Source organism: Talaromyces proteolyticus (assembly GCF_021365285.1).
Source record: "Talaromyces proteolyticus strain PMI_201 chromosome Unknown BGW36scaffold_3, whole genome shotgun sequence".
Taxonomy (NCBI): Eukaryota; Fungi; Ascomycota; class Eurotiomycetes; order Eurotiales; family Trichocomaceae; genus Talaromyces; species Talaromyces proteolyticus.
The window spans coordinates 577,897-679,303 of NW_025764279.1; the positions used below are offsets into that span (position 1 = coordinate 577,897).

At 48.2% G+C, this 101,407-nt stretch overlaps 34 protein-coding genes across 34 annotated transcripts; 19 read left to right on the forward strand and 15 right to left on the reverse strand.

Moving 5' to 3' along the window:
* Positions 1 to 1,422: 1,422 nt before the first annotated feature.
* On the forward strand, positions 1,423 to 2,887 carry BGW36DRAFT_103094 (putative metallo-beta-lactamase domain protein). The gene is made up of 4 exons (XM_046209178.1): positions 1,423 to 1,886; positions 1,947 to 1,959; positions 2,019 to 2,378; positions 2,443 to 2,887. The coding sequence occupies exons 1-4, from the start codon at positions 1,803 to 1,805 to the stop codon at positions 2,862 to 2,864; spliced, it is 879 nt and encodes a 292-aa protein (XP_046075080.1). The 5' UTR covers positions 1,423 to 1,802; the 3' UTR covers positions 2,865 to 2,887.
* Positions 2,888 to 3,931: 1,044 nt separating this feature from the next.
* BGW36DRAFT_290110 (putative trehalose-phosphate synthase/phosphatase complex subunit Tps1) lies at positions 3,932 to 5,678 on the forward strand (the record flags this gene model as incomplete). The annotated part of the gene is made up of 4 exons (XM_046210738.1): positions 3,932 to 4,235; positions 4,306 to 4,678; positions 4,726 to 5,096; positions 5,155 to 5,678. 4 exons carry the CDS (start codon positions 3,932 to 3,934, stop codon positions 5,676 to 5,678), a joined length of 1,572 nt encoding a protein of 523 aa, XP_046075081.1.
* Positions 5,679 to 6,610: 932 nt separating this feature from the next.
* BGW36DRAFT_257585 (uncharacterized protein) lies at positions 6,611 to 7,162 on the forward strand (the record flags this gene model as incomplete). The annotated part of the gene is made up of 1 exon (XM_046210035.1): positions 6,611 to 7,162. A coding segment is annotated over one exon (552 nt), but the record flags the coding sequence as incomplete, so codon positions are not given.
* Positions 7,163 to 7,501: 339 nt separating this feature from the next.
* BGW36DRAFT_289113 (P-loop containing nucleoside triphosphate hydrolase protein) lies at positions 7,502 to 10,177 on the reverse strand (the record flags this gene model as incomplete). Its single annotated transcript, XM_046210633.1, has 3 exons — positions 7,502 to 7,722; positions 7,778 to 9,989; positions 10,088 to 10,177. 3 exons carry the CDS (start codon positions 10,175 to 10,177, stop codon positions 7,502 to 7,504), a joined length of 2,523 nt encoding a protein of 840 aa, XP_046075083.1.
* A 1,032-nt stretch (positions 10,178 to 11,209) lies between these two features.
* On the reverse strand, positions 11,210 to 12,599 carry BGW36DRAFT_289896 (putative mitochondrial carrier protein; the record flags this gene model as incomplete). The annotated part of the gene is made up of 8 exons (XM_046210710.1): positions 11,210 to 11,264; positions 11,317 to 11,761; positions 11,815 to 11,871; positions 11,932 to 12,024; positions 12,081 to 12,213; positions 12,280 to 12,315; positions 12,397 to 12,466; positions 12,568 to 12,599. The coding sequence occupies 8 exons, from the start codon at positions 12,597 to 12,599 to the stop codon at positions 11,210 to 11,212; spliced, it is 921 nt and encodes a 306-aa protein (XP_046075084.1).
* On the forward strand, positions 12,524 to 13,512 carry BGW36DRAFT_103204 (uncharacterized protein). Its single transcript, XM_046209179.1, has one exon. It carries the CDS (start codon positions 12,820 to 12,822, stop codon positions 13,219 to 13,221), a length of 402 nt encoding a protein of 133 aa, XP_046075085.1. The 5' UTR covers positions 12,524 to 12,819; the 3' UTR covers positions 13,222 to 13,512.
* Positions 13,513 to 13,751: 239 nt separating this feature from the next.
* On the reverse strand, positions 13,752 to 15,456 carry BGW36DRAFT_394534 (RING finger protein; the record flags this gene model as incomplete). Its single annotated transcript, XM_046217924.1, has 5 exons — positions 13,752 to 13,780; positions 13,830 to 14,716; positions 14,769 to 15,130; positions 15,160 to 15,296; positions 15,363 to 15,456. 5 exons carry the CDS (start codon positions 15,454 to 15,456, stop codon positions 13,752 to 13,754), a joined length of 1,509 nt encoding a protein of 502 aa, XP_046075086.1.
* Positions 15,457 to 16,330: 874 nt separating this feature from the next.
* BGW36DRAFT_445289 (putative translation initiation factor eif-2b epsilon subunit) lies at positions 16,331 to 19,122 on the reverse strand (the record flags this gene model as incomplete). The annotated part of the gene is made up of 5 exons (XM_046221668.1): positions 16,331 to 17,452; positions 17,519 to 18,690; positions 18,741 to 18,865; positions 18,911 to 18,967; positions 19,027 to 19,122. The coding sequence occupies 5 exons, from the start codon at positions 19,120 to 19,122 to the stop codon at positions 16,761 to 16,763; spliced, it is 2,142 nt and encodes a 713-aa protein (XP_046075087.1). The 3' UTR covers positions 16,331 to 16,760.
* A 1,184-nt stretch (positions 19,123 to 20,306) lies between these two features.
* Positions 20,307 to 22,517, reverse strand: BGW36DRAFT_290024 (putative stress response transcription factor SrrA/Skn7; the record flags this gene model as incomplete). The annotated part of the gene is made up of 6 exons (XM_046210724.1): positions 20,307 to 20,794; positions 20,843 to 21,032; positions 21,083 to 21,967; positions 22,024 to 22,167; positions 22,230 to 22,302; positions 22,453 to 22,517. The coding sequence occupies 6 exons, from the start codon at positions 22,515 to 22,517 to the stop codon at positions 20,307 to 20,309; spliced, it is 1,845 nt and encodes a 614-aa protein (XP_046075088.1).
* Positions 22,518 to 24,334: 1,817 nt separating this feature from the next.
* On the forward strand, positions 24,335 to 25,067 carry BGW36DRAFT_424014 (AhpC/TSA family protein; the record flags this gene model as incomplete). Its single annotated transcript, XM_046219910.1, has 4 exons — positions 24,335 to 24,542; positions 24,624 to 24,769; positions 24,820 to 24,985; positions 25,039 to 25,067. The coding sequence occupies 4 exons, from the start codon at positions 24,335 to 24,337 to the stop codon at positions 25,065 to 25,067; spliced, it is 549 nt and encodes a 182-aa protein (XP_046075089.1).
* An 88-nt stretch (positions 25,068 to 25,155) lies between these two features.
* BGW36DRAFT_371374 (bola domain protein) lies at positions 25,156 to 25,853 on the reverse strand. The gene is made up of 2 exons (XM_046215369.1): positions 25,492 to 25,853; positions 25,156 to 25,433 (listed from the first exon to the last, which is right to left on the reverse strand). The coding sequence occupies exons 1-2, from the start codon at positions 25,745 to 25,747 to the stop codon at positions 25,258 to 25,260; spliced, it is 432 nt and encodes a 143-aa protein (XP_046075090.1). The 5' UTR covers positions 25,748 to 25,853; the 3' UTR covers positions 25,156 to 25,257.
* A 69-nt stretch (positions 25,854 to 25,922) lies between these two features.
* Positions 25,923 to 27,373, forward strand: BGW36DRAFT_404651 (putative NGG1 interacting factor Nif3). Its single transcript, XM_046218940.1, has 4 exons — positions 25,923 to 26,128; positions 26,216 to 26,259; positions 26,314 to 26,439; positions 26,511 to 27,373. Exons 1-4 carry the CDS (start codon positions 26,007 to 26,009, stop codon positions 27,305 to 27,307), a joined length of 1,089 nt encoding a protein of 362 aa, XP_046075091.1. The 5' UTR covers positions 25,923 to 26,006; the 3' UTR covers positions 27,308 to 27,373.
* Positions 27,374 to 29,747, reverse strand: BGW36DRAFT_335911 (oligomeric Golgi complex subunit 6). The gene is made up of 2 exons (XM_046212952.1): positions 29,406 to 29,747; positions 27,374 to 29,353 (listed from the first exon to the last, which is right to left on the reverse strand). The coding sequence occupies exons 1-2, from the start codon at positions 29,694 to 29,696 to the stop codon at positions 27,419 to 27,421; spliced, it is 2,226 nt and encodes a 741-aa protein (XP_046075092.1). The 5' UTR covers positions 29,697 to 29,747; the 3' UTR covers positions 27,374 to 27,418.
* Position 29,748: 1 nt separating this feature from the next.
* On the forward strand, positions 29,749 to 30,948 carry BGW36DRAFT_103588 (uncharacterized protein). The gene is made up of 2 exons (XM_046209180.1): positions 29,749 to 30,794; positions 30,850 to 30,948. The coding sequence occupies exon 1, from the start codon at positions 29,896 to 29,898 to the stop codon at positions 30,760 to 30,762; it is 867 nt and encodes a 288-aa protein (XP_046075093.1). The 5' UTR covers positions 29,749 to 29,895; the 3' UTR covers positions 30,763 to 30,794; positions 30,850 to 30,948.
* A 27-nt stretch (positions 30,949 to 30,975) lies between these two features.
* On the reverse strand, positions 30,976 to 31,381 carry BGW36DRAFT_290699 (putative chaperone/heat shock protein Hsp12; the record flags this gene model as incomplete). The annotated part of the gene is made up of 3 exons (XM_046210777.1): positions 30,976 to 31,018; positions 31,080 to 31,272; positions 31,348 to 31,381. 3 exons carry the CDS (start codon positions 31,379 to 31,381, stop codon positions 30,976 to 30,978), a joined length of 270 nt encoding a protein of 89 aa, XP_046075094.1.
* A 441-nt stretch (positions 31,382 to 31,822) lies between these two features.
* Positions 31,823 to 33,525, forward strand: BGW36DRAFT_371381 (uncharacterized protein). The gene has a single exon (XM_046215370.1). It carries the CDS (start codon positions 32,004 to 32,006, stop codon positions 33,369 to 33,371), a length of 1,368 nt encoding a protein of 455 aa, XP_046075095.1. The 5' UTR covers positions 31,823 to 32,003; the 3' UTR covers positions 33,372 to 33,525.
* A 15-nt stretch (positions 33,526 to 33,540) lies between these two features.
* On the forward strand, positions 33,541 to 34,931 carry BGW36DRAFT_335915 (tetrapyrrole biosynthesis, uroporphyrinogen III synthase). Its single transcript, XM_046212953.1, has 2 exons — positions 33,541 to 34,061; positions 34,130 to 34,931. The coding sequence occupies exons 1-2, from the start codon at positions 33,683 to 33,685 to the stop codon at positions 34,813 to 34,815; spliced, it is 1,065 nt and encodes a 354-aa protein (XP_046075096.1). The 5' UTR covers positions 33,541 to 33,682; the 3' UTR covers positions 34,816 to 34,931.
* A 162-nt stretch (positions 34,932 to 35,093) lies between these two features.
* On the reverse strand, positions 35,094 to 36,366 carry BGW36DRAFT_394564 (mitogen-activated protein kinase; the record flags this gene model as incomplete). The annotated part of the gene is made up of 5 exons (XM_046217926.1): positions 35,094 to 35,122; positions 35,190 to 35,537; positions 35,586 to 35,967; positions 36,016 to 36,211; positions 36,257 to 36,366. The coding sequence occupies 5 exons, from the start codon at positions 36,364 to 36,366 to the stop codon at positions 35,094 to 35,096; spliced, it is 1,065 nt and encodes a 354-aa protein (XP_046075097.1).
* Positions 36,367 to 37,680: 1,314 nt separating this feature from the next.
* Positions 37,681 to 41,252, reverse strand: BGW36DRAFT_371385 (uncharacterized protein). The gene is made up of 4 exons (XM_046215371.1): positions 40,351 to 41,252; positions 38,651 to 40,297; positions 38,028 to 38,597; positions 37,681 to 37,963 (listed from the first exon to the last, which is right to left on the reverse strand). The coding sequence occupies exons 1-4, from the start codon at positions 40,870 to 40,872 to the stop codon at positions 37,952 to 37,954; spliced, it is 2,751 nt and encodes a 916-aa protein (XP_046075098.1). The 5' UTR covers positions 40,873 to 41,252; the 3' UTR covers positions 37,681 to 37,951.
* A 1,731-nt stretch (positions 41,253 to 42,983) lies between these two features.
* Positions 42,984 to 44,300, forward strand: BGW36DRAFT_424024 (uncharacterized protein; the record flags this gene model as incomplete). The annotated part of the gene is made up of 3 exons (XM_046219911.1): positions 42,984 to 43,191; positions 43,287 to 43,697; positions 43,747 to 44,300. The coding sequence occupies 3 exons, from the start codon at positions 42,984 to 42,986 to the stop codon at positions 44,298 to 44,300; spliced, it is 1,173 nt and encodes a 390-aa protein (XP_046075099.1).
* Positions 44,301 to 46,494: 2,194 nt separating this feature from the next.
* On the reverse strand, positions 46,495 to 46,810 carry BGW36DRAFT_424025 (uncharacterized protein; the record flags this gene model as incomplete). Its single annotated transcript, XM_046219912.1, has 2 exons — positions 46,495 to 46,592; positions 46,660 to 46,810. The coding sequence occupies 2 exons, from the start codon at positions 46,808 to 46,810 to the stop codon at positions 46,495 to 46,497; spliced, it is 249 nt and encodes an 82-aa protein (XP_046075100.1).
* Positions 46,811 to 48,205: 1,395 nt separating this feature from the next.
* Positions 48,206 to 50,935, reverse strand: BGW36DRAFT_289630 (aconitate hydratase; the record flags this gene model as incomplete). The annotated part of the gene is made up of 6 exons (XM_046210686.1): positions 48,206 to 48,469; positions 48,517 to 50,461; positions 50,514 to 50,533; positions 50,601 to 50,678; positions 50,795 to 50,812; positions 50,900 to 50,935. 6 exons carry the CDS (start codon positions 50,933 to 50,935, stop codon positions 48,206 to 48,208), a joined length of 2,361 nt encoding a protein of 786 aa, XP_046075101.1.
* A 1,183-nt stretch (positions 50,936 to 52,118) lies between these two features.
* Positions 52,119 to 52,587, forward strand: BGW36DRAFT_289202 (uncharacterized protein; the record flags this gene model as incomplete). Its single annotated transcript, XM_046210640.1, has 3 exons — positions 52,119 to 52,159; positions 52,223 to 52,402; positions 52,467 to 52,587. 3 exons carry the CDS (start codon positions 52,119 to 52,121, stop codon positions 52,585 to 52,587), a joined length of 342 nt encoding a protein of 113 aa, XP_046075102.1.
* A 501-nt stretch (positions 52,588 to 53,088) lies between these two features.
* Positions 53,089 to 54,203, reverse strand: BGW36DRAFT_290693 (solute carrier family 25 protein; the record flags this gene model as incomplete). Its single annotated transcript, XM_046210775.1, has 4 exons — positions 53,089 to 53,133; positions 53,187 to 53,544; positions 53,613 to 53,952; positions 54,020 to 54,203. The coding sequence occupies 4 exons, from the start codon at positions 54,201 to 54,203 to the stop codon at positions 53,089 to 53,091; spliced, it is 927 nt and encodes a 308-aa protein (XP_046075103.1).
* Positions 54,204 to 54,483: 280 nt separating this feature from the next.
* Positions 54,484 to 61,209, forward strand: BGW36DRAFT_414657 (vacuolar protein 14 C-terminal Fig4p binding-domain-containing protein). The gene is made up of 14 exons (XM_046219298.1): positions 54,484 to 54,683; positions 54,737 to 55,412; positions 55,464 to 55,547; positions 55,598 to 55,721; positions 55,776 to 57,306; positions 57,816 to 57,978; positions 58,049 to 58,219; positions 58,269 to 58,962; positions 59,018 to 59,757; positions 59,807 to 59,911; positions 59,984 to 60,102; positions 60,152 to 60,231; positions 60,288 to 60,444; positions 60,502 to 61,209. Coding segments are annotated over exons 1-14 (5,073 nt in total). The 5' UTR covers positions 54,484 to 54,681; the 3' UTR covers positions 60,929 to 61,209.
* Positions 61,210 to 61,623: 414 nt separating this feature from the next.
* On the forward strand, positions 61,624 to 63,421 carry BGW36DRAFT_355883 (DHHC zinc finger membrane protein; the record flags this gene model as incomplete). The annotated part of the gene is made up of 5 exons (XM_046213696.1): positions 61,624 to 61,768; positions 61,837 to 62,395; positions 62,455 to 62,578; positions 62,637 to 62,677; positions 62,731 to 63,421. The coding sequence occupies 5 exons, from the start codon at positions 61,624 to 61,626 to the stop codon at positions 63,419 to 63,421; spliced, it is 1,560 nt and encodes a 519-aa protein (XP_046075105.1).
* A 3,570-nt stretch (positions 63,422 to 66,991) lies between these two features.
* BGW36DRAFT_290029 (uncharacterized protein) lies at positions 66,992 to 69,076 on the forward strand (the record flags this gene model as incomplete). The annotated part of the gene is made up of 2 exons (XM_046210726.1): positions 66,992 to 68,801; positions 68,853 to 69,076. 2 exons carry the CDS (start codon positions 66,992 to 66,994, stop codon positions 69,074 to 69,076), a joined length of 2,034 nt encoding a protein of 677 aa, XP_046075106.1.
* A 9,035-nt stretch (positions 69,077 to 78,111) lies between these two features.
* Positions 78,112 to 81,890, forward strand: BGW36DRAFT_104164 (uncharacterized protein). The gene is made up of 5 exons (XM_046209181.1): positions 78,112 to 78,602; positions 78,741 to 79,005; positions 79,237 to 80,316; positions 80,663 to 81,397; positions 81,449 to 81,890. Exons 1-5 carry the CDS (start codon positions 78,483 to 78,485, stop codon positions 81,643 to 81,645), a joined length of 2,397 nt encoding a protein of 798 aa, XP_046075107.1. The 5' UTR covers positions 78,112 to 78,482; the 3' UTR covers positions 81,646 to 81,890.
* Positions 81,891 to 83,411: 1,521 nt separating this feature from the next.
* Positions 83,412 to 86,114, forward strand: BGW36DRAFT_371432 (putative cell wall glucanase). The gene is made up of 2 exons (XM_046215372.1): positions 83,412 to 85,700; positions 85,753 to 86,114. Exons 1-2 carry the CDS (start codon positions 83,677 to 83,679, stop codon positions 85,892 to 85,894), a joined length of 2,166 nt encoding a protein of 721 aa, XP_046075108.1. The 5' UTR covers positions 83,412 to 83,676; the 3' UTR covers positions 85,895 to 86,114.
* BGW36DRAFT_371434 (uncharacterized protein) lies at positions 86,097 to 87,513 on the reverse strand. Its single transcript, XM_046215373.1, has 2 exons — positions 87,455 to 87,513; positions 86,097 to 87,326 (listed from the first exon to the last, which is right to left on the reverse strand). Exon 2 carries the CDS (start codon positions 87,144 to 87,146, stop codon positions 86,202 to 86,204), a length of 945 nt encoding a protein of 314 aa, XP_046075109.1. The 5' UTR covers positions 87,147 to 87,326; positions 87,455 to 87,513; the 3' UTR covers positions 86,097 to 86,201.
* A 531-nt stretch (positions 87,514 to 88,044) lies between these two features.
* On the forward strand, positions 88,045 to 89,433 carry BGW36DRAFT_104179 (uncharacterized protein). Its single transcript, XM_046209182.1, has 3 exons — positions 88,045 to 88,637; positions 88,685 to 88,998; positions 89,048 to 89,433. The coding sequence occupies exons 1-3, from the start codon at positions 88,418 to 88,420 to the stop codon at positions 89,237 to 89,239; spliced, it is 726 nt and encodes a 241-aa protein (XP_046075110.1). The 5' UTR covers positions 88,045 to 88,417; the 3' UTR covers positions 89,240 to 89,433.
* A 193-nt stretch (positions 89,434 to 89,626) lies between these two features.
* BGW36DRAFT_458577 (putative epoxide hydrolase) lies at positions 89,627 to 91,258 on the reverse strand (the record flags this gene model as incomplete). The annotated part of the gene is made up of 1 exon (XM_046222017.1): positions 89,627 to 91,258. Exon 1 carries the CDS (start codon positions 90,854 to 90,856, stop codon positions 89,627 to 89,629), a length of 1,230 nt encoding a protein of 409 aa, XP_046075111.1. The 5' UTR covers positions 90,857 to 91,258.
* Positions 91,259 to 91,976: 718 nt separating this feature from the next.
* Positions 91,977 to 96,177, forward strand: BGW36DRAFT_290071 (uncharacterized protein; the record flags this gene model as incomplete). The annotated part of the gene is made up of 2 exons (XM_046210732.1): positions 91,977 to 92,009; positions 92,182 to 96,177. The coding sequence occupies 2 exons, from the start codon at positions 91,977 to 91,979 to the stop codon at positions 96,175 to 96,177; spliced, it is 4,029 nt and encodes a 1,342-aa protein (XP_046075112.1).
* A 952-nt stretch (positions 96,178 to 97,129) lies between these two features.
* BGW36DRAFT_424040 (putative Woronin body protein hexa) lies at positions 97,130 to 99,385 on the forward strand (the record flags this gene model as incomplete). The annotated part of the gene is made up of 3 exons (XM_046219913.1): positions 97,130 to 97,143; positions 97,896 to 98,240; positions 98,485 to 99,385. The coding sequence occupies 3 exons, from the start codon at positions 97,130 to 97,132 to the stop codon at positions 99,383 to 99,385; spliced, it is 1,260 nt and encodes a 419-aa protein (XP_046075113.1).
* Positions 99,386 to 101,407: the final 2,022 nt, after the last annotated feature.

Below are 101,407 nucleotides of genomic sequence, written 5' to 3' on the forward strand. Positions count from 1 at the left end.
ACGACAGTTCCTAACTCCGTCGCTCTTATCTTGTGAGTGCCAGGCCCCAATGACTTGGAAAATATAGAACAGAGCATGGCGATAGTGTAGCGGCAGATTAATCACAGCAATCGGAGCAGGGAGCATCCTTTCAGGTGCCTTGATGATTGTGTCCAAACCTGTATCCGCAAGAAGGCTGCACTGTTCAACAGCATCTTGGGAGCGGTCAATGGAATTGCTTTTATCTGTGGATTACTGCTTAGTGGTGGAGAATAAATGGTATTGCTTGGAGAAGGTATAAATTTGCCTTTCATAATGTATATGGCCTTTCGCTGATTCAATGTTGCACAGATTAATCCTATCATATCGGCTCCTATCTTTGTCATCGTGTTTTTATGGTACACTTAAAAACATCTCGTACGATCTCAGCATCTCCTTTATTCGTCGTGACTCTCCGAAAAAGAATTGCCAAGATCAGCACTGAAGGATGAATGGTCGTATTATTCCTCTCTTTATCGTGTTTGAATCACTCTGGGTCTATTTATCGCTGTCCAAGTGCGAAGATATAATGAGGCAATTGCGCCGATGAGGATCTCGACGCAAAGAAGCATTGCATTTGGAATTTTCGTCTCGTTCTGCACCTCTGGGACAGGATGCATTTCGGAATACCATGTTGGTCACCTTCGGATTATTTTAATCATCTAGGGCAGAGCTGATTAAATATCTTACTTGCTCATCTTGCTTCGGCAATCTAAGAGTTGTCGGCTATATCTTCTGGAGTCAAATTACTGCCCATCGTTACCGCTGCCGTTGTTTTTCCAGTCTTGCTAGTATTTTTACACCCGTGGTTGACTACTACGTCCCTTTCATGATTCTTGCATCTGTCCTCCTCGCAGTTGGCATGGGTCTTCTTTCGGTGTGCAAATAGCCGTCTCCGATGCGCTAGGTTCTGCCCTGTCAAGTTCCTATCGGTGTTGACTAGGATGTGCCTTGCAGGAGACTGTTGCATCAAAAAACATTCTGCCGATTAAAGACGTGCCTACGGGTGAATATCTGTTCGTTTTGTCGCAGACATTAGGCAGCACAAATCACCAGCGGTTGACACCATTTTCTTGACCTCGCTTCCATCAGCCATCGCTAACGTCCCCAGAATTGGTGTCTCCTTCGTGCTTGATGTAGGAGCTACGAGCTACGAGCTTGCAGAAGCACGTGTCCGTTAAATGTTTGGGCCTTGTTTTGAATGCCTATAATCGCGCCATTGTACATACTTGCTACCTGCCCATCGGGCTGGCAGCAGATTTCATCATAGGTGGCATTGGCATGGAATGAAAACATGTAGCCTCAGAACCGGCAAAGTGAGAAAATGCATCATAAAAGTCTACGTCTTCGCGTCAAACAGATCACTCCAATAGTGATAGAAGGGGGGTGGAATAATCGGGTTTGACGGTGTTGTTTTCGGCAAAACTACCCTGACAATTATGCGAGTCAATTGGCTCCAATCCTGCTTTTCTTTCGATACTCTATATCACAGAATTCTCTGGAAAATCCAAAATTCATTGTTGGCCTGGAGAACTAAATGGATGACATAATCGGCTGATCAGATCACGTTATTGCCGAGGCTCGGTGGACCACGATGCTTCTCATCTACCCCATCTTGATTACTACAAGTGTATAAACTCAACCGATGAGATTATCCTGTGTTTGAACGTTTTTCTAAATTACAAACTTAATTGGCGGGGTATTGTGTTGCGAATTCCCCGCATCTAGATCACATTCAGCCTCCGAGATACTAGAGTATCCCAATTTATTCATTAAAGCTCGCCATGGCTACACAGCTGGTGCCGCTGCCGGAAGTAGAACGACTGAGTGCGTCAGTCTTGAGGATATTGGGAGGAAACCCAGGAAAAGTCGGTAGCAAGTTCATTTCTATGCATATGATAAACTGACCATAATCTTGCGGACTTCAGTTTACTTTACAAGGTAGATCAACTTATCTAGCATTCTGATGAGCGAACCCGTACTGAAGTTATGTATGATAGGAACAAATACATATCTCATTGGTCGCGGGCCACGGCGTCTGCTGATCGACACTGGAGAAGGCCTTCCTCGATGGTCTACCCTCCTCCAATCCGTCTTGACCGACGAGAAAGCAACTGTCCATGAGGCACTGATTACGCACTGGCATCACGACCATGTCAACGGGATCCCCGACTTGCTTCGAATCTGCCCTCAGGCTACTGTCTACAAGCACCAACCGAGTGACGGGCAAGTAGATATCTACGACGGACAGGTTTTTAAGGTAGACGGAGCTACGTTGAAAGCCTTTCACACTCCAGGTCACGCCGTGGACCATATGAGTTTTATCTTCGAGGAAGAAGATGCGATATTTACGGGTGACAGTATGTTTTTCACTTCTATGGACTGGTGTTACAAGCGTGGGATCTAACCGAGTTCAAATAAAAGACGTTCTCGGCCATGGAACTGCAGTCTTTGAGGACTTGAATACGTATATTAGCAGCTTAAACAAAATGAAAGTGGCAGTCTCAGGCCGCGCCTATCCTGGTCATGGGGCAGTTATTGGAAGCGCGACGGCGAAAATAACCGACTACATCAAGCATCGCCAGCAGCGAGAAGACGAGGTATCGCGAGTGCTTAAGTACGGCACAGTGGACATCGATAGGTCGTCACCCAACCCGGAGCAAGTCTCCAGCTGGACGCCGATTGAGCTAGTCAAAGTCATCTACCGAGGCGTGCCCGAGAGTCTTCACCTGCCGGCTTCGCATGGGGTAACGCTTATATTGAATAAACTGGAGAACGAGGGCAAGGTCAAACATGAGGGCGCGTCGGGGAAATGGAGCTGGAATACACAACGACCAGCTTTGTAAGACAGCGTTGTTTAATTTATTTCTGGCACTCACCACCATGATCTTTTTATACGACGACCACGCCCAGCATCGAAAATACAGGCCATGACACACCAGCTATAACAGTTCTGTAGTCAGCAATAATATTGTTGTATTGTCTATAATTAATAGTCCTATTATGCACAATATGGCAATTAGCCGACGGTGTATGGAGACGGTTAGGCGGGGCGGGGGCTGCGGCCAATAACGACAAAACCTGCAGGAACACCACTGCGTGTGATCACTAGTCCTCCTGCGCATACTAACTGCATAGTACGTGCTACAACGACTGGTTATTATATATTATACTAATATTTGCAGGCGCTGGAGCTGCTACTGACAAAGCATCAGCACCGCCTGTTTGGCTGGCTAGGAACAGCGCTGCCGCATCCACCACCGCCCAGCCCATGCCCCTCCAAACCGCTGTTCCGCCTGCGGAGTCTCTCGTCTCCTACTGTGTACATACATATCATTGATGCTTTTCATGCCACCCCTCGATGAAGCTGCCATTGAGGAGCTTGCTGCTTGACATCTGGCACTATCCATCCACCTCCACCTCCACCATCTCCCTCGCCCTCGCCATCGCCATCGCCGTCACCGCTGCCACCTAGACCTGACCAGCGTCACCACTAGTCTGGTGAGCACAGGAAGACGTCACTCGCTGCTGAGTCTTCTGCTTTCTGGGTAAATACATGTATTTGTTAATGCGATCCCTTTTTTTGCTTTCTCCACGCGCCCTCCGCAGTCGTGACGATTACACATTGGAAATTTTGCTGCTGCCCCAGTTTTACCCGCTGCATTCCTTGTTTTAATTGCATTGCATACACATGATGAATCTCATCGATGCGGTCATCCCCGATGGATCGATAGTTTGACTGACTGTTGCAGACAGCTATAGCTACTGCTTTTCCCCTTGCACCTTTTGCCCGTCAGCTCAAATAGACGCCGCCCTTGCTGGTATTGATTCGTGCGCGCGCCACCACAGTCGCTCTTTAACCAGCGGTCGGCAGCTTGAAGCGGACTGAGATCAATCAGTGTGTCTCGCCACGATGCCTACAGCTGAAAGCCCGCAAAACGACGATTCGAGATTACTGCTCGTTTCCAACCGATTGCCCATCACAATCAAGCGCTCGGATGATGGCAAATATGACTTCTCCATGTCGTCCGGCGGCCTGGTCAGCGGGCTGAGTGGCCTGACCAAGTCGACGACTTTCCGCTGGTATGGCTGGCCGGGCCTGGAGGTTCCTGAGGAAGAGATCCCAGTGGTGGAGAAAAGACTCAATGATGAGTACGGGGCGATCCCGGTCTTCATTGATGATGAATTGGCTGATCGCCATTACAATGGTTTCTCAAGTGCGTTCCTTCCATCTACGATAGTAAGATCATAGCATTGACAAGCGACTAATTGGATGGTTGCTTGCAGATTCTATCCTATGGCCGCTGTTTCACTATCACCCCGGTGAAATCACCTTCGACGAATCTGCCTGGGAAGCATACAAAGAAGCTAACCGCCTGTTTGCACAGGCCGTTGCTAGAGATGTGCAGGATGGGGACCTCATTTGGGTTCACGACTATCACTTAATGCTGTTTCCGGAGATGCTGCGGGAGGAGATAGGCTCTTCTAAGCAGAATGTTAAGATTGGATTTTTCCTGCACACGCCATTTCCTAGTAGTGAAATATATCGGATTTTGCCTGTCCGAAACGAGCTACTTTTGGGTGTTTTGCATTGCGATTTGATTGGCTTCCATACCTACGACTACACTCGCCATTTCTTGAGCAGCTGCTCACGCCTACTGTACGTATTGCTAGGTATATAAAGGTTGTGGTGGCTAATGAATCTAGTGGATTAATGACTACGCCAAACGGTATTGAGTTCCAAGGCAAAATTGTCGCTGCAGGGGCGTTCCCCATCGGCATCGATCCCGACAAATTCAAAGAGGGCCTTCAAAAGGAAAAGGTTCAAAAACGAATTGCAACGTTAGAGCAGAAATTCCACGGAGTAAAACTCATGGTTGGAGTCGACCGATTAGACTATATCAAAGGTGTTCCGCAAAAGCTGCATGCGCTGGAAGTTTTCCTTAGCGACCATCCGGAATGGGTTGGGAAAGTGGTGTTGGTGCAGGTTGCAGTTCCCAGTCGACAGGATGTGGAGGAATATCAAAATTTGCGAGCTGTTGTCAATGAACTTGTTGGTCGTATCAATGGCAAATTCGGTGCGTCATCTTCACTTACCATACTTATAATAGACTGTTAAAGCTAACTATTCTATAGGCACTGTCGAGTTCATGCCTATTCATTTCCTGCACAAGTCGGTCAATTTTGACGAGCTCATTGCGCTGTATGCTGTCTCAGATGCTTGCATCGTCTCTTCCACCCGAGATGGCATGAATCTCGTTGCATACGAGTACATTGCCACGCAACATAACCGACACGGCGTGCTAGTTCTCTCCGAATTTGCCGGGGCCGCCCAATCTCTCAATGGAAGCATCATCGTCAACCCATGGAATACCGAAGAACTCGCCGGTGCGTACCAAGAGGCGGTTACGATGAGCGAAGAGCAGAAAGCACTCAATTTCTCAAAACTTGACAAATACGTTTCTAAATACACAAGTGCGTTCTGGGGCCAGTCATTTGTTAACGAATTAAAACGTATCTCGGCGCATTCAAAACAAAAGGTTTCACTGAGAAAGGCCTCAGTGCTGATTCCAGGAACATCTGCACCGTTGGCCAATGGTAATGATCAAGCCGATGATGTCGTTACCATCTCTTCGGAGGAGGACGTTCCCAAGGCTTAATGTTCTACTCCTGGCTCTATTTAGATGGTACAAGCTAAAGAGCTAAGAAGATCGATACAATTGGTAAACGGGTGGCGTCTGGTACGGCATGTGCGGTTGTATTTTGGTTTGTTTTCAGTTCGTATTGAACACTTATTGCATGATATAATACAAGATTTATCACTACATTCATACCTGGCACTGTTCATACTGATTAATTACCGTATGGGTGTGTGGTAGATATGGGTGTATATGGTAGCTACATGGTGAAACATGATCTATGCTCTACATAAAAAAAAAAACACGCTATTCTCACCTCTTTATTATCATAAATCCATAGAATACGTAAATTATCAATCAAATATCTCAAATATATCGGGATGGTATTGGGTGGACGACATAGCTTGCGGATGCAAACAGTGTAAACAGCCTGGCGGAACTAAAAAGACTTCAAATTTGCGGAGTCCAAGCATCTCCGTCTTAAAGAGCTCAGGTCAACAGCAATCGCATTCACCGTTTCCTGAATCTAGAATTCGAAACACCAAAGGCGATCCATTATTCAGAAGTAATATCTCTGCTCGATTTTTCTTCTCCCACTCTGCCGAATACGAAAGTACTCTCGCCGATACGAAGTGTGAACCTCCTGGTCGGCCATTCAGGCGGATAGCACGACTTGATTGCTCCTCGATCGATCCATTTGGAATTGACGGTCGAGAAACTATCCCAGAATGCCACCAAGTAGCATGGCTCTACGCAGCCTCTGGCTTTCGTCGCGCTCTTCCATCCTGTCATCCACACCAGCCACCCGCTACGCAACCAGAGTTTCCCTTCCACAGCGCCCTCTCACCACCTCACGACCGATTCTAGCTGTCAACAACAGCAACAATGACCACCCACCCTCATCCACATTACCCCAGGATACCGCCCCCGAAACCGCAACCGAGGAAGAACCCACACCCTCACCATCCACCCCAACCGATGTCTTCCCTTCAAACATCACTCTCCCGCCTCTACGCCAATATCCATACGCCGTCAAAGTCGGCACGGTGACCTCGGTCGGCCTGATGGAGAAAACTGTGCGCGTCGCATACCATCACCGCAAATGGGATCGGCATATCCGCAAATGGTACCCCAAGGTCACCACGTACCTTGTTTCTGACCCGCAGAACTCACTGAGGGAAGGTGACGTGATTGAGTTTTCGTCGGGCGCGCGCAAGTCGCCGAGAGTCAGGCATGTGGTTGATAAAATCATTGCACCGTTTGGCGAGGGTATTGACCAGCGACCACCGGTGTTGACGCGTGAGCAGAGGGAGGAGTTGGATGTGGAGAGGAGGAAGACGAAGATATCGAGACGGATGGAGAGGGCTGCGAGTGAGGCTGTGGAGCAGGATGGGGAGGCGTTGCAGGGGGAGGAGATTGAGGGGCAGAAGAGACGAGTTTTGGAGAGGCAGTTTCATGTTGGGAGGATCAAGAGGTTGGTTGAGGAGAGGGTGAATACGTCGGCTGTTGCTTCGTAGCGTCGGTCTGACCTTTAAATTCTTTTGTTTGTTCAATCTTGCTAGCTTGTATACTACAGAACCCAATGCATTGTACAGTAGTGCTCGGAACAGTGGGTTAGATTCGTATCAAGATAACAATATATCAAATTGATGTATTGACATCGACAAGTTGACATTTTGACTACGTAAACTGTCTAATATCCATCTGCAGCAAGATGTTGAGATTCCTAGATTGTAATGAGCGATTACTCAGTAGACAGCTAATTCGCCGGCCCAGTATCAATTGATATTGATAGCCACATCATAAACTTCCTTCATAACAGCTGATACATATACATAATATGATCAACCGCCCCTCTCTCCATACTCCTTCGCCCAATCCTCATACCTTTTCAACCCCTCCTTGCCCACACTTGGCCGTATAGTGAACAAACTTGCTTCAAAATCTTCGAATCGAATTGGCCGGATCTGGTCCATAGGTGTGTGCAGGAGTGCTTCGCCTAGATTACGTAGAGGGCCCATGGCGGCGTCTTTGGCAAGAGCGGTGATGTCGGAGCCGGAGAAGCCTAGAATCATTAGTATGGGGCATATTTTCATGAGTTTTAGAGATACGATGCGAACCTTCAGTTACTCTGACTAGTACTTCGATATCTTCGTCCGTCATTTCATGCTTCTGGTGACTCAGAAGTCTTCGGATTTGTTGCCCCCGTACGTGGTTCTCAGGTAAAGGGATGTATTGACGCCGCACAAATCGGCGGCGTGCGGCTTCGTCGATGTCCCAGGGAAGATTGGTAGCTGCTAGTACTAGCACACGACTAGGATCGCCGCCGTCCTTTCTGGTGTCTTGCTCTCGTCCTGCTGCTGCACGCTGAAGATCAGACCATTGGATTAGAAACTCTGTTTTTGAGCGTCGCGAGGCCTCGTGTTCGGAACCAGATGATCGAGTGGATAGTAAAGAATCGATTTCGTCAACAAAGATAATAGAAGGTGCTAATGCTTTCGCAAGTCCGAATAAGGCGCGCACGAGCTTCTCGCTTTCGCCATGCCATTTTGATGTCAGACTAGACGCTGACACAGAGAAGAAGGTCGATTTGGACTCTGTTGCTACTGCGCGAGCAAGCATCGTCTTTCCAGTACCCGGTGGGCCAAACAACAACATACCTCTCGCAGGCTCTCGGAGACCCATGAAGAGATCTGGTCGGAGGAAAGGGTACACGACAGCCTCTTTAAGCGCCTTTTTAGCAGGTTCTAACCCAGCAATGTCATCCCAATGCACCACGTCACCTCTAACAACTATATCATTCAGAATCTGTCGAGCTGCATTAACATCGATGCCTTTTGGTAGCTTTTTGATGATATCCCGGAAACTCTTGTCTCCTTCTGTTTCAGAGGCGCTATCTCCCGCCGAGTCTTGGTCACTTGAAGGCGGCGTGACTCTTGGTTTTGGAGGAACAGCAGCTTTGGGCTTTCGTCCCGCAGCAGTTCCACGGGCAAGATTCGCACCCGACCTTTGAGTACGAGTCGGTTCGTCTCCACTTGCAGACGAGGTCGATTCTGTATTTTCAACAGCAGAATTCAATTTGCGGGGTGTTGATTGTGATTTAGGCATTGATTTCTTCGGAGACTGGGATTCATTCTCAGCTGCACTTAGTGTTGGGGTCTGGGTCGCGGAGGCCGATCGATTCATCGGCATGATACCGACAGGTTTGCCAGAAGGATGCGGGTTGGAAAGGTATTCTTTACGATATACAGGGTATTTGGAGGGAATGAGCGGCTTCGTCTGTCTTGACACTGGGGGTTTAAAGGTCGGATCAATTGTTGGAGCTGGAGCTAGAGCTGCAGCCGCAGCTGCAGCATCTAGATTTCCAGCAGTTGGTTGCGGGCTGTATGCAGGTGGAGCTGACGACTGAATCTGGTCTGGATATTGTGGCTCCCGCCAGTTCGAGCTGAGAATATAGTCAGAAGCAGGCACAGGCTTCCGTTCCCGTTGTCTAGATGTTTCTTCGTTTGGCCGTGATTTTGGTTTCTCCTTGTCTTTACGCAGCTCGGAATCGCTAGATGTACTATTGCGAGGGTTTGCCGATGAACCATCCCCAGAAAATCCCTGCCCAGTCGTTCCCCAAGCCAGACCTGCCGCCTTTGAAGCTGCGGGACGTGTGGTTCGGCTGGAAGGGCTCTTGGGCTTTGGTTTCTTCGAGTCTTTCTTCTGGCGAAGCGTAGTAAGCATTATCTTCCGCCTCTCAGGGCTCGACCCACGAGAGGGCTCCTTGACAATTGGTGACGAGCCCGGAACCGGGGACGGGGATGCCTTCTGGCGAGCCGCCTCACTACTAATCTTCCGCTCTAGAGACAGAGGACGAGGAGGCGGCATACTAGTACCGGCGGAAACAGCAGGAGCGGACAATTTTGAAGCCACTGCCGGTCTCACAGGCAAAGGAGGCGGCTTGGACAAATCCATGTAATCAACAGCCGGTATAGTACCGTCCCCAATCCACCCGGGAGTACTGCTATTCGTCCCACCAACACCATTTGACGGTCTTTTCCCCTTCTCCAGTTTTGGCTGTCGTGACGAGAACGACGACAGCGAGGGGGTTTGTTGTTTCGAGTCCTTATTCTCCTCGGGGTTCTCTTCGGACTCCTTCCTACTCTCCTGCAATGCCTCTAGCAGATCGACTCGTTCCTTGCATTGTAGCTCCAGCTGGCGAAGGGATTCCTGCAGTGCCTTTTCGGTCTCAGATTTAGGGTTGTAGTTGGCAGGCACGCGATAGGCATTGTGATAGTATATAGTTTCGAGAGCGGAGCGCCACGATCGAAGAGCCTCTGCCTCGTTGTTCTGTAGTCCAAAAACGCACGTGAGCTGGGTGATTCATTGTGAAAGAGCAAAGCATGGATAGGAACACTTTGTCATTGCTTGCATCAGATAACACGTACCTGGCCCTCAAAGTAAACGGCAGTGGAGCACATCAAGTAGCACTCGTCATACGTCTTCTGCATGGAAGACGAGGGCTTTGAGCGCATCATTCAGGGTAACGGGCGGGGAGGTCAATCCGCCATGCGACCACCGACTCATGAAACAGAGAAAAGGCGCACACAGGAGTGCAGACGGGGGAGGGCAGACGAGGGGACGAGATGAGACTGTCTCAGGCTCAAGTCATTGATATCGCAGTGCTTACTGCTCAATGTGACTGGAGAAATGTGGCTGAGCTGCGTGGATCATGGACGTTGACATGCAGTTGACTAAATGGTCGGTCCAAGCGGCAATGTGGAGGTTTACACTGGAGTGGTGCTCTCTCGCGTGACGTCGTTGGCTGCCATGGTGAGTCGCTGCCCGATGCTTCTTTATTATATATGTGTATATTTTATATATTTTATTTCATAGAAGGATTCCGATATTTTTACTGGATTTATTGCGAATATTCTATTTTATGGTTGTCTCGCTGTGAACACACGGGGCGTTGGGCGTTAGTGACGTAGTTTCTATACTACTCACACTAAGCACTAAGTACTTTAGAACTACTACCGCATGATCTTCAGCTAAGTCCAAAGTCGACGTATCTCCTTTCGCTCAACTATTCCAGTCGACTTGCAATTACTAATTACCTGTGATGATCGGTGTCTGGAAGTGCTGTACCACATCGCATATGCGCTCCTCTCTTCTTCGTATATCTATGATTACAAGGCCCAAAGACTAGAGAAAACCCGCAGATAAAATAGATAGGGAAAAAACACAAGCCGCCTTTTCCCAGGTTCAACGCCGGTTTAACAAAATCCCGGGAAAACAAGCGATACGTGAGAAAGACGTTCATGCTGAAGTGTGATGAAGACGCCCTGAACAATGTTGTTAAACCGTAGAGACTCCCAGAAAAATAAGGTGAAACCTCTCCAGACTCGAGGGATAAAACAATGTACAATGCGGAACCCAGGTCGAAAAGTATGCCAAATTGAAGCGTAGCCGTGGCTACTACATAAGTTGTATAGATGGTTGAAGAGGATTCGATTCAAAAAGTCGTCGCCGCTTTATGGTGAGAAAATGAGGAGGATGTTGTTATGTATTTATTTGTCGGTCATTTGGTTTTTGAAATAGGCCTTGGCCATCTCGTAAGACGTCCTGGATGATTGTCAATACTAACTAGACCAAAACACGCCAACAGTCAACTCACCAGCAAATCGCTGTGCTGGGCATGGTAGAAACAATGCGAGGTCGCATGCCACGAAGGAATCCCTTCCATCCGAATTGGCGCTTGATGATAGCCGCAGCATTAAACAGGCCTCGGGCACTGCGGATCTCCTGGTCCACTGCGAGACCGCGAGTCTGGAGTAACGTCTTGATCACGTCGAGAGGAGTGGTGATTGCAGCCGCAACGGCACCAGCGAGACCTCCGGCAATGCAATGAGTGAATGGATCGTAGTCTTTCTTGGGGTTTATGAATTTCGATATCGACTCGTATGCCACAAACTGGGTCGCAGTGAATGGCACAGTCATACAGAGGGTGGTGGGATAAGAGACGTAAAATGCTTGGAGTCCTTCCGTTCGGTAAACCGACCTCGCGCATTGAGCGATAGTCTTATGAACGGAGCCATGAACCTGCATGCGCTGCTTGATAACTGGTAAAGTCAGAAATCACTACTCGTGTTATCATCGAATAGAAGAGACAAACCATCAAATGGATTCATGAGGGCATCGCTGGCAATCGTCGCACACGCTCCACTAAGGGCTGAAAGAGATTAGCACCCACCACCGATGAATCTGTCACAAAAATGATGATTTTGCTTACCAGCAGCGACCGGGTGGTGGCCGTCGTCCGCATTACCACCCGCCAGCTCCTTGACAACTTCATATGTGCCAAAGTACACCGCATGTGCAGGACCTGCATTAACACATCAGTATTCCAAGTCAACCACACTCAGACCGAGAATCGCATACCAGCACCAACTATCACACTCGACACGCCCTTCCATAATGTCCGCCATCCCTCAATGCGATAAATCGTCGACACTGCATTCGTGATACCGGTATATAGGCCTCCAGTAGACGGATGTAAAATCTGCATTCGAGTCTGCACAGGCGAACTCGTCAATATCGATTGAATACAGCATACTTTCACGAGGGACACCCAACATACCTTTAATAAATCGACAGGGTACATAACAGAGTGCTCCTTCATTGCCAAGTCAGTTCCGAGGTTCAAGCCGCCACTTTATCAAGTACATCCGAGGTGAGAAAAAAAAACATAACGTACCGCTATTCCTGCGAAAGCACCGGCGAGCATGTTGTGGCCGAGACCATAGTTGGAAGGAAGAGCTTCATACCTGGTGGAAAAATAAAAATCAGCGTCAGTAGTCAATTCGCTAAAGCTTTGGATTGATGTGATGGGAATAATGCAGGGCCGCACGAAGGACGCAACACATACTCGTACTCCTGCCCTGGGATTTGTTCCGCCATTCGAGCCGAAAAAGCTCAGAAGGCGCAGCCGGAGCCGCAGACTGACTCTAGAGCACGAGCGATTAAAAGATGGGACAGGCTGAAGCTGTGGTGGTTTGTCGAGATGCCCGCAGTCGACACGACACTGTTCAATCGGGAGTCGGGAAGGCCAGGGATATAAAAATTGGATCTCGTCAGCAGTAGAAGAGAGGAAGAAAAGAGGGGGTAGAGCTAAGAGCGAATGAAATTGAATGGTATGGCGAGGAGGACTGAAGATGCAGAAGAGACGGCAGCAATCAATGATGATAATAAATTTACGGACTGCTTGTGGCGGGATCGCTCGCTGGTTGGCGCTGGCATTGGCGTCGGCGCCTGGGCTGTCCCGGACTCGGCTCAACATTATTATTCATCTGATATAGTCTGGACTCTGAACCCTCCTCATACGCCTTTTTCCATTCTTTTAATTTTTGGAATGGTTGAAATTGCTGGAATTATTGCTATTGTTTATACTATTCTCGAGAATAGCATTTACTCAAATGTCGCCAGAGAGTCGCATTCGATGAATATTGATATTAATAATATCTCCTGTGGTTACGCCCGAGCCTCTTTAACACCGAACGGTGATATATCCCTCGAAAAGTGAAAGGCCGACCCCGAGCTCCTTCAACGCCAGTGTTGCAGGTGCAATAATAACAATTTGCTCGGATTTCTGTTAGTCAAGCCAGTTGGGTTAGTCTACTACTGGGACGGCTCTGCCTAGCAGAACGACAAGATCCGCGCAAGACCCGCGGAGCGGCCTGCGGTCCGATTACGGAGCTGAAAAATGCGACCATCCGTGTTCTCAACACTTATATAATTGATATGCATAGTACAGTTTACCAAGTAGTGAAGTCTTCGTCTTCGTTTGAGGAGGGAAATAGTCATGGTCACGAATCGTAAAGAAATTGAGAAATGAGAAATGAGAAATGAGAATCCATGCTCGCTGACATACAAAATGAAACAACAAAAGGACGCAAATATCAACGTGATGATCAAGGCTCCAGTCTTAACTCTTAGTAATAGATCAACTGACCCCATGGCTTAGGAAGGTCATGCAAATATCTTGGTCTTCGGTGGTTATGGTACGAGTGGAAATAGGTAAAGAAGGTGCGGTGATAGGGCGCAAGGGCGCCACTAGAGCTTCACGTTGAATTCCCATTCACCTATTCGGATCAGCATGACGTCTTTAAGTAAAGGAATGGAATGGATTACCTTGCTTGAGATTCTCTGCAGTATCGCTCAGCAGAATAACCCGACGCTTGTTGCAATACGCTGTCTTGTCGAGGATGTCCACCTTGAGACCCGGAAGTTCCGAGACCGGTTTCTCGAACATCTCGCTCAGACTCTCGACTGCCATTTCCAGATCCTTCTGGTTATCTTCAAAGATCTCGGTAAGATTATTGCGGGCGAGGTAATAAGCAAAGGCATAGGTCCATTTCAGTGTTTGGCGGCACTGTTGTAGCGCCTGTGACGCTGTGTCCAGGAACTGCACCTCAATCCACGACATGCCGGACTGCGACTGTAGGCTGGTCATTTTCTTTTCTGTCTTGAGATACAGGTCCTTGTCGAGTTTCGCCGACTGTTCGTGGTTAGCGTATCGGTTGTAGTAATGCAGATAGCGTTCAAGAGACGCGCGAGACCGGGCTTGCGCATCGCGGGCTTCCGAGCCGGATTTTTCTGTATAGCGGTTGCAATTGTACCAGCTGGTGCCGTGCTCAGACCACAGGCCCATGCACATCCAGCAGAACTCGTACTTGCACTTGCGGCATGTCATGTGGTTGCAGCCGCCGTTCTTCTCAATCGTCGACAGGCACTTGGGGCATTCTTTGGTATTTGCGGAAATCCAGTTGGCCGTTTCGGAATCGTCTTCGCATTTCTTCACCCACATCTTAACTAGCGAGCATGGCGGTGGCTGGTGATCGTTCAATCCGCATCCGAAGCAGAAACTATGCTTGCACGCACAGTGTACAGTGGGAACAATCTTGTTCAGATCCCGCGCTTTGACAGGACAGTCAATGGCGAATTCGCAGTTAGGCGCGGGACACCATTTCAGATTGTCTTTATCGTCGACATAGGTTCGGGTTAATAGCGCATAATATCTGCTGCGGCGTCAGCTAGTAGCCCTCAGGATGTAAATTTAATCGTACTCACCTTTCTTTAAGATCCTCCGTTACCAGTAGTCCAAGCGACTTGGAGTCAACGATCCGATGGCAGTTGTCCTGAGGGCACTGAATCCGAGCAGCCTCGCCTTCTTCCTTGATCTTCTGCACGAGATAATGTCTAAAGCAATCGACACAGAAACGATGCCCACACCGCATAGCATATGTCTGCAGGTCGTCACCATCCTCACAACAAATCATACACATAAACCCTGGAACCACCTCCGTTGCGGGATTTCCTTCAAAGTTCTGTCCCAGCCCGGCTTCCTCCAACGTTTCTTCTGGTTTATCCATATACGACTCGATCAATTTCTCTCTATTCCATCGTGCGAACCGCAGCAGAATGCCAGCCGACTCTGGGGGAGGCCGATAATCGACGAGACCTCGTTGATCTGCAGATTCTGTTCGCGATCAATATCGCCGGGACTGAGCACCTTGAAATCCACCTCATATGGCTTTTTGCTATTCTGAACAAGATCTTTATCGTAGGAAAACCCAGTGTCAAAGTCGTCTCCGAAATCTAGAGTAAACAAGCGCTTGTCAGTGTTTGTAATATAACCATCAGCATGTTAAAGAATCGAAATACCTTCACCGAGACTCTCATCATCACTTCCCTGGGTACCCAGAAAATCATCCTCCCGACTCGACACATCGGTCATGAAATCATCGTCAGAATCCATACTGCCGTTAGTCGTCGCGGGTGTGGCGATATCCGATACCCTCTTTCTCAGCGAAACCGGATAGCTTTTGAGGCCGTCGATATCTTCAGTCGTAGACTTGGACTGCAGCAAATCCTTCTTCTCTTCTTCTTCTTCTTCTTCTTCTTTTTCCTCCTCCGCCTTCGTCACCGCACGTGTCGTCTTCCCAGGATTTGTCCGTTTCGAGGCCGTCGATTTTGTCTTGCCTAGCTTGACTGCTGGTAGGGGAGCCTCTCGCTCGTCGTCCTCGGTGGCCGCCTCGACGGCCTTTCTCTTTCTCGTTTGAGGAGGCGTGGTGAAGGATTTCCTGGGGATGGGCTGGAGCAAATAACGAGAGGCTAGACACAACAGTCCAGACTGGCTGTGATGACGGCAGTCACGCACAGGGAGGCGGTGGAGGGGGGTGGTGGTGGAGGTAATAATACGAGCCAAGAAAAGACGAGAGCGTCAGTGGCGGACAGGACAGCTGATGGCTGATCAGAGGCAAATGCAATAGCAATAAATCATAAGCAAGCAGGAACGGCGATAAAGCAGGGAGACGCAGCGCCGAAGCCGATCGATCACTAATGGGAATGCCTGGCGGCCCCTCGGCCCCTCTTTGGATCAGGCGTTGATTGATCGTGCTACTAGTGGGCTGTGCTAGCCAGAAACGGCACTGGGGCGGTGGGGTGGCTTGGGGCTGGGACAGTCAGTATATTTTATGTATATTTTATTTTGAATGAGTTTTGAGTATTGAATTGCATATACGCATATATCTATAATACGTATGTGTATATATATTAAGTTAATAATATTTAAAAGTGCAAGGCTGAGTCCATTTGGTCATGTCGATCTCAGTCATTTCTGGAAATTCAACATTGATTAGGAAACCCCCGAACTAATCATTACAATGAACGCTTAACTCTATATTAGTCCACAAGAATAGTATTGTATTGTATCGTCCTGTCCTCGCAAGATAAAAATAATATACGAATCGAATGAGCTTTTGACGATCGTCCGGCTCGGAGCGGGCCTTAGTCAAGCTGTTTTTTTTAGAGATGATGTCAGCCAAATATCCTCATTATCGTCATCTGTATTGTGTATTTTTTTTTTGGTTGAAAAACAGAAATCAGGACAGACATTGTCTGTTAAGGTGACAATAGTCCCAAATTATACAATATGTCTCGTGATGCGCCCCGTTGGCACGTCAACCATTCATCTCATCTCGGATTTTGTCCATGTACATTACTATTTTTACCGTGACAACCGACACTTGCTAGACATGCACTTTTAAGAAATAGAATTATCTACTCCTCGTCACTCTCTTCCTCTTCTTCCTCCTCATCGCTCTCCTCCTCTTCCGATGCGTTGGCCAACCAGTCCACGAACTGCTGCGTCTGGCTACGCACCTTGCGCATTTCCTCTGTACTGCTCGACCGCTCATCCGCCCACCACGCCTCGTATGCCTCCTCCTCGACAACGTCCAGGTCGTAGAGCTCCTTGGCGGTGAACAGCAGGATCGTGTCGCCCTTGGGACGGTGTGCCAGGTCCTGCTGAATCTGCAATAACAGGTCGACTTGATCAGGCTTCTCGTCCTTGTCCTTGTCAAATAGACTACGCTCCACAACCTCTTTGTACTGCGTAAAGACCCCCTTGACGGCGTCGCCCGCGCCCTTCCCGGATTCAATCAACTGGGCCACGTGTTTCATGAATGAACTGGCGACGGCGCGCCGGACTTGCTGGTCAGAGGCGTTCGCGCTCATGCGCAGACTGACCAACTCTAGCTGTACTACATCTGCAGAGACGCCATCACGCAGGCTGTCGAAGATATTCGACGATGCATCGTGCTGGAAGTGGTCGTGGTCGTCCTCGTCTTCCGAGACAGACGTACCAAAGCTGTCTGTTTGTTGCCCCTGGTAGTAATCATCGTCTCCAGAAATTTCGCTTGACAGAGTCGAAATAGACTCGGTGGATAGGGATAGGTTCGCCATGTTGTAGACTGACACAAGTTAGTATGCTGAAGATAAGGCAATAGTATCGAGCGGAGTAGAGTAAAGTAGCATACCTAAGCCAGAAGACACACTGTGGTTGTCGTCTTCGTCCTCGTCCTCGTCTTCCTCTGGTGAGTATTCATAGCCATGTCCATTTTCTCCAACAACCTTCGCGTCATTGGCTGGAACACTGCCATCCTCGCGAGGAGCAGTCGTAATGCGCGTACCACGGCTCACAGTCACACCACTAGAGATCACCACACCGAACGAGAGAAGAGAGTCCGGTTCAATTGTGCATTTACTGCTCACGGTGACTCCTTCACCTATAATCGCCTGTCGAATCTCCGTATTGTCTCCAATAACAGCGCCGTCCCAGATATAGGCTCCATCAAGAACAACATTCTTCCCAATCTTACAATTCCTCCCCAGCACCGAGTTAGTCACCGTCGTCTTGTCGCCAATACTAGTTCCCTGGCCGATCACCGTCCGTCGTCCGATGACACAAGACCGAGCCAGAATAACTCCCCGCTCTTGGTACAAATTCCCTCTTCGAAGCTCATACGTATGACCTGGAAGGAGGTTCGTATCCGGACACAACGGATAAGACCAGCGCGAGATGACATCCCTGGAGACTGCATCGTAAGCCTTCAAATTCCTGACTCTAGCAGCGTAGTGATCTTTGATAATATGCGTGTGAATCGTTTTCCCATTCAGTTCGTAATCTTTCAGCACGCCATGTAGGTAGTGTTTTCGGGGCGCTTGGTAGTCGAAACTATCAGACCACAAGCTCAATACATCAGGCGTGCATATATCAATACTGCAATCAATCAAGTCCTGTCGAATATCGATCTCAGCATGCGAAGTAATCAACTCAGCATCGATATTCAGCCGAGACGAAGATTTATGATGGTGATCAATTTCCTCATAGTGTAAACACCGATCCTTAGTCGGATCAATCACAAAAACCGGCGAAGCAGATGATGCCTTGGTGCGATGTTGCGTACCGGCTTCCCGCAAGACCATAGTCATGATTGCCGATTTGTCGATTTCTCGGCGAGCCTTGTGTTTGGCGAGCACTTCCTCGATGGGGAGGTTGCTGATGACATCTCCGCTCACTGTGATGAAGTCACCGGTTATCAAGTGCTTGCCGTCGAGATCACGCATAACGTCGCCGACAGAAGTAGCGGTTGATTTCAGGAAGGTGAATTTTCGGAATGGCGATGACGATGCTTTCCATCTCGAGGCACTACCAATGTGTCAGACAGAAAAATTAACCCAAGTTGTAAGGCAGCATACGTAATGTATTTTTCCAGCAAACTAGAATGTGCTCCACCGTAGAGGAAGACTTCTTGAACACCGGCATTGGCAAGGAACTCGAGGGTGTACTCGATTAAGGGAGTATTCGCGAGCGGTAGTAAACACTAAACCGTCAGCCATATACATGTATATCAAAAATATTGACATACCCTCGGTCTTTCCAACGAAAACGGCTCGAAACGAGTTTCAAAAGTATCAGCAAGAACCTAGCCAACAGCCAGTCAGTAATCAATAACATAGCTCTCCAACCACGCAGAATACATACAACAGCTTGCAGAACCTCTTCAACCTCCTCTGCAGTGTTTCCCTTTTGCTTCCCTGAGGCTCCTCCAGCGCCGCCACCTTTTTGCTTCGGACCCATCTCGTCCTGCGCAGAGAGCAAGGTTCAATATGTGGAAGCTCTCGAGGCTCGCCGATTGTTTCGTCTCGATTTTCTTTTTTATCGAATAATGCGGGGTAGTTGGAATTTGACCGTGGACCAAAGATATTCAGTGAAGAAAGAAGAAATCCTGGTCGCGTCTCTGCAAGCAGTATCCGACCCAGTAGATATGAAGCTAGCCTAGCACAGCCAGATAGGCAAACATGAACCGACGAGTCACCAAAATGTGACTGCTGAACGAGAGGGATCACACACAAAAGCGCGGGACGGTCTGCCGGCAGAATCCCAAATGCAGGCTAGCGCGGATCTCAGGGCGGTCAGTGAAGGCGGTGAGGAGCGAGTGAGCAACACGGCGCAGGAAAGGCGCAGGAGGGCCCAGAACGCAACAGACTCTGAGGGCTGCGAAAGGCCCGGACAACGACAGGCGTTCTAGACCGCCCCCCCTGGTTCCTGTCGAACAGGGGCTTGTACAAAATAAACATTATTAGCATTCTTATTTTAGCAAGTGACGCGAAAAAAGAAACGAGCTCGGTGGAGAGCTGGCCCGGAGTTACACACTGCTATCTACCTACTACCTTGTAGTGCTATTACTACATAGAATAATATACTACGCACAAGGTGAAGGAAGATGCAATGACTTATTGGCGCAGGCTGTAAGGCGCAATGCGCATTATTTTATCAAGCCACAAGTATTTGTGGTAGAATGCGGCTCTCTGGGAGCTCGAAAGAAGCCCTAGCTAGAAATATGCCAGGAGTACAATAATTGACCAACACATTATAGTCAATGGGTCGATCCTTGACAGGTACAACCAGTAAGAACAGACAGAACAGAAAGAAATGAACAAGAGAATGACAGAACCGCCGTAATGGTCGATAAGAGTCATAAGCCAACTGTCAAGAGGTATACACGTGCCGCCCCTACCTTTTAGGACTGGAAAAAACAAAACAGGTCATTACCGCCAGTATGTCCCCTTTCAACAGAGTAGTAATTCCAAATGGTATATAAATTATATATGCAAAGATAAGAGAAAAGAGATTCCACAAATCGTGTCAACGCCGAGAACGCCCGCCCGGCAGATGTACCAAATCGGATGCGATGAGTTCTCCCCACCAGAATGTTTGGTTTGTAGTATGCATAGAATTGGAATGAAAGAATGTAGCGCAAATCAGCCGTTCTGTTGACCCATGATTTGCGGGTTCTGGTATAACCGTTGTCGTTTGGTATAGGCGGCAGGATCTTGCACGCCAGATATCTCAGAAATCTGTCGCCGGTGTGGCGGCCGAACAGCAGCGGCTTGGTTGATGGTCGCTTGGGGTGGTGCATATTGCACTCCATTTTGGTCGATCGCAAATGTTGTGGGAGCTTGAGGAATTTGCTGCATGTACGGTTGCGGTACCTGTTGTACATTAAGATGGACAGGTGACATGCCTTGCAGTTGGCCCGGCGATTGCCAGTTGTTCATCGGCGTCGCCGGTGACTGTCCAGGAGAGCTGTCTTCTTTGATCGACTGCGCCGTCGAGGTCTGCGTGGTCATCGGCGTGGCCGACACCGCATCAATCGTTGGGGGAATGGTTTTGAGGTGAACCAAGTGTTTCTCGAGCATATCAAGCAGACTCTTGCGAGTAAAGGGCTTCGGCAAAACGTCATCCATACCTAGAGAGTTTAGTACTATTTGAAATTATCCGGGCTAACAATACTCACCGTGCTGGAAGTACAGCTGAATATCATCGCTACGGATATTCGATGTCATCGCAATAATCGGTGTACGATCTGTTTGACGGATGAGATGGCAGGCAGATACGCCGTCCAGATTAGGCATAATGATATCCATCAGAATCAAGTCGTAGCTTTTGCCTGATTGAACTTTGTTGACAGCCTCTAAACCGTCATACTAGAATATGTTAAAAGAGAGTTGAGCTGAGCGATTGCAGTCAAACTCACGGCATATTCAATTTGACATTGGAAGGAGCCCAAAAACTTTCCGCCAATCTGTCGACATGTATCATCGTCCTCAACAAGTAAGATGTTTGGCTGTCTGATCCATCCTGGATTAACGAGTGCGCTCTTCTTTCGGTTATCCGAGAATTGTTGTCTTCGCGCCTCACCAGTGTCGACGGCTAATTCCTTTGGTGGCGGAATAGAATATGGAATGTTGTTCACGTGTTCACTGTACATCGGGTCAATACCATTGGTTGTTCCTACAGGATAGACGACAGTCTCCAATTCTCCGTTCATCTTTGGATAGGCGATCGACGCACTGGATCCGGCCGAGTTTGGTGCGCGGATGACTCCGTTGCGTGCTGTGGCAGCTAATGGAGGTGTAGAAATCACTGGCTTAGCAGGATCATTCAAAGGTTCCATATGTCCAAGATTCGTATGCATCTGTGAATTCATGTCGTTCAGAATCTTCGATGCTGTCTGTAATGGCGATGCAGGAATATCGTCGACTGGAACGGGGTTGACACCATCTTGGCTGGTAAAGGTGCCGTTCGCACGACTCTCGCGACGGTGCCGAGCATCAACTGTGATCAAGTAATTCATAAACTGGTGGATGACGCATTCGTGTTGTACAACTGTTTTTTGCGTACGCATCACTTCTTGTAGAAGCACCTGCGAATCGACGGTTAATTGTGCATTGCGATCAGTCAGTTGCTGGATTTGCTGTTGTTGGGCGATGATCTGAGAGTTCATCAAATCGAATTGTTGGGATGGAATAGCTTCCTCGGTCATCTGGGCGGCTTTACGCGGCGCTGGCGCTTTCCTTCGAATATTATCCAACGAGTCCTTATTGTTAGCCTTGAATTCAGGGTGCTTAAACTCCCAAGCCTATGAGCAGCTGGTCAGCATTGGCGGGCGGCACTCCAGTGGGCAGTGTAACTGACATTCGGCCCATAGGGCGACTGGCCGGTTTCCTCGTTGTTCTGGCGGACCTTGTGAAAATCATATTTATTCAACTGGCGAACAAAACTGGCAAAGTTGCTGTGCTTGAAGTGTTTAGGAAGAATGGATTTTGTGAACTTCTCGCACTGTTGCGAAGCCGAGGCAATCAGTCTTGCGAGCCGAGAATTTCGACAGGATGACCACGCACCTCTAACACGACAAAGCTGTCATTTTCATCGCCCCATCGAACAATCTCCGAGTATGACGGGTCTTCCAACATTCTGCATTCACATCTCAGCACCGGTCGATCCACACGCGATGGGATCCAAATGGCGACGGCTGGTAGAGAGGCAACGGGAGAAAACCTACTTGTATAATTTCCGCACCTAGATATAACCATTAGCAAAGGCTCAACGACATTGGCAAGCAACAGATGATCACGCACAAAGTCACTGGAGTTACCAGCGCCGCTGGCATTGGAAGACTGGACGTCCATATTGTATATCGTCGACCCCGTCGCAATGCGAGCGGCGTGAAAAGCGCGTCCAAGGCGCCGGCGGCGGTCGACGAATCTGCGATGCAGGATCTTCCCTGAATGGAATTTTGTCTCGGCGCGGGCGTATGACTAATAATAGAAGCGCGCGATGATGCGATTATTATTGTTATTCAGTAATAATAATAATTATAATAATCGTCTATCGATAGGTCGCAGCGGGCTGAGAGTCCAGAGGGGAGTCTGGTCATGGAACAGGTTCTACCGTTCTGGTCCGGCCGCGGGCTGGCTTAGGCTTGCTTGCACAGGATCGAGCCGAGCCACACGATGATGGGACGCAAGGAGGGGAATTTCCCGACCAGGGGAGGTAAAGAACGGGCCTGGAGAGGAAAGAAAACGGCGAATGGCACGAGCAGCTGCAGTCAGAAATCGGCGTGCATGCAGGTTCTGGCAGCAATGATGATTCTCGGTTTTGGCCAAGAGGGTGTCGAGAGAAAGTGGTGACTGGTGCTGGTGCTGGTGACTACTGGCGGGTGGACTGACTCTGGCCGGGGGGGTGGTTCAGCCTAACTGCTAAGGCTCGCCATCGGTTTAGTCTGTTCTTCTTCTGCTGTTATTAGTTGAGACATTCAGTCAAGACAGAGGGCCATGTGGGGCGTCTTTACACTTTACAGAGAGCCAGTGCTGGAGGAGCATGTATATGTGCAGAGTGGTGGATGTGCTCTCTTTGTTTATATCATATATGCGGTCCCTGCCAATATCAGTCAATATCAATGGCAATATTGCCTGTCTACGCACTCCTACAGGCAATGCCAGCTGACGGGACTGGGTGATAGACAGCCTAACGCCTTGGCAGTGGAGTGCTGCAGCCACCGTGCAGGAGCTATTCCTCCGCTTTTAGCTTTTCCTGAGTTGCTAACAGCAGTAGAGGAGGGGTTGCGGTCGGGGCCACTGGCGTTGCATCCGGTCCATCATGGGTACTCGGCTGCTCATACTACTGGCCATACTACGGGGAGTAGCATCGATGTGGGCGTTATTACATGTATTGTTGGGTGCATACTTATTATGTCATAGCAATAGCATCCTGGTTCGCGTATTACAGCAAAATACTATTAAATACGTTTTCTGCGTTATTGTCAATGAACGCCAGGGCCAAATAAGCTCCTATTATTAGCATAGCCAATCAATATCCATTCAGTAATCACAACCACAATCACAATCACAGCAACAACGACAATAACAAAGGTCAAGCATGGGATCACAGCGACAATCCCCGCTGTTGCCCGCAGACCAACCACGCGAAGTCGGCGGACGACGGTAAGATGGAAAGATCTGTAGGCTGTCACACCTACCCACATGGCCTGTATGCATAGCTGCCTATTCTTCTGCTGTTAGTTGCTGCATCAAGCATATTGCGATTTTGTCAATATTAATTAGCAATAATTCTCATGATCGCCACGCCGTTGTGGTGCTCTAACTACCTGCATGTAACGACCGAATGAGGTGTAGGCAATGTAATGTGCAGTCCGAGCTATTCATAATACAGATACACGGATTCTGCTGCACGAGGTGTAAAGGAAAGAATCCAGTCTTTAATGTTGGATGCTAATATTAATTAATGTATACGAATGACGCCATAGGCGAGTGCCGGAGGAAGCTAGAGCTTCCTCCACCATACCAGCTGTCCGACGCTTGTCCTACGCAGCTTTCGGTAAGCCTCAATCAATCGCCATCAATTGACCGTTCACGCTCACCTTCCGCCCAGAATCTCAACACAGAGAGGAATAAAAGGAGAAGAAAGAAGAAAAACCAAGAAAAGCATGTTCGCCACTCGCCGTTTCACATCCGCGGTTCCTCGCGCTTTCGCAGCCCAATCGGCCCTTTTCCATGCCACTCGCCCTGCATTCGTCAAGGTCGGTGATGCGGTCCCCAATGTCGATTTAGTCGAGAATTCACCGGGCAATAAAGTGAATCTGGCCAAGGAATTAACTGGAAAAGCTGTCATTGTTGGCGTTCCTGCGGCGTTTAGTATGTGTTTAACTTGCCCTGGTTTCCGTTTGATACTGTTATCAACCTCTACTTAATAATATACTTATTCCATCTGTATAGGCCCTGCGTGCTCCAGCACCCATGTTCCTGGCTACATCAGCCACCCCAAGCTCAAAGACGCCGGCAGTGTGTTCGTCGTCTCCGTCAACGACCCATTCGTCATGAAGGCCTGGGGCACAACCCTCGACCCTACCGGCAAGAGCGGCGTACGTCAACTATCTCCATAAAAAAAATGAACAAAACTGAATAATTCTAGGTCCGCTTCCTAGCTGATCCCGCTGGTGCATTCACAGATGCCCTCGACCTGGGATTCGACAGCGCTGCAATTTTCGGAAACCAGCGAAGCAAGCGCTACGCATTGGTCATTGAGAATGGAAAGGTCACAGAAGCCCATGTCGAGCCGGATAACACTGGTGTCAATGGTATATATTCCCTATTCTATATTGGTTGGTTATCTTTGCTGACAAGACGACAGTTTCTGCCGCCGAAAAGGTTCTTTCCTAAATGTGTCAATAATCCAACACTACGCACGTATAAAGATTTGAATATTGTACTCTGCAATAAATATTCATTCACAAAACAAAATATAACACGATGAAAACATAGCCTGGTTTACGTATCATAAAATGCCTCGGTGTATTAAGTACAATGATCAGACAGCCCGGCTGTCGCTCCCATCTCCACGTAGAACCAGTTATTCTTCCTGCAGCTTCTGCCATTGCTCGGGCGTATAACACTTGGGCGTCCAAGCGTGGATGGCGGCAATCTCTTCTTTCAAAACCGAGTTGACGAGCCTGTGCCGAGCAAGCATGGTCTTTTTATCAAACTGCGGGGAAACAATAATCGCCTGGAAGGCCTGGCCACAGCCGCCTAATCAATCTCCAATCAGCATCCTCATTGCATATGTGGAATGCTTGTATATACATACCAGACATATCCTCAATCTCAACGTGTTGCGCCTCCAACTGCGCCGCGAGTTTCTGCTTCAGCCCGTCCGCCGTCACGCCCGAGGAGCTAGCTGTGTCTGCCATCGCTGCGTTTACAGCAGCAAAAGCCCGCGAGGATAGCGACGAGAACGGTGCCGCCGAGGCTGGTGCGCGGTGGATGGAAGGCTTGTAGTTCGGGCTCGGGTGGACGAGGTAGCGACAGCCTCTTTTCAGCAGGTCGGCGCGGCGGGCAAACATGAAAGCGTTTGCGAGGAGGTCAATGGAGACGATCTTATTTCATCGGATGTGGTTGTAATTACTGTTGTTGACGTTGACTGATTGAAGAAGATGCAAATTAGCTAGCACTAGCATTAATAATAGCGATTTTCGCCGATGACGAAGGCGGAAATTCTAATCAGCTGCACCCCACATACGTAGCTAATCCAATTTCAAGCTGCATCAACATCATCATATCAATTGATGTACCAGCTTATGAAAATCGACCGAATTAATATTTATGCCGCGTTTTCTCTGCTATAGTCTCTTCCTCCAGTTTCGACCACGCTACCTCACGACAATGGCTGCCACTCCAGCACTGTCGCCTTTCTCGCAAGCTGTTGTCAATGCGATGCGGACGATGTATGTTTCGATTTCTATCAATTGAATTCCTTTCCTTTCATATGCTATCATTATGTTATTAGGCATGGTATTCTAATTCATTCTAAGCTACCCAGAATCTCTAGCAGACAAAAGCTTCGATAACACTGGATGTAAGCACTGACCATACAATATATATATAGTTATCAAGCTGACCTACCCAATAGTACTCCTCGAATCCCCCTTCGATGCCAAACAACAACTCAAAAAATCCGTGCTTCTGACAACGGACCTCACCAAAGCCGTTGCCGATGAGGCCATTGCTCGGAGAGATTCAATCATTGTAGCCTACCGTCAGTACAGCAATCACATAAAACAAGCCACGAAAAGTACTATGAAGCTATGTGTACTGATAATGTTCTAGATCCTATCATATTCCGCGGTCTGAAGTCCCTCACACTACAAGACCCCCAGCAAAAAACCCTCCTACGCCTAGCACAAGAAGGAATCAGTGTCTATTCACCGCATACCGCCGTCGACGCAGTCCCAGGCGGCATGGCAGACTGGCTCTGCGATATCGTCAGCGGCGCGGTATCCAACTTATCATCCGGGCCGCAAGGCCAGGATCAAGAGCACGGATCCTCGTCGTTACGATATTCCGGTATCATCTACCCTAAGCTTGGAAACAACGAAATCTCAGCTACAAGCGTAATTCCGCATACACGAACCACCATTCATCCCTCCCCCGCGCCCATCCCTGACGGCTTTGAAGGCGCTGGTGCCGGCCGCATCGTCACATTTGAGATTGCGCAACCGCTATTAGTGCTCATCGACCTAATTGGCACGGCCACTGGCAATCCCGGCGCGTTATCGATTGCCATTCCACATGGTGCGAGTGTGCCAGCTTTGAGAATTAAGACTGTTGGTGTCTGTCCAGGGTCAGGAAGCGGCGTGCTCATGAAAGGAGCAGAGTTGCCAGATTTGTTGTTCACGGGAGAGTTGAGCCATCACGAAGCCCTAGCTGCGATTGAGCGGGGCTCGGTCGTGATTACGTTATTTCATTCGAATACGGAACGCGGTTATCTGTTTGATGTTATGCAGCATAAGCTGGCAGAGGCTATTAAACTAGAATTGGGGGGTCAGGGTCCTACTGGTGCTGAGCCATTGGTTGCGGTTAGTAGGGCTGATCGTGACCCATATGGCTTTGTGGTTCGGAAATAGCATTGAAGGTATACAAAATTACATATGAGCCTGATACGGGCTGTAGATTTTGCTTTAGTAGAAAGTCAATGATTAAAATCTATATCGTGGATTGATCTCGTGTATATATATCTAACTCAAAAGAACACGTATCTCCCCAACAGTCCTAGGGAAGAGTGCTCTTAAGCTATGCTTTCCTTCAGCCTCCGCCTCGTCTCCTCCAATTTGTGTTCCTCGCACGCTAACCGAGACGATATCACTCTCCATCTCAATTCGAGACATGTCCACTTTCGTACCCCTAGCCTCGTCCGCACCTATAATTATGCCTTCGACGAATTCAAAGTCGCGACAGAATTCCTCCACAGCTTCTTCCGTGACTGACTTTACTAGGGACAGATTGCGTACGCGTTTCAAGTTATCGGTAGCGTCCATCAGGGCAGAGGGCAGGAAATCGTCAAGCTGTTGGCTGATAGCCGACAAAGTGTCGGGCTGGAAGGCCGCTAGGTCGGCGATTTCGGCCAGGTTCTGTGTTCTTGTGGTGGTAGATTCTGACTGGGCCTTTGAAGAGTGATGCTGGGAGAAAGGTTCTAGTGCGGTCAAGAGTTTTTGTAGTCCGGACGTCCCTAAGAGAAATTGGCGCTGGATGTCGAGAAGTTCCATGCGCATGTTAGACAGGACATTAGATATCGGAACCAAGTGTGTTGCGGACGCAAAAGTAAATGAAGATACTGTTGTGCGGACAGCTAGGAGAATGTTGGTCTTGTAGATTGTTGATGCCTTTGTATCGTCCAGATCATTAGCCGAAGATTTGGCTATGTCAAGGAACGGATCAAGAGCAACCCGCAGAACAGGGGTGAATCGGTTCTCTTCTTGCTCCTTGACATCAGAAGTAGCCCCAACGGACGCATTGTACTCTTTCATCAGCGAGGTTAGCACCTCCAGCTGATCAGCAAGGAACTGAGGAACTGATAGGTCGTCTGGTGGGGTTGTACTGTGGGGATCGGTCGAATATATATGAGCTTGATCACGCATGAGGATCTCGAAATGTTTGAAAGTAGAGTCCACTAGTGCCGAAACAACCTCGACGAGATTGGATTCTGGGCCAACCAGTTTTGAGAATGTGATTTTGTAGAATGCTAATAAGTTGACGACTTTGTAGGTCGTCACAGGGTTGTCATGGCCCTCGATCACTAACTCAACCCGCTGGCGTAGGGATCGCGATACACCACTAAGGTCACGGTTGACGAGATCATTGAGAGCTTTCCGTCCATCAAACACAGGTGCTTCCTCTCCATCAACGCGAGACCAAGGTTCGCTACTAATACCCGACTTGAATCCTCGTGCGAGCTCGTCGCCTTCATTTACAAAAAGAGCTTCCAATGCTTCTCTTTCCGAGACTGCGGCCGAATGTACCCAGGCAAGCATGTCTCCTACATACCGTAAAGGATCATGGGCAGAAAATTCAATGGGTTTAACACTCCGGTCAGTCTCGGCTCCTGAAACCGTGTCCGTCAATGCATGATGAAAGGCATCTGAAAGGATATACTCCCGAGCTTCTGCAAAGAAATCAAGGCAGCTGTGGAACAGACTTGGCCGCTCAGCGAGTACCCGTAAAGCCTGCCGGATTGAACTGTTGATTTGTGGATCTTCCAGATTTAAAGAATTGAACTCTTTCTGAATCCACCGGTATAGTTTCTGGTAGGCTGAGTTCAATTGTTTTGAGCTTTGTTCCATGATCTCCGTTCCTAGCTTTTGATCCTCCCCGCCGAGTAGTACCTGACAGTCATTATGAATCTGCTTCACTCGGGCCAGAATGGCAAAGAAGTGATCATCCACCGGCTCCGCAGAGGATACAAGGGTGTTCAGGTCTTCCTCTGGCACAACAAAATGCTTATTGAATGCATCAAGCAGACGTTGTTTTGTCTCAGTCTCACTCTTCTGCTCTATAAGAGTTGAGGCCTCATCAAGTACCGCCGCTGTCTCCTGTTTCGATAGTGATACGTGCTTCCGCATTTCCGCACATATTTGCTGTAGATCGACGATGACCGAACCCAGTTGTTTCAATTGCTAGAGATGTAAGTGTTTGTTCCTCGCTCATTGTAATTGGGCCCCTCCTCACCGCTGCCACTTTTCCAAAATCCGCCACTATCTTCCCATTACAACTGATGACTTCCTTTTGTACATCCAGCCTTAGCTGCCGCCTCGTTTCCGGGGTGTTATGGGTTCCCCTGATGTCAAGAGTTTCCAGTGCATCGCGGATGTCAGAGTCGGCGTAGGATGCGGAGAGTACACTGGTTAATCTGTTGGAGAGAGCACTCGAGCGAGGCGCAACATTGGCTCCGCCGAGAGGGGACGTAACGTTGGAGTCATCTGCGGTAGTTTCTGTCGCATTGGAGAAATAGCTCTTCATTGCGGGGTTGTTACGATGCGTGACGGTGGTATGTGTTTGACAAATTAATTATGCGGAGAAGACACGTCGGTCTCCGCCTTTTTCCTGTGCGCGGCTGCAGGAGCGGCCCGCAAACTTACTACACCAACAACATATTCAAGGATACGCTGACAAGCTAATCATTTCTCCATTAATCTATATTCGAAAGTTATAAGGGGAAATGGATTCTCCTCTCATTTCTCCCGCCAAGGCTCGGCAGGCAGCCATCCAAGCCAAAGACTGGGCCTATATTAACTCCTGGCTCAGCCGCAAATATTCGCCTAACAATGTGCCTACTTTCGAGCGCAACGAAGACACGCTGAAGACGTTACTGGCGATTGCTGCCGCTAATGACGCATCAGATGAGGAAGCAGCTTTGGTGCACCGGGCGCGTGAAGAAGTGGTCAAGGCTCTCAAAGAGAGAGAACAGAGCGAGCATGCACTTAAAAAGAGCATCTTTGAGAACATAGAAGCTCATCTAGACGCTAAAGGAGAAGAAAGCCTCAACGATATGGCGGAGACGGCCGTTGCTTTGGGCAGCTTCTCGAGCGATACTACGGAGCTGGCACATGCCATTATGGATCTTACTCGAGAGGAGTTTGATGCCGCCGATCAAGTACGCAAAGTTGAAGCGCTGCAAAGCTATCTCGACAAGGAAATAGATTCATCACGCCAAGAAGCTGAAGAGCTGAAAACACACCCGGCATATGCAACGCCTGCAGAGTTGTCTTCGCAGACGATGGAGTGGATTCGCAGTTTTAAACTTCTTAGTGCTAAAGTGCTGGAGTACCGGGATAGAGCCGCCTCACTTCAAAGGAGCCTGAACACCAATGGGCTGACAATCCAAGATCTAGTTGACGAAGAGGAGAAGGTGCTCAGTCTCAAAGAAGCGATTGATCAATTAGGGCGCAACATCAAGGCCTTCCACGACCTGCCCCCTAACGTGGAAGATGCAAGTAATGAGTACAAGCGAGTTGAAAGGGAGCTTTTTGATCTCACTCAAGAGCGTGATCAAATGTTCGAGAAAGCTATATCCGCTGAAAGATGATGTATTATCAGAGCTACGTTAATCATGCAAATGTACGTGACTGGACTACTAAAACTGAGGAACACATTTGAAGATTAACGATATTAGATTGATAGCTAATTTCCACTAGTGGTATAATACATCATGTCAAGTAAGGTCATAGCGGGTCGTGTAGAACCCCGGGCCAGTGATGGTCAAGATGCACACACAGCACTACAGCTGAGATCTTGACATCTAGTTATTGTTCAAGCCGAAGGTGTTCTTGATCTTGTCACCACTGCGAAAACAGAGGATTAGCGGCGTCACTTGAGGGCATTCCAGACTCGGAATAAGCTTACATGGTGGAGGCAGCACCGCCGTTGGCTTCATTGTCGTGGGCGCGCTGGGTCTTGTCAAAGGCAGCTTGGCCGGCAGACTTGTTGTCGTCAGGCTGGACGCCGCGAGCGACACGGTCGGTGGTGTCAGTGAAAGTCTCCTTGACCTTCTGCTGGGTGGACTTGGTGCTGTCAGGGGTAATCTCCTCCTTGGCCTCTGCAGGTAGAGATTCGTTAGCTATCTATCTGCACAACGAGCACGACGAAGTGCATGGGTAGGGTGTGAACATACTGGTGGAGAAATCTTTGCGACCGTCGTCAGACATGTTGATTTATTCTTGGTGAAGTAGTTTTAAGAGTCTGGAAGTTGTAGATTTGTTTCTGATTGAAGTTGCTGTTGAAGGAAGGATGATCATTCAGGAGGAATCAAGCTCGATTAAATACTTCAATGTTGTATATGGCGCATACCCGCATTGACCATGACGACATTGCGATGACCGAATAAGTTTTCTCCATCGCACCATTTTGTGGGCAGCAAAACCAAGGAAGCAGTGAAACCGATGAAAAGAGCATTTCGTGACGTAGTGATGACCTCCGCAAACAGCACGCAGATCGCCGTGGCTTGTCGATGACGTGTGGCGCGGCCAGACCCACTGTTTTGTAGGCCAAATGCGGTCTATCACGTGCGCAGCGAGACCACCTTCTTTAGGCAGGCGGTGAACGACGTTCTGCCAGCCGCCTAATGGTAACAACTACCGTTTGCCACTCATCACGCTTCGTTTGAGGCATCAACTGTTTATTTTTCAATCCGCATCGATAGAAGATGGTTTCTTTATAGCGAGTTATTTATCTCATGCCTTGCAATTTATGTGACCGGCATTCCCATATACCTCTTGTCCCCTCGGCGACATCGAACACTATCCCAATATTGCATGAGTCATCACTTCCATGCCATCAGCGAATGTTGCTTCAAGTTGGGACTTCACCGCGGTGATTGATCTCCTTCGTACACCTACGAAGCCTTCGAAGAGCCAAGAGGCTGTTTCGGGAAATGATTCGAAAGCAAGCCGCTATGAACCTACCGCCATTCTGACAAGACCTAAGGCTCCTCCTACTCTAGAAACTCCCGAGCATAAACGGCTGGGAGATTTTGATGCTTTATGGGATGTTCTCCGACAACCTACACGAACAACCTCATCTTCGGTTGTCGACAAATCGTCTGACCCTATTTCTAACGATGATTCAAATCCTATCTCCAGGCTGGCTTCCTCGCAGCCAATATCAATTCTAACAGGACCCACCAACGTCGATTCTTTCAAGAATCAGTCTGCCTCTAACCAAGATGCTTCTGCTGGTATCCTTTCAGACTCCACGGTCGGGGGTGTGTCAGACGGTGATATCAGCATATTCGACTCTCCAGTGCAACGCAAATCTACTCTAGCATTCATTCCATCCCAAGTCAACGCCATTGAGAAAACTGGCGATGTATTAACACCACCATCTTCTTGCGAAGAAGACAACAAGCCGTCGTTGAGAAATTACGAGAACATAACGAAGAAGGAATCTCGCTATAAATCGTCAGCAGACCGCAAAGCAGGGCTAGTGCTCAAACTCGGAAAGCATTTCCCTGAGTTTATGGGTCTCACGCCTGTTAATAACTTTGTTTCGCGCACTTCTTCCGACCTGCATGTTTTTGTTGATGTATCAAATATTTCGATTGGTCTTCATGACTGCTACAAGATTCACCACGATATTCCCGTCAGCACGCAGATCCGGCGACTGCCATTATCGTTTCACAACTTTTCACTTATACTAGAGCGCGGTCGACCTGTGGCGAAGAAGGTTCTTGCTGGATCAGACCGGTTTCCGGCCATCAATGAAGCCGAGAAACTCGGCTATGAGGTCAACATTCTCAGTCGCGTACACAAAGCAAAAGAATTCACGCCCCGACAAGCAAAATTCCGCAACGCACTCAATCAAGGAGCGAGCTCTGAAATGGGTTTCTCTCCTCCAGAAAGATGGGTTGAGCAGGGTGTAGACGAAATTCTACACCTGAAAATGCTGGAAAGTCTAATTGACACGGACAAACCAGCCACCATCGTGCTGGCTACCGGGGACGCGGCGGAAGCCGAGTTTTCCGGGGGATTCCTGCGCATGGTTGAGCGTGCATTGCAGAAAGGCTGGATTGTCGAGTTGGTCAGCTTTGCCATGAACACGAGTTTTGCATACAAACGCAAAGCGTTTCGAGCGAAGTGGGGGACTCAATTTCGAATGATCAATTTGGAGGATTACGTTGAAGAGATGCTGGATATGTAGCAGTAGGGACTACTATATTTACTAAGAAATACATTGAAGTCTTCCATTCCGAAAGATTCCATCGTAAAGATAGGCGCCACTGGTGTGGCACGAATGTCTCCGCACCCCGCATCCATACTTGAGAATCCGAGCCGGCGCCACATCAATTGATCTCTTCATATCTCAACTCAATCGATCTTCAATCCTACACCATTCTTACTTGTACATTACCTACCCCCTGTCCACCTCTTCTCCTCCCTATTAATAAACACCTACTCGAACAACCTACACGCATACATGCGGTAACCACAGCATAAACCGACATCATAATAATGTCCAACTCATTACCTCCCAACACAAGGAGACCGCCAATCTTCCTCCTCAAAACCCCGACGACGCCTCGTGACTTGTACGATGAATACTTCCGACGACACAATGACTTCCCATCCTCATTGTCCTCGTCGGGAAGCGCAGAGGCACATGGCTTCAAGCCGGTTTTTGTACCTGTGCTCTCGCATCGATTCCACGAGCTTAATTTATCTATTCTAAAGTCATACTTCCAGAGTTCACAGGTTGCGATGACAATGGCAACGGCGGGGGAGACGTCATTTATTGGTGACACACTAAGTAAAAAGAAATACGGAGGCATGATTTTCACGAGCCAGCGAGCCGTGGAGGCATTTGGGCATTGTTTGGCAAATAACATTCCAAGTTCGTCTCCTCCTTCCAATCTTTATAATGGAGAGGTGAAAGATAGCTAGCTAATAGCAATGATGTAGTTGAGGCAGCAACGGCAGCATCTAAATCTATGATCCTGTACACCGTCGGCCCCGCGACGACTCGTCTCCTCACGCCCCTGCGCGACAAATACCTGCCCTTTGCAACGATATACGGTGAAGAGGCAGGCAATGGCGAGAATCTAGCTCGAATGATCCTTGAGCATTACAATCCGCGCCACAACCACTCCGACGGAAAAGGAAGTGATAAGCCGGGATTGCTGTTCCTAGTCGGCGACCAACGCCGCGATGTCATACCCAGGACTCTAATGGATCCAGCACTAGACGAAGCGCAGCGGATTATTGTTGATGAATTGGTGGTGTATGAGACGACGGAAATGGCTGGGTTTGAGGATGCTTTTCGGGGTGCGGTTGATGCTGGGGAGCGGGGTTACAGGGATAGAAGCGGTGATGGTCAGAGCGATGAGGAGGAGAGTATGTGGGTGGTCATATTCTCGCCGACGGGGTGCGATGCGGTCCTTCGAACTCTTGGCAAGTTACCCTCGAGTACGTCTGTAGAGGGTACGAAGACGGTAACGAAGAAGAAGTGTTTGATAGCAACAATCGGCCCCACTACATGCGACTATCTGCGCACGAAATACGCGGTTGAGCCGGATGTAGTTGCTAAGCGGCCTAGTCCGGAGGGAGTGGGAGAGGCAATTCGGGCGTATTATCAAGGGGAAGTGTAAGAGTAACATATGGGGTGTATATATCGACATTAAGTACCTATCGGCGACGAGAAACGTGAAAATGCGTTTGTACAGGCAATGATGTTAGTATTGAAGACCAGAAGATACCTTGACTGAGTCGGAAGATTTCAATTTTTATTAGAATTCGTGGACATAACAATCGCTTAACAAAAAAAAGGCCTCATACACATTGCATTTCACATTCAAGTCAAATATCCATTTTTAAAGACCATGTAGTTTCTTTGATAATTGTTTAATCAGATGTGTGGAGAGTCAGTTTACCGCATGATTTCCTCATAAATAAGAACTACATTCCAAATATCAGTAATGCGAACGTGCGAATTGCAATGATGGGACATAGGTAATGGACTCACCCTTCAATTGCTCCTTGCTCAGTGCATCCTTGTTCTTGTCGAAATCAAAGAACTCTTCAGGGATCGGGTCTGCAGTTGGCTCGTCTTCAGGGTCGTGGTATGGTTCCAGGTATGGATGGCGCAGGGCATCTTCGACAGTAATGCGCTTGGCGGGGTTGAAAGCTAGCAGTTTCTCTAACAAGTCCAGGGCGAGATCGTTTGTCTTAGGGAAAAGCGCCTTGAAGGGGATTTTCTTCTTGAATGGTAACGACCTAATGTACTCGCGAGCACGACGGGATTTGATACCGTAGTAGTCCTCCATAGTAGGTGTGCCGAGGACATCGAGAATCAAGGTGAGTTGGTGGTGGTCTTGTCAATGGTTAGTTGTAGACAGCGGATGAGAGTCAGGAGATTTACAGTCTTTTCCAGGAAACAATGGTTTCCCACTCAGCATCTCTGCCAAGATACAGCCGACACTCCAAACATCGATCGCCTTGGTGTATTCCTTGAAAGTCAACATGATTTCAGGAGCACGGTACCAGCGAGTGGCGACGTATTCTGTCATGAAGCCCGAGTTGTCGTCGGTTGACGCTGCAGAACGAGCAAGTCCGAAATCGCACACTTTCAAGTCGCAGTTCGCATTCAACAGGAGATTGGATGGCTTCAAATCTCGATGCAGGACATTGGCAGAGTGCATTGCCTTTAATGCGCGCAATGTCTGATAGATAAAGTACTGGCAGTGGTCATCGGACAGCTCCTGCGTGCGAATGACACGGTGCATGTCGGTTTCCATGAGTTCCTGTAAGAATTAGCTTCTCTGTAGTGTAGAAAAGAGTGAAAGACGCACCTGGATGAGGTAAACTTCGGTAAAGCTATCGTAGTTGCGAGGTCGTTGGATATCAAGAATGGAGATAATGTTCTCATGGTTGAAATATCTCAGTAGCTTCATCTCTCGTAGTGTTCGGAGACAGAACATGGAATGGTCGAATGGCGTAATCTTTTTGATAGCTACTTTCTGCCCTGAAGGTTTATGCAGTGCAGAGCTGTGAATATTAGATGGTGCTTAGCCACAGAGATGTCAGGCTTACCAGACGACACCATAAGCACCCTCTCCAATGACATCCTGGATATCATATTGATCCGACACATTGAAGGAGATCTTCCTCGACCCTCCTTGCGAGTTTTGACCTTGAGCCATGGTGGCTCTCTGATAAGACGTTGTCAATGCAAATACTTGAGGATAAACAGGATATTGACAGAGAGAGGGGAGAAAAGCAAAAATCGAATGACAAGGCAGATATCAACAACAAGAGGTGGCTGGCGCAATCCGCTCTATTGAAGAGAACAACAATAGACTCGAGTGACCGCTACCAGCCCCCCGATTTCAAGATATGACGACGAGCCCCGACGAAACGCTCAAGACAACAAGCCAACGAAAAGTAATCACGCATACCTATACTTTCTCGTTTGAGACGCCTTGTCAATTGGCGCACGCAAGTATATATATTGTTGATCCGCCGGCGAGTTCAGCGAGATATGGCACGTTTCACAGACACAAAGGGGCCGCTTCAAGGGTGTTCCAAAGACTACTCAGATAGCTGCACTTTCGAAAACTCAGGCATCCAGTCCTATAGCATATAGTCGTAGGCTCGTATCAGGCTGGCGGATAGACGAGAGGGAGATGGTACAATACGAATAAGTCGCGCTTAGGAGAGACTTGGGTCAGCATAATGCAGTTAATTTCGCTGTTCTTGAGTCATACAGCAATGGTCCAGTGCTCAGTGGCGAGCCAGCAACATCGTCTAATATACACAATGATTGGAGACGTACCAGAGGGATAATCTATAAACAGGGAACAGGCGACAGACGACAGGTAAATGGGCGACCTAGTATATGTGACGGGAGGTGGGGTCGATCACGTCGGAGTGTAGAAATTCCAAGCAAGCTTTGTCCGCGCGAGTATATATATTTTTTGGGTTCCAGGCCGAGTCGAGCGCTTACTCGAGCTCTGTATGCAGCGGGAAGGTAAGGACGCAAGCAGAGACAACGTGAACAAGTCCACAGGTCAACAAGTCGAGATGGGGGGAGAGAGAGCAAGCAGCCATCCGGTGGGGCAATCACACGGGCGGTTCCCCTCTTGTAGTTTACTCGGGAGCGTAATCTGGTGACAGTACCCCCCGCGCGCAAGGCTAAAAGGGTGCCTGAGACGAGGTGCAGCCAATCAGAGTGGCCAATCAAAAATACGAGTGGCCCGGCAGTACCGCACGCTTGCAGCCACTCACAGCGCTTGTACTATACATCGGCGTCGAATATCAATCTCGATCTCAATATCAAATAGTACTAATAGCAATAATGAGTAACAGCACGAGAGTAACCAACAGCTGACAGACCTGTGACTATTATTGTAAGATACTCTTGTAATAATATCAGAGTGACCTGATTTTGGGCCCCGGCTGTCACAGCAGCCAGCCAATCAGCACTCCTGCTGGAGCGCGGGCGTCGCAGGGCTCTGCTCCACAGTTTGCCTTCTCAAACATTAGTGGCGTCTGCTGCTGCGACATAATTAAACCTACGAGGGCTATGTTTACACACACGTCGGAAACTGGAAACGGTTGTGAAGCAGCTAATCACATTGCTCCCCTTGGCGCGAAACATTCAGTCCGGCTGCGACACGGTGCCAGTGGAGGACCAGGATTACCAGGCGCAGGGATGGTGGAATAAGAATAAGAATACGAATGCTCGACGCTACATATCTAATAATAAACACTTGTATTCGCCATTAACTACTGCACAACCTGCGTCAAGACCGGTCAGCCATCAATCAAGGATGTTATTAAAGTTGGCTGCATGATATCATACCTTATCTCGCAGCGAGCCCATGAACTGCTGCAGACTGGCGCTCTGGTCGGTGCGGTCCTCGACCAGCATGGTCTGCGCCCACAGCCGCAACCCAGGCTCCCCGTCCTCCTTGACAATGTACAGCTGAGGCGAGATGATGCTGCCCACCCCTTTTGCCTTGTGGTCTTTGCTTTTCTGAACAATCGCCCGCACGCGCTCGTTGAAGTCATTGTCCAGCTCAGGCAGGAATTGCTTGCCCACCCGCAACTGCGCTCTGTCAGCAACCCCGAATACATCCACCAACAGCTGCGGAACCGTGTCACGTCCCACCCACAAGAACTGCGTCTGGCCGTCATCAATCAGATAGAGACCGTACGGCACCAGGCGTTCTGATGACAGGTTGACCGGCGGCGGGAGAACGATTTCGCCGCTCTGCTCATTTGGCAGACCAGCATCGTCTGGCATGTCGTGAAGAGAATACATCTTCGGGTAGATGTACTGAATCAGAAGGTTCAACGGTAATGTAGAGAGTAGACAGAGAGCCGCTGACCGCATGTCGGTAGGGATCTGTGCTGATTTGCGGAGGCCAAGCTGTAACAATTAGAGTTTGCTTAATTCGATAAAGAAAGAAAGAGAAAACTTACATTCTTGATCAACGCGAGGAACAGCACAGGCAACCCTCTCATATTAGCAGGGAACTGTAGACCACCGCCTCCAACGCTGCCACCAGCAAGCTCCTTGCGGTACGTCGAAAGAAGCTCAACAATCTTCGACTGGACAGCTTCGCGTGCAGGCTCCAATCCGCTGGACAGGACACGTTCAACCGCCTTGTGGCTGAAGTAAGTAGTAATTGCCTGCTGGTCGGCCGATGCGTAGAGATCTGCCAGGTTTTGGGTGGTCGGCAATGCCAATGTCAGGACTCGGATCCTGCGCTCGCCATTGCATGTAGTGTGCAAAACAGCTGTCTGCAAGCAGACAACTGGCTTAGTAACAGTTTCATCAATGGCAACCTCCACCACATAAGCTTGGTCACGAGGGAACGCAGGAAATGCACAAAGGTCCGAACTACGGTTAAAGAAGTTTCCGTAGAATGTGTTCATGCGTAGACCAGTGGTGGCACGCACACGCAGCACAGCTTCCAATCCAATTTCGGAAGAGAGATAATCCGAGAATTCTCGAGCGAACTTGATAGCATCTTCCGTACGAGCAGCGTTCCATCCGGGGTAGAAATACGTCTGACCACCAGTATATCGTGGCAGATTGCTGAGGGAAGCAACATCTTGGTATTGTGACGAGAACAGGAACATGTCAACGGATACTTGGGCCTTAGAGCACTCAACCGCAAAGCTCTTGTAAAAGCTGTTTCCAGTTTGCAATAGGCTACTCTCCTTGCTGGTACCTAGAAGCTTCTTATCTTCACGAACCGTAAGTGCGCCATGTCCAATGTTAGGCAATGAAGATGATAACACCGTAATCTTTCCGCCAACATGAGAAATCAGCTTGTAACCCGCTCGGAGAGCAGATCCCATAGCACAACCACCACTCTGAGTGTTCTGGAACATATCTTGCAATTTGTCGAGGAAAGTCTCAATGTTCTCACGGCACTCGCTCAAGGTCACCAGGAGATCACCTGGAATTGGCAGGAAAGGCTCATCCAAGTCACTGACAACTAACATCCTCGGGTCGGAGTTTTCTGATCCATCTCGAGGAATAGTAAAGTAATGGAGGCTGGAGTCGACTGCCAAGAAACCAAGTCGTGTCCTTCTGTCTGCATTGGGGATCCTGTCCAAACTTTCTTTGATGCATCGGGCGGCCGTTGCAAGGAGGCCATTCGTCACCGAGGCGTAGCTGACATCGATCAAGAACAAGTAGACCAATGGCTGCGGCGGACGGACCATGTACTCCTGTGGAGCAACAAACTCTACAACAGAGTAGTTCAACTCTGGACGCTGCGAGCGATCTGCTGGTTTCTGTAGAGTGGTATCCCAATCAAATGCCTGAGGTACATCGTTTGTCAAGTTGCACATGTTGCAACGCCACCGATGGCCTTGGTCCAAGAAGGAAACAAATGGGTTAATGTATGACCGGCAACGTCTGCATCGAGAGATGACCTGGTCAGGAATAACTGGAACGTTATCTTCAACATCATGTAGCGTGGCATATGGCTGGATAACAAGGGCAAATGGAAGTTTCGACTTCTTGAGAAGCGAGTGATTGGTTGGGACGGCATTGAGAGTCGATCGCACATATTTGGGCGGACAGTTGGCATAAGGCGAAGGATAGACACTTGTCTAGTCAAAATTTAGCGATGACAACAACAAATAAACAGGTCTAGACAACTCACGTTTGGAGGTAGAATGATTGGAGGAGGTGGATAGTCCAGCTCAGCGACATTGAAAGGTTGAGTGAGAAGGTCGGTTGGGTAGAGCTGGTTCAGAGGGACTGCTCTTGGAACTTGCTGTGGTTGCTGGTGCGGATCAGCCACACCCATCTGACCAAACTGCTGGGTTACTTGAGCCACGCCAGCATCCCCAGGGCCTGGGTATCCAGGAGCAGGCGCTTGGTAGCCTCCAACAACCGGAGCTGCAGGTTGAGGCGAAACATATGCAGCACCGGGGTCTGTTGCAAAACCAGATGGTGAATATCCAGCAGCGGCCGCCTGGGCAGCATAGGCACCATAGTTGCCACCACCTTGTTGTTGTCCTCCAAGAGCCGCATTCGCACCAGAACCAAATTCATATGCTTGTCCAGCATAGGCACGTTTCTTCTTTCCGCCGGCTGAGGGAGCTGGGGCGGGTGCTGGGGGTTGAGCTGGCGCCTGGCCGTAGCCTTCCTGAGGAGGATAGCCTCCCTGTGGTGAGGCCATCGAGGAATTGGGTGTTGTGGCTTGGGATGTCGACAAGACTCACACGAGCGCAGCGCCTTCTGTAGGTCAGAGAGTGCAATCGATACTCGGATGACGCGCTATAGTGTCACTGTCACAGGGGTCAGTAACCGACGAATGAATCCCACACAGACTGCGGGGAAGATGCAGCGCGCCGTACTCAAAATCGAGAGCTGTCCACAAGCGCAATCGAATAGGAAGACACGCGAATGCGAGTCAGGCAAGCCGGGGGTATTATTCAAAGGCCGCCGTGTCTTGATCGGGTGGGCGTTGACAGTGAGAGCGGCTGGAAGCAAGAGATTCGGAGGTGAGAGCTCTCATACCGCACTGTTAGTGACGACTAAGAAGCCCTTCTGCGAAGGTGGCCTTTCTTCGCCGCCCCACCAGCCAATCAGCGTTGCCGGCGTGCAACTTGGCCGTCTTTGGCTGCAACAACAATCGTTAAATATATATATGCTAATAACGACGACGCAGAAATGGTCTCCTGTTCGTCCATAAACATGCACTATGGAAAACTCATGTGTATAAATAAATAGTTCAAAATTGGATTCAACTCGGTGGGGTTCAATTTTCTGTCCACAAGGTTGCTAAATCGGGGGATGAAATATATTTAACAAACCATGTTACTAACTGATTATAAGAACAAATACTTCATAGCGTGATGCCGTTTACTTTAATGATCTATCCAGTGAGCGGCTAGGTACCACTATCTATATGGTGAAGGAATTATTGATACGAAGAAAAGGTGAGAAAGTGCCCTCAGCGTCTTTGCATTAATAACCTCCAAAGTCGTAACCTCCACACTCAATTGCAACTGAACCCAATTCCTAAACTTTACCGCTACCAGACTGTCAATTCCATACCCACTCAGCGGTTCAAAGGCTCTATTGGTTCGCTCATGCCCAGGCTTTTCATGAACTGGCGGTTCACGACTTGTACCACGTTAGCTAATATTGTGTCACTTTGCTGGACCCTAGATCATGACAATTCGATTGAACTCGACAGGATCAAGAATTAAGCAGAAAATAAAACACGGCGTTCGTCCAATTCATTGAATGGTACGATTGCGAAATCATTAAACTAAAACGGTTTAGGATTACTGTATCAGCCGAAGTCCTGCATGTCGTCAGCGCCGCTCCGAGAGACAAATCAAGGGAAAACCTATCTCATCAAAATATTCCCATGAGAACTTGGTGACACAAACTGTCCGAGTCCGACGACACGTATTCTGGGCTCTAGCTACGGTTTGCTATAACCGCATTGCCCAGGTGCTACCACGCGGAGGCGCGAAGTCCGATTTTAGCACCCTCCCCTCTCTTTCTGCCGATCCTGGCACAGTCCATTCTAGAGTTTGTCTCTAGATCATCTATGCACACTTATAGTCAAGCCCTTCTAGGACACCCTGAGTCGTTCGGCCTACGGCTTACTAATCCTCAAGGACCTAGTCGAAGCTGTCCCCATGAAGCAAGCAACTCAATGATGTTTGTACTTTCTTGGTGGCTGTACACTTATAGTTGAGCCCTTCTGAGACACCCTGAAGAGTTCGGCCTACGGCCTACCAATCATCAAGGACATGGGCGAAGCTTTCCCCATGAAGCAGATTAGCCAAAAAGAATCTGACTGTGCCATCGGCCTTTTCCAAACCCTGTTGGCCACTCGCTTGTCGTAGTGCCGTTGCACTTATATGTGATTCTGCCGAATCCAAATCATTCGCGAATGAATGGCGCTTGCATCCCTGGCGAGATGAAAACGAGGTCCCCAGACTCGTCTCCTGCCTGTGCTCGCATTCCACACATAAAAGGGAGATTCTGGTACGTGCCTGAATAGTTTCATCTAAAATACAGAACTATTTTTAGTAAACCCAAACTACCAAGATTCTAAGGCTGACAGACCGTACCATAAAAGTCCTGACAAACCCAACGTCAAAGATCACAATGACAACCGTGAAAGTCTGCAAATCATCATGACATACTTACCTAGCCAGTATATATATACTTACCTTACTTATCTCAGTGCTATATGCAGTCAAGTCTTCAATATCTTCACCCTTTGCCGACAAAATTAAATCCTTATTTACTATATAAGCAACAAGGATGCGGCCTCACAGTTGTTCCGGTTGTTGTGTATGCGGTTCCTACTTGAACCCGTCCTGGTTGGAGGAGGACGCTATTTTTCTGAACGATGAAAAGTGGGAAATACGCCATGGACAACGGAAAGTCCTCTTTTTAGACGCAAAAGAACTCGAGTCAAAATATATTGACAAAGACATGGCAAGTATCTGGACCTCTTTTTACCGTCTGAGTAAGCGTGCTCCTCCCCTATAGTCCAGATAAAAAGGAATTGCATTTATGCATAATCCTCTGAAGAAAACACTGACATGTGATCTCTATATACAGTTTTATATGATTTTTCTAAAGGAGAGTTCACTCTTACGGGCATAGGACAGCAGTTTAATACCACCTTTACAGCACCCAAAGATGCTGCTAAAGCTTTTGCTGGAGTACCACCAAGAGACAGAAAAGATTTTACCAAAATTTACGACGTCGCTCCCGACTTATCCTGGTGGAACGGCGATCTGGGTGACGACTATGAAAAGATAGACTTGCGCCATTTGCCAATTGGCATACATATGAGTTGCTGGAAACTGGCACAATGGAAACTTGGTCCTGGTGTAGCTGAAAACCTTGAACTTTTCATTGCTATAGCACTACGAACTACCTTTGGAATTATCTCCGGGTTTCGGGGAGAGGGAAACACTTGGCCATTCAATATATACGAAATAGTTGCAATGAAAAATTCTTCCTGTGGTACGTATGGCAAACTGGATTGGCGAATAGATACTAAGTCATCATCCAGCTGAACGGGGGGGGGATATTATTTCAGAACTATGGTCAAGGAATTTGTATGAATTACAAGATAGAGTGGACTATGATCCATCCAGAAACCCGTGGACGCAAAATATCATCGATTCAAGCAGGCGAATCAAAAAACAGATATCCTTCGCTCAACCTTTGCCGCAGTCTATGATACCAGATCTACCGCTTGAGATATGGTTTGAGATTCTAGATTTTCTGGATTGCAAGGAAGTATCGAATTTAGGAATCGCGTTGCAAATCGCTATTCCAGATCGCTATTGGCGCTCACGGGCTGCTTTGAACTTGATTGAGATAGACGAAATTGCTGAAGAGGATCTCAATTGGCACTATCTATGTTTAAAGTTCGAAGCAGTTTATGCAACGGGCGAAAAATTCGAGTCACGCCGCTATATAGTTGATATACTAAGCAACAAAATCAAGCCAACGTATCTCCAAAACCTTGGAAAAAGAGACTTCCCGCGTTTGGAGGAAGTGATGGGCGAGTGTGAAGATGCAATCTTGCGGTACTTACATAGATATGACTTTCTAGATTAAAAAAATACTTGCCTACTAAGAGAAGATTATGTGCTTCAATATTTCTTTTTCTAGATGCTCCATACTATAATAACTTCAAGATTCCATCCTATTTAGTTAATCTCATTTTGTATTCCCTCAAAAATCTGTGGAATTCGTTGGCAATAAGAAATCAGTGTGAATATCGACTTTTTATTATTGATCTGTCCAATCATGCCGCGCGGGGAAGGCTAGGATTACTGAATACGGCAGTTTTGGCCTCAAAAGTGGGATTTGTCTCTGCGTTAGTCATGAACAATATACAGCCAGCCTTGAGATTTGAGTTGGGGAAAATGAGTGGAAACTTCTGATATCCTGTGTTGGTAGGGAGATATGATGAATATTTTCATTTTACATATACTTTTCAGCTCAGGTCATCGAAATATTCATTTAGCAATGTCGTATCCAGAATTGCGCCGCACCCCAGAGATCACCATAATGCTGATCTAGAATTGAGCTAACATCATCTTATTTTTGAAAGTGAAGATCATCTCTGATCCGCCGAGTCACGCGTAGGGGGATGAAATCGTTCCAAGCTAGATCAAATGTCCGAGGTAGGAACTTGTTTGCGAACAGCGATTAATATCATCCCGACCCTTCATTAAAGCCCTTGCGTTAGTATGCCCCCTAGGAATGGAGAGTACGGGGGTGTCAGAAAACGTGGACCTAAGCAAAGTTTCTCAAGGGAAACTGTTTAATTCATCATACCTGATGAATTTTCAGCAACCCCTGACATCTACTCAGTAAGCAATCACTACGAGCAGTGAACGGAACAGTGAGCGCTCATCATTGCTCGTCATACGCTCAGTGGGCATACTCATCATGATCAGTGAGTGCTCAGCATAGGTCAGTGAAGGATGCCTGATTGGTTACGTGATATTGCCTAAATGCGGCAAGAAGCGGTAACAAACCAATAGAGGCGGCTGCGCATTACATATACCTACATGCTACACATGTAGGAACGCATATAACTAACAACTTTACCTATAATTTGCACAATTTTGTTTAGTAAATCTGGCTCTACTGTAACGCTGTTTTACGCAAACGGACTTAGACCTTTATCTATAGAATCTAATAGTCGAGACAATCTCGATCTCGATCTGAATTCTGAAATCAGAGCACCTCCGCGCCGTAATGTTGGGTTTCATGATACTGACGTCGCATACATGATGCACCTCCGTCCTCTATGACTAGGATACCTGGTGCAATCCCTGCGTACAGTAAATTTTGTGTAATTTGGCTTGTAGTAAATACGTATCTCAAGGTTTATAGTTACTTGTCTGTTCTCTTGCCCCATTCTCGAGTCCACATATGCAGTATGCACCTCCCCAGGTGACTATTTGGCACTTTCTGATTGGATTACAGTCTACAAGTCTCCAAAAATAAGCACTTTTGAGGAATCTCAGAATCCGACGCTGGTAAGATGCTTCATAGGTGTTTCGGCTTAATTGCTCTCTATTGTTAAAGGAATGCCCTCCATATATCTATGTTTTTGACCTTACATAAAAACATAATTTTACACAATTTAACAATATTTATATGGAATCAATTAAATAACTCTTTATTGGTTTATTTTTCTTATAATACATATCTGTAAATTCAAAATTATATATACCTAAAGTTAAAATTATAGTTCATAATTAATACATTTGCACCTAATCCGGTAGGACCGAGAGGTCCGAACAACCCCGGTTCGAAGACATTTATCTCTCTATTGTCCATCTAGATCCCTAGCTTCTTATTGGCTGCTTCTATGCCAATAATGCCATAGTGGTGAACCGATATCCAGCTTCAACCCTACTCCATCTACAACCCTGGGCACAGTACTTCACCGTGCCACACCAATTGGATCTATCTTTCAATTTTCAATTTTATATTTTTAACCTTCCTTCTCAAGTTGACTATCCCAACTCATGGAGAAGTTCCAAGTGGACTGAATCGTGTTTGGACAATGGTCTGGCGCCAGTACGGATTCAGCCCATTCGGTGCGATAGGGAGACATTCACACTGACCCAATCATCATGAAGTCTCCGGATGCGGTGATATTCCTGGACACCGAAACGAGGTTGGCGCTATGATTAGATGTTATAAGGGAGCGGAGAATAAGACGGCCACCTTGGACCTGCGCACTTCCATAGATGCCATAGGGCAACGGACCGTAGAAGTCACTGAAGAGCTAAAGGGAAGTGCGGTAATTGGTGACATTCAACACGTATTGGATCCCCAATTCATCAGGGTCGGCGGTAGATGGGTCGATGAGAGCTTGCGTTTCCTCTAGCGTTTTATCAAGAAGGGTGAGAGGGCGCCGGTAGAAAAAGTTGTTCAGAATGCTGTAGGCCACGAACGCCGCCGGCATCGACCCATGTAGGAAAGTGGTTGTGGAAAGCGATTACACCAGCCCTGACCGTGTCCTCAGAAATACCATCGGATGTGTAGGTGATGGCAGCTGTGCTGTTGCCAGTGCTAGTTTCAGGGAAGGCCTTGACGATCATGGAGATGACAATGGCGTAGGTTGAGCTCCCTTCGCCACTGAGCGCCCAGTATAAGTCTGGTTAGACCGCGGGTGTAGTCACGATGTATGACTCATTAGCTAGGACGACTTTCCACTCCAAGACATTGTCAACCGACAGGCCATATTTCGAGCTGAGGAGAGAGTGGCCGTCGCCCTATGCGTAGACGCCTCCCACAGCGACGGTAGGGTACGTCCCAGGTTATAGGGAGCGGCTTCGTGGGTCTGCCACGACTGGACCCCGACCCAAGCCTGACTGCTGGTCCATTATAGACCGCACTGGTGTAGTTAGAGAACTCGATGGTATCCAGGCTGTGCACCCAGATGCCAAGGGACCCTCAGCCAGTGCTTTTACCCAGCAGATCGTGCCCGGTACTCTTGATGACTAGTCTGATGTTATGCTCATGAGCAAATTTAACACCGGCCGCAATATGGGCTGACGAAGTGACGTGATGGCATAATCCAAGTAGTTCCCCAATTGATACGGGCATGATCGCGGTGTATATGGATCACAGCTCTGATTCTGCGCAAGTGGTTCCACGATGGAAGCAGGAGTGTAGATGCTTGATATAGGCTAGAGATGAATGCTGAACAATTGAGGGGTGGAACACTGACTGTGTCTGAGATAGAGACCTGACTTGCTGGAGTTCTGTGCATCGTTCTTCATCATACGTCGGATCATGGCAGACGCTGGCGAGATGAACCGTCGCAATGAACCTCCCATCCACACTTGCATTCAATACGGCCCAAATTGGAGGTGACGGCCACTGCGGATCTCCAGAGGGGGAGCGGCACGTCCTAGACCAATCATTATAGGAGGCCACCAGTGAAGCCGACGCGATTAAGATGGAGATAAGAACCAGGAGCTGCATTCTCTGGACTTGGGGTGAGAGAGGGCTGAGGAAGTTAGGAGTTGTAGAAGGGTTCAAATGTTTGGAGTACAAGACACATACTTATGCGAAACAATCACTCAATGCATAGCCTGGTACCACCAATGGGTTTGGTAGATGTCTAGTAACCTCTCAAGGGTTAGTTCAAAGGATAGTTTAAAGATAAAGAATTGAAGGTTACAAAAGTATCGTTATACAGAGTACCTAAGTAGACAAAATGGTAAATGACATATGGAAACAAGACAGGCTATATCCATGCAATAACACCAAAAGAACCCCCAGACCAACCAGCAACGGCAACAAAAGGTCCTGAAGAAATTTATACTGGATTTTTTCCGCTTCTACAAGAAGCCGAGGTTTGCGACTTCAACCTCTGATATCATCCCACTCTACCCAAGTAGAGCCCCTAATCGTCGCTCAAAATGGCCATGGAAATTTCCTTCCTTAGCATGTGACAAGCTCTTTATAGCAATCTATATGTATCCCATTTAAGCGGACTTCGACTTCTTGGCCATGGTGTTGAGGGCAGATCCATCGCGGAACCACTCGAGCTGAGATTCGTTGAAGGTGTGGGCGAGCTCAACATCGAAAGACTTGCCATCCTTGGGGTGCACGCGCAGGGTGATGGGCTTGCCAACAGCCAACTGAGTGCAGAGAAGGTCGACCTTAGCATCAGGAGGAATGCGGTCATAGTCGGCGGGGTCAATGAAGGTAAGAGGAAGCATACCCTGCTTCTTCAAGTTGGTTTCGTGCTAGGACCAGTTAGTGCATAATTTCGATCAAAAAAGATGGTACTCACAATACGGGCGAAAGAACGGGTGATAATGGCAAGACCGCCAAGGTGACGAGGCTCAAGAGCAGCATGTTCACGAGAGCTTCCTTCACCGTAGTTCCAGTCACCAATAACAACCCACTTGATTCCACGAGCCTTGTAGTCACGAGCAGTAGCAGGAACTGGGCCAAACTCTCCAGTAACGGCGTTCTTGACCTTGTTAGCCTCACCGTTCTCGGCGTTGGTGGCACCAATCAACATGTTGTTGGAGATGTTGTCAAGATGACCACGGTACTTCAACCATGGACCAGCCATCGAGATGTGATCAGTAGTAGTCTTACCCTGAGCCTTGATCAGGATAGGGATATCCTCGGCATCCTTTCCGTTCCATGGCTCGAAGGGAGAAAGAACCTGGAGACGGTCACTGCTAGGCGAGACAACAACTTGGACAGCAGAACGATCAGCAGGAGGAGCCTGGTAGGTGTCACGACCGGGGTCGTATCCGTTGGCAGGGAGACCGTCACCGGAGGGGGGAGCCAACAGGAACTCGTTTCCATCTTTGTCCTTGAGCTTATCGGTGAGAGGGTTGAACTTGAGAGTACCCGCAATAGTCATGGCGACAACGAGATCGGGAGAAGTGACGAAAGCGTGGGTGGCTGGGTTGGCGTCGTTACGGCCAGTGAAGTTACGGTTGTAAGACGAGACAATAGAGTTGGGCTCGCCCTTCTTAACATCCTTGCGGTCCCACTGTCCGATGCAAGGACCACAGGCGTTGGCGAGAACAACACCTCCGAACTCCTCAAGGGTCTCAAGCTGACCATCACGAGCGATGGTGGCACGAATTTGCTCGGAGCCAGGAGTGACGGTGAAGAGAGACTTGGCCTTGATGCCGTGGTTCAAAGCATCACGAGCGATAGAGGCAGCGCGAGACATATCTTCGTAGGAGGAGTTGGTGCAAGATCCAATCAGGCCGACCTTGAGCTCCTCGGGCCACTTGTTGGTCTCAACAGCCTCCTTGAACTTGGAGATAGGGGTGGCAAGATCGGGAGTGAAGGGACCGTTGATGTGGGGCTCGAGCTCGGAGAGGTTGATCTCAATCAACTGGTCATACTCGGCGCCAGGGTCTTCACGGAGCTCCTTAGCGTATTCACGAGAGAAATCACCAATGTGCTGACGCTTGGTAGCCTTGAGGTAGTCGTACATGCGGTCGTTGAAGGGGAAGAGAGATGTAGTAGCACCGATTTCAGCACCCATGTTGCAAATGGTACCCATACCAGTGCAAGAAAGGGATTCAGTACCAGGACCGTGGTATTCAATGATGGCACCAGTACCACCCTTGACAGTGAGGAGACCAGCAACCTTCAAGATGATGTCCTTGGGAGAAGTCCAGCCAGACAACTGACCAGTCAATTTGATACCAATAACATTGGGTGCCTTCAGTTCCCATGGAAGGCCAGCCATGACGTCGACCGCATCAGCACCACCGACACCAATAGCAGCAATACCGAGACCACCAGCGTTAGGAGTGTGAGAGTCAGTACCGATCAACAGACCACCGGGGAAAGCATAGTTTTCGAGGATGATCTGGTGGATGATACCAGAGCCTGGCTTCCAGAAACCGATGTTGTACTTGGCGCAAGCAGAAGAAAGGAAGTTGTACACTTCCTTGTTGATCTCATTGGCGCGAGCCAAATCCTTGTCACCACCCAACTGAGCCTCAATCAAGTGATCACAGTGGACAGTGGCTGGGGTTTGGACCGCGGACATGCCGGCGGACATGAACTGAAGAATGGCCATCTGGGCAGTGGCGTCCTGGCAAGCAACACGGTCTGGGCGGAGCTTGAGGTAGGACTTTCCACGCTCGATCTCCTGACCGTGGGGGTCATCCAAGTGAGAGTAGAGAATTTTCTCAGCGAAGGCCAGAGGCCGGTTGAGACGGCTGCGAACAATATCAAGGTTCTCTGACATTTTCCTACCAGGATATTAGTATTCAATTGGTTAGCTGATTACGAGCAAGCTCATACTTGTAGTTGATGTAGTTCCCCTGTTCCGGTATCCCGAATTAGCATTCACGCGTTATTACTAGCAGGACTTCTGAGGTTTCGACTCACCTTCTCCCAGTTGGTCATCTCAACCTTCTTGTCAAGAGGAGAATCAGTCACGGTGGCAAGGCCGCGAGAACCGAGCAACTACAAACACAATCCAATGTCAGTATATATCCGATTTTGACGACAGTTTGCGGGCGCGGTCGCGGCCACCCTTGATCTACGGCAGGGTTGGCAAGCGACACAGCAGACTAACTTACAGCTCGGGACTTGGTGCCCTGTAAGAGAAAGACTAATTAGTAACCATGAATGCGATTATTTTGCATATGAGCCGGCGGGTTGATAGGAAGTGGATGGCGACTTACCAGCGCACCCAGGCGGGTGAGCCTAGTGGAGATCATCTTGATAGCTCTCTAGGCAAGACAGACAGACTTGCAACACATCCAAGAAACGTGTCCCGAAATTGCCCCAGCTTAGGATAGTAGGGGAAAGTATGGAGGGGAGAGGAGATGGTATGAGGAGAAGAGGAGGAGGAGAAAAAAGCGAGGTGAAAAGAAGGCACTGAGGTGTTATGAGCGAAAAGAACGCAGTGACGCTGGCGGCGGTACTACTAAAACCGGAGCTCGAACCGCAAGTCGCAACTGTGGTAAGAATGCGCGTATTGGGTCGGTAATACCACTGCCGCGGGCTGCCTACTGCTCGGCACCAGCGGCGCACCACAAGCATGTCGCCGGGCTAGAGGGTAATCCGCTGTATCGCGTAAGATTACGGCGGGTCGTCTCCCCCAATGGCAGCGCTGGCATTACAAAGGGTATTTTTGGTATTTCTAGATACGCCCTGTATTTTTGGTTGTCTCTGCAACCCTCGGCAGAGGCCGATGGAGGCCATGTTGCCTTCCGATGTAACTGAAAGCATGCCAACTCCTGTTTATGTAGAATTATAGAAATAGGGGACCTCTTGGCTGGAATAATATGGTCCGATGTCTTCTACATGCAAGTATATTACTGTATTCACGACGCAGGTAAATAATACTCACGAGGAATGCCCGGATCAAGCTGCGACAGACATGTGAAGTAATAATTATCGATGCCCCTCACCCGAAGCTGGAGCCGAGAAATAACCTTGGCGATTGCCGCGAGTCGGTCGCTAGCACGAGCTCTGATCATTGATATTATTATTGATGTTATTGATGTTAATGTTTGTTTGTTTGTTTGATTTACTTTTCTTCTCCCCAGAGAAATGTTTTATCAATTGATCCCTCTGCTGTCCTGGTAATCAGATATCCGGACCTCAGGGCCGTTGATTTTAATCGCGGCTCGCAAACGTCATAGAGATAAATAACCTGTTGCGTAACGTAAGGCTGGCTGCGGTGCTGCCGGAAGAGTCCAGTGACCCCACGCCAGCCGTTGTCCAATCACAACACCGGTATTACTGGCTGGGCTCTAAAAAATTTTCCCCTGTGAAGTGCGTCTAAGTGAATCGCGCAAACACCACCACGGAGACCCGCTTGGAGTGTTATCCAATTTCAAGATAGGACTAGACATTCAATAATTCTTCAGTTCCATATTATCGGCATTATACAGAATGGGTGCTACCAGGAGGCTCAAGACGAAGCGACGGACTAGGTACGTCTATTTGGACTTCCACCAGCATACGTACACAATGATCTCACGCTTGGCGTTTTGCAGAGACTACGATCAGATCCGCGCAGATCTAGCTTCCAGAAAACATCTACAACAATACAAGGATACCAAAGATGCTGAAGACCTCCCTGGTCTGGGACAGCACTACTGTGTCGAATGCGCCAAATGGTTTGAAGACGAGCACAATCTTGTGGCGCATCGCAAGGGCAAGAACCACAAACGGAGGTATCTCGCCTCGCAATTCGCCTTGGGTTGCAAGGGTATAGCTGACCCGATTGCTTCATCACAGGTTACGGCTCTTGAAAGATCCGCACACACACAAAACAGCTGAGGCGGCCGTGGGATTGGGCGTCGACAATGGCAAGAGGGAACAGACAATGATGGAAATGGATGAGGAGGAGGCGGAATAAAAATTATGCGCAGCAAACAGCAACCCTACCGCGAAGCTGGCGGGTTATCATATGAATCCACCACTACTATCATGGGATATAGCCAAACGAAATGTGTCTTCCCGGATAGAACAGTGTTATTTTCTTGCGACTGTACAACTAGAGAGGTTTTACTGCTTAAAACGAAGCATAAGAGCTGTTCCGATGTTCGCCTGCAGCTCGTTCCCGAATTACCGATCTGAACCGCGAAACTTCCGATTAACGGCAAAACGTCCGCGTTACGGGGCCCGCCCACGCCAAAGGTATTTTTCGCTGGCCTTACCGAGGTAACCATCAAATCATGAAATTTACTTGTCCTTTGCTCCCTATCTTGGAGCAAGCTATGATAATGCAGTGGTTTAAGAATTAAGTCAAATTTCAGATGCATTGATGAATTTCATGATATTCACCAGTATTCATGATGTTCATGGCACCGTCTACTCTTCCAATCGCATTCTTTTCCCATTGAATGTGATATTGTAGCTAATGTTTACTCAATTCTTTCATCAACCATTCATATACCGCCCACTACTACTGATCAGCCAAAATTATGGTACCGAGGATAGAGATCTTCAGCTCACCTGAATAGCATTCACTATGAAAGCCCGTATATTGCATGTTCCTAGTCCGCGAAAGAACACCTGGAGGCCCTCGGCGCGATATGCCTGTCGTGCAATCTCCAGCGAGCTGAGTGGTGATCGTGTACTAGATGACGATGACTGTCGAACAAGCGGCTGTATTTCTGACGCTTGTTCTATTGCTATCGTATGCAACGGTTGAGCCTGCAACCTCGTCTTGAGAACGTCTAGCGGGAATATAGACGTCCAAGTAGCGATGCCAGCTATGCCGCCGCATATCAACACCTTCAGGGCTTCTTGATGACCAGCACCCTCATGTGAGGAGAGTATATTACGCTTGCACAGCTCGTAAGACCAGAAACTAGAAGCGGGCTATAGTCAATAAACTGGGCTGCTTGAAGCATCCACAAGCATAAGCCTAGTACATACTAAAACCCGAATCCCACAGAGTCTCGAAAACTCGTAATCAATCCACCAAAGTAAAGCCCTCGTAGCCCACTTGTCTGCACTATTTCTTTAGCAATTGACCACGATGAGATGTTGCGGTCTCGGCTGAGTTGTGCCCGACATTTGATCAGTTCTGTGGGAGACGAGACAACCCAACTAGCCATGCCACCCGTTGCACCTGCCAGCCATATTTTTGCTAATGACACTTGATCAAGGTTGGTTGGGTCAGAAATTGAAGGATCTAGGACTTTTAATGACCGGTTGTAAGCCACGAAAAGTAATGCATTCAACGCTCCGTATCCCAGAATTGGTGCTGCGGCACCTTTGATTATATATATATCGTCAATCACAGTCTTGTATCCGTCCAACGGGAAAGAGAGGCATCCCACCTCTAGCAAATGATGTTGCCACCTGGAATTTGTCGTTGCGCGCTGGCGACAGGCTGGATGGGGACGAAGACAATTCGTTAGGGCTTCCTCCTGCTTGCAAACGAACTTTGATTACGTCGAGAGGATTGCCTATCAGTATACCGGCAGCCCCGCTGATATATCCAGCCCAGAAGTCAGATGACATTGGTCTTTGAACAGCTGGGCTGACTTTACATGGACGTGTTTTAAGTTGATAATAATATGAGGAGAGCACGCCGCTGATATTAAGTGGAACTAGTAAATCGTAAACCGGCAACCAATCCTCGGATTGTGTGGCCCATGGTCGCCGGCTTCTATTGACTTATCGAGGTGGGGCTGTTCTAAACCTGCCATGTGATTCCAGAGTCTCTGTTCTGCAATGGCTGCTCAATTATTGGGTGATCGATGCATTGGTGACACCCAATTGCCAACCGTAACCGTCAACCGTCAATGCTACAGAAAACGGCAGCACTAGCATCGACTTGTGCGATATCATCACAGTGCATCACGTGATTTCGCGTTTCAGCGGCATCGGACGCGACCAACTCGGCGCGTGTTGTTTGCCTCGAGCAGTACTGGTGAGGGCGAATTTTGGGAAGCAGTTGGCTTTCTTGATATAATTTTGATTATTGGAGCTTAGAAACATGTACGTTATCAAAGCTGATATTTCTGCAGACATTTAGTCTGATTAGATTGCAGGCAACAACCCCAACCGCACGCAGTGCGAGCACAAGGGGGTCAAACACCTCAGAGCGCTAAACGACTTCACGGCCCCTCCCAGCAATCTGCTGAACGCCTGTCTAAACCATTCAAGTGTCCTGGCCTAGCTACGGCAACAATCACATCTAACAGAACCAGTCGAAAGCGACGCAAGGTTGATTATTCCGGCGCCGACGGGACCGCCGAAGATGATATCAATAAGCCGTGGACCAACGAGGACCGTCTGGCACTAGCGAATCGTGATGTCAATAAATTTGGTGTTTTTAAAGTCAAGGACAAGGATTCGATTTTCAAACAGCGGTTCTCGGTGCCTTTGATTAATAAACTGGCCGGTGGTTATGATCCTTCGCGGCCTGCGCCAACTCTGGGCATGAGACGTGGTGCTACATTTGTAGTCAAACCTTTGCATGATCCAAGTGGAGAGTTTGCAATCGTGTTATACGACCCTACCGTTGATGATAAACCAGCCACTAACAAGGAAGAGGCCGAGAATACCACTGAAGAACCACCCAAGTTAGACGAGCCTCTAGTGCACAAAAGTTTGGCAGATATCCTTGGTTTGAAGAAAAAGGTTGAGGACCGCCCGAAGGTGCCGGTCGTTATTGATCCAAGGCTATCAAAGATTCTTCGACCGCATCAGATCGAGGGTGTTAAGGTAATGCATGTCGAGCACGTGGTGTATTTTGACACTGACAATTTCCTATAGTTTCTTTACCGTTGTGCAACCGGTATGATTGATGAGAATGCGAACGGATGTATTATGGCGGATGAAATGGGTCTGGGAAAGACGGTATTTGTATATACCAACTGTGAGAACATATTGTTGCTAACAGTGTTTAGCTGCAATGCATCACCCTAATGTGGACGCTGCTGAAACAGTCCCCGGAGGCTGGCAAAACTACGGTTCAGAAATGTGTTATTGCTTGTCCATCGACATTGGTTCGTAATTGGGCAAACGAATTAGGTAAATACCTATTATATTCCTCTGCGGGAAATACTTATTGACTCTGGAATATAGTGAAATGGCTCGGCCCAGACGCTATCACTCCCTTCGTTATTGATGGTAAGGCCACTAAGGCCGAACTTTCTAGCCAACTCAAACAGTGGGCTATTGCCTCCGGTCGCGCAATCGTGCGTCCCGTTCTGATCGTCTCTTATGAGACACTCAGATTGAATGTTGAAGACCTCAAAGATAGCCCGATTGGCCTGCTACTATGCGACGAAGGTCACAGGCTGAAGAATAAGGAAAGTCTCACATGGAAAGAACTGAACAGCTTAAATGTTAGCCGTCGTGTTATTTTGTCTGGCACTCCTATTCAGAACGATCTCTCGGAATATTTTGCTTTGGTTCATTTTGCAAATCCAAATCTGCTCGGCACACAGAACGAATTCAGAAAGAAATTTGAAATTCCAATTTTGAGAGGCAGGGATGCTTCAGCCACAGATGAGGATCGAAAGAAGGGCGATGAACGGTTAGCAGAGCTATCGACTATCGTCAACAAGTTTATTATACGACGCACAAACGACATTCTCTCGAAATACCTGCCTAGAAAATACGAGCATGTCGTCTTTTGCAACCTTAGTGAATTCCAATTGAGTTTATACAACCATTTCTTACAAAGCCCCGACATTCGAAGCCTTCTAAGAGGCAAAGGAAGTCAGCCGCTTAAGGCTATTGGACTTTTGAAAAAACTGTGCAACCACCCGGATCTTCTGAACTTGTCGGACGACCTGCCCGGAAGCGAACAATTTTTCCCCGATGACTATGTTCCTCCAGAGGGAAGAGGCCGTGATAGAGATATCAAATCTTGGTATTCTGGAAAAATGTTGGTCCTTGACCGCATGTTGGCGCGGATTCGACAGGATACAAACGACAAAATTGTTTTGATCAGTAATTACACGCAAACACTTGATCTATTCGAGAAACTCTGCCGAGCCCGAGCTTATGGTTGCTTGAGGCTGGATGGAACATTGAACGTTAATAAAAGACAAAAGCTGGTGGACAGATTCAATGATCCGAACGGCGAGGAATTTATATTTTTATTGAGCAGCAAGGCAGGTGGCTGTGGTATCAATCTGATTGGAGCAAATAGATTGGTCCTTTTTGACCCCGATTGGAACCCTGCGGCGGACCAACAAGCGTTGGCTCGCGTTTGGCGTGATGGGCAGAAAAAGGATTGTTTTGTATACAGATTCATCGCAACTGGCTCGATTGAAGAGAAAATCTTCCAGAGGCAGTCCCATAAGCAGTCACTGTCTTCTTGCGTGGTTGACTCTGCAGAAGATGTCGAACGCCACTTCTCGCTAGATTCTCTCCGAGAACTCTTTCAGTTCAAGCCTGGCACTTGCAGCGACACTCATGACACCTTTAAATGCAAAAGGTGTAAACCGGACGGAACTCAACACACCAAAGCACCTGCTATCCTTTATGGCGATACAAGCACGTGGAATCATTTTGTGAATGATGGTGAGAAGGGGCCCTTAAACAAGATACAGGATTTGCTCTTGAGGCAAGAGACATCGGAGAGGGACGTCTCTGCTGTTTTCCAGTATATCAGCAGTTAATTTGCACATTCTTGTTATGATGAATTTAAACCATTTCATATTCTAGCTATTTAGAAATATAGTATATCTGGCGTATGCTGGCTAGGCTTTAAGTAGTTAGCCCAAAATAGCTATGGCGGATAGCGCAGCAGACGTCACCATCTTATTAACCCAATTCCCCGCATGCGCTAGCCAGACCGCCTGTGACATGACACGCCGATCGGCCTCTGTCTGATTCTTGACGCTCATCAATTCTTGAAATCCCATGCTACTATACTTTTGAAATTTTCAAGTTCTCTCCCAATAGCCTACCCAATTATCGAAGGTCGACTGTAATGACGGATGAAGTGGATAGCTGCTGACGAACCGCCATTCAAGGTTCAAAATGGACCAGTCCGTCCAGCGCCTGTTGAACGACAAGCTTTACGAGAAGCGAAAACAAGGTGCTTTGGAGTATGTGCTATTATTGTTCGCTTCACAAAAAAAACAATACTAACTGTTATTACGGTAATAGGCTCGAGAAGATTGTCCGCGATGCTACGATAAAAGAAGAACATGACAGGATCCAAAAGATCGTAGACCAGCTGTGCCACGATTATGCTTATGCGGTGCACCAACCCCACGCACGCAATGGAGGGCTCATTGGGCTTGCTGCGGCATCTATCGCTTTGGGATCAGTGAGTTTTAAGGGTCGAAAATGCTAGTCGTCCGTGAAATTAATTTGTTCTTGCTACGTTCTTTCACTAGGAAGGGGTAGCTCCATATCTTCAGGAAATCGTTCCCCCGGTTCTCGCCTGCTTTTCCGATCAAGATGCACGAGTCAGATATTATGCCTGTGAAAGTATGTATAACATTGCAAAGGTCGCCAAGGGAGAGATACTGCCGTTCTTCAACGACATCTTCGATGCATTGTGCAAGGTTAGTGGCTTGTTGGCCTGTTACCACTCTTATGACTAACACTCACTAGCTCGCATCCGATTCTGAGCTATCTGTCAAAAACGGAGCAGAACTTCTTGATCGCCTTGTGAAAGATATCGTTGCCGAATCCGCCGCGTCGTATGTTTCAGTTCTACAACTCGAGGAGAAGAATTTACTGGATTCAGGCAAGGTGGGAGAAGAAGACGTTTCGATAGAACTTCCGACTGCATTCTCACTTTTGAAGTTCATACCCCTTTTGCAAGAACGTATACATGTTCTCAACCCGTTCACTCGAACCTTCCTTGTATCGTGGTTGACCTTACTCGATACGATACCCGATTTGGAATTAGTTGGCCATCTGCCAGCGTTTCTTGGCGGCCTGATTAAGTTTCTGGGAGACCCCAATAAGGACGTGAATGTTGCTACACAAGGTCTTCTAGAGAGGTTTCTCTCGGAGATCAAAAGAATTGCGCGCATCAAGAAAGGCATTGCAGAAAGCAAGAAGAGCAGAGAAGAAAACGTCGTGACTGTTGCTAGCGAAAATGCCAGTATTGTCACCGGTAATAGCGAGGAGATCAAGAGTAGTGACAATGCTGTGGCGGATTCTGTGTCGGGGGATTCCGACAATGAAGACGATATCCAGAGCATCACTGTCGATGGAGATTGGGTGCCAGGACAGGACGCCAATGTAGATTACCCGAAAATCCTGGAGATCTTAGTTGGTTTTGTAGATACAACGTATGGTAAGCGTCTCCGTTCTACGCCCGAAATTTTTCTCTTTGGCTTATTGGTATCTAGAGGAGGAAATGCAATTGACTGCACTGCGATGGATTGATAGCTTCTTTGAAATCAGCCCAGGAGATATCCTGCAGTTTGTTCCAGCGCTCTTAATTCAGGTTCTTCCCGCCATTTCCAGTGGATCAGACCAAGTTCGCCAAGCCGCAACAAGGGTTAATACATCGCTCATGGAATATATCGTTTCTCTTTCAGATGAAACATCGGTATCCAGTCAACAGGCTGCATCAAAAGCGGGGCCAGTCGCAGTAAAGGAAGAAGAAGAGAGAAGAACTTCTGTACAAGGTATAAAACTTCCGCTTGAATCTTCCAACGGCACTGGTCCGTCTTCTAGCCCTCCATCGGATCTAGACTACGCAGCCGCGGTCAACTCTTTGACTTTACAATTTCTAAATGAAAACGAGGGCACAAGAGTTGCTGCTCTCTCATGGCTGATCATGCTTCATCGTAAAGCTCCTCGCAAGGTTCTTGCTTTCAACGATGGCACTTTTCCAGCTCTCTTGAAGACTTTGTCGGACCCTGCCGAGATAGTGGTTACCAAGGATCTTCAGCTGCTCTCTCAGATTTCTCGCAACAGTGAGGATGGCTATTTTACGTCGTTCATGGTCAATCTGCTCCAGCTGTTTTCAACCGATAGGAAGTTGTTAGAGGTTCGTGGGAATCTTATCATTCGCCAGCTTTGCATGAACCTGAGCCCAGAACGCATTTATCGTACATTGGCCGATTGTTTAGAGAAGGAAGAGGTATGTATGTGACGTTTCAATATTGTGCTAAATTCTAATGCCAGCTTAGGATATTGAGTTCGCCAGTATCATGGTGCAAAATCTAAACAACAATTTGATCACGGCCCCAGAACTAGCCGATCTTCGAAAAAGACTGCGTAGTCTGGATTCTAGGGTAAGTCCTTCTTGAATAAACTGAAAAAATAAGAAGCAGAGAGAACTAGCTAGGATGCTAATTCATATAAAGGAGGGACAAATACTTTTTGTGGCGCTCTTCCGGTCCTGGTGTCACAACGCTGTGTCTACATTTTCTCTCTGTCTACTGGCACAAGCATATGAGCAAGCATATAATTTACTGCAGATTTTGTGAGTACAATATCCTTACGAGATGCTCTTCTAACCATTCTATATCTAGTGCGGAACTAGAGATGACGGTTAATATGTTGATTCAAATCGATAAGCTCGTACAATTGCTAGAGTCACCAGTCTTCACATGTTCGTCTGGGCCCCCCCTTTTTTTTTCTTTTAGTTCATCGTACTTACTAGAACAGACCTCCGATTGCAACTCCTAGAACCAGAGAGATATCCATACTTGTATAAATGTTTGTATGGCGTGCTCATGCTTCTTCCTCAAAGTTCAGCCTTTGCCGCATTGAAAAATCGTCTCAATAGTGTGAGCAATATTGGTCTGCTCCAGGGACCACGTCCGTACGTATTTACCACTTTTATTTTTGGCACGAATAAGTAAGCTGACGAATGCGTCAGACCTATCTCTGCTAGCGGAGGTTCTTATGACCGTCCTGGAGGAAGTCGTTTGAAGAGTCGCGAAGATAGCTCCATCCGATGGGTTGAGCTGCTTGACAAATTTAAAAACGTACAGGAAAAAGCAAAAAGATCTCAACGCCACTTACGACACCCATTTGAAAGCGACTTATCCGGAGGTGGATTAAGAGGGCCTTCATTGATGGGTGCACTCAATGCGGCCTCCGCTACGGATCAACATGGCCCAAGAGATAAATCCCTTCCTGACGTACCCAGGGGTGGTTTCGGGAACACTGGGCTGGGCATATCTGGGCGTGGGTCGGATAGCGGTACACGAGATGGTCGATCTACCCCTACATCTGGACATAAGGGCAAGTCTAGCTTGAGTAATCTCGGTCGATTGGGAATTGGGGGAAGAAAGAAGAATTAACCCCGATTGTATACGATGTAGTTTCCTAGTTACGGTTTGTCATTCATGATCCTGGGAAATTTGATCAAGATCGTTCTCGGTTGAATTTAATCCTTACCTAATTCATTACACTTGAACATATATTTTCTCGGATTTGTGAAGCATAATTACAGCGTGAAGCGGACCATGCTAAATGGGTAAATGTCGTGTCAGGATATTCCCAGATCAGAAAGAAAACAAGAAACGTTAGACACCGAACTCCTAGCACAGATCACGCAAATTCTGAGTCCTATAAACAAGCGCCCCTAGTCACACCTTCATTATTGGCTGGTTTTTATTGACTGAGATGCATTATTGATATGTACTAAACAAAGCAAGAGTGCAGCACGCACCAGCGCTAACCTTAATTTAGGCGTGGCCGAGGCGGCTATCCTTATCATCACGTGGGCCTATCGCAGGCGTCTGCTATCCCGGTCTCGATCTGGCAAGAGTCATCATCACACTGTACTTGCAGCATCTCTTTCCTCTGAGAGGGGGCAATTTGTCAAAAGCAGGCTCTCGAAGCTCTAAATCTGTGTTTTCTTTTACCATGCAATCTGAATCCAAATCTTAGTTATTATGGCTCTACAGAATTGCCGATGATCTTCCGCCATCTCCGACTACCGTAGTAACAACCTGCGAATAAAGCCTGCAAGCACAATTGCAAGGCTTTGACTATGTCCGCACGAAATGCTCGCAGTACGCGACCCGCTGTATTGTGCGATGAGAAGGATGCCAATCGATATGTATCGCGGATTATTCCCTGGGTGCTTCTCGGAATAATCGGTTATGCCAGTTATGTCGTCACGAAACCGTTGTGCAGTAAGCAGCCCGTCTTTCAGCCTCCTGATTGGTGTTTTTGTCAAGTGCTAATTGAAGTATACGTGCAGTCGACTACCTGATATATCCTCAATCGCAATATGCACGCAAACCACGGATAGGCGCTGGTGTGGCTATTATTGTATTGTTTTATGTGCTGTTATTCCCCGTCATCGTTACATATTTACGATTATACTACATCGTCGCGTTCAACCCCGACTTTTTGCCTAGAGGAGCTGGTTGGAATCCGTCGAAATCGGAAGAAAATGAGACAAAATCCCATGCGCGAAGCCGCCGAAGGAAGCGGAGGTTAAGCAACCAGGACGAGGTTAGTGGTAGCTATAGTAATGGAAATGGAGGTGGAGGTGGACATGACAACAACCGAGAAAAGAGGCGACGACACTCAACTACGACAGCTACCCAAGCAACGGATGTTGAGCAGAGAGGCGGCGTTGCGTTTCCGCTCAATGACCTTTCTCAAGAAACTTTCTGGAAAAAAGACATATTTATTTGTCAGGATGATGGACGACCAGCGTATTGCTCGAAATGCTGCCAATTTAAGACAGACCGATCGCATCACAATAGGGATTTTGATCGCTGTGTTCGGAAACTTGACCATTTTTGTCCGTGGTAAGTTGGATTCATCTATATGCTAATAGAATTTTACAGCTAACAATACCAATTTAAAGGGTTGGCGGTGTCGTATCAGAAAGCTCTTACAAGTTTTTCCTTCAGTTCGTCTTCTACACGGCTTTTTTTACTTGTTTTGCATTAATCGTGTTTGCCATATTTATCGCCGAACTTCATTCTGATGTAAGATCCTCAAACTACGACTTCTTAAATACTATCATGACTAACGTGAACCTTTTAGAGCGGCACGGTCAATGCGCACTGGGCCGTTGGCTTAGGCTTGTAAGTTATTTATATATGTACAGTTATAGACCTCCTTGCTGACAAGTCATTAGAGCCGGATTGTTCTTCCTCTTCTCTGCTGGCATGAGTGGTACATCCCTACAACTCACAGCGATAAACGTCACAACAATAGAGAATCTCACGCGCCGGTCCAAAATCTGGACTTTAGCTATCTATATTCCGCCGCATCAACTCGAACGTATTTCCAGACCTGATGGAAACAATAGCCAATGGGCACAAACTTTTCCGACTGTCACATACCCACTTCAAAAATCACCATATCCTCCTCCCGCAGATTCCAAGAAGTCTGTTGACAATTCTCCTCCCCCTAACGACCATTCCGTTCCTGCCGCAAAACCGAACGGTGATGTAAGCAAATATAATACACGCACATTCGCAATCCTGCGCACGCAACCCGCTGAGAATCCATTTGATCTGGGCGATCCAATCAGGAATATACAGCAGGTAATGGGATATACCCTATGGGATTGGTTGCTACCATTGAAAGTCGCGCCATGTGTAGATCATACTAGCCAAGAGAGCGCGTATCCAATGGGCCCCGTCGTGGACCGCCTCAAACGGGAAGCGGGTATTTCTGCTGCTCCTAGTGATGGTGTCCTCGAAGAGGATGGGCTAGAAAAGAGAACACATCGAAAAAAAAGACGTCATCATCGAAGATGGCATCGGGAAGAAACCGGTGGTCGTGGAGATGATAGTTCTTCGAGACGAAGTGAGGAAGGATGACATCTCTTTCTTTAAATACACGTGTTTTATATCCATATTCTAAGTTTTTTTTTGATATTGTTTTCATTAAAGGAGATTGTTCCAGGGATACCTTAATTATTTGCATATGGCGAGCGAGCGAGTGCTTTATTTAGATGCAAATTTGTTAATTTGATTCTTTTTTTCAATTCAAGCAACGCTATCTATTCATATGCAACTATTAGAAGTTCAATGAATACGGTACATATGAAGAACATAAGTCAGGAACAAAGAAAAATGCCCGGCATCACACATTCAAGATATAATCGACGCCAAATGGGTCATCGATTTCAATTAAACATCGATATTCTCAATTGCTGCTTATGTGTGTAAGAGGTATAAGGCAGAGATTGAATCAATGAATAAAGTACTAAAATATAATTTATGAAGAGGAAACCGAGATTATAAGAAATATGAGTAAAGGGGTGGAATCATGGCCAGTCATATAGCAAAATAAAGGAAAATATTAAGACAGAAGTAGAAAAGGAATAAAGAAAAAGGTACAAAGGGATACGTAATGTAGGTAAGAAGACAATAAAGTCAAAAGATAAATATAAATATACCTAAAGGCATGAATGTAAGAATCTCTTGTTGGCATAAAGGCTGGTGCTGTTACTGTCGGTTCTAAAATACCAGTGTCGATAAAGTCATGTCATTAATACCATGCAAGTATTTAAAGAAAGGTTGAAAGATGAGAGAACGGTGGGATCTTTGGATAGACGCAGGTTGATGATTGAAATCCCGTCATCTCCAATACATGATACACGCATCGCACTTCGAATGTCCACACGCTGGACAGCAATTGTACATATAGTCCATGTTGAATGATTTGCAGTTATGGCATTCCCAGAACAACACTGGGTTTGTATGAGACATCTCACACGGATGACCGAGCTCGCAAATGGTCGGAGATTGCTTCTTGATGGCCATATTGAGGAGGTTTTTTAGATTCGATAGTTGAAATTGGATTGTATAGAATATGATAAAACGACCGTAAAATAATATGGGGTAGCTTGGAGAATAGCTCTAGAACGTTGGAGATCCAATTGACACCGGAGCAGTCTTGCTATCAATTGAATTGTCTTTGAATCAATGCAGAATAAAATATTCAAGGTTTGTTTAGCATAATCAAGTCTTTTGTAACTGATATCGGATGCTGATATCTATCGGTCAGTCAAGCTGCGAACAGCGTCGATTTAACTTCCATTTCGCTTCACTGTGAAACCGAGACAAGCTCCTCCATACTGACTATAATGGAATAACCCGGTGTACATTTCGAAGCAAGATACCCTGGTGAGGTAAGGGCGAAGTGCACCCTGGCTAAGAATGGAGCCAGAATGGATCGCCTCAAATGATGAGATAATTGCTGTAGTTGTTAGCGGTCAATCAAAGTGAGAGAAGACCAAGCTATGACATTTTTTCAGCTCAGAAAGACCGGAGCGTCCACGATAAACACCTTGAATAAAGTCAATAACCATCCGGGCAATAATCCTTCGAAACGCACACAATGGTCTTCGTGATTTTGCGCCCTCAACCAAATGCCAATTTTCCCTCCTTGTGGCTGTGTAGGGACCCGGGTATGATCCGCTTCGCACGATGTGAAGGATCACCTAAAGCTTCCCTTGATAGCTTATTTCTCTGAGGCGTTATAACAAGACTTTTAGCAGGTATTAGCGGCACATCGAGGGCCCTTTCCGGTTCGGCAGGTCGGCGACTGTTGTGAATAAATGGGTTTATAAAATTTTGAACATAGGTGACTTGCTTGTCCTGACATTAATCTAGGAACAAACATGGTAGGCTCTTCCTGTGGAGGGTGACTGTGGCGATGTCTAAGCCTGTGACTGCGCCTAAATGGGTCATGCTATTTGTATCCATTATTTAGTTTTCACCCATAATTTCGGGAAAGGCGGTGATGTTTCCACCAGAGTGCTGTTTTGAGATGCGGACGGGTGAAGCACAAGTTGGCGGGTAGAATGCAGATGAAGCGACGGCCAATTGGCATCGATGCCGGTTGGCAATGTACTGCTGAAAACACAAAAGATTATTGATTGACTAGGGCCGATTGCTAACTAGCAGCAAATTGTATCTGGAACGGATCGACAAGTTCCAACGCCCTGCCCTGGCTTGCAGTGGGTTTCAACTTTCAAGCTGCTGCTGCCCTAGTGTTTACCACTAGTCGACCAATCACGGCGCCCATTGAGTGAGGCTGCGAATCCTGCACTCCAACCAGCATCATCCTAGGATCCTATACCGTCCGAGCACAGCGGTTATCGTTTGCTTTGGGCCGATACATGCTACATCGTAATCAGCTAGTGCATGGCACTGCATGCATCATCGGAATATTGTCCACAAATGCCGGGCATCTGCCGAGGTGGCCTGGCGGGATCGACCCATGGATACGTACGTGGAGCATCGGATATGCCCGACCCTTTCATAACGCATCCATGGAATCCGCAGTGATTGTAGGCAGCGTTAAACTTTGATGCAGAGCCTGTCAAGACGGTCACTTGACTACCGCCTGCGAGTCGGGCGCCGGGTCGGTCATGAATATGATTACGCCCGGGCGATTGAGGACGGAGTAGCGTAGCTGCAACAATAGAGAGGCCAATGGCAATGGAGTAGCCTCCGAGATTCGAGATTGGCGTGCCACATCGCCGAAGATTGGCACGCTGCAACACAGCCGTTGAATTCTTGCTGATTGCCAGCCGCTGGATCGTAGCCATGCGTCACCGGTCTCCACCCGAGATGAGGCTCTTCGGCATCTGCACAATCCTGGGGCGCGCTGATTTTTGGTTTAGCTCGCTGGCGGAGAGGTTAGTCTCGGTCAGCCAAGGGAAAAAAGAAGCAGTGTGTCTTTCTGTAGATTAGTCGAATGGCCATTGATATACAGCCGGCAACAGGAGGAGTAAACAAAGACCAGGCGTATAGCCATCCCTTCGCCAAATCCGATTGCCATCAAACAAGGAGCCCAATCGATGAGCATTGGATGAATGGTGGAGAGGGGCGGGGAGAGACAGAGAAAGAGAGAAAGAGAAGAGGATTAATAAGAGGCTGCCCCTCAGTGTGCCTTCCGCCTTCCGCTGCGTCATCGTCCGCTGATCCGTGGACGCTGCAGTTTCGCTCTTGCCGTGTTTCACCTCATCCTTCGCACTCTTGTCGGTCCAGCCTTGCCATTATTCTTCATCTTATTCATCTGTTGGCCTTTTTTCGTCTGCTTTCAACCCAACGCTTCTGCCCGAAGCCCCGCCCCCTGGCGACTGTGCGTGTGTTTCACGTCGTGAGTGGCCGACCGTGCTGCAATCAGCTATCAGCTTGGCTTGCTCTCCCAAGCCTTTCTGGGATTTTCTCGCCTAAGCTTATCTTGCGGCATTCTGTTTATCGCTTGCATCAAACATAATTTCAGTGTTTTGATTTTTGATTTCCCCAATCATCCATCTCACCCAGCAGGCGCGGTGTCTGTTCCTGCTGATCGCGCAAACAGCGTCCTGTTGGTGCGCCATCCAAAACCTGTATCGGCACAAGTCAGCAACAGAACGGTTTCTGTCTCTCCTAATGACCCATTCATCAAGACATCGCTCAGACTCCCCAGGGAGCAGGCGGCTTTACGACCCCATGCGTGCATCCACGGGAACCGTGTCGACCGACGTATACGCGTCTCCCACAAGTTATCACAGCCATGATGGTCTTCTGTCAGCAAAAACCGCAGAACGACGAGGCGGGTTTTTTACAGCTGACACGCGAGACCATGTGGATGTTCGGCCAATTTCAACGACTACCTATCGGGATGCCAACCATGCCACAAAATCCAGGACTGAATACGCAGTTCGTCCCCGAAGCCATACGGCCGTCGACTCTAAACGGAATCCATTAAGTCTAGTGATCCCATCTACATCAAGTCGTTCTGGAGGCACAGTATCCGCATACGATAGATCCACAAGTCCCTTGCCTCCTCGGGCTTCATATAGTCGCGAAGACCCCGAGCGCTATATCACACCGTCAAGCTCAGGCCGTGCACAAAGGCGCGTCTACAGCTCGGACTATACGAGCGATAGTGGCTATCTAGAACCTCCCGATCATGCCAGAGGACATCGGGACCAGTCTTATCGAATTTATCGTCCGGGAGGCGTATCACACTACCCTGCCTACGGAGATCCTAGAAAATGGGACGACTCTAGATACTACGATGCGTACTCTTACACAAACGCACGAGAGACATTCGAGAAGGAATCAGCAGCACGGAGCTCACAGCGCACATCCCGTCGCACAGGCCGTCCTTTAAGCATGACAGCCACCGAATTGGCTACTCAATCTTCATATGGGAGAGACTCGCGGAGACCACCACCATCCCAACGTGGATTCGATCGGCTCCCAGGTGAAGATCGCCTTCGTATAACCAGTGGCAGGGATTACCCTGACAGTGAAATAACCAATCGAGAGACACGGAAACTCACCTACCCGCGTGCTCCCGTCCTCCACCAAGATCGGGAAGATGGATACTACTCCTATACAGACGACCAAAAAGACTCCCGGCGCCACCGCCACCGTCCTCGGCATCGAGACTCCCTTAGACATGCTGAGAAATTGCTTACACCAGTAATCACTGGGCTAGCAAGTCTCGGGCTAGCAAGCGGCTATTCTGACGATGGGCGAGACGCTGAGCGGTTTTCCAGATCGGAGAAATATCGCTCTCGGGAATCCGAATACGGACATGATCGTGATAAGGATTATGATCGTGACCACAGAGATAAGGGGAGAGACAAGGCATTGCCAGGGGATGAGCGTGAACGCCAATATCGTCATCATAGAGAGCGGTCTCAACGACGCGATCACTCGTCAGACTACTCCAGCTCTGAATTAGACACACGAACACCACGGAGGGAAAAGTCCTCTTCACGAAAACATCATGACTCTGGCGATTCGGATAAAGGTACCAAACAACGCAGCAAAGACGAGTCTTTGAAGGTCCGTAGCTCGCGTAGAGACGATATCTCTGAGGTATTTAGCAGACGGTCTGTAGCTGAGGACGGAAGCGAAGAACGCCCACGCAAGCCGGTGACGGTGGAGCCACCTGTGGCAAAAGAACCAGAAGCACCACCCAAAAGTATTCTGAAAGCACCTCGAGAAAAGTTTCCAGAAGAGGACAATCCAATCCGGGAAGGGGTAGCGCCACTGAAAGACGCACACAAAAAAGGCATTCCACCTGGAGCACGATGGACGAAAATCGATCGACGATTAGTAAACCCGGCGGCGCTTGAACTCGGCCACGAGCGATTCGAAGAGAGGTCAGAGTACGTGATCGTACTGCGTGTGTTGACAAAAGAGGAAATTCAGGCTTATGCAGTGAAGACTCAAGAAATTCGAGGTAAGACTTACATCCATTTTGATATTTCTACTCTAACACCAAGGGCTTTAGATGAGCGCTACAAAGCTGCCAAGGAAGAGCGCCTTAAAGCTCGAGAAGAGAGACATCGTAACGGCAAAAACGATAGTTCTTCTTCTGATGACGAGGATGAGGAGGACGAACCAGCTCCGTTGGCAATCGAGGGAGCCCCAGCAGAAGACGACTTTCCTGTTCCACGAGATAAGGACCGGCTTACGAATAAGCCAGTAGCAGAAGCGGCGAAGGCTCAGCGATAAATTTTGCATCTGGCACTGGGATAATCTGCTGCAATTTCAGTCACCTGGCTTGATATTCTAGTTGTATTTTGATTATTTGCTGGATTTATGTTTACATTTACACTCTATGGTAGAGATAGGCCAGATCCGCCTTTAATACATAGTTACAGTATCGATTTATCAACGTGTCTAACAATGTATATCAACTGTGCAAACTCGGTGACCGGTGAATGCACTTCCGATCGTTGATAGCACTGAGTTTACCCTAGAGTGGAATTTCACAATCTGTGCAGGTCCCAATGCATAAATTCGGTATGCAGAGTGATGGAGTATGACAAAATATGGATGTCCGAGCTCTATTCTGTAGCAATCAATTAAATAACGCGGGACGAACGATATTGAAATGCACGCATTATTATCATTATTAATCTGTTCTACTTGGATTCAGAGTATCTAAGTCAGAAATATGTAAAGTTTTTACATTCTTTTTCATTTGAATGATTGCTTGTTTTTGTCGACTAATTGCTAGTCTTTCTATGTATGTGAATTAACTGATGGGCTGTTGGGACTTTCAGATGTTGCTGGGATTTGTACGCAACAAGTGGCGAGTCGTAGTGATGATATCATGAAAATAACGTAAAGGCTACTACTTTAGCTGGGATCGGAGTAAAATTTGGAGATGCTCATAGGGAATGTAACCTCTATTTTCGTTCTGGTTATATAACATGTATGCCGGGCTGTCAGCGGGGACTTTACTGTCTTGTCAGGCACCTGACATTGCACAGTAATTCACGAAATAGAATCAATTGGACCGAAGGACAGTCATTCCTACCAATGACATCAGTACATATGCTCGAATCTTGTGACTAAATGCAGAGTATCCACAGCATTACAAATGCAGCCAAAGATTACATCAGATAGTTAACTAAAATAGTGCCTCCTGACAACCATTATATCCGCCAAGCGGAAATTTGCCTAGACACACTTTGTTTCTTACACTTCGGCGCTTAAAGAGTATGTATCTGACTACTTTCGACGTATCATAGGCGTTTGCCGACCCATCCCTTGTGTTAATAAAGCCATCAATGTTTCTAGTACTAGGGCTATTATATTTTCTTTTTCATTCTGTCCTTGTTCTCAGGACATCAGGCGGTCACCATGCATATACCGTCTGCACTAATTAGTTAAATTGCTAATATCCTGCAGAATCACCACTCCACACTCAACACATATCAGTAATACTCTTAATTACATGTAATGTTCTTTCAGAGTTGGGACGAGGCGTTCCTCATATTTTTGGGCCTTTGGTAGCCCCATTTCTTTTCCTTTTCTTCGTCTATTCTTTGTGACTAAGTACTAGTATTCATGTAGAGACTAAGCAAGTAACTGCATCTAGAGTCAATAGTCAATGATTTGTCAACTGTACTCACCCACGCACTTGTTATTTCCCACTAATCGAATACTTTGACTGTATATTAGAAAAGGGAGGTATGTCGCCATAAACTGTGGGCTGAAAAGGCTGAGGTGAGCGTTGGGGAAATAATAATAATAACTACTATAGTTATAATCACCATCATCCTAACAATTAATATAGTGGGAATAATGTCCAGACCCTTTGTTTAACCGCCAATCGGATTTAGTGTAACGAACAAAGTCGATTGAGAGATTGAATCATTAAGGGCCGATAACAACTATATACATGTATATATGTACTGTAGGTATATCAGAATTAAAAGGAGAATAATGTAGATAGGAATGTGAAGGCACAAAAGCATTCTTCTTTATCATAGGCTTTACGAGCACGAGGAAATACCTATGGTAACCTAACGATGAAACTTGCTGGAACCGTGATGATTCGCATTGAACAGGAAAAAGTATCCTTCTACTCGCCCATTTGGTATCAACAAGACCGGCAAGCCGGCAATATACCTGTTTTTGCTTTTTGCTTGTCTCTTTGAAGCATGGTCTCAGCCACATTTTGCTAAGGTATAGGATAGCTTTCATTGATTGATTAACTGACGATGATCATTTATGTGTGTTTCCGGATATTTGCTGTTGAAGGTCTTGCTGAATGACAGTAGCAGGAGTCGACATCAGTTGATACAGGTTACCAACGGCGGACATCTGAAGTCTCGGCTACCAATTACAAACATAATATTGAATCAATGTGTTATCTACGTGGTACTTGGCAGGGATCCAACGTAGACGCGTCGTAACTGGCCAATCTTTTATTTCCCGGTTATTAACGAGAACATCGTGTCCAATTTATCAGCCTGTAGTAGCCTATTTTGTAGACCTTCGCGAATTTAGCATATTCGGACTATTCAATTTCCCGGGGGTCCTTAGGCTAGGCAATAACATTCTCGATATTCAATATTATTAGACAGATAAGAAGACTCAAAAGGGGTACGCACAATGACGTTATCATTGTCGAATCGAGTGTCTTTTTCTTGTTTATTCCAAATTGTACATGACAATTGAAATTTTGGAGTGAGCAAAGTCGTTGAAGGTGCATACGTGTTCTGCACTATAACACTCCTGTCACGACCCAAAAAGCCTCAGGCTCAACGGCTAGCATCAAGAAAATAGTGCGTGGGTTGGAGTTTGAGCTTGAGACATGTTGGTCGGCTCAATAATGTTCCTTGCAGCTGACACGATCAGTCATTATTACTTGTTACATGTACCATGTATGTGTGCTGCTCGGTGTGTCGGGGCATTCGTGCTGCCGTGAGTGACAGCCCGGAAATTATTTACTCTCGTGCAGGCGGCTAGTCCCGTAGTGAGCTAGTCAGTATTCAATAATAACTCATTCTCTCTCTTTTTTTTCTTTTTTCAAATAGGAGTATTGGAGTTTCTACTAGTGATGATCAAGAAACATGCACGAAAAGTGAATGTAACGACGTAGTTGGCAGTGCTTTGACTGTCGTACGATACGCGCCATGGATAAAATCGGGTCGACACTAGAGACAATACACTAGTGCGTCGAGATGAGCTAGATGATTGCGGATAATTTCTGCGTTACCAACATCTCCTCGACGATAGGATTGGCACTGGCAAACCCTAGCTCGTGAAAATAGTGCCCGCTGGCTGCGCAGGAACACACCGGGGTCTCTCAGAAGGTGATCGCTAGCCTGACATCAACAAGCGGTTTTGGGCCATCCGCGAATTGTTACAGACAAGAGCTACAGCCGAGGTGGCCTGCACAACCGAGCAAGAAGCAAGCAGACTCCTGCATGAAATTAAACCGCAGGCTGTTGCGATGCGATACGTCGATGCAGAGACTAACAGCGGCTGATGTGTATGTAGTTGAACTTTGTACGTAGGCTGGAAAAAGAAAAAGGAAAAAGGAAGTCGTAATTTACGTGCCGAGGCCAGCTGCTGCATTCAATGCATGCTTGACGAGGTCTCCACCGTCATCCTTCTCGTAATCATAATAATGATCGATCCATATCGTTCACTCGTTCACATGTTAGAACTTCGAATTTGGCGAGGGAGCAACAATATGTACATACGTTGTCTGTTCGATGTCGAACCGTGCGAACAGTGGGTGTACCTGCGTCGAGTGGACTCTGATAGTCAGTTGTCATTCTCGCAACCCCTGCTGCGCTGCGCAGGCGAGAACCCTGAGCAGATCCATCTTGTTTCGCGTCTTTCCATGTCCCGTACTCGTCTAGAGTTCACGCCACGGCAGACGGGATTCTGGGGCCGAGATACGCCCTAACTTACGGGAGATGGATGGACAGTGGATGGCTCGATTAGCGAAGCCGGTGGTTGCATGGCCCTAGAAATGGAAGAAGCTGCCCTCCTCATGCATCGTTGGTATCATCCCCGCACGGTCACCCAATCACGGATCTTTGAGATGCCCTTGTTGCTGGCCCACTGCATTAACGCCCTCACCAAAGGCTTCGCTTGCCAGGAAACTAGCCGCAGCAGATGGGCCGTCTGATAAGTCATCCCTGTTGAATTCGGTGAAAACTTGGATGCTTAACTATTTCCTGCTCGCTTGCTTGCTCGCTCACAGTCACGACAGCGGAGGCTGAAGGGACTGCCTCCTGGAGCATAATCACGGGTTGGGCAGAAAAGTCAGCCCTGAAACAGCGCAAATAACAACAGCCCATACGAGGCCGCCTAGCCAATTTTGTAATAGGCCTCCACCAACCCGCGATCGGACACCGAGCGGCCCTGCAGGGCGCCCTGCTAGTGCCCGACCAAGCCGGAAATCAACGCATGTTGATTGGATGCCGCATGCCGGACGGTGGCGTGGCGTGGGCCATGCGCCGGCCAGCCGTAGCTCCTCGTAGGCTGGGGAGCCCCGCCTGCCCAGCTAGCCCGTACTACGTCGTGGGAGCCATGCAAAATGCGCCGTTTCTGGGCCCGATATGGACTAGTGCGGATGTAACCAGATGTGTCAACAATACTGTATCTAATTACGGACTCTCCGCAAGAGGGCTGGCTGCCCCAAGAGTAAATTACGGCAACGCACCTCGTTGCTGACTCCGGAATCTGGATCCTAGGTAGAAAATGGTCGCATTTGTTTACCACGATCGTTTTCTGTCACCCCGCTCTGGCTGCGGTGCTGCTTCGCATTGATTAACTCTTTCCCCTTAGGTGCCCTGTCATTAGTCTGTTCGAAATCGTTATTGGTGGTGACGATCACGCCGGATGCGCTTTGTTTGCGGATGTTTGGAGGTGGGATTCAAGAGTCTAGTCAGTGTTAGCGGCTGATGACGGAACCTAGAAGGAGTGGAGCCGCTGGACCATTCACTTAGAAGCTACTACGTGCGTACTGGAATAGGACTAAGAACTGCGAAGCGATATAGTGGGAGTTGGGACTTTGAGAGGGGAAGCCAGCGGATACTGCCTGAACAGGCAAGCTCCAATCCACACCACTTTATGCATTCGGTTCGCGTGATTGGCTAGTGTTAGTTGATGGCCTCCTCGCAGAGCCACGCTGCCAGGATGGATGCATGTGCGATAGCAGCTGTTGCTGTTGAAATTGCGGCGCAGACCAACCGCATTGCAGCAAGCAGTGGGGCAGGCTAATCTTGGGAGATCTGCTGCCAACAACTGCCTGTTCTGCTAACCGGAGCTGGCGGAACGATTGTCAACGTCGTCAGATATGGACGCCACAGCGCCGTTAGCCTGTTTCGACTTTATTTACACGGGGCTTCGGGAGGTGGGCTCGTTGCCGGTCTGTCGCTACCATGTTGTCCAATCAGCTGCCGCTGCGGTGGATCCTCCTCTCCCAGGTTGGTAGTGCCTCAGGCAAAAAACTCCGTACTGGTCGTTGTGGTGGGGGTTCTAGAGCCTGATCTGCTACTCTTTTTTCAGTCGTTATGCCAATCACCAGGCCGCGGCAAGTGGAGAAATTACACTGGAAGAAAAGGCGGATACGGAGTTAACGTTCGTGCCTCATACTCACACTACATAATTAGTTACGATCCAGACTCGGGCTCGGGAGACTCAGGGTCAAACAGTTGTGCTGATTCCGAATCGCCTCGGCAACATGTAATGAGCATGGAGAGCCAGCGCCCACACGATCGCCCCGAGATCGAGGCCTCCTCACGGAACATATTCACTAGTATTCACTGATAATATATATCAGGGCAGTGTTAATAATGAGCATTATTGTGGTCGGCCAGGCCCACTCGGCCGACGTCGGACTCTGCCGTTGGAGAGAAAACAGTGATAGCGCTGGAGATCTTAGTTATAAACGCATAATGTTGAGATAAGTCGTTGTTCATAGCAGATGACCATGTAGACCGCAGACTCTGGACGAGCAGCAGGGTATATTGAACTCATGTGTCCTTTCTTCTCTTGTATTTATTATTGCTTTATTTCAACGCGCCGTCGGGATCTGCCGCAGAGAGATCTTGAAGGATGATCAATGTTGCAGCTACGGAGGTCGCAGAGCTGAGATGACATCAACAATTCCCCGGCTCCACAAATAGAACTTGAATGGTTGCAACTCAACTTTGTCGCTGGCGAATTACAAATGACCATCTTTAACCGAGATTTGCCTGTTATCATGTTAACAGTATCGTTGCGATCGATGACTGCGCCGCCAATCCGTATCCATGGTATGAGTCACCTGCTGATTGGACAGCCGGCGCTATGAAAGAAGAAGAGGATGATTTCACTCAAAAGTTCGTCCATCTGATGGCCCATATATTGGCTCCACTGCACAAACGGAGTTTGCTCGGTTGACCTCTTGCAGTCAATTCCCCGTCATTCGAGATTGCGAGGCTCCGCTCAGGGTCTCATTATTATATTAAGTATGTGGGCGGTGGGTTTGATGCGGGCTGTTTGGGTTCTGTTAGGACTGGTACCTATCGTAGCATCAGGTACGGCGTATAATGTCAGTAGTTGGTAGGGGACAGGCATATCGAAACGGCCCGCTGTCAATAACGTTTTGTATGGGACTATGGATTCTGGATTATGGATACGCACACAGACCGCGATCGACGGTAGCAATTCTTTTCGATCCGAACCATCGGCCATCGACGAGCAACTCCCCCCTGGGCATCCTGGCACTGGGGTAGGCACGCATTCGTAAGATTCAACCAAGCAACAACATTATTGTCCATCATAACAACAAACCAACCGGAGCAATAAAAATACAGTACTTGCAAGCAGGGATGTAATTACATCCTAATTCATCTCCTTAATAATTATCCCTGACACCCCTGCGCGATTTTCATCGAGCGGCCGCCCATGATTGGCCCGCGCTGGATGGCTCGCAGGCCGACCATGCAACCAGCCGTCGTCGCAAGCCACCATTTAAGCTTTCTTTGTTCACTTTAATATCACAATCGTTAATAATAATAATCATAATCATAAGTTTCTCGTTTATACGGCGTGGGTCGGTGGGCGGCGTGTCGGCGGGACCGTAATAATACGAACAATACCGCGTGGTACGGACACGCCAATGGTCAGCGGCCACTGACCAGCCGCCGGCTTGCTTTTCCACGCATCGCTGCACCCTACTGCACATCATCTCCATCCAGCGTCTAACCCAGCTTCTGCCAGTCTGGGGCCGTCTCGGAGCATTGGCCGCTCTCGAAGGGCAATGGCGCATCCATCCTGCAGCGTGCAGCGTGCAGCGGTCACTCTGCCAGTACGTGCTCCCACTTATGCATGATAGTTATGAATGATGGTGATGATAATAATAACTCCTGCATTTCATACGCGAGCACGAATCATCTAAGACATCGTTTCCCAATACGCCCAGTGCCGAATCTTACACTAGCCGCCGGTTTGTTACGTTACGTCACGTTACTGTATACCACTGTACGTCCTTTCTCTCCCCCTAACCCCATAGTTAAGTTAGTTAATCATAATCATCCATCATCTCTCCCCACCTGTCGCTGCTTGCTGCTGCGAGGCTTCGACCACTGCGAACGAAGGTGAGGAAGGTCCATGCACGTTCGACTTTTACCCTCGCTCGCTCCATTGATTCTCGAATTAAGTTTGTAATGTGTCATCGCCGAATCGCCATTGCACTGGCCGTTGTTATGCCGTTGAATCTTGTTAGTATTCCCAGCATCGTCCTGCGCATCAATACACAATACAGTATGTACTATTTAGTATTGGCGTGGTTGACTATGATCGTGGCTGCTGGATGTGGTCTAGGCCTCACTCTCAGCTCCTGCCCTGTCTGGCCCTGCTGCCACGCCCTTGCCCGCTTACCAGATCGGGGAGTCGAGGTCGTACCTTCCCTGTCTGTGGTTGGCGGCCAGCCGGACAAAATAGCAATCGCGGCCATCACTACGACGGACGCAGCTGCACCTGTCACCACCTCCTCCTCCTCCTCCATCCTAAATAATAATATCAGCTCATTAGTTAGTTCTTTCATATTAATAACCAACCCTGAACCACCCTGCATCAGCCAGTCCAGCGCCATCCTCGTTGCAACTGTTGTGTCTGGCTGGACTCGTTGCTCCCTCGCCCATCCTCCTCTCCAATCCTATCACAGTCTTAGTCTCTTATCCGATTATTCCATCCCCTCTGGTCTCTACCAAGTCTGCTCGTTTCTTCTGCCTCGATGTATTCTTATTGACTATCATCCAACCCTTTCCCACCGCCAAACGTCCATTTGCCTGAAATATCTTCTCCCTCACCAAACCAACACGCCGCTCTCTCTGGTGGTACTACCCCAGTCAATCAATGCGATTGCTCGGCGCCCTTTCACTGTCTGCTGGCCCCGAAGCCCCCCGTCTCACCCTACCCGCTGCGGGAGCCTCTTTTTAGTTCCCTGCTCACTACCGTTGGTGCTTTGATGCTGCTGCGGTGATCCTCGTCGCTACCCGAAACGCAACCAAAAACCTTAACTGCGCATGCTGCGACACACTTTGCTGCTCTGATCTCATTGACCCGAGATTTCATCGTTCGACCTGTCCTGTCGTTTAGCACTCCCTGCTGCCTCTGTCTGCTCGTCACGACAAGTACATCTTCTCAGGACAGACGCGCAGTCCGACCATGACTGCTGTGGTGCAGCCTGATCTCGGTCCGCCGCCAGCTCACAAGTATAAGGATAATCCAGCAGAAGACTCGGTGAGTCCTGACAACTTTACATTCCTGACTTTTCATTGGTATCGATCTCTCTACCCTTCACCCGACAAGCCTGTTCCTTTTAAATCACAGGCCTCTGGCGTAACCGGGGAACTGTGCTCATTGTCTTTGTGATCTTCTACCCAAACACAGCCGCGTGTGTGAGAAAAAGCAAAGAACCAACCCAACACACACCCCACACCATAAACTCTATACGCATTTTGACTTTGGACATCTTTTTTTATTCTTCTTTTTCGTGTTGATTATTTCTATAACTTTTGCGATTAATTTTCTATCCGGCGTTTTCGTCGGGTTACACAATTATACGTGTTCTCCTTATCCTTCATAGTGCGCTGCATTGACAAAACATACAATTTGTGCGCTCCCACGGGCAAGGGAGTTGGGGTGATTCATTATTGTGACTGAGTGCGTGCTGCCTCGAGCCGTTGAAATTCCGAGCAAATGTCTTGTTCTTTCCCCTTTCTATATGACGTTCCTTGCTGCTAGCATTTCAAGCCCATCACAAGTCAGATTGCGCTACGGAAGATTGACTGGTCCTCTCAATCATGACCTGTCAACTTTTCACTGTCTGTAGGCGCCTGGTTTGACTTTCATATTGATACGGCATATCACCTTTATAAATTATTCACGCTTCACCTATCTGTTGCGAGGGCTCATCATTGGGAAACAATTCTGCTGCAAAGACAACATATATTCTCTCAACTCGTCGAGGATAGCCTAATTCCCGTCTCCAAACTACCATCGCATTATACTGCAGATCGAATCATTCGATCTAGTAATGCAGATACTCTAAAATGGAGATAGGTGGTACCACGCTCAGCAAGGGTCGTTGTTGACATGAAATATTTTCAATTGCATGCACGAGACTGAATTCCACGCGCCGGTCTATCCCCGGACTTTGCGATCGAATGAGTTGAGGACGGGTTTAGCACCCATCTTTTTCACCCTTGTATATTTCCTTTTGGAGAAGGTGTTGGTTCATGTCATCATTTTCCTAAGAATTTCTCTCAAATCGTCCCTCTACTACTCCGGTCGTTCATTATTTCTCCCTGTCTATCTAACTTTCAATCCGAAATCTCATTAAAAGTGTACATGCTAACAGTTTTCCCAATAGCTTCGACACTTAGGGGGGAATAATCAACACGTTCTTCAACATCACCGACCACCTAGTCTGATTCAACAACATAAGCCGCCAGAATCTCCACACCAAAAGTCAACAAATATTCCAGCTGGTGCATACTCGGCACCAACAGGGCTAAACGGAGTACCTTTACCGCATCATCCTTCCTACCACGGTACAACGCAGGACCAAGGTTACTACGCTTCACATTCGAATCCTTATCCGGCTACGACTACTCCAACTCAATATCCCTCTAGTGGTAAGTTGACGGATTCTTCTAGTATGCGTGTATTTTCTAGCATATCACAGCCCGATCTCTTAACTTTGATATTGCAAAAATAAATTGAGCAGCACTAGCAGTTGCATCGAGATCGGCCACAAACGAAAAATTTGCTCGACATTAAAGAAACTTTCCACAACAGCTTCAGAATTTTTTGAGATTTTTGTAGCTTTTGGGACTATTTGGTACAGTCAGCTAACCATCTCAAAGGGCCTCCAGATCTAATGGCTGCAGCCGCCCACATGCAGAGGCCATATCCTCCTATCTATCATACGCCCCAATCAAATTCTCCAGCTTCGGTACCATCACCTCAAACTCATGATCAGCATGGACGAAGTCTTTATGCGCAATCTCCCCAAATGGCACCTCAGATGTACGGCTATCAACCATACTCTCCGATGAATTCAGTTCATCCCGCTTATGCACAGCACCATCCCCCGCCTCAACAACCCTTAACGACACAGCCGTTAATGATGCCTCCGCAGAGTGCTCCTATTCCACATTCAACAGCACAACCGCACCAGTCCCCCATGAATAGCGCGGCAATTAGCAATAGTCCTCGAACCAATGTAGAGACTATTCCGCAGCGTACGCCTATCCAAACTCAGCGACCACAAATGCCTAACCCGAGTCTTACTTCCCCGAACACACCGGTTCCGCCTCTGTCGGCGAGTAGTGCACAAGCTAACCAGACACCTAACCCAAACTCTACTAATGCTGCACCTGGGCCAATCCCAGCAACAACTCCATTGGTCGTACGGCAGGATAGTAATGGTGTACAGTGGATTGCATTCGAATACTCTCGAGACCGCGTGAAAATGGAATATACAATTCGTTGTGATGTCGAGTCCGTTAATGTGGAGAGTTTGTCGCAAGAATTCAAAACCGAGAATTGTGTTTACCCCCGGGCTTGCTGCAGCAAAGATCAATACCGAGGAAATCGACTAGTCTATGAAACCGAATGCAATGCGGTCGGCTGGGCACTAGCAGAACTTAACCCTCCACTACGAGGAAAAAGAGGCTTGATACAACGAGCAGTAGATAGTTGGCGAAATAGTAACCAGGACCCTCGATTACGCAGCCGGAGGGTTCGACGAATGGCGAAGATAAACCGGCGTCAGGGAGCTCAGCCAAACCCTATTCCGTCCCCTTCAACCCCCTTACCACACCTTCTTTCCGGCAACAGTACAACTCTGGCACCAAGCGCTCGTCCAAGTGGCCCGATGCCTCTGGCTTCGCCTTTACACCATGCTCACACTGACAATCCTGCTGGAAATGATCAAGTTAGCGGTATGTTCCATCGGTACTGAAACGTTATTTAATTAAATTAATGTTTCCGTGTGTCCCTTTTTACCCGGGGTGCGTGTCTCAATTGTCTGGAGAGAGGTGAAAGAATGAGTCTTATGGTGCTAGAGAGTGTATGGTGTCATGTGTTATATTTTTGTATACTTCTTTTAAGGACGACGTGATCCCTGGGGGACATACGGCTTTTTATCTTTCTTTTTCTTGTACCACCTTACTTCTTCACTTCTGTTCCGATTTGTCATATTTTCAGTGACTTGTGATGTTTTTACTCCTTGCCTTATTTTGATTGACAGCGTAGGCTAATCCCAACGCACAATGTTCAAACATATAGGCGGCACTGATTTTACGAACGGTGTTCATCGCCCTTCAATTGCTCTACCCAGCGCGACTCCTTCGACCCGCAACATCCATGAGACCCCAGATTTGCGTTCCGGACATGTTTTTCATGGACTTCCGACATACCCTGCAGCTGCTCACAGTGCTGGCGCCCCCAGTGCTCCAGCGATGGCTCCGCCTCTACAAGCTGGTGGAGGTTTCGACACTCTCGGTCGACCTTCTGTTGCTACTGCTTCTAGAAGAGGAGATACTACAGAGCATGAAGATGACGAAATGCACGATCCAGACAATGAGGACGTTTTCGGCAGTCTTCCAGAGGGTAAGCGTCGCAAGTTTATTCTTGTCGATGACCCTCAGCGCAACTGTCGTGTTCGGGTCAAAGTCATGTTAGATCAAGTCGATGTCAATGAAATTCCCGATTCCTACCGTTTATCGAGTGCGGTTTATCCTCGGGCTTATTTCCCCGTACAAATGAAAAGCCCACCAGGCCGTGTTGTTCCTGGCAAGCGCTATGCAGACGATGAGAGCGACGAAGATACCGCCGGATCTGTAACAATGGGGCGGACACTGGTTCCAACCCCTACAATCGATGGTGAATCAGACGATGCGGTGCCACGACTTACCCGAACCCGGCATCATAAAGATAAAGTTTTGAATGATCTTGGGTATCGCATGAGCTGGAGTCAAAGCAGGGTATTTGCGGGTCGACAAAGGTTCCTGCAACGATCCCGTGAGCACACGTTCTTTCATGGTATCTGCAACAGACTGACTTTTGATACAGTGGACGCATACCGTAATAAGATGCGCACGACAATGCTTAGCGCAGGACAAGAATCAGAATCAATTGCGTCGCACTTTGAGACTCGACCAGGGAAACGTAAGTGGCGGGGACGTAGTCGAAAGAATGATACTAGTTCTAGGTCCGCAGACGTTATCCCTTCTACTTCTCGACATGAGGCAGATGAAGTCGAGGGCTAGCGATTGTTAATTTACCTGCAAGATACGACAATGGGTACGATGCAGGGTAGGGTTTACATCTGTTTTGAAAGCTTTCTTCCCTCTGCCCTGAGTGATTTCATTTCTTCTTTACACCCTTTCAAATCCTTTCAATATCTGTATACGTTTTCTATCTGTCCTTACCGAACCATGACCATTTTAGGACATGGTGTTTTTTGTACTCTGTAAAATATCCAGTCCCTATCGACACCGATATACCCATTGCTCTTTTTTCATTTTATTTGTGCTGCGTTTTTCACTTTTTTCCGTTTGATGTTTCATACGCAGAGTTGTCTCAGATCATGTCGGATATGAGATATGGCATTTTATTTATGTGTGGGAAATCGGAGTTGTCATTCAATCTGCCACTGGGCAGATTTCCGGTTAGGGATACAGGAATTTTTTTATCACCCAAAACAAAAAGTGGTTGTTGTGTATTGGTTGGGAAAGCTATGGAAACGACTACATGTGAATGTTAGCTATGGATGGGATATGTGATATTGTGGGATACATTATTTTTTCCTATTTTCTGTTTTATCTTGCTTTTCATTCTATTCTCTATCTTTATTTTTCATTTCGTTTCCATAAGATTATTTGGGCTGCGAATATGGTGATTAATACAGGTGATCAAACTGAACTTAGAGGGAGTATTTTAATGTTTTCCATACCAACCGCTACGAGCCAGTTGCAAATACACCAATTCCATGGACTTAAACAGGTAATGGCGTTTTGATGCCCTGATAGTGGCTACTTCGTATCTCACTCGTATTCGTTTTAGCCCTAATTTCCCACCACTCCCAAATATCCTTCAGCCTGCTCCTACATGATGCAGATCAAAATCTAAGCAAATGGGTAATCGACCCTTTGTTTGTCTGATAGTTAACGACCCAAGAACATACCATTAGTAAGTTTGTATCAATTTTTAATCTCAGATAATATTCAGTGAATGTCAAGCAAGCATCGACCGTTGAGCCTTGCCTCGGCGGCAGCGGAACAGAGTGGGCCTTCTATTTTTGGCACCACCGGCAGGGCTTGTCTTATGTTTGTCTCAGTGAGAAGAACCTAGTCTCACCTGTTGGCGGATTTCCGATTATCGATTATTCCCATTCCTAGAAAGGGAGCTTTTTTACAGAACAATAAGTTAGACGATTCATGTAAACAACAAGTTAGATGATTGATGTAAACAATAAGTTGGATGATTGATGGAAACACTATTAGCAGTAATGAATTCATATCCGGTGGACCCCGCAGACAGACTCATAGTAGCCCTCACCCATGCCTGTCGAATCATATATATCAAACGCCAGTATTAATGTCATATCCGTGTGGGTATAACAATGTCGACTTATCAGGACATAATCTGCAGCCCCTTTTTTAATCTGTGATGGAAAATGGAGCTCATTGTGAGGAATCTGAGGCTGAAAGAACTAAACAGATCGACTTCGGCTGGTGGAGACATCACATAAAAAACAATTGACCCCCATAATAAGGGCAGTATGAATCTTTGCATTTTGTGATTGTGTACTTCTACCCGCTAAGCAATATATTAATGTATATTAATAATGTGATCAGACTGCCAGAAGCGAGGCTGTGGTAGTTATTTACGGCGTGTCAGACTCAGCGGCGGCTCTGAGTGGCTGTCCAGACTCCACTACTGCTCCGATCGCTCAGGCAACCTGGCGGGCTCTGTCTTGCCTGCCTGCCTGTCTTGCCCTCTTTACTTTCTCCTCCTACCTCCTCCTCCTCCTAGCACTTATATGCTGTATTGTGTATCTGTATCCTTCCTGCGACCATGACCGCTGTCTGATTGCATTACTGCCAATGGTACGCGTTCCAGCCGATCAATACGTACTAAGACTCCACATTCTTTGGCTGCTTCGACCACGTTGTACTGTTCCAGGTAGTCAGCCGCGGCTTGGTTGATTTCCTTGCCGCCCACCCAGACGCCATTAATCAAACACCAAGAAAGAAGACGGAAAAGAGAAAAGTGCAAGCAAGTATATAGTGATCACCATGTCTCGTCGGCCTCATTCACCGTCCTCCCATGACCAGGTGTCACCCATCGACTCCAACGTCCCCAGTGCTTCGAGCCAGATTTCTCCCGTGTCCGAGCACTCCATGTCCCGCAACTTCCCCTCGGCTGCTCATCCAGCTGCTCATCCTGACAGTGCCTACGGAAGGCTTAGCTCGCAGCGATTTGGCAACATCGATGCAATGAACCGTCCGCCATCGCCGCCTCAACACCGGAGTCAACAACAGGACGCGCCAGCTCCACAGATAACGCATTCGAACTCGTTACGCACAAACGCCAGCGCTACTCCCGGCATGGACAACCTGGGCGCTGCCGCCCCGGGCGGCGGCATTAGTGGGATTGCATTCGGCGTTGCAAGTCGCAATGAAAGACAAAGTGGCCTAGAGGCCATGCGCTCAATCGATGAGCGCGAGCAGCATTATTACGATGGCCCATCAGATCGAAATCACATAGACACTCGATACATTCCACCCCCGGGCCCGTATTCGGACCAACCTACCGGCCCGTCGACAGCTGATCAAGGAGCGCGATACTCATACCCATCAAACTCAAGCTTACCACTAGGTGGTGCTGCTCCTCTGGCAGCAAGCTTCACACCATCTCGCGGTACACCGAGCTTGGCGCCATCAAATCCGTCCCAATTGAGTGTGGGAGAGCCATATCCTCGGTACCCCAGTGGTGGCCTGTATGACGGACCGTATAGTTCCTACAACGGCCACGACCCAGCATCAATAAACCCAGATGAAATTGCAGATGACGGGGATGACGGCTTTATACAAGTACCACAGCGACGATCAGGGCTATTCGGGAAAAAGTCGAGTCAAGAAGCTGTCGCTGGAGCGGCCGGTGGTGCAGCTGCTGGAGGCGTGTTGGGTGCCATGAATAACCTACGTGGTGGCGGTTCTACTGCGTATGGACCTGTTCCAGGTGGTGAGGCAGCAGCCCAGCGAGGGGAGAAGAACCCGTATCTAGATGAGCAGGTCGCCGCAGCGAGTAAGAAAAGGAAGAGGTGGTTGATGACCCTACTGGTGGGATTCATTATTATCGCTGTCATTGTTGGCGCGATCGTTGGAGGAATTCTTGGGAGTCGGAAGAATAATGCTTCTACAAGTAATTCAGGGAGTGATAGCAGCGGAGATGGCAGCGACGATCCTGGTACGAATATTAACACCGCTACAGGTGATATAGCTACAAATGGAGATCTCGACAAGAACTCACCTGAAATCAAGAAACTTTTGAACAACGACAATCTGCATCGGGTTTTTTACGGCATGGACTACACTTCTTGGGGCGTTCAGTATCCCCTATGTTTAGAATATCCTCCCAGCCCGAACAACGTGACTCGGGATATGGCAATTCTTTCGCAGCTTACAAATACCGTCCGTGTTTACGGGACAGATTGCAATCAGACACAAATGGTCTTGCACTCGATTGATCGCTTGGGACTGACAGATATGAAGCTGTGGCTTGGCGTGTGGGTTGACTCAAACGAGACGACTGTGAACCGGCAAATCGACATTCTATATGACGTGATAGACGGCATGAATAATACTTCTATTATCGAAGGTGTCATTGTCGGCAATGAAGTGTTATACTCCGGTGGCTTTTCTGACCAATCGACTGCTCAACAAAAACTCACATCATACATGGAGAGTGTGCGTTCGAATTTGACGTCAAAAGGCTTGAAAATCCCAGTTGCAACATCTGATCTTGGCAACAACTGGAATGCTGATCTGCTAGCGGCCTCCGACCTAGTCATGGCCAACGTTCACCCTTTCTTCGGCGGCGTCCAGGTCGATAAAGCAGCAGCCTGGACGGCCACTTTCTTCGACCAACACGATGTCTCACTAATATCCGGGACCAGCAAAAGCGCCATTATATCCGAGGTCGGTTGGCCTAGTGGTGGTGGCAATGACTCCGGCTCTGTGGCTGGTATTGACGAAATGAATCAATTCATGTCGGATTGGGTATGCCAAGCATTGAACAACGGCACCAAGTATTTCTGGTAAGTCTACGTCTTCAACCAAGCTCTCAAGCATCATACTAATGCTTCATAGGTTTGAAGCTTTTGATGAACCCTGGAAAGTCAAATATAACACCCCTGGCAAAGAGTGGGAGGATAAATGGGGGCTGCTGGACTCTGGGCGGAATCTCAAATCCGGTCTGACAATTCCAGACTGTGGCGGGAAGACAGTTTAATTTGCAAATTTACATACGTTTATGTTTACGAAGGAGGGTTCTATGGCCTGGCGTTTATGGGAAGCATTCATTTGAGCGTTGGCGTTGAGTAGGACTACTTGTTTTGAGCCTTTCATTGTGAATATTTGGATTCTATTGGTGGCTCCCACTACATACCATTACTTGAGCCTGTGTTATTATTATTATTATGAACGAATGAACGGTTCCAATTTCTCGGACAGTAACTTTTCCAGTGTTATATTCAAAAAAGTTCTATTAATGTACATGTATAACCAAGTTGTCTATGCAAGAAGTTAACTACTCAAACTTACCTGAGCTCATACCTATTCCTCCAATACACCCTCATCCGCCAGAAGGCCTCCGGCTTAGGCCCAAACTCTGCCAATTGCACCGACTCTCTACCCTCCAAAAACCTTTTCAACTCCCCTTTTCCATGATCATGGCTCTCATTGGTATAGAACCAAGGAGCATGTTCCTCTAACGGCCCACCAAAGACAAGAACCGGGTCCATGGGTAACAGCATCTCCAGATGCCGCTTTTCGGCACCCGGCGCAAAGAGCAATGTATTCGCCGACACAGCCGTAAACCCATCAGGACTGTTGACGACACTGATGCCGAGGGAGGAAAGGAGCTGTTTGTCGAGGGTGTTGAATATGGGATCTTGCGCGACGAACTTCATGTCCAATTCCTCCTTTTTCTCTTGATATAAGCTGCTCAAGAATTGCTGCTCGTTTAGAAGCTCGATTAGCGAGACTAGAGCTGCTAGTTGAAACGACGCTACGTCACGCCGGTCAACCCAGCCATCACGCAGCCCGCTGGGTGATCCAAGGCCGATGCAGACCACGTTGGTGATCTTGCTGCTGTCACCATTCGGGCTGTTCAGGACTGTTGATAGAATGCGCACTAATGATTCTTTCAACAGCTGCCAGGTACCTGATGACTGCCATGCTGCTAGATCCGCATCAAATTTCAGGCGGAGCGCCGAGAGGGTTAGCCTTGGAGGAGCTTCGGCCGGGAGAATTTTGTCTTGATGTGAGGATGATGCATTAGGGTTTGACGAAGAAGAGAATGGTGATGTTGTGTGGTCGTCAGATGAGCCGTCGGTCGTGATGTATCTTGACGGTTGTTTCTTTGGTCGTGTTGTTGTTTGCGCGCTGTTCACGACATGCACCCAGCCGTCGTCGTCGGTGATCTGGATGCGCTTGCCATGGTTGGGTGCGGGTTTTCTGTGTCTACGCGATGTATGAGGCATGGCGTGCAGATATGAGTGTGGCAATACATGTGGTGGGATGTGGCTAGTGACAAGAATGGCATACTCCAAATAATCGCCGCTGCTCTGGTCGACTACATTGGCCCATTGGTTGATTGTGATACTTGGCAATGGATACTGTCAATCGGAGTGAATCTGATATTGGATGCTCCGCGAAAATCACTGTGGTAGCCGGAGCTGGTTAGCGCGGGGCATCGCTCTTTCTCCACTGGCATCAATAATCATATTCAATCATTCTTCTTCGTTCTTCGTTCTTCATTCTTCATCATAGCCATTGTGCAAACGCTTACATGTAGGAGTGTTATACTGGTCACTATCAAAGCAAGATGGCCTTGCGTCTGGGTGCGCTGCTGCAGTATAGATCTATTACCAAGCCAAAAAGGATTTCTACTGCGCAAGTTACGAACAATGCTGGAGGTCTGCGCCGCAACGACAACTGCCGCTCCAAGACGTGCCTCTCGGCGAGCTATCCAAGGATCGGCAGACTCAGAAGGAGTAGTATCTAATTAAGAGTTGGGTGATATGTGAGGATGTACAAAGCAGAGAATACAGTCCACACAGAACTCGCAGTTAAGCGCCTCGACTCGGGCTAAGCTGCGGGGAGGTTGAGCCATTCTGCTAGTGCTCGACTGGGCGCCAACCCGCCGGCAAATCAGCTGCGCCAGCGCCCTTTTCTCCTGCACTCGCTCTGTGACGAACCTTGCAGCGATGCGGAGATCCGCCTTCTTGTTGGCTGGCTCGTCCGCCAGTCTAACTTATCAGCACTTTTTTCAGTGAGCCTTCAACTTGCAGCATGTCACTCTAAACTCTTAGCCTGGCAAATCATCGCCCACGGCCCATCCCGGTGCCGCTCACGCCGCGGCGTCGCTCTGCATTGCCCACGAAGATACGGCACCCGTCCATCCGACGGTTTACCATGCTGGTCCCTGTTTGTCGAATCGGCGGGGGGCTCGCGCCATGGGTATCAATGGCTTCTGTGTGATAGTGGGCTAGACCTGCTTTCTGTCACACTCGGCTCTACTCTCCCAGCGCTTGTCTCTCGACCCTTCTTTCCCACTCACTATTCACTTCTCCTCTTTTTATGCTCGTGTCCCTCTTCTTGCATTCATATATGGCAGTCTTGTTCCATCGACTGGATTAACTCGCCAAACGGAGATTCTGGTTCTTCCTCATCGGATCTCGAGTTGATCTTGAGATCTAAATAGCCACAACTCATCAACCGCCAAGCTAGCCTTGCCTCGAGTACATAGATAATGCATACCGAGCGATCAACTCCATCGATATGGACAGCCTTGGCTGTTCTATCGTTATTCCTACTTCAGGCTATTAATGCACACACCATCATCGTCTATCCCGGTTATCGCGGGAACAATCTGCAAACAAATGGCACTGTCGCCGAGGCAAATGGACTGGGACAAGCGGTGGTCAACGATACCTCCATCTTCCCATACGGCATGATGTGGATGTATCCTTGTATGGCTTCTTTTCATTTATCTACAGCTCAATACTGATAATACCAGGCGGAGGAATGCCGACATCAACCAACCGCACCAAGTGGCCTGTTCAGGGCGGCGCAATCTCCGTCCAGCCCGGTTGGTTCCAAGGCCATGCGACGGCGTTTTTCTACTTCAATCTCGGCCTCGGTGCTACACCGCCGAATATGAGCCATCCGATGCTCCCTCCTTTTCAAATCATCGGACCAAGCGCGAATCCATATCCCGGCACATTCTGTCTTCCTCAAGTGCCGCTGCCGGCAAATATCACAGTCAATGTAGGCGACTTGGCGACGATTCAGGTGGTTGAAACCGCGAAGCATGGTGCTGCTTTGTACAATGTACGTGCATACTCTTCAGTGTCAAGTGCAGCCCTAACTAACGAATTAGTGCGTTGACATCGAGTTCGCTGAACCAAAGGACTGTGTCCAGGTCACTCCTGACAACTGCTTTAATTCATCCGACATCCAATTCGCGAACGTCTATACTGCAAACTTGACTTCGGCCGCGTCGATCACTTCAACCACCCTCCTCTCTTTCACTCCCCTCGTCGCCATGAGCTTGTGGGAGCTGTTGATGTAGATGATAGCACTCAGCATGCGGAAACAAAACTTGGCCAATTTCACTATCCCTCATAATCCTGTTCGATGCACGATACATACATATATACCCTTTACAGTCTCTGCTGCTTGACGAAGTACATAGCATTCCTTTATTCAAAGCGATCACAGGCGTTCGGTTCGATTATTTGGCTTTAATGTTGAACGGGTGAAAGTATATTTTTATGTTTCATTTTGCCCTCTTTATCGGTTGGCGTCGGCCGTGACTGCTCTGATATCATGACATCTCGAAGTTGTCATCAATCTTCTATTAATTGATGTATGTGTACGCCTGGAGCAGCACGAGGTAGTAACTTTTAACATATGAAGCGAGAATCCTATAAAATATATATGAAAATCATACAATAAATCAATTCACACCTCTCAGAAACTCCAATATTCCCTCCACAGCCTTATTCGGTTTCTCCTGCGCAATCCAATGCCCAGCACCGTCAATTATTTTGCAAAACCGAAAATCCTCACACACCTCCTTACTGCCACACATCCTCTCCAACGCGCCAGGCACTTGATACATTCCCCAATCCTTCTGTCCTCCAATAAAGCAACATGGTACTTTGATTTTCAGTCCCGAGAAAACATATAAATCCTGCATGAGACTGGTTCTGCTGCCACAGTCTCCCGTCCACACTCGGTACCAGTTCAACCCGCCTTGGAAACTCGTCCGAGCGTATTCAGAAACATACACCTCCAATTCATCATTTGAGAGCCATTGTTTTGATGATTCTTTTGCTTCTGCTAACTCCCGAAGCATCATCTCGTGGATCGTCTCTGGCATGGTTTTCTGAAGCGGCATGATATAATATTCCGGCATTTCGGCCAGCTCCTCTGCTGACCATCTCCTCGGTGGATGTAGAGTGTTATAATTGCTATTCCATGACCCGGACTTAACATGGAAATAGCCACGGAAGAACCCCCGTAGTCCACCAGGAGTGACTGGCCCGACCATATCCGCATTTGCCCTTGCAGTTGAGTAGTACCATTCATAATGCTTCCGACCTAGAGACGCCAGCTGATCATGCACCATCGCAGCGGTGGCAGCAGGCATCTCCTCAACTCGTCTCGTCTCTTCTGCCCCATTCGCAGCCCCGAATGGCAGCTCCGGTATCCCAGCGAACGGATGCGTCATCAGCACAACAGCCTGGAATATATCTGGCCTCATCAACGCGCAGTTTGCAGCGACAACGGCACCAGCGTCATGCCCAACCACGCAGTTCACTTGCGTATACCCTAACGCGGCAACAAGCACAAGGATATCCTGCACCAGCACTGTCGCCGAGAAGGTGTGCAGATCAACGTCCTTATACGACCTGGTATCCCAGCCAGTCGTCCGCCCAAAACCGCGCTGGTCGGGGGCTATGACATGATATCCGGCGTTGGCCAATGGAAGGATAGTTTTGCGCCATGAGTAAGATATCTCTGGGAAGCCGTGGAGGAGAACGAGGAGTGGCAAAGACGGGGAGCCAGCCTCGAGGATGTGGTAGGAAAGATGGCCGCGGTGCGAGAGATTGATTTGCCGTGATTTGATACCGAAGGGGAGGGGGAGGGGAGAGGGCTCAGGAGAGGTTAGACGGGAGGACATGTTGTTAACACTACATGGTGCCAGCTGCGTAGAACAATGTTCCTTGTCATTGAGATGGTCAACAGTTTATTCTGGGTTGTGCCGGGCACGTGATGGGATATCGTCATGGTGGAGTCACTGATCTAGATCTGTCTTGCTTTATACTGCACCTACGCCAATTGATATGATTCCAAAGAGTATATCGAGACGCTACTATATAGGACGAGGTCTATGCTGGTATGCAGATGTATACAAGTATATATCTCGCCCTTGCTCTGCATTGGTACGCAAATTGGCCCAGCATCGTTGTCATGGAACCCGATTATGGCTGTATACAATTGGCACAAGAGCGAAGGATAGTAGTAAATTAGTCATTGAACAACAAGCGGCCGATCGCCAGCAGAAGCAATAATTGACATGAAGTTATCGAAAATGAGGCAGCACAGCCACGTCCTCGGTGGTGTCGATGCACGGCCATTTTGAGGCAGGCCAGGAAGGGGAAGGCGCTATGGGGCGGCCAGGACGAAACGCGGCCTGATTGGAAGAGAGGGCCACCATGACGCAACGGCCGCTCAATCAGGAAAGCCAGCTAGGCAAGGTTGGGCACCTCCAGCCTGGCCAGTGACTACTCGCCAGCAAGATGCTAGTGCTACCAAGCAAGTAGTAGTAGCACGATCCCCAAACCCAAAGGAACCCAGGGTGCGCATCGTCGCCCGCGAGCTGTCATTGCCAATTAACTTGATTAATGCGCTGACCCCGTCGCCTCCTGCATCGCTGCTCTTCTGTCCTCTTGCATCTTGGTCTCTAATAATAGTCCTAATAATTACGAATTCTTCTTCACCCATCGTTTCTCTGATCGGGGTACGTGCCTTTTCCTGACTGCACTTCCTGGTCTTGGCGGTTTGATCGGCTGTGGCGCCTGCTCTGACGAGCCACTTCCGACATTCCTTCATTATTGTCACCGTCGCCGTCACTCATCCTCTCTCGCTTCTCACCACGCAGCAACTGCTTTCTTGCTGCTCCTGCACTTGTCCACAGTACATACCATTCGCCCTGCTGATGCTCCCTGTTGCGTGAAAAGAGGCCGGTTCGTCCGCCAAACCCATCAATCGCCGTCCCCGGCGCCATCGCTTCAGCCGCGATGTTTCGTCGCAGAAGTTCGTCTCGTCACCAGGTACGTGTCCGCTGTTGAGCTTCGTCTTCTTCCTCTTATTCGCTTGGAGAATCGAATTGGTATGGTTGGGTGTGATGCTATCGCTAACCCCAACACTCGATGGCCTGTATCGATAGCAATATCGATGCCTTGATATACTTTATCTACCCAGACTGACTTGAAATCTCCGCAGCCGCTGAACACCCCTTCCGCGTCTGCTCAAACAGCAGCTTCAAGAGCTTTCATTGCGAACAGAGAAGCCAATGCGGCTCTATCATCCGCCGCCGCCGCCGCCGCACTCCGAAGCCATACGACGACCCCAACTTCCGTCGAAAATGTCCAGTCAAAACGCATGCTGCAACGGCAGCTTTCCAACTCGTCCCGGGGTAGTTCCGCGGTCGGTACTCTGCGTGGCTCCCTCCATCGCACACCCAGCTCGGGATCAATGTCGTCGAGGACCTTTCGTGAGAACTCGCCTGGTCGTTCCCAAATCAGCTCCGGCGTGATCGCAAAGCAGCCTCCCGTGCCTGCCCTACCCCAAGGGTATTCGGCCGAGACCAATCCGCAGGCTCGACGTTCTTTCAGTGTTCAACCGGGTCGAGTGGCATCGCCATCTCACAAAGCAGCGCGCGGTAGGGTTACCAGCCTGGATCGTGTCCCCAGTTCTGCTGCAAGTCCCCCATCGCCGCGTGGACATGCGAAGCAGAATTCACTTGAACTTGATCGCCCGACAAGCCGCACATCGATTAATTTCTCGTACCCGATGCATGCCCGGCCTAATTCTCCACCCCATTCTCCAGTGCCAAATGAATTTACCCGGAATTCGGCTGAGCAATCGCCCACCCAGCCACTGTCCCCCGAAGAAGTGGCGAAGATTCAGAATTCGGTGAATAAAGCTGGAAGTTTGAAAGTGAAAAAGAGACCTCAGAGGTCTGCACCCGGGTCTACAGAAGGGAGCCATTTGACTCACAAGACTATGGGAAGTCGTCCGACAGGTACAGCCGTACAGGAAACCCCCCTACCAAACCAAGTGGAAACTCTTCCCCCATCTACCAAAATCTCACCACTCGACGATACCATCACACACTCTAGCCCTGTTGTCGATGACAGACCCCAATCCCCTGTTATTGCTGCCGAAGATAGTGTTCAAACCGATGTCGACAATGTACGACCTAGACCTAAAAAGCGGCCGTCAACTGTGATGGAAGATTATGAAGCGGAAGAATGGGCAGAGGCAACAGAAGTATATGAAACTACGAGTACGAAGCAGAGTGTAGACGTTCCTGTTCAGTCGCCCGTGCAGTCACCTACTGCAGAAACTGCGAATGACAACCAAAAGCAACGTACTCCCAACCGCCTAGCCATTGAAACTTTGCAGACAACAGAGAAAAAACCTTCGTATTCTCCGGTGCATTTGTCCCCTTCAACTCCATCATCGACTCCTTCCTCGCCATCCTCAGATAGACTCTCCGCCATTCACAATATTGACAGGCAAGGGCTTCAGAGAGAACCATCTATCAGTCCGAACCGGTCTGCCAGGTTTTCGGCCCATTTGACGGTGAGCTCGGAATCGCCCATTCATGAGCCCCCGCCCCGATCCATGTCACCAGCAAAGCCGGCTTTGAAGATTTCTTCGTCCCCCGATCGACGTCTCCATACGGCGCTTCGAACAGGGCAAACTCCGAGCGAAATCTCAGACGCCACCTCTGTAGCATCGGATGATGGATCTCGCACCGGTTCGAGAAAGAAAGCTGTCAAAGTCAGCTTTGACGACGGACCCGAGATTGTCGGTGTTGCTGCCAGCCCACCTACCTCTCCAGAGCCTATCGATACCCCTCCAAGCCCTACGGAGAAAACAAAACCAAGGAATTGGTTCTCCATTGGCAAGAGGAAGTTCGGATTCAAGAATGCCGTTGCTGATGACGAATTTGAGTCTGTCCTTAAACCTAGACCAGCGTTACCATCATTCGGCAGCATTCGTGGTACAAGAGAAACGGACGAGCCTATCACCCAGATAGCGGATGATAATATCTCCACTTCGTCTTCTGAAGATGATACCGATCCTAGAGACTTGGGTGTATCGAGTGATCATGCTCTTGGTGGCATTTTAGTTAATGCTCTTCGACAACCAAGCGAATCCACTGGGCCCAAGGTAGCAAGTGATTCACTTCCTGAGGCAACCTCACTAGAGACGAAAGACATTTCACAAGGTATCGATTTGGTAGATGTCGCTATGCCACAGCATCTCCCAACAGTTGTCGAAGAATCGGACTCCACTCCGACCCCTACTCCCCCTGCCACATCGAACAGACCAGCAACGGATTCATATGTTGATGGTGCCTTGGAAGCTGTCCCTACAATTGCCATTCAGCCCGCAACGCCTGGTGCCGAAAATAGGAAAAGTCTTGACATACAAAACATGCCTGGCGGATTTCCAACGTCATCTGACCGAAGCTTGTCTAGACAAGATCAAAAGATCACAGCTAATCCAGTTGAAACGCCAAGAAGATCTTCTGAAGAAAGTGATCGTGAATCTGAAGAGAGCATATATAGTGACGCTGCCGAGGATCCAGACGACTTCGACGGTGACGGATTTGGCTCGATCAATGCCATAGTAGACAGCCCCATTCCCGCAAAGACTGAATCACCAACCCAGGCCCCCGAGAGCCCTAGTCCTGCCCATATATCACCAGTTGCTGCTGCAACGGTCACTGAACACCAGTCGCCCACTGCTCCAATGGCCTCCCCACCAATGTTTCAGCCTATAAAGCAGGAACCCGAGCCTGTTCTCGCCGTCTCAAAACCTGTGGAGAAGGAAGCTTTTGATCCTTCCGATCCATCTTGGCCGCTTAAGCCCAATGATAGTTCCTCTACTACTCTATCGAAGCTGAACCTGAAATCACAGTCACAGCCAAAGACGAAGCCGAAAGCCACTCCAGTAGACCCCCATCAAGGGTCGCATTTGCGAAAAGCTCTGGACAAGAGTGAGGGTCAACGACCAAGCCCTCAGAAAAGATTGTCTACTTCTGTGCAATCCTCCATATCGGCTACTAAGCACACAACGCCGCCAATTGCGACCCAAGGCCCAAACAGAGTTGCATCTAAGAAACACAACAACGCTAAAACTATCCCACAATCAATGACCTTCCCAGGTGGTCTTAGTAGCACGAACGCTTATGACAGCGATTCAGACAGCAGTTTCAAGAGAACCAGGCGCTCCTCTCGGGTTGATGGCCAGTATTCGATGAAGAGGACTATGAGAGCAACCAGACCCGTAAGCATGTCTACAGCAGATACTCTTGGTGCAAGATCGACTTCTCCACGGACATCCTCTATGCGCATGACCATGCGCGGAGCTCCTCCAGACCGCTCTCCATCCGGGCTTGCTAGTCTTCGGAGCAAGACGCCACTCCCAAGACCGAAAAGCTCGGCTATGCCATCAAGCAGCATATCCAGGTTCGGTGGCTCTGACGATGAAGGTCAAGGGCGTCGAAGAATTTTTCAGAGTCGCTTTGCAGATTCGAGTGACGAGGAACCATTACCAAGCAATTTGACACCTGTTCGTGGCATCCCTCGTCGTCGGGGCGAATTCGATGGTGAATCGACTGATTTGGAGGACAGTTCCGACGAAGAGAGTAAACGTGCTCGCAATGGTAACGTCAAACCCGCCTCGCAAATGTCTCCCGCTGAAATAGACGCTCTTCTGTCCCAGCCTAGAAAGCGAGGTCTTCTGGCTCGGTTTAAGTCGAAAAGCAAAGACGGCAAAGTTCGCAAATCTGGACTAGACAGCGCTGCAAGGAGGGACACTCCTTTAGAGCGGTCTCGGTTGGAGCTTGCGCAAATGAGAGATGATGCATTTAATGGGGCTAGTCCGCAACCTGGCCGATCAACGTCTCCCAAACTTCACAAGAAACAAGCGAGTCCTGTGCCTCCAGCGTCACCTTTGTCGGTAACAACCGCACCAGGCCCTACGCAGAGTCGACCGTCAACCTCAGATGGGATCGTGCACAGTGGGTTTCGCACTGATATCAGCGCCGGTTCTCCATCGCGGCCTTCGTATAATCGTCACGGTACTGGAAACAGCCTTGATTCCGAGGCAACTCAGGCTGCATCTGATGTAGTTGTTGGAAGGACAGGCCGCAAAAAACGGTTTCCATTGCTCAGAAAAGCATTTGGTCTGCGTGACTGAACGTGTGACCTGGTCGATGATTTCTTCTTGTTTATTTCTTAATACATATTTTTGACATCCAACCCTATGTTATAATACCCTGTCTCTGTCCTATACCACGAATCTTTCTTTATACATTCCGCCGCTTCGATTGAAAATTCCCCCTTTTCCTTCTCTTTGTGAAATTATTCACGGTATCAAGTCCGCCTCGGCGGACATTTACGATGCGAGATGCAGTCACGGACGACTCGTATTCTTTATTATCTGGATTTGATCACACATACACAAATGCTTTGGACATATATATATGGCCATTATTGATGCATTATTATCCTTACTATATTATAATGTATTAGACTCCGTTTTGTGATATTGTTGATTGACATTGAAGTACAGTGCATCAGTAAAGTGCATCGAATTGATGTCTTGGATTGGCGACCAATAGAATTGCCGGTGATATTATTCACCACGAACAGCTCGAATTTCGAATGGATATAATAGCTTAATGTCAGTTAATTAGGTTTAATCTACATGTACACACGTTTCACACTTCAACTGAAGCTCTCTTGATCATAAAAGTGATTGATTCGTCAGCCATGCATAGTCTGAGACAGCACAGTGGGGATATAGCCAATAACCTCGAGGAGACATGGATATGTCCATGTCGTTGCCAATGATCACCGAACACGCAGCGGATGAGGCAGCCAGCTATGCATTGGGAGCATAATTGCTTGAACTAGTCTAGTCTATATCTCTGCACACTATCGAGTGGCTGTTTAATTTCTCAGACGAATAGCAATGAATACAGGAATCGTCACATACTCAGCAGCAATGCATAAGCAATTGATTGACTTGCTGCGCAGTATTATTGGGAAATCGAAATAATTATAATCAATTGACTATGAGAGCTCGGCGGCGATCGGAGGATCCACGCTTTGAGCTCCCGATCAGGCGTAGATCGGTTCCAGTTGCCATGGCGACTACACGGTACGCGTTGGGCCCACTTTTCTTTCTTTTTCTGCCAGCCTTCACGCTATTGTGAGACGTATTCTGATTAGTTTAACCCTGGCGATGCGAACTGGCTGTGGCAGTCTGGGCTGGTCGACGGCCTGGGCTGCATGTGAATTTGCCACGCTCTATTCTTCTTTACTATTCGTCTTTCGTAGTCTGTCCTCTGCAGGTGTGTATGTAGGTAACGAACCGTGTAGCCATCAGGGCGGGAGCGAGAACTCGTACACGCACAAAAGAATCTACCAGCGGATACAATCAGACGCGTCTGGTGACTACTCATTATCATGAGCAGTAACTGATTGCCATTCCAATCGGCTATTGAATCACGAATCCCAATATGAGACCTCGGCTGCAGCCCCCCGCTAGCCCGCAACCGGCGTAGCTTTGTTTACCCGGGCACAACAAACAGCACAGCGACACACGCCGTGCGGCGGCCTCAGGCAGCGGCTGCTCCTCCATCCGCAGCTGCCCCCCTGGCCCATAAACAAGCCCGCACCCCGTCCTCGCATTCCTATCCTCCATCTTCTCTCCATCATTATTGCTTCCATTCTTACCACCACGCTTCCATTCCAGGATCCCCCTTTTAACTCTACTTCTACCAGAACGTGGTCGAGATAAGGTTGTGCATTCCACCAACTCTTATCTTTTTCCCCCCGTTCAAACCACTCTTCCCAGAAGTAGTCTTTTCTTGTCTCGCCTTTCGACTTGTTTTCGTAACAGTCCGAAAGGCATTCGAGAAAGGACGCCCGAAGGACAGTCAATCTGGACTTTGAGGCGCGCGTACCCATCCCCTTCAGTGTCTTCCCGTCGTCGTACCGGAGTGACGCTGTCTCTGAGACTACTCAAACCCGAGTAGAAGGAGAGGTCGAAATCAATCGCACTTCGCGCGTCAGACGGGAAGATACTGTTGGTGCTCAACAACTCCCTGACCCCCGTCTCTACGGAAAGGAAGAAGTTGACGTTCGCATCCGAACCGACGACCGCCGTCCTGCTGCCCGCTTCGAGGAGACCAAAGTCTACGAAGAGCGCGACCGATACCCCGACTACCCCCAGGTAGAGCTCTCTCGCGATCGGTACGTTGTTTTGATAATGAGAATCTCTTTTCTTTTTCACGATTTGCACTCCTGCCCAGCAACCAGAAGGCCAGCAACAGGCGGTGGGCAAGCCCCACTGGCCAACCAGTCTAACACGCCAAGCTCTTACGTGGTCCCCCCTAAGTCCTTAGTGCCCACCAACCACTGTTTTTGTTGTCTCTTTTCTTTTTTTATATTAGTTCCGCGTGCCCCCGTGTTTTTAATACCTGACATTTCCCATTAGCTACCGCGAACCGATTGGCCGTTTCGAAGAACAACGTTCTGCTCAGGACAAGGCTTTCGAGTCCCAACTTGACATCACCGAGCGAGACTTCCGCCGTCGTATCGATCCCAGATACGAAGTAGATCTCTCTTACGAGCGTCGTTACGAGCCTTCTACTGAAGCTTACCGTCGCGACACCTACGAGGTCACTGACAACCAAGACCGTCGCTACGCCCCTGTCGACGTTTCTGTAACCAAGGAATCTATCCGTGAAGAAGCCCCCAAGTCCAAGATGGGTTACTACGACGACGAAGGTCACTACCACTCTTTCCGCCGCGGTGTCGAGCGCGCTGCCGACCGCCTCCTCCACCCTTTCGAGCACAAGGAAGAGGTCGTTGTCGAGGGTCCTTCTCGCTACCGTGCCGGTGTCCGTGAGGATGTCCGCGTCGTTGAGCCTCGTGGCGGTGCCTCCAACAAGGAGAGCGTCCCCATTCCCGTCCACTTCATCCGTGTTGGTGACTTGCTCGTCCTCCAGGGTCGTCCTTGCCAGGTGATCCGTATCTCTGTCTCTCCTCAGACAGGCCAGCACCGCTACTTGGGTGTTGACCTCTTCACCCGCCAGCTTCACGAGGAGTCGAGCTTCGTCTCTAACCCCTCTCCTTCCGTCGTTGTCCAGACCATGCTTGGTCCTGTCTACAAGACCTACCGTGTGTTGGACATCCATGACGATGGCCGCATCACCGCCATGACCGAGACTGGTGACGTCAAGCAGAGTCTCCCTGTTGTTAGCCAAGGTCACCTCTTCCAACGCATCCGCGACGCCTACAATGACGGCCGCGGAAGCGTCCGTGCACTCGTCATCAACGATGGCGGCCGTGAATTGGTTGTCGACTACAAGGTCATCCACGGCTCCAGACTGTAAATCTTTAAACAACCGTGCAAGGTTAGTCCCGGCTACTCCCGTGTAACACACATCCGCTGACGTCAATGGCAGCCAACCCTAAACATCCCATTATTTAACGTCACCACGTAATGAAAGGAATTAGATTTTGTCTTCTGTATGGTGGAGGGAACCGGCTTGGGATTTTTGTATTGGATACGATGGAACATGTATGATGGCTAGAGCCTGACTCGCGTGAAGTCAAGTTCTTCTTTATTTCCTTTGTAATCATATTTTATATTTCGTAGTAAAAGGCAATGCATTACTCTTATCTCAGTCAATATTGAAACGATAGGTGCAATAAATCAACAGGAAGTCTCATTCAATGTTGTTTGAGGTCTTGGTGAAAAGAACTAGTGAGAGATGTCCTTCGAGCCCTATGTGGGTGTTTGGATCATACTACGTACACATCTAAAAATATTTCCAAAGATGAATTTGCAGATAATTGAATCCTTCCCCCATTATGTCCCATGGCCCGACATTTATATACGTCTTGGATTACGTGGGCATATGTGTCATTTTCATGTTTCCGTTGAACCCTTTCACCCCTCGATCTCAGAATCTAACCTGTCAGGATTTACTTTGTCATCTTTGCCCACCGAGCCACAAAGTATGGAATCTTTGGATGTTCTTGTGGAGAAACCCCTAAAACGAATAGAACAGCACCAGAGCCAGGGACGTAACTATGAAGATAACCTTGCTATACCCTCAATTTCTACTCGACAGGTGTACACAAAGACATCAATTGTCCAAGGATGACGATGAAATCCACACAGTCTTTGTAAACCTAGCCATCGGGCTAGCTCTACCGAGTAAGTCAATGCCTATAAATCCTGGATATTGCTAAATTTAAGATCAGTGAAATGCCGCCGAGTATCGAAGATTATCCATATTCTGACAGACGAGGGGATATAGAGCGTACAGCTATAATTAATACACGAACCACAAACACGCGAGAAAAGGTTCAGAACCCACTGTTGTTTGGTTCGCTAATGAATATATGGACTATTAGGAGAATCTCGATCATACGTATGATATCAGAATCTACGACGGATTTCCAGAATTGGACAAAATGCTTCTCCCTCAAGATACCCGCTTGATACTACGGCGAACTGCAGATGCAAAACATCTTAATCTTCCAAGGGCTACTTTGCTGATGTCATTGGCGAGTTGCGGAAATTCTGCACGCATCTGGCCAGGGTGAAGTATTAGATGAAGGCCTGCGGGACTAGAAACATATCAAGGAGCACTGCAGGTGTATCTCAGAGAGGATGGCGGATCTGATGTTGGGAAGTTTTCAGAAATAGGACTCAGGCAGTATGTTCAGGTGTGGGACTATGGGACATGATGGGAGCAGGGTTCAATCACCTGCATATTCATTTATCTTTTGAACTAATATAAAGTACGGTCCAAGCACTTGCACATGGCTCAAAGGGCATCCCCTACTAATTCTTTTTCACTAAAGCTTATAAACCCTACCTCCCCATATAAGCCCTACACTCGCACCTAGATAAACAGTAATATAGCCAACATACTAACACGCGTCAATATTGAGGGATTGCCAGCACATTCATGCCTTAATCTGCGTGTGAACCTACATCAATTGATAGCTAATCTTATATGCAGCGCACTGAAACAGATCAATGTTAAGGGCTGATCTTCACCGGTTTATACTTGTTCAAAGCTAGCAAATGAGCTAGGGAGCAAGACAGAGAACAGATAAGCTAGAGCCCCAAATAACTTCATGGCATATCAATGTATATAATGCTACATTTAATTGCTTAAACATGTCCCTTGCTTGGACAAAATATATTATATGTAAGAAAACCATTAATCATACGGCAAGACATCAATCTAAGATGCCTCGCTTTATATGGAACGCCTTATATATAAAGATATTTCCAAATTTGAAGACGTAGATATATATAGGAGGGAGAAATCAGGCATGACCTCGCCAGGGGCCTGTTATGTACCCTAGCTGCCATCATGGTAGAATATTGCTTC

Excerpts from the sequence above, each read along its gene's own strand:
- BGW36DRAFT_371432 (XM_046215372.1), top strand. The coding sequence starts at position 83,677 with ATGTCTCGTCGGCCTCATTCACCGTCCTCCCATGACCAGGTGTCACCC. Across the intron at positions 85,701-85,752 it reads AACGGCACCAAGTATTTCTG|GTTTGAAGCTTTTGATGAAC; the intron begins GTAAGTCTACGT and ends AATGCTTCATAG.
- BGW36DRAFT_371381 (XM_046215370.1), top strand. The coding sequence starts at position 32,004 with ATGCCATCAGCGAATGTTGCTTCAAGTTGGGACTTCACCGCGGTGATT.
- BGW36DRAFT_371434 (XM_046215373.1), bottom strand. The coding sequence starts at position 87,146 with ATGCCTCATACATCGCGTAGACACAGAAAACCCGCACCCAACCATGGC.
- BGW36DRAFT_103204 (XM_046209179.1), top strand. The coding sequence starts at position 12,820 with ATGAAATTGAATGGTATGGCGAGGAGGACTGAAGATGCAGAAGAGACG.
- BGW36DRAFT_103094 (XM_046209178.1), top strand. The coding sequence starts at position 1,803 with ATGGCTACACAGCTGGTGCCGCTGCCGGAAGTAGAACGACTGAGTGCG. Across the intron at positions 2,379-2,442 it reads TGCGATATTTACGGGTGACA|ACGTTCTCGGCCATGGAACT; the intron begins GTATGTTTTTCA and ends TTCAAATAAAAG.
- BGW36DRAFT_371374 (XM_046215369.1), bottom strand. The coding sequence starts at position 25,747 with ATGTTTGCCCGCCGCGCCGACCTGCTGAAAAGAGGCTGTCGCTACCTC. Across the intron at positions 25,434-25,491 it reads TGAGATTGAGGATATGTCTG|GCGGCTGTGGCCAGGCCTTC; the intron begins GTATGTATATAC and ends GAGATTGATTAG.
- BGW36DRAFT_414657 (XM_046219298.1), top strand. Across the intron at positions 57,307-57,815 it reads GACGTCTCTGCTGTTTTCCA|GCTCGAGAAGATTGTCCGCG; the intron begins GTATATCAGCAG and ends TTACGGTAATAG. Across the intron at positions 59,758-59,806 it reads ATTGTTTAGAGAAGGAAGAG|GATATTGAGTTCGCCAGTAT; the intron begins GTATGTATGTGA and ends ATGCCAGCTTAG.
- BGW36DRAFT_404651 (XM_046218940.1), top strand. The coding sequence starts at position 26,007 with ATGCCGCGTTTTCTCTGCTATAGTCTCTTCCTCCAGTTTCGACCACGC. Across the intron at positions 26,129-26,215 it reads GTCAATGCGATGCGGACGAT|CTACCCAGAATCTCTAGCAG; the intron begins GTATGTTTCGAT and ends ATTCATTCTAAG. Across the intron at positions 26,440-26,510 it reads TTCAATCATTGTAGCCTACC|ATCCTATCATATTCCGCGGT; the intron begins GTCAGTACAGCA and ends ATAATGTTCTAG.
- BGW36DRAFT_104179 (XM_046209182.1), top strand. The coding sequence starts at position 88,418 with ATGCATACCGAGCGATCAACTCCATCGATATGGACAGCCTTGGCTGTT. Across the intron at positions 88,638-88,684 it reads CATGATGTGGATGTATCCTT|GCGGAGGAATGCCGACATCA; the intron begins GTATGGCTTCTT and ends TGATAATACCAG. Across the intron at positions 88,999-89,047 it reads ATGGTGCTGCTTTGTACAAT|TGCGTTGACATCGAGTTCGC; the intron begins GTACGTGCATAC and ends CTAACGAATTAG.
- BGW36DRAFT_104164 (XM_046209181.1), top strand. The coding sequence starts at position 78,483 with ATGCACGAGACTGAATTCCACGCGCCGGTCTATCCCCGGACTTTGCGA. Across the intron at positions 78,603-78,740 it reads TCCTTTTGGAGAAGGTGTTG|CTTCGACACTTAGGGGGGAA; the intron begins GTTCATGTCATC and ends TTTTCCCAATAG. Across the intron at positions 81,398-81,448 it reads AAGGTTCCTGCAACGATCCC|TGGACGCATACCGTAATAAG; the intron begins GTGAGCACACGT and ends CTTTTGATACAG.
- BGW36DRAFT_371385 (XM_046215371.1), bottom strand. The coding sequence starts at position 40,872 with ATGGCCTCACCACAGGGAGGCTATCCTCCTCAGGAAGGCTACGGCCAG. Across the intron at positions 40,298-40,350 it reads CAATCATTCTACCTCCAAAC|ACAAGTGTCTATCCTTCGCC; the intron begins GTGAGTTGTCTA and ends AATTTTGACTAG. Across the intron at positions 38,598-38,650 it reads TCCTCGCGTTGATCAAGAAT|CTTGGCCTCCGCAAATCAGC; the intron begins GTAAGTTTTCTC and ends TAATTGTTACAG.
- BGW36DRAFT_103588 (XM_046209180.1), top strand. The coding sequence starts at position 29,896 with ATGGATTCTCCTCTCATTTCTCCCGCCAAGGCTCGGCAGGCAGCCATC.
- BGW36DRAFT_335915 (XM_046212953.1), top strand. The coding sequence starts at position 33,683 with ATGTCCAACTCATTACCTCCCAACACAAGGAGACCGCCAATCTTCCTC. Across the intron at positions 34,062-34,129 it reads TTTGGCAAATAACATTCCAA|TTGAGGCAGCAACGGCAGCA; the intron begins GTTCGTCTCCTC and ends GCAATGATGTAG.
- BGW36DRAFT_335911 (XM_046212952.1), bottom strand. The coding sequence starts at position 29,696 with ATGAAGAGCTATTTCTCCAATGCGACAGAAACTACCGCAGATGACTCC. Across the intron at positions 29,354-29,405 it reads ATTTTGGAAAAGTGGCAGCG|CAATTGAAACAACTGGGTTC; the intron begins GTGAGGAGGGGC and ends TTACATCTCTAG.